Here is a 144,179-nt window from a genome sequence, read left to right on the forward strand (position 1 = left end):
ATCAGTGATTTCTTGCTGCTGAGAGTGGTTTGAGGCGACAGCTAGCATAAAAATTACACCAATAATCTAAGGGAGCTTAGAGGTACATCTCTCCCTAGGCAAATCTCTAAACATGGCTTATACCTTCATTTTAGCCATTTGAAACCATATACAGATGGCCCAATGAAAATATGCTTAACTCTTGACTCATGAAAACTGTGGTAATAAATTTTTGTTTTTTTAAGCTGCTAAGTTTGCAATAATTTATGACACAGTAAAAGAAAACTTAATACATCTGTTTTTTATATATAAGACATTGTGCTCAGCACTTTAAATTCATGATCTTTTAACTGACATTTAAAGGAGTTATATAACTTGCCCAAGTTTGCATAACTGTGAAGTGATAGAGAAAGGTTTTTGTATCCAGATTTACTAACAAAGCCCATGTTCTTAAACATGGCTGATACGAAAGTTGAGCATTCTCCTTTGGTCTCATGGTGTCAGCTAATGTTCTAAATATCAAATTCTCTGTGCTTTCATCAAACTCTGTGGGGATTTTCACTCCTTTTTTACTGAGATTGTTTTTGCTTTATTGACATTGAAAGGAACCTGTTTAATTAATAAATTTTATTAAAGATTTATGAAACACCTACTATAGGAAAACACTGAATGAAGTGCCAGGGGAATCCAAAAATTAATAAGACAGTCCCTGACCCTCAAGCTTCTTGCATAATGATGGGAAAATAAACTCAGACATAAAAATAATGAAGGAGTAAGTAAGAGGTAAGGTGGAATCACCCAGCCTCAAGAGTCCAAGACAAAACATTCATCTGTTAATTCATTTGACAAAGGGACATTTATAAAATGAGATGCAGGGACACATTTATATGCTCACTCAGGTGTTTATGGGACTTGTCTGATTCTGTAACCCTGGGAAATAGGAAACCTTAACTAATTGTATATTCACTTCTAAAGACCTTAGATGGCACTGGTAATTGCTTCATTCATTATCCCCTTATTATAGGCTAAGCAATGTTCTAAGAATTTAAAATTATTATCTTATTTAGCTATAACAAAACTTACATTATATAGATATTATTATTATCCTAATTTTACTGATGAGAAAATTAAGATACAAAGAGGTTAAGTAACTTGCCTAACATGACAAACTCAGCTGTTTAACTCTGGTACATATTCCCTTAGTCAGTACATCTTCCACAATATGATCATTTTATCAAAAAAGGAGGATAAAGGGAGAATAAAAGCCATGTGGAGAATGGGTATGTGAAGGGAGATAAAAATACCTGCTGCAACTGATGATAGTATTTAGCTATGTTTCTCACCACCCAAGCAAAATGAGGGGAAAAAACATTAATTTACATAGGCTTCCTAAGCTCAAAACATTCATTAAAATCTAACAGAAGTTCATAATAAGGGTCCTTACATGGGGAGGACTTTGAATGACATAATGCACCATGTCATTAGAAGGTGTGTGTGTTGTTGTTTTTTTTTAATGTTTTGAAAGTGACTCTTACTTAAACCAAGAACAAAAGAGTACATAGAAGTTCTGTAAGGACACATGGAAATCAATTAACATAGTACAGTTATGTGCCCTTTTACTTAACTTTACACAGAAGGGAATGGCTGGTTAGCAGTGGTCTCAAACTGCAAACCACAAACCATTAGTGGGTCATGAATTCAACTGAATGAGTCACACCTTTTTTTAAAAAAAAATTCCATATGGGCAGGTATATCTTAAGTTCAAGAATATTGTGGAATAGAAATGTCTATGGGTTTGCATGTGTGTGTCATTTTGCAAATGTGATTCACATTGTTTTACAGAAGTTTGAAATCCACTGCCCTAGCTGAGACTATTCATCTTGGCTATCAATTATCTCAGCTGGGATCTTGTCAAAGCTCCTTAAAAAAATAACATCAGAGTAAAGTCATTAGAGAGTGCTTGGAGTGTAGCATCTAAGCTGTTGATTAAAAGGAGATCCTCATGCTTCAGATTTCAGGCAGAGAAGTGGAAAAGAAGTCGTTCAGATGGGGGAGCATCTTATTTCTGCAGAAAGGGGACTGTAGGGAAGTGTGCGGGAAGGACACCAGCCCTTCTCATGAAGCATGAGAGCTATTGATCTATTCAAATGAATGAGTGCGCAGCCTCACCCTGCCCCATGCTCATTTGGGGAGACCACCTGATCTGTGTGCCCATGATAGTCCTAGTTACACTGGTTGTCCATTATTTTTTAAAATATATTTTATTGATTTTTTTACAGAGAGGAAGGGACAGGGATAGAGAGTTAGAAACATCGATGAGAGAGAAACATCGATCAGCTGCCTCCTGCACACCCCCCACTGGGGATGTGCCTGCAACCAAGGTACATGCCCTTGACTGGAATCATACCTGGGACCCTTCAGTCCGCAGGCCAATGCTCTATCCACTGAGCCAAACCGGTTAGGGCTGGTTGTCCATTATTAATAGCTTGTCCTTACACTCTCAAACATACCCTGGTTGTACAATAAATTACATGACCACCTTTTCCATTAGCAAAAAAAATGCCCCTGGCTTGGAAAGTAACTTTTGTAAGGAAAGGCTGTGTACAAAATATGTTTTTCCTTTTATTCAAATTATGATTTTCCTGTGCTTTCTTTCTCCTGGCAATCCCTCTGAGACATACTTGTCAGAGTAGACTCAACATTTTCCTATTCGGGAGTGTTTATAAAGACCAGAGAAATGTTTCTCAGACTGAAGCTCATGGACTTGATGGTTCTCAGATAATTCTCATGTAACTGAGCTCCCTATAAGAATTTGGGTAATTTTATATTCCATTTAAAGCTATTCTAAATTTAAAAAATAAGATGTAGGCATACTCTGCATCATCTAGATGATTACAATAATATTACAGTCCTAAAGATGTTTCTGTTATCATCTAGTTAAATCAAGCAGTACTATTTTAATATCTGTTACATAATAATTTAAAAGCCCCAAAAGTGTTCTTAATATATAAATTCTGTACTCATGAAAAGTTGGAGACAAATAGGATGCCTCAAAAATGAAGGTTTTTTTTTTCCCTACAGTCCAAAGAGAGAAAATTGGTGAAAGAAGTGAGAGATTATATGATGCATGGTAGCTGAGATAGGCTGAACTCCGAAGCCCTATATAATAAGTACCATGCTTGGATTTCAAGTGGTACTAGAGTTTCAACAGGACAGTATCATCTGAGTTGTTAAATTAATTCTGTTAATTTCAACTTTTAAAAACCTTATAAGGTTTTGTGGGCTTTAGAGTTGTATAAAACTATACACATACAGAACTTAACATACTATTCTATTTTAAATAGTTGATAAAACACTGAGGCCTCAGAGACTGTTTGCTTTTAATAAGGGGTACCTCTATTACCAAAGTGTGAGGTAATAAGAGCGAAAAACATCACGCTTGGAAACAAAGACTGGTTTTCTGCAAATAAATAAATAAATAAATAAATAAATAAACAAACAAACAGAAGCAACCAGGCTTGCTGGCATGTTGGCTTAATAGGAATGCCAGTTTAGCAAAATGAATGTTAATTGCCAAGAATATGAACTAAAGCGGGCAGCTGTCCTCTCCAACTAGGCCCTTCTGTCTGCTTCTCCCTAATCAGCCCCATTGCCTACTCAGACTTACTCTTCTATTTATCAACTCCTCTTAGATCTGCTTTGGTCTCCACTACTGACTATTTTCCTTCTTGACTTTTGTAAACAGAGTTAGCCCTTTACCTCAATCTCAGTTACAGTTAGAGAAGTTTTAGAATAAAGAGAGATTGGAGTACATAAAATAACAAGTATGTAAATACTTAAAACAATGCCTGAAATAGAGTAATGTCACAAAATATACTCAATTTTCTTAAAAATAACCTTACTTAAAAAATAAGGCAACCAAGGTTTAGAAAGTCCAAGACCCATTTAATGTCATAGATCAAGTTGAAGGTACAAGTATTTCTGAATCATATTAATTTTCACATTTCAAAAAGAGGGAAAAAACACTCTGGAGTAACTGATAAGTTTATATAGAATAAGATTTTTTTATAGTTTCTGCAAGTGCTGCTTTAATAATCTATTTTTGACTGTCCTTGATGTGCTGAAGTACAATTTCTTTTTTCTATTTTAAGACATTCTTGTCTGCTGTTCTGCCCTTGGATATTCCTTGTGGGTTTGAAGTATCCTCCAGAAGACAATTACGAATTTATCCATTGGCATTCCAACCTTATTATTGAGCCTATTTCATTTTGAAATTTTCCCACACTGTATGCATGACTAAGCATGCCCATAATATAGTGGATTCTCTATTCATTTACAACTCTGAGTCTAATGCACAAGCTTTTGAAAATAGTTTCACTATTATTTCAAATTTCTATGGAAAAACTAAACAGTACAGCCTAAAATATACCTTTTTCACATAAGGGTATTGTAACAAGACTATACTTTTAAATATCTAGAACAATTAGATAAAAAATAACATCAGGTTCTCTAGCAGAACTCTAGCTAATTATAGAGTAAAAAATGTGGCCCGTTACTTAAATAGTATCCCAAACAATAAGTTTGGGATGCTTTCTTTGTTTGTTTGTTTTTTAATTTCTCTTTTTTTTGTTATTGAACTTATTGGAGTGACATTAGTTAATGAAATTCATTTTCAGGTTAACAGTTCTATAATACATCATTTGTATATTGTATTATGTGTTCACCACTGTAAGTCAAATCTCCTTCCATCATCATTTATCCCCCCCGCCTTTTCCCATTTTTACCTCTCCCCATATGGTAATCACTGTACTGTTGTCTGTGTCCATGAGTCTTTCTTTTTTCCTTTGCTTAATCCATTAACCCTTCTCACCTAGCCCCAAACCCCACCCCTATTACAGCTCTATTCTCTGTATCTATGAGTCTTTCTCCACTTTGTTTGTTAGTATATTTTGTTCATTAGATTCCACATATAAGTGAAGTCATATGGTACTTGTCTTTCTCTAACTGGCTAATTTCACTTAGTATAATACTCTCCAGGTCCCTCGATGCTGTCACAAATAGTAAGATTTCCATCTTTTTTCGGCCAAGTAGTACTCCATTGTGTAAATGGATCACAGCTTTTTTATCTTCTCATCGACTGATAGGCACTTGAGTTGCTTCCAAATCTTGGCTATTGTAAATAACACTACTATGAACGTAGGGGTAAATATATTCTTTCTAATTAGTGTTTTGCAAACACTTGGACATAAGGAAGTTCCACTTTTAATTTTTTAAATGTTTTGTTGATTTTTTAAAGAGAGAGGAAGGGAGAGGGATAGAGAGATAGAAATATCAATGATGGAGAAACATCAATTGGCTGCATTCCCCCACAGGGGACTGAGCCCACAACTCAGGCATGTGCCCTGACTGGGAATTGAACCAGTGACCACTTGGTTCCTGGGTTGATGCTCAACCACTGAGCCACACCAGCTGGGCCATCTTTAAATTTTTGAGGTAACTCCATACTGCTTTCCACGGTGGCTGCACCAAAATGTGTTCCCACCAACAGTGCACAAGGATTCCCTTTTCTCCACATCCTTGACAACACTTGTTGCTTGTTAACCCTACCTAATAATAGACAAATATGCAAATTGACTGCACCTTCGCTATGCCCAAGCCACGCCCACCAGCCAAGCCACACCCACCAGCCAATCAGGACAAGTATGCAAATTACCCCAACAAAGATGGCGGCTAATTTGCATATCAAGACAGCTTAGAAAGAAGCCAAGAGATGCTGAAGGGAGCAAAGCTGCAGAGAAGCAAGCAAGCCAGGGGGAGGAGAAGGGAGGAGCGGAGGCGGGGCCGGGGGAGAAGGAAGGAGAGCGGCGGGCTGGCGGAGAAGGCGGGCCGGGGGACAAGGGAGGAGAACAGGTAGGGTGGGGTAGAGTGCAGCAGGAAACCCTATTGCAGGATTTTCCTGCAATGGGAATGCTAGTTTCTTGATGATAGCCATTCTGACAAGTGTGAGGTAATATCTCACTTGCAATGGCTACCATACTGGACAGGGCAGATAAAAAATTTCCAACATGTAGAAAGGTCAATTGAGAGTGTGGCTCCAGACAATGCCAAGTTCAAAGGAATACCTAGGAGTGTGAGTTGCTGAAGACAATGGAGACAAGAGCCACTGAGGGAGAATCAGGAAGGTAGGCTATTGAAAAAGTTTTTCATGGAGATGTTCAATTCAGCCTGTGGCAGGAGTTGCAATGGAGAAGATATGAGCTAGACACTAACATCCTCAGTGAATACAGAGGGTGTGACCAGGTATATGAACACATAAACCTTGTTAGGGGTTGTAATGTTCTTCCTGTGTATCCTAAACCCTTCAGGCTATCATAGTGTCCTTCACTTCTGAAACATGTTTGACTGACTCATTCCAGACCCTACTCCCGAGTGATATTCCAGTTCCCACTTAAACCTCTTCAGAACCACTCCCTTGGTTTAAAAAAATCACCTCTTCTGAAACTAACAACTTGCTTCAGCCAACTCAATACTGAGGGATGGAAAAGGAGCCTGAGTTAACTCTATGTGGTCAAGTTAACTAGATAGCTAAAAATATTGCATCTATGGGCATAGCTCTAGCTTCATAAGGGAAATGTAACAGATTATCTGTACTAGAATATATGAATAAAGAAATCTTTTTATTAAGGAGCATAGGTAGTTTGTGTATATCTGTTGAATTTACTAAACACACTTGCTATAATTTAAGACTTACACATTTTTTTATGATTAAGTCAAGACAGATGTCTATCAATGTGGAAATGTGGTATAGCTAGTTATGTTGGCTATTCATGTCTAAAAATATCACACATCACCCAAAACAATTTCCAGTAGCATCATGCTACTTGCCACTACCATGTCCCCACTTTCCTTTTCTTACGAGTTGGCAGCTCTGAGCTACAAACGGACAGTAATCCTTCCCACTAACAAATAATGAGTACAAATTCTTCAGTCCTCTCAATTCTTCCATCCCTCAAGTCAGTGTATTGCTGTGAAATAAGAAGGGGAGAGAGGTTTACCATTTTGGAAAGTTATTAATATCTTGTTTAGGTGAGTAAATGAGGAATCTATAATAATAAAAGGGTAGTATGCTAACTAGGATTAGCATACTACCGGGAGACCTTCCAGACGGCCTTCAGGACAAAGCCATGGTGGCGGGGCCAAAGCAGAGGCGGTTAGGGGTGATCAGACCAGGAAGGGAGGGCAGTTGGGGGCGAGCAGGCCAGCAGGGGGGCGGTTGGGGGCGATCAGGCTGGCAAGGGGGGCAGTTGGGGGCGAGAAGGCTGGCAGGGGGGGCAGTTGGGGATGAGCAGGTCAGCAGGCAGAGTAGTTAGGGGCGATCAGGCAGGCAGGCAGGTGAGCGGTTAGGAGCCAGTGGCCCCAGAATGCGAGAGGGATGTCCCAGATTGGAGAGGGTGCAGGCCGGGCTAAGGGACACCACCCCCATGCACGAATTTCATGCACTGGGCCACTAGTCTCTCTATAACTTAATTATAAACTGGAATAAGCCCAGTCCCTCTTTTCTTCTGTCACCAATGCTAATCTCTCTTACATTTATTCATTCTTGTTAATATGTGTAATTTTACTCCTACTTATTTTTAAGAACTAGGGAATAGCTGGGAGCTATAGTCCTGTTTTTGATTTTTCAATAGGCTATACATTTTTAGTCTTTGTTGAATCTGACTCGTTCCAGACCCTACTCCCGAGTGATATTCCAGTTCCCACTTAAACCTCTTCAGAACCACTCCCTTGGTTTAAAAAAATCACCTCTTCTGAAACTAACAACTTGCTTCAGCCAACTCAATACTGAGGGATGTTAGGTTGAATAGTTATTTGTGTATAATAGGCTCTTCCACAGCAATATACAGCAGAAAATTCCTTTTGACAAGCCATAGCAAGCTTAATTTAGTCATGACGTATTCTATCAAATAGCTTCCAGTGAGGAAAATAGTCCTTTTTCTAAGGTAGCATATGCTTTTGCACAATCTCAACATGACTTGTATGGTCTCACATGATTGAGGAAATTACTTAATTTATGAAAAGTTACAGAAAGGTATGGAGTTAATATTTGATTGAGCCAATTAAATTTTAAGAAGGTATATACTCTAGTCTCAGAGAGAAGGTGGGGGGAGGAGGGCAGGTGTTGAGGTGTGAGTGGGTGGGTGGGAAGAAATCAGTGAACTTATATGCATAATGCATGGACACAAACAATGGGATGGTGAAGATCTGGTGCAGGGGGTGGAGGTGGGCTACAATGGGTACATGGGGGAACCAGGGGGCATATATAATACTTTCAACAATAAAGATTTTAAAAAATAAATAAACAAGTATACATTCTACCAGGCTTTCTTCCTCCCTAGATTTAATGAAACCTATTTCTTAAAAACCTTACTACTGAATTACAGGTCAATTTTTACTTTTTTTTTTTTTACTCTATTGTTTAAGCATTTCCTAATGAGAATCCCAAATCAATTCTTTTTTTAATTTATTTTAAATGTCATACAATAATATGAATAGAAACTATTCTATCAAAATAGTATTTTTTTAAAATTTATTGAAGTAACGGCCTATATAATAAAGAGGTAATATGCAAATTAACCCTCCTGTCCTCACAAGATGGCTGCCTACGACCAGGCCAGCAGGGGGGTTAGTGAGGGACAACCAAACTACTAAACAAGCAGGCTGTGTGGTGTGACCAGGCTGGCGGGGGGGGGGAGGGGGAAGGGCTCTGAGGGGCGACCAGGCCAGCAGGGCGGGGGACAGTTAGGGGCAACCAGGCCAGCAGAGGGGGGCAGTTGGGGGCTACCAGGTCGGCAGGGGGGGCAGTTAGGGGTGACCAGTCAGGCAGGCGTGTGAGCGATTAGGAGCCAGTGGTCCAGGATTGTGAGAGGGATCCCGGATTGGAGAGGGTGCACTATTTTCCTGCACCAGGCCTCTAGTTGGTTAATAACATTATATAAATTTCAGGTATATAAAATGTAAATTGATACAGCCACTATGGAAAACAGTATGGAAGTTCCTTTAAAAATTAAAAATATAGCTACCATATGATCTAGCAATTCCTCTACTGGGTATTTACTTGAAAAATACGAAAACTTTCATTTGTAAAAATAGTATTTCTGATTCACACCCAATAACTTTGTAGCCTGAAGCCACTTCAAATTATGACTACTTTTAATGTTTTCAGGACAGATGTTGTTAGGGCTTTTGGAACGAAAAGTGGATTATCAGCAGATATTAGTTAACTTATGAACTTTCATCTGAATACCCTTCAGATACCCATGGGACCTGGGTGATATCATAGCTCAATGTCAGCCTGAAGAGTTGCATCAGTCATGGGCACCATCCTTTCTTCCCTCCATAATGCAGTAATAAGGTAAGGGAGACTATAAACCATTGATTTGAACCATATAAATGGGTTGAAAATAAATTGTGCTGTTATATTTGTCCCCAAAGTCAAATTTACCTAGCACATAATACAAGTAGCCCATTCAATTGCATCAAAGGACTTCCAGGTATCTAATAAAAGTGTTGCTATTGGTTCCAATATTTTCTTTGTTTTCCAGATGAGTTACATTAGCCTATGCAGATTATCTGATGCTTATCTCCCAAGATACAGCCTAGTTGGATAAGGGCCTATTAGATTTGCGATAATTTTATTTAGTTGCATAGCCAGTGGTCTGGTCTCTATTATTTTATGTCTACTCACCCTGTATAAAAGGATATTTTTCACAATACTGCTAAGGGGATAACATGCAATCTTGAGCATAAGGCTAGATGGATATATGTAATTGGATAAAAGGACTGCAGACTGCCTTGATTCCAAACCACAGACAGTATCTGATGCTTTAAAAATTCAGTACACACCATTTAAATGCATTACATTTATTCATAGTCTATTTCTGAAACTAGTGGCTGTTCAGTGTGCTGATGGCAGAGAGAAGTTAATGTGTTGGTAAGCAACCTAAATTTTTATAAAGCTATTTTGAAAGTAACTCAATGCCACAGAAAGTAATATCAATTACTCCTTGCTTTTCAATTGACATTGCAAGGCTGCTCCAAATTTCTATTCTTCAGTTCAGCATCTGCAAAGAAAAGGAAGGCACAGAGTATGTCCTTGGGATATTTCTGGGTATGACAATCACAAGAAGTACTTCTTTAGAACACACCCTGAAATATTTGGGGTAAAAAAAAAAACAAACAAATATTGACTAACCCTTAGATGCCCTGTGGATAGGGAATTGCTTTAGAAAACTGAGCAATGGAGAATAAGGGTAAAGCCAGTGGGTAACCCTGAGGGTTCTTATAACCTATATCCTGTGAGACAGCATAGTGCAGAGAGGGACAAGGGCCTGGCCTTTGGAGCGAGTTTTAATCTTGGACCCAAGAATAGCACTGAGCTTCGTTTTCTCATCTACAAAAGGTAGTTACAATGATCACTCCTGAGACTGTTTAAAAGATCAAAAAAGCTATCTATCTTTTTTAAAGTTATATATACTTAATCAAATATTTAGTGGTCAATAGATATAGGTCAGCTGTTTCATTATAATGATTGTTAATAATAAAGTGAGATATTTATATACACATATGTAGTTGCATTTTTGAAGTAATCATAGGAAGGTCTAATCCAATGGCACACTAAGTACTCAGAATAGGCTTCATGGCATTGTGTTGGTGAAATAATGACATTCAATAAAGTGCACTGTGAAATTTTACTTTGTGATTAACCTACTCAGAATGAATGCACTTTTTAAACCTATAGTATCTAAAGACAGGATTTCATATTGAAAAAAAATAATAAGCACACACATACAAACAAATATATTTTTCCATTATCATTAATCTTCTTTATTAACTCAGTATATCTGATTGAGTCTAAGAGATCCAGCTTTCCTTTAGACATATTGAATAGATATAAAGAAAAAAATGGTTGTGCTCGCTTCAGCAGCACATATACTAAAACTGGCATGATACAGAGAAGATTAGCATGGCCCCTGTGCAAGGATGACATGCAAATTCATGAAGTATTCTAAAAACATAAAAAGGTTAATGGAATGAAGGTATAGAATAAACATTCTTCCTCAGACTTCCCAGTTACAGTAACCCAGTTATATATGCTTGCAAAATAAAAAAAAAGTTAATAGGTAGTCTATTTACGTGAACAGAATAGAATAAACAATTCAAAAATATTCAACTTCAGCAGAATTTTATATTTATATAGTCAGAGGTGGTTTTTTTTAATGCATATTTCCAAAATGATATAATCTTTTGAAGTGTGTATACTTTTTCTTAACAGTTGGAAAAATATGTTTGGACTCTAAGTGAAGCAATTTCTAGAGAAAACACATGATCCACCCTGAAACTAAAACTCTAAGTATATATACAGAAATGTGTACAACATTCCCAAGATATATATAAACAGGGAGAGCCACTTAGTAAATGTATTGGGTTTTGGTAATAGTATAATCCACTCTCATTATGCATCTCCCTCTTGTGCATTAACATGTGACATCATACTCTCTTATAACATTTCATAACAGAGTGAAATAAAAAGCCCCTCCAGATTGCAACTGTAAGATAATCAAATTCAGTGGTGCTCATTATAACTGCAATTATGTAACAAAACTCTCCAAATATAGTTCAGTTATTGCAGTTATTAATCATTCTGGTTTTGTTTCAAGCACTTGCTTTATAGTCTGCTGGATAGACTCCATTATTCTACAAGCTGAATGTCGAAAGTCAAACATGTGCATGTGAATCTGCTCTTCTAATGGCCTTTCAACATAATTCCCCCTTTCAATTTGTATTTGTGAATACAAAAACGCGGAGAAATAAAGCTGGTGTCAGTAGAGTCACTGACCTTTGCAGTAAACAGAAGACAGTCCTTAACAAAAAACAACTTAAGTAGGAAACATATTTTGCTAGAACTAGAAATAGAGCTGCTTAAGACGTTAGTCTCAGAATACCAATCAGTTCTTAAGAAAAAGGGGGAAGAAAACTCTCAAAGAATCTGTATATTTGATAAAGAGAAAAGTTATAAAAGGGACAGCAAATGTGCATTTTTAAAAGTTCAGAGTACCAACCTCATGGATAGAATGTACTTCTAAACATCCTATGCACAAAACCATGTGGATTAATTTAACGACAAAATGCCAAGTCAAAGCAATTTTATTATACAGAATAAACACCATCTGCACCACCTTAAATCACTGCTGTGGATGTATTTCTAGGAAAAATATATACACCTGGAAAATTCTCCAGCCTAAACTCTGAGATGCTAGAGTACTAAGTAGGATTCCAAAACAGATCCAGGGAAACTGACTCCATAATTATTTAAATGTTCACGTGTAGACAGCCCAGAAAAATAAATACAATAGTACATTGACATAATTTCCAAAATGCACATCACCAAGTTCATACAGTCCATGATTTTTTCAATTTGGCTACGTACATGGGGCCCCACGCTTTGCCCTTTTCTGGAATCACCAAGAGCCCACACTCCTGGCCAGTGGGAGCAAATGCGAAGTCTTGGGAGCAAGTCCTTGCCATTTCCTCTATGTTCACAGGCATGATATCACGGCAGGAATTTAAAATTTCACTGATCACATCCTGATTTTCTGCTTTGGAAAGTGTGCATGTAGAGTACACAAGTAACCCTCCAGGACGCAGCGCCTTAATTGCAGACCTGCATGTAATCAGGAGAATGCATTAGATTGGTTAGGCACATTAAAAGCAAGCTACGGCGTTTGAGGGCAAGGAAGCTTACATACTTTAAAGTTTTTTGCAATCCTGACTCAGATTGCAATAACTCTGGATGTTTTCTAGCCTCACAACTATTTCTCTCTAACGTATCCCTGGGTGACTAGGAAAATGGTAATCAAATCAATCAACATGGGAAAGACAGTGTATTTGATTTGTTCACTCTTGATCTTTTTTTTTTTAAATATATTTTTATTGATTTTTTTACAGAGAGGAAGAGAGAGGAATAGAGAGTTAGAAACATCAATGAGAGAGAAACATCAATCAGCTGCCTCTTGCACACCCCCTACTGGGGATGTGCCTGCAACCAAGGTACATGCCCTTGACCGGAATTGAACCTGGGACCCTTGAGTCCGCGGGCCGACGCTCTATCCACTGAGCCAAACCGGTTTCGGCCACTCTTGATCTTTTAAGGATAGGAGGATGGGGGTAGAACATGATGAAAAAATGGGTTTATTTTTTACTATATTGAGTGGTATGTATGGGTAGGTGGAACAGAGCAGCTGATCTTCAGGAAAAAAATTAGGGCTCAGTGATAGTTGAAGTCATGGGACTAAGTAGGATTTCCCAGGAAAAGAGCAAGAAAAGAAAAAAGTGGACTAAAGACAGACCCTCAGAGAATGCCTATTTAAAGGGAGGCAGAAATTTAAAAAGAAATTAAGTCTTCACTAGATGAAAGAGTAGCTTCAGGAAAAAGATAGGGAGAAAGATTTATCTGTCTGTTTGTTTGTTTGAAAGAGAAGACTTACAAATATTTATAAATGCAGATCCAGGAGAAGAGCAGTACCAGGTTTCAGACTACAAATGGAGAAGTTAGTTTTTGAAAAGATGGGGTTCAGCTCTTCATGAGAAACAGGATGGGAGCATGGATAGGAAACCAGGATGTTTTAAGGTAATGAAAGTTCATGATAGGCCCGGCTGGTGTGGCTTAGTGGTTGAGCTTCAACCCATGCACCAGGAGGTGGCCAGTTCGGTTCCCCATCAGGGCGCATGCCCAGGTTGCGGGCTCCATCCCTGGAGGCAGCCCATCGATGTTGATTTTTCTCTCTTATCGATGTTTCTATTTCTCTCAAATCAAAAAATCTTTGTTTTTAAAGAAAGTTCATGATAGCCTCAATAAGAAGAGCAGAGTGAGAGGCAAGGTGATCTACTGAGACATAAAACTAAAAAAGTTTTAATCTTGATGCTGTGGTGTTAACCCCAGAGCAATTACTAATCAGTAACTTTAAAAAAAAAATCATGTTCCAGAACCTCTACTAATCAGTAAATTTAAAAAAAATCATATTCCAGAACCTCTACTGGATTTGAGTCCAGTCAGCTCCATGACTCACATCTATATTTAAGCAATTAGAGTGCATCCCCAATAATTGAGATTTAACAATAAAGATCTACATGGAAGAAGGATATTTGCAGATGTGATAAAATTAAGGTTCTTGAGATGGAAAGATTCTGGATTATCTGAGTGGGCTTAACATATTCACAAAGATATGGAAAAGAGAAGTAAGAAAGTCAGAGAAAGAAAGGTGATAACTGGTGCTAAGGTTGGAATGGCAGGATTGTAGCCAGCAACAGGCCAGGAGCCAAGGAATGCAGGCTGTTGCTAGAAGGTGGAAAAGGTAAGAAAATGATTATCAACTGGCTTTACCTGTGTGCTCAGTTCAGGTTGCTATAACAAAAATTCCATAGACGAGGTGGTTTAAACAATAAACATTTATTCCTCACAGTTCTGGAGGTTGGAAAGTCCAAGATCAAGGTACTGGTAGGTTTGACATCTGGTGGAGACCTGCTTCCTGGTTCAGAGATGGCCACTGTGTCCTCACATGGTGAAAGGGGAGAGCACCTCTCTCCAGGCTCTTTCATAAGGGCACTAATCCCACTCACAAGGGCTCCACCTTCATAACCTAATCACCTTCCAAAGTCGACATTAACTAATACCATCACCTTTGGGATTAGAGTTCCACATATAAATTTGGGGAGGACACAAACATTCTGTCAATTGCACTCCCCTACAGCTTCCAGAAGGAACACAGCTCTGCCAGCACCTTGATTTTAAAGTTTTGACCTCTAGAAGTGTAAGATAATACATCTGTATTATTTTAAGCCACTAAAATTATGGTAATTTGTTATAGCAGCAATAAGAAACAAATACACACTCGGTGATTTTTTTTTTTTTTATAATGATATACTAAGGCATCAGTATATTTTGCTACAATTGTCTAAGTTACAGCTTCACTCAATTTGGATCACTTTCAATTGACTACAGCAATGGACAAAAGACTTTCTTTTAAAAAGTTAGAGTATTGTGCAAGGGATATAGGCAGATATGAATACAGATATCTGAAACTTATAGTAAAAACTATTTTTTTTATCCTAGTTTCACAATTAGCAAAGCCAGTCCTTAATCAAGTAAGTATAATTCTTTCTCATTACAGTTATACAAAAGTATACAGAAGCCTCATCATTCACAAACAATAAGTTTCTGGCTTGATGCAAATTTAAATTAATTTCTATAATGTTGCCAATGTTGGCTAATTCTTCTGCTTTGTTTTCATTCCAACATTCATAACTTATCTTTCTAAAATTAGGTTGGTATAATTTAACTGGTCTCATTAATTTCTAAACAAGGAAAAGCTTTTTCACAAATTGGGTTAATCTCAACACCCTAGAGCAAATGTTAGGGATTCCTGTCAAATGGTTGTTGCTGTTGTGCTATTCATAACTGTTCTTTAAATACCATTTCTATCCTTTTGCTGGTAGTACTTATACATTTTAAAAATACCATAATTTGTATTCAAAGATCAAGAAAAGTAGGCAATGTGAGGGAAAAAAATCTCTCCCAGGATTCATATAGCCAAGACTTTTCTATACTAAGAAATATGTTATGCCATAGAAGGCATTTTTCTCATGAATTGAACCAGTTCATACTGAGGTTCACACTGGTTTTGCAGGAAGTGTAAATCTATCTCTACATTAGCATTTATAAATACACATAAGAGTTTCTTTGTTTTTGATACATAAATGGCACTAGGTACTCAATTTTAATTAAGGCTAGAGTATTAACCACTCTATAATAAAATGATTTAAAATCAATACTTTTGGTATTGCAATAAAAATCAAAAGACAGAAAAACCAGCCACTGCTAATGTCAGGACAAGCTGCACTGAATAATGACCCCCTGCCCTGGTGTCAGCCAATCAATCAGTGGAGACCACAACCCTGAAAGGACACACATGAAAAACTGCTGAATATTCTACTGAGATCTTCCCTAGGATCTCCCCTAAAATCTCCACCCTTAAAATCCTCAGGAAGGATTTCCCTGTGCACTCTCCCTCCTGGGAGCATGCCCCTGTCTTTTCCCACCCTTCCTCTCCCCGACCCCAAGGCCTCTTACCATCAGCTCCCTCACCCCCAAGCTCCAAGGGCCCTTCCTTTACCTCCATAACGCGTTTCCTAAGCCCATTTCTTCTAGGAATTTCTTTTTCTACCTCTGTGATTTACACAATAAATGTTCTCTTACAAAAAAAAAAAAAAAGATAAATGTAGTGTTTTACATATATTAAATGAAAATTAACACATAAATATAAGTACCTAAATATATAATACTTTGCCCACTACAGTAGTGCCTAGGATAAATCATCTGCTTCCATAACAATTCACACATGTTTTGAAACAGTCCATCAGATTCTAGTAACTATTATTATATGTTTCATCCAAATCATAAAAAGAAGACTGTGTATGTATTTAGAAGACAGGCAGTAGGGTGTGAGAAAGATTGTGTTGCTCTGGAGAGAAATGATAAGAAAGGAAGAAAGATAGTACTTAGTAGTTCTTAACAAGCCAGTAAGAAATTAAAAATTCTGGAAGGTAAGAAAAAAAACAAAAAACATTTAGAAGTTAGAGAGACTGGAGTAGCACTAATACTCTGGCAAAGCTGTGGTAATCCTATCTAATAAAGAGGGAATACGCTAATTGACCCTCACACCATCACAAAGATGGTGGCGCCCGCAGCCAATAAGGAGGGAATATGCTAATTGACTACCCCGCCCTCAAAAATGGCAGCACCCACAGCCAATAAGGAGGGAATATGCTAATTGACTGCCACACCCTCAAAGATGGCAGCACCCACAGCCAATAAGGAGGGAATATGCTAATTGACTGCCACACCCTCAAAGATGGCGGTGCCCACAGCCACAAGATGGCAGCGCCCAGTCCTCTCATCCCCGCCGGGGTGGCAGGTGTGTGACAAGGCCTGGCCTATCCCAAGGTAGGCCCAGCTGCTCCACGCACCTGCCTCCAGAGTCCCCCAGTCTCCTCAGCCCCCAGCCGCCCAGGCTGGCCCAAGGCGCAGGCAAGCCTCGGATGGTGGCTGCCAGCCACCCAGGGTCGGCTGAGGCTTGCAGTGCCAGCAGTGGCAGCAGCAGAGGTGTGATGGGGCATCACCTTCCCCTGATTGCCGGGTCACCTCCTGCCCCTGAGGGCTCCCGGACTGTGAGAGGGGGCAGGCCGGGCTGAGGGATCCCCCCTCCAATGAATGAATTTTCATGCACTGGGCCTCTAGTGACCATATAAAAAGGTAAGTCCAGATCACAGAAGAAAAATAAGAGATGTTGGATCTAGGTTCTGATAGCAAAGAAGGCAAAGAGTTCTCAATGCTTGTGTCAATTTCTGTGCCATGCAAAGTTATTCTTATGTTTATTTTTAAATAAGAGGAAGGAAAACCAAACAACTAACTAAGCAACATCCATTTTGGCATAATGCTATCTTATGCTAATCTCCAAATGAGCCGTGCCCCCTGATTTTTTAATGACTATACGTTTTATGGCTTAAGAAGATCCTGAGTAATGGATTATTATTCATCTGTACTACACCACTAACTATATTCATGAAATTACTAAATAACAAGTTGTATTATGATTGGAATTATTTACCATTGAATTATGAGTGATGCTAAAAAGAGGGTTAGCAGAGCTTTCTAATCATACAGAAGATATCATAACTAACTACAGTACATGAAGCAAAAGTATTATTCTGATCAGATTAGGGAGAAGGCAAACCTAATATTTTAAACAGAAATGGGAACTAGTAGACATCATCTCAGGTTTTATAGTATACATTATTCAATACACAACGTCCAACTATAATACAGGGCTGGGGGAAGCAGACTTGACACATAATAGAATCCTTCACTCATTTTCCTGAAACATATATGTTCCTCCCAGAAGCCTCTTATCTAAGTGCTGATTAGACTTAACCCTACTTGAAATAAGAAATAAGATTCTATCTCACAACACTGTTGCAGAAAATAAAACTGACCTTGATTAATAATATAGCATAAAATAGAATGGGAAATGCTTTTACCCAAAGTACTCCTAACAGAAGAAGAATGATGGTTTTCTTGCAGCAGAATGTATGCCTGATACCCTGTTGCTTTATGGCAGAGATTGGCTGTACACATTTCTCCAAATCTTTGATTGTCTTTCAGTATTTATGGAATCTGCTGAAATACATTCTGTGCTTGAACCACATAGTTAATAAAACAGAACAACACATATTTTAAAAAATAAAACCATCTACACTAATAAAAGAGAAAAACACTAATTGAGCGTACCTCCGCTAAGCCCACAGCCAATCAGGAATGATATGCAAATTAATCCAGCAAAGATGGCGGGTAAATTTGCATATGCATGCAGCACAGGCAGAGGCCCTATGCGGCCCATGGGATCCAAGCTGCAGTCGGCCCATGGGATCCAAGTTGCAGGGGGCAGGGGGCAGCGAAGCCGCAGGCGGATCCAAGCTGAGATGGGGACCCAAGCAGGCAGCATCAGGCGGCTTGAACCTAGGCAGGCGACACCCGATGCCGCCTGCCCAATTCCAAGCCGCCTCACCACCTGCCCGGGTCCAAGCCACCCTGCAATCACTGGGCGAAGAGCCCGGAGCCAAGCTGCCCTGCGATCACGGGGCGAAGAGCCCGAGTCCAAGCCACCCTGTGATCACGGGGCGAAGAGCCCAGGTGGATCTGCCTGGCAATCACGGGGAGAACAGGACAGGCCGAGCCACAGCGATCACAGGGAGAACAGGCCAGGCCGAGCCACAGCGATCACAGGGAGAACAGGCCAGGCCGAGCCACAGCGATCACGGGGAGAACAGGCCAGGCTGAGCCACCCCGCGATCACGGGGCGAAGAGCCCGGGTCCAAGCTGCCCTGCGATCACGGGGAGAACAGGCCAGGCCAAGCCACAGCGATCACAGGGAGAACAGGCCAGGCCGAGCCACAGCGATCACAGGGAGAACAGGCCAGGCCGAGCCACAGCGATCACGGGGAGAACAGGCCAGGCCGAGCCACAGCGATCACGGGGAGAACAGGCCAGGCTGAGCCACAGCGATCACGGGGAGAACAGGCCAAGCCGAGCTGACCCGCAATCATGGGGTGAACAGGCCAGACAGAGCCTGGCCAAGCCGCCCTGCAATCCCAGGCGAAGAAGCCGCTCAGCTGACCAGCCTGGGCTAGGGACCTGTTGGGGTGGGTGGGGTGGAGTCCAGGGCCTCTAGCCTGCAGCCATGGGAAGTCTCCCTCTCCCCAGAGTTAGGAGCACCAGTCCAGGTCTACCCAGCAGCATGGTCCTGACTGCGGGGGTGAGTTCCTGCAGGCTGAGGTTTGATCCCCACGCATTGGCAGTAGGAGACCAGTGCCTTTGTTATTGCTGTGTGTCCGGGTTTTAATTGGACAAATGCCCAGAGGTCCCGGGTGCCAGCTTAGCAAAATCTTTTAAGAGGAGAATTCTGTCTGGGTTTCCTCAAATTCCCTCAGCCCCTACTCACCCCTCTGTAAAGGCACAGAACAATTGAGGCCCTTAAATAAAAATCAGAGGTCTCCAGCAACAGTGGGCCTCTCTCATCACAGTATTTGGACTGGATGGCATTTGAGCATTTATCTAGACACCATGACAGAGAAACACAAGCTCAAGTCATGATCTCTGCCCTTAAAAAAATCACAATCTTATTAGAGTGAGTGGATGATAAAAGCGCAGTAATAACATCAGAATGTAAGGCAATAATATAGAGAGGAACAGAGGCAATTGCTAGGATGATTTTTCACTAATTAGTACAAAGAGTATGTGCTATGAATTAAATAAAAAAAATATGTGTGGAGGTAGCTGCTTCATGAGTATAGCATCCCTTCCTATTTTAAAGGAAGCTGAGTTCCATGTGAACTGTGTACTATGCTATGATATCTGAGGCACAGGACAAGGGAATTCCATGTGTACTATGCTATGATATCTGAGGCACAGGACAAGGAAGGCCCTAAGTGTACTATGCTTTGATATTTGAGTCATTCTTTATTGTTCAATGTCATTTATTTCTGTACGTCTCAGTTTTGTAATAGCTAAATTACTAGAATAATACATCTTGCTATAAAATATTACTAGAAGATCAAATGATCAGGTGACATTTATTGTTATTTTCTATAAATGAACACAATCTCTGGTATGCTAAAGTGATAGGTATTATAAAAATATTCAGATAGAGAGACATACAGGCTTGATTACAAGTGAGGCTTACTATCACAACCCAAATTTATTGCTTAAAAAAAAGCAGGGAGCCAACTATAACTGAACCAAGTATAAGTCCTTGAAGGGCAAATGTAAATTAGATAAGCTTTGCTATTACAAGAGCAAGAAGAAAAAATTCAGATGCAAGAATGAAAACCACATTGCATCCACTCTAAGTAGCTGTTAAAGAAAAAGAATGGTATACTATGAAAATACTTAATACAGATTGTAAAGACATTTGTTCAAAGAGGATTTCCTAGAGTAGGTGATATTTCAGTTAATTTTTTTAAATGTGAAGAGGTTAGCTAGATAAGAAAAAGGTGTAGGGGTCCCGAATTGCAGAGGGTGCAGGCAGAGCTGAGGGAACACCCCCTTCTGTGCACGAATTTCGTGCACCAGGCCTCTAGTTAAAAATAATATAATGTTAAATTAAAATTTCCCTATTTACAAACAGAAAACCTTACTGATTTTTGGCAGTTTGAAGAGTAGACTGAATAGTATTTACACACTGTTGTGAAGGCCAAGAAGCTCTGCAACCTACATTTTTTTCTTAAGTTTGTGGAAAACTCATTTAGCCTCAAAATCTTACCTAAACTGATGTAAAGCTATTTATGGTCAAGACTTACCTCCTCTGGTATAACTCTTCATACATTTTGCTGAAAACATATTTATTTTTTATTTCAGGGTGCTTGCTGCCCTAGACACTACTGGGGAAGCTGGTGATGTGATACTCCAAATATGTACATCATTACCTTTTTAAAAACAAAACAAAAAATGTGGGATTCTGAAACACATCTGGCCTCAAAGGTTTGGAATAATATTTTGTTCTTGTATTTTAGATTCAAATGAGTTATAAATATATTATATACTCTATCAACATAATAACCTAGCCACATAGTTATATGATGAAAGCTCAATTTAATTACTTTTTAAAAGTTAACTATTTAAATGTTAACTTTAAAAAGCATCAGATAGGCAAATCTGCAGTCTAGATGCAGGAATCCATCAGTGTTTTCTTATTCTAACACAAAGTAAGAAGGAAAACTGGATTGTTTTGTGTTCTCTCAATGCATCAAGGCTTCCTCTGCAGCCTCCTCCAACCCTACTCAGCAAAAAAAAAGTGTTTTAATTTGTATGTTTGTTATTATTTTTTAATATATTTTTAATTGATTTCAGGGAGGAAGGGAGAGGGAGAGATGAGAGATTGATCAGCTGTCTCCTGCATGCCCCCTACTGGGGATCGAGCCCGCAACCTGGGCATGTGCCCTGACTGGGAATCGAACTGTGACCTCCTGGTTCATAGGTCCATGCTCAACCACTGAACCACACTGGCTGGGCAATGTGTTTATTTTTTAAAGAACAGTTTGTGCAATCAATAATAAAGGCATTTTTTCAGGAGTTCATTTTGTCTTTTTGTTCAGTGCTTTCACTAAATTTTTCCATCCTTGAAAGATCTGCTTAGAAAAAAATAGAGAACTAAGTCCCAAGAGTCATTTAAGATACTGGCTTAGAAACAACATGAGAATGTGCTGCTTTCCCAGCAGAAGAGAGACTATTTTTATATATTTCCAGATTTATAGTCCATGTAGCTTTCCAACTATCAAGTAAGTAAAATATAATGACCCAGGAAAATAAAAGAAAAATAATTACCTAATTGTAATAACTTGAAAAAAATAAGTATTATCCTAATGAAAGCATTAAGTTCAATGACCTTGAAAAACTAAACAAACAAACAAAAAAAAACCTAAAACATCTTGGAACCCTGACAATTGTCCAAGTTCCAGAGGGAGGGTATTTCAAACTTAATGATAACTGAAAACATGAGGCAAGGTGTCCTGTTGTTCCTATGGCAAATCTCTGAGTCTCAGAGAATGTTATTTTTATACTTAGCTATTAAAACAAGCTAACAATTTTTGAAATATAAATTCCACTCTTCTGGTCCATTCTTCAGGTCCTTGATTAGAAATCTAGCCTTCTGTTGGGAGGGTCAGTATAAATTAGATCACTAAATTTTACTGTTTTCTGCATTTAAAAAGACTGAGCCCAAATTGCAGAAGAAAATACTTAGCACAGCAATAGTGCCATCTTTTGTCCAAAGCAGAAAGTAACTTTTCCCGCTTTTCATTAATTCCTCCTGATTTATCATCAGGAGATATATAACTTCTTTTTATGTCTTCCTCGTAACATGTTTCAAGCTACAACTACTGTCTCTCCTATAATTTGTGATGCAGAAGTAAAGCAATCATACATGCCTATACTCTTGAAAATTTTAAGATTACAGCTAAACATTACTGCAATTAATATATTTATTCTTTATCTTTCTTCCTGACTTTTCTATTACAATTGAAGCATCAAGGCAGGCATCCTCAAACTATGGCCCGCGGGCCACACGTGGGTGTTTTTGCCGTTTTGTTTTTTTACTTCAAAATAAGATATGTGCAGTGTGCATAGGAATTTGTTCATAGTTTTTTTTAAACTATAGTCCGGCCCTCCAACGGTCTGAGGGACGGTGAACTGGCCCCCTGTTTAAAAAGTTTGAGGACCCCTGCATCAAGGCAACAGCTACCATTCTTTCAGATGTAAATATGGGGAAGCAATCAAGTGAAATAGACGTAAAGATTCCTTATGGTCACAATATTAATTAGCAAGCCTGTCCCTGTCCCCCTATCTTAGAAACTCTGGCACTAAACATTTTTTAAAACCAAGTATGATTGTAGTAATTTAAAAATTTTAAAATCATAGGAGCATCAATCCTGCAATTGGTTCTTTGTAACCATTTAATTCAATTGATATTTCAGAGATTCTATATAAAGCTACTTTATAAGGTCACTTACAACTTATGAGGAAAACAGTTTTATAATTAATAAAATGAAAAAAAATGTATGAAAGCTCGGGCAGTCTTTGTATCTTAACTGACAATTGAACTAAATCTAAAACGAAGAAGGTGAAATGCTTATAGAGGACACTGCCCACATTCTTCCATGAGGAAATTATTATTTTCAAAATAGAATAGGATAGGATAGGATAGGATAGGATAGGATAGGATAGGATAGGATAGAATAGAATAGAATAGAATAGAATAGAATAGAATAGAACAGAATAGAATCCTATATAATAAAGAGGTAATATGCAAATTGACCATCACTCCAACACACAAGATGGCCACCCGGGGAGGGCAGTTGTGGGCGATCAGGCCAGCAGGGGAGGGACCGCCTGTAAGGGAGGGCAGTTGGGGGTGAACAGGCCTGCAAGGGAGGGCAGTTGGGAGGAACAAGGCCTGCAGGGGAGGGCAGTTGAGGGCGACTAGGCCAGCAGGGGAGGGCAGTTGGGGGGGGACTAGGCCAGCAGGGGAGGGCAGTTGGGGGCGACCAGGCCTGCAGGGAAGGGCAGTTGGGAGGGACAAGGCCTACAGGGGAGGGCAGTTGGGAGGGACAAGGCCAGCAGGGGAGAGCAGTTGGGAGAGACAAGGCTTGCAGCGGAGGGCAATTTGGGGGGACCAGGCCTGCATGGGAGGGCAGTTGGGGGGGACCAGGCCTGCAAGAGAGGGCAGTTGGGGGTGAACAGGCCTGCGGGGGAGGGCAGTTGGGAGGAACAAGGCCTGCAGGGGAGGGCAGTTGAGGGTGACTAGGCCAGAAGGGGAGGGCAGTTGGGGGGGGGGGACTAGGCCTGCAGGGGAGGGCAGTTGGGGGCGACCAGGCCAGCAGGGGAGGACGGTTAGGGGTGACCAGGCCAGCAGGGGAGGACAGTAGGGAGCGGAGCAGGTCAGCAGGGGAGGGCAGATGGGAGGGACAAGGCCTGCATGGGAGGGCAGTTGGGAGGAACAAGGCCTGCAGGGGAGGGCAATTGAGGGCGACTAGGCCAGAAGGGGAGGGCAGTTGGGGGGGGAGGGGACTAGGCCTGCAGGGGAGGGCAGTTGGGGGTGACCAGGCCGGCAGGGGAGGGCAGTTGGGGGTGACCAGGCCAGCAGGGGAGGACGGTTAGGGGTGACCAGGCCAGCAGGAGAGGACAGTAGGGAGCGGAGCAGGTCAGCAGGGGAGGGCAGATGGGAGGGACAAGGCCTGCATGGGAGGGCAGTTGGGAGAGACAAGGCCAGCAGGGGAGGGCAGTTGGAGGGCAACCAGGCCTGCAGGAAAGGGCAGTTGGGAGGGACAAGGCCGGCAGGGGAGGGCAGTTAGGGGGGACCAGGCCTGCAGGGCAGGGCAGTTAGGGATAACCAGGCTGGTAGGGAAGGGCAGTTAGGAGCCATTGGGTCAGCAGGGGAGCAATTAGGCGTCGATCAGGCTGGCAGGGGAGTGGTTAGGGGTGATAATAAGGATGGCAGGCAGAAGTGATTAGGGGCAATCAGGCAGGCAGGCAGGCGAGTGGTTGGGAGCCAGCAGTCCTGGATTGTGAGCCGGACATCCCTTGAGGGGTCCCAGATTGGAGAGGGTGCAGGCTGGGCTGAGGGACGCACACCCCCCCACCCCAGCCCCACCCCCCGTCCACAAATTTCATGCACTGGGCCTCTAGTAGAATAGAATATTCCTGAATCAATGGGAATGTGGATTTGGTCCAGGAATAAAATGAGATGCTGATGTTATCGAGTGAGGGACAGGTGATCAGCCTACCTTATTTTCCGGTATATAAGACGACTGGGCGTATAGAAGATTTTCCTGGGTTAAAAAGTCATCTTATATGCCAGAAAATACGGTAATTAAGAATTTTACCTTATGTTTATTTGGTGCTTAATTTAAAGAGTGCTTCACACATGGAGTCTTAATAAAACCTTATGAGGTGTGCAGGGTGAACAGTCTGACCCAACTTATCAAATGGAGAGTCACAAAGACTCGGTGACTTGTCTGAAGTTACACAGCCAATTAATTTAGCACAAAGACTGCCAACCTAATCTAACACCAGGAAAGGGACTAAAAACTTTCCCAGTGCTACATATCCTGAAGCAAATATTACCACTGCTAAAATAAGATGGAATCTGGGGCAATAAGACAGAGGACGCTGCATGCATACATTTTATCTTCCCAACTGTCCCAAATACTCACTGAAGGTAAAGAATAACTATGTACTTTTTAGGCCCTTTTAATATACTAGTAAAGAACTAAAAATTAATAGGTCTGAAACTGTACCTTGAGAATCTGGGCTACCTGCTTTTATAGAGCATACAACCTTCACCTATCAAAGTGCTATTGCACAGAATTTATAATGAGATAAATGAAAGTACCTCAAACTGAGACATAATTTGAGGCTTTTCATTACAGACTGGCATCTAAATCATAGTTTTAAAGAATTCTAACGAATTAGACTCAACAGTTAGAAACTCAAAGGTAGTTACTTCATTAACATTCCAAATAATTTGGAGTAATTTGGTAATTATTATTATTTTTTAAATTTGGTAATTATTCTTAATTCCAAATAATCTGGTAATTCATTTAACCAAATTTTATTCCCACAACTCTAAAAGGTAGATATGTTTTCCTCAGAAATTTGTTGATAAAGTCAGTACAAAACCAGTCTAAGTTAAAAGACTTATTTTCAGCCCTCACCTTACTATAACTGTACTATTGGGTTCTCCACTTCAAAACTTTGTACCACTTTGGCTTCTTGGATGGGACTCTTACTTAGTCCATCTCCCACTTTTCTGAAGTTTTCTTCTGGCCTCTTTCTGTACCTTTCCTCTTTTTCATATCCCTTAAAAATCTGCTTTCCCTAGAATTTTATTCTTGCTTTATCTATTTTCCTAAACTTAGGTGCTGTACATATTATTTCATTCAACCTTTTAATTAAGTTTTGAGACATGAATTATCAGTCTCACTTTTCAGGTATGAAAACCCAGGTACGAGAGTTAAGCAACTTGTACAAGTCGACTCAGTTAGTAAGTGTCCAAACCAGGATTCAAATCTGGACACTAGAGCTGTACGTAGCATGCTCTTAACCACAGTTATCCTTGACACGTTCTTTTCCTTCCCACTCCAGAGCCAATCAATTACCAAATTTAATTAGTTCTCCATTGAAAATATGTCCACATGAGACCTTTGTCATCTACTTCTTTCAAATTGGTTTTCTTATTAATTTTCAGTGTTCTCTGATCAAGGGATTTCCAACTTGTGACAGATACTTCAATTGTTCTTCAGTATCTGTTCTCATTTTTCTTTAGTAGTAATGAGATTTTTAATTGGGCATAGCTAAGGCTAATTTCCTAAACTGCCTTTCACTAAAGGTAGCCATATGACTGAGTCTGACCCATGAGATGTGAGTGAAAATAATGTGCAGTATGCTCTTTTAAACTGCAAGAGCTGGAATAGCAACCCTGGACCATGAGGTGGAAGACAGATTCGGCCTGAATCCCTGATAATAGTGAAGTCTGGCAATCAACTGGTCACCAGAGCAACCCTGAGAAACCTGCTCAGACTTTCACTTAAGTCACTATTGTTTTGAGTCTCTCTGTGTCTTTCTCTGCCTATCTTTCTCTGTGTGTTATATTAGGGGGAAAAAAAAACTTAACTGATACTGAAGGTGGCACCAAATGTGGAATTGTTTCAGCAGGATATAAAAGGCAGAACTGGTGGTCAGCTGCTATGGCTCAGTGTTTAAGCGTCGACCTATGAACCAGGAGGTCAAGGTTTCATTCCCAGTCAGGGCACATGCCCCAGTTGCAGCTCAATCCCTGGTAGGGGGTGTGTAGGAGGCAGCTGATCAATGATTCTCTCTCATCACTGATGTTTCTGCCTCCCCTCCCCCCTTCCTCTCTGAAATCAATAAAAAGATAACAAACAAACAAATAAATAAATAATAAAATGCAGAACTGGCTTATTAGTAAGCAGGCAATAGGGGACAAAGTCAAACTATACTACAGCTAGAAAGCCAGTGATTACTAATTTTATATGTCAACCTGGCTGGGCTATGGTGCCCAGATGTTTGGTTAAACATTATTATGGATGTTCCTGTGAGAGTATTTTCGGATATGAGTGACTCTTAAATTGGTGGACTTTGAGTAAAGCAGATTGCCCTCCATGATGTGGGTGGGCCTCATCCAGTCAGGTGAAGGTCTGAAAAGAAAAGGCTGACTGACCTCCTTTGAAAAGGAGGAAATTCTGCCAGCAGACAGCCTCGGACTTGACCCACAACATAGACTCTTTTCTGCATCTGCAGACTACTAGCCCACCCTGCAGATTTTGAACTTGTCAGTCTCCATAATCATGTGAGCCAATTCCTTTTAAAAATCCCTTTACACACACACACACACACACACACACACACACCCTTTTGTTCTGTTCCTCTGGAGAATCCTAATACAGCCATGGAAAAACATTTTAAAAATCACTATTTATGATATATTGATAGATCACATGCTAAACAAAGCTTATATAACTCTAGGATGACTAGAAGAAAATATCAAAATGTTAACATGTGTCAACAAGAGAAGGCTCAGGAAATATCTTGGGAATTTGGAAGCAGAGATGGAAGGAATACAGCCTGTGGATTGTCATCTAAGTCAACTACAAATTCAGTAATTTGGGCCTTAGTAGGATTGGAAAAGTCAGCAGGTTCTGTGCCCCAAAGTGAAGCAGTGATGAAAAGGTATCCCTGAGGAGGCAGCTCCTACAGGGATAAGATGGTGGCCCAAAGCCCTGCTCAAGCACTTTCGAGTAAATGTTCTTGTGTGGACAAGAGGATTCAGTTCAAAAGCAAAGATGTTGCTTTCATACCTCACCTAATAAAATCGAACAAACTTCTGACACACACAATATGATAAACTTCAAAAACATTATGCTGAGGGAAAAATCCCAGATAAAAGAATACAAGTTTGAGTACACTTTTATGTAGTTTGAGAATAGGCAAAGTTGATCTTCAGTAAGAGGAATCAGAGCAATGGCTGCTTCTGGTGAGTGGTGTGAATGGATTCTGAAAGAGCACTAGGAATCTTTCTGGGGTGATGAAAATGGCCTATACTTGATAGGGTTGTAGGTTGAAGATGCCTATGTAACTGTCAACATTCCTTGAAATGAATATGTAGCTTAGTGTACCCACATGTTTTTACAGATCCACTGGCTCAACTTGTGGGTGGGGTGGGGGGTCTTGGTTTAATTACCTTAAGAAACTTCACCCTAGCAGAAAGACTCCAAGCTTGTTAGTCCCATTAGTCCCATTGTTTCTGAGTTGCCTAGCAAGAATTTTCCTGCCATACATGTTCCACTCTTCCTCAATTACTTGTAAATCATCTATCCTCACTTATATCTAATACCCTCTCCCTCCCCCCGCCACCCCAGTTCTTCTTTGTCTAAAAATTTCTTATCACTGTCTTGGAAATTTTTATGGGATACCCCATGAACATGTATTAAAACTTTGATTTCCCCCCTGTTAATCTCTCTATCAAATTTGAGTATTAGCCCAATCAGAAGAACTTAGAAGGTAGGAGGAAAAGTATTAAAATTTCTCAATACCCACAATAGAAAGGCATGGCCCCTCTTTCTCCTTCTGGGTTCTAGTGTGCCTTTGTCTTCCCCAACCCTCCACTTCACGTGCTGGCCACTGATCCTGCTAACTTTGAACCCCACACCAGAAGTAGGGAACAATTATACACAATTTCTATAGAATGCTTAACCAGCTCCCAAGATTAAGATCTAATTCCTATAAGAAACTGCTTACATCGCTTGCAGGGATTCCTCTCTGACCAAACCCTGACAGTCAGCAATACCTCTGCCCCATGTACAGTAAGACAGACACAGTTGTATAATTAATTATCAAGTCAAGGAATTAAAATTCATTCTTTGCCTCATCTTTCTTGATGCTAAACAAGTTGTAATGCTTACCATAATTATTTTTCAGTTTCCTTTTGACCAGGCAAACTTTTATTCTTCGTCTTTCTAGACCCACTTCAAAGCTCACGTAGACTCTGAAACCTTCCCTGATTCCCCATAGGATTCTTCCCTTTTCAGTTTTTCCCAAGTGATACATTTTTGGCTTCTTGAAAACAGGGTTTATATTATATTCATTTTGTATTTTTTATATATAACATGACTAGAAAGAATGTTCCCAAACAGGTTTATTAAACAAGTAAATGAATAAGTGCTATTTTAAGAGGCAGGTCAGGCAGAGAATTTTTCAGTGTAAAACAAAGGGATATACATTTTAGCATAGGTAGCTAGGTATTAATAATGGAAGGGAGCAAAGGGAATCAGACATCAAGCCTAATAAACTAGGAAGCATAAGCCTGCTTTCCTAGGAAGTTGCAGCATTCATAGGCACCCCAGAGGATCTCAGCATTTCTCTGACAAGGGGATTAACACCCCGCCCTCCCTGTGTAGGGAGAAAAGACCAGCTTTCCAATCTCCCCAGGGTACAAATGCTCATTCCCCACAGATGATGGGGGTGGCGGAGTGGGAGAAGGATTAAAACAATAAAAGGGAAATTCCTCTGCTGGGCACAAGGCCAGTAGAAGCCAAGGTGGCACATGGGAGGTGCTTCTACTATGACACATGTGCAATAGGAGCCAAGTTGATGACCAGAGAGACCTGTCAGTATAGCCTGGAAAAAGGATTAGATTGGATAAGGGACACAGAACCTCAGAAGATCTAGAAAATGGGTTAGGGGGAGGATCCAGTGCCAGCCCGAGAAAGCTTGGGAAGATGATTGGTTACTTTGAAGAAGTGCCTGGTCCTTTTCAAACCCGAGATAATATAACCCAAGCTCAACAAACAGCTCTCACGCCCTCTTGCCTGGTAACATGCACTCGCCTCGTTTGTACATTCTCTCTCCATAGCAGCCATGTGGGCACTAGTAGCTGCCTGGGGTCTGCAACCTGGCCTCGAGGGTTCCAAATGTGGGCCGAGGCACAGCCAGACAGAGTGCAGCTGGGAATCCAGACTAAGATAGCTGGGCAGTGACAAGCCCTGAATTGGACTGAACCAATGGCATAGAATTTTTGGATCTAGGCCTTTGTACTGGACTTGATGAAGACAGAGCTATACCTTTTCTATGATGGGACATACGGGGATGCTGTGGTAAGCAATTAGACAGACATGAGCAAGGCAAGCATGAGGAGCCAGGCACAGATGGTCACCAGGGAGGAAAATCTCAGGTGCCTAGCAGCAGACAATTGTAGGGTGGGATCTCATCCCAAGGGCAACCTTTCCTCTCCTAGCATAGCACTGGTCATATAGTTTACACTTTGACCTTTCTTCCCTAGAGATAACATCCAGGCCTCAGTTGTATTTCAGCTCCAGGCCCAGAAAAGCTGCAACACCAGATAATCAATACCACCTCAGGTCAAGCGGCACTGAATAAAGACCCCTGATGGGGTCGGGGGGCCGATCTGGGGTGAGGCTGGGTGGGGGGGTGTGATCAGGGGGAGGGCCGGCTGGGGGAAGTGCTGCCAGCTGATCGGGAGCAGGGCTGGCAGGGGGGAAGGGAGGGAGTGTTTGGCCAGTCTCCAGCTCTTGATCAGGGTGGGAGAGTCTGATCAGGGGCAGGCTGGCAGGGGGGAGGGGTCAAGAGGTTGGCCAGCTGGCCCCATCCTCTGATCGGCTAGTTTGCTGGCCACAGTGGGCGTCACAGCGACTGGTCGTTATGGTTGTTATGGTCATTATGGCTGTTATGGTCGATGGCTTTTTATATATATAGATGTCCTCTTACAGTTTGATTCATGGCTCTGAATTCTTTCCTAGCCAGAACTCAAGTACAGAGGTTGCTGAACCCAGGTCTGGTCTGATCCCACAGATCTAACACCTGGTGCCATTCCCACTGCTGACAACAATGGGACATCGGGAATCTGGGGGCATTCTTCTATTTCCACCCTAATAAATCTTACCATGAAACCACAACCTCCCATGCATGGGTCTCTCTAAATGCTTTTCTCTTGACCCCGTGAAAGGACACCATTTCCACTGGCAATATAGCAAGCATATAACACTCAAAAATTCTGAATAGGGAGCAACTCACACAACCTACCACTCTTAATTTTAGAACACATAAAAATTATAGAAGCCAGAGGCTTTAAGAAAAAAGAAAATAAAAATTTTGTCAGCAAGTAATTTATAAAAGTGAGAAATATTTTTTTTTCTCTTGCCAATAGGGGACATAGATAAATTCCTACAGAAGTAAAATAATCTGCTAACGAAGGTTAGGCATTATGGTGTCGTTTCTGATTGAACTGAAAAGTTTGGTAACTTTCAGAAAGTGAAAATGGACTCTATGAAAACTATGGCCACTACTTTTAAACGAAGATAGGTGGTACTGTGATGCTGTGATTCATAATATGAAATACATATTTGGTCTTCATCCCCTTTTCTGCACACAGCTCCTAAAACCATGGGATTTCCTAAATGATGAGAGCAACAAAACTGTCTTCTGTTATGCTAGCAAGTGACTCTGGGAGGGCACCTAAGTTTGGGGGCTAGTTGCCAGGGGAAATAACCACAGGACTAGTGGACTTTCAGATCAATCCTTTGACTCTGGAGAGGGAAAAGGGGCTGGAGGTTGAATCAAGTGCTAATGGCCAATGATTTAATCAGCCATACTATGTAATGAAGCCTTCATAAAAAAACATAAAGGATGAGGGTTAGAGAGCTTCTAGGTTGTTGACCAGGTGGTTGTGCTGGGAAAGTGACATGCCTAGAGAGGGCATGGAAGCTCTGTGTCCCTTCTCATGTACGTTACCCTATGCATCTCTTCCATTTGGATGTTATCTGTAACCTTTATTATATCCTTTAACAGACTGGTAAATGTAGGTAAACTGTGTTTCTAAGCCCTGTGAGCTGCTGTAGCAAATTAACCAAACCCAAGGAGGAGGTGTTGGGAACGTCTGGTTTACAGTTGACAGGTCAGAAATACAGGTGACAACCTGAATTTGCAATTGGCATCTGAAGTGGGATGGTGGCAATCTGGTGGGACTGACTTGACTTAGTGTGGGATCTGACACTATCTCCTGGTAGATAGTTAAACTGTAGGACACCAAGCCGATGTTGAAGGAAATTGCTTGGGGGTGTTGGGGGAAACTCTCCACCACTACATTGGAATTTGTACCAGAATACTTTTTAGATATCAAAAACTCCATCAAGGCATATTTAAAAACAAAAGTTACCCCCACAACACTACCTTTCTGGAAAGAAGGAAAATCTAACAGAGGGGGTTCATGTAGGGAGCAGACAATCTTATTTAAAAGAAAGAAAATAAATCTAGTCTTTTAAAAAAATTATTAGCCTAATTTTTTATGTACCTACATGTGTGTGTGTGTGTGTGTGTGTGTGTGTGTGTGTGTGTGTTTTGTTAATCTTCACCAAGGATATTTTTCCATTAATTTTTAGAGAGAGTGGAAGGGAGGGAGGCAGAGAGAAACAAACATCGATATGAGAGAGACACATTGATTGGTTGCCTCCCACACATGCTCCAATCAGGGCAGAGGATTGAACCTGCAACCGAGGTACATACCCTTGACTGGAATCAAACCCAGGACCATTCAGTCTGTGGGCTGATACTCTATCCACTGAGCCAAATTGGCTAGGGCCCAATAGATATATTTTAATTACCACAAGATAACTTAACAAATGGTAAAACTACACCTTTAGCCAATTGTTATGAGCTCTACAAAGCTTTTATTTTTAAGTTGTTCCTTTTTTGCCTCACCGCACACTAAATGTTTATTACTCTACATTTCCTATCTTTTTTCCCCTCTCAGCGTTTCAGAGATTTTTGTTTCATTTACTTTTTCTTGTCATTCTATATAATTTTTCTATGTTATATTGTTGGCTTCTAGTATTCCTTTCCAATTTTTCTATTTTTGTTCCTTTTCAGCAGTTTTCATTTTTCCACTGCTTGTTTCTCATCATTTCACTCATTTGATATATTTGTATCAGTTACTATTTCTGCTGGTAAACAGCAGTCTGGGCAAGAAAGCAAATAAAAAATTCCTACCACTATTATACACTAAAACTAAAGAAAACATTAAGGTGAAAAGTAGAAGTTCATGTATAATCTATCAAATAAATGCAGATTTAAAATTAAGTTTCAGGTACTATAAGTATGTAAAACAGATATTGTATTTCTGGGTTGATAGTTACCTAGTGCTAGCATCGTTTTTTTGTGTTGTGTGTGTTTTTTCCTAATATATTTTCATTATTGATTTTAGAGAGAGAGGAAGGGAGAGGGAGAGATAGAAGCATCAATGAAAAAGAAACATCGAATGGCTGCCTCCTGCAACCCGGGGATGTGCCCTGACTGGGAATCGAATCAGTGACCTCTTGGTGAATGAGTTGATGCTCAACCACTGAGCAACACTGGCTGGGCCCTGTGTTTTAAAAGTATTTTACAAGCTTTGAGGGTACTCTTTACTGTGCTCAAAGTAAGTAAACAAAATTCCAGATACCAGGGAGCATTATCTTAATTCATTGATATTCTTCTTCCCAGCAAATAAACTCACAAAAACCTTTACAGGTTTGAATGTTTCTTCACGTTAACATATGTATTAAGAAATGATTCAAAAATATTTATTTCCATTTTAAAAAAGGGAAAATTTTTTCTAGATACTGAACTGTTTATTCTCGAAGAAGTTCTGTAAATTTAAGAGAAACATGACTCCGCTTGCAATTTTCAGAGATACCATACCCAGCAGCTATTCCTTTGTCAACCTAAGAAACAAAAACAATGCTGATAATTATCTTTCTCCACTAGCAATAAGTTTTTACCTTGAAGAAGGTAATCTTTATACAGTACTGGTAGAGCAGAATAATGACACTAAATACTCTTGATACAGATTAAAAATGACAAGTTTTTGCATATTTATAATCAGTTTCTACTTGGAGAGTTGTAGTTTAATACATCTTCACAACAGTTAATTACCTCATTAAGACGTCAGTGGAATGGCTGCTACAAGGGTGCAACTTTTCCTTTCCCCCTGACATTTCAACAAGTTAACCATCTATACAATTCAACAAAGAAATCCCTGCTCAACACAGATGCACGCCTGATAGACCCATGCAATTAAACATCTAAAGGCTAAGAGATGAGAAGGGAGGAAAGTGCAGACGGCCTGCAGACGCAGCCCTGCAGCTGGGAGCTCGCGGCTCAGCTGGGAGAGGGGAGAAAGCCAGTAGTAGAACAGAGAGCTGCAGAAGGGAGGGCAGGGGCAGCTTAGCAGGGTGAGTGGCAAGTGGAAGAGTGAACAATGTCCGAGTCAGCAGATGCCTGACAGAGCGTGGGCTTCTGCTGTGCAGCTCCCCACTGTCGGGCTGGGAGGTGGTGTTTCAGACAAAGAAATGGAACCACAGAGACCTGCCGTTGCTTGGACTCCCAAAACTCTCCTGCTGTTGTCCTTGTAGTCTGATCCAGGAGCATATTATCTGTAAACTAAGAGCTGTTACAATAGAATAGCTGTTTTTCTCTGCAACTGATCCGCAGGAGGGTAGTTTGGGGCAAAACTCCACGGAGGTCAGGGGTTGCCATTACTACAAGGGTGAAACAAACCCCACCCCCAAGGAGCACGGCTATACTGTCTTATGGAAGCCATGGAGGTTCAAGACTGGGAGACCACATAGGTAAAAATCTTGTGATTCAGCACCATCTACTGGAAAAGAGTAGAAAGATCTCTTTAAAGATAGATGCAAAAATCAAAGGAGGACAGTAAATACCATGAAGAGCCACAGTAATGACGATGACCAGAAAGAAAATGAAAAATCCCCAGAAAGCAGGCTGGAAGACATGGCAATATGTGATATAAATTACAAAGAATTCAAGATTGCAGTTCTGAAAATACTCAATGAGATGCAAGAAAATACTGACAGGCAATTCAGTGCACTCAGAAAACCAATCAATGAGAGAGGAAACCAAGATGGCGGCAGAAGTTATACACCTGTATGTGCTGCCTCTCACAACCACACCAAAACTACAAGTAAAAGACAAAACGACTATCACCCAGAACTACAGGAAAGCTGGCTGAGTGGAAGTTCTACAACTAGAAGGAAAGAAAAAAGCGCATTGAGACTGCGTAGGACCTGCAGAGCCACTGAAAATCAGAGGTACAGAGGCGCGCGCGGAGAGGGCTGGCAACTGAGTACGCGGCTGTCTTTTTCAAGTGGGAGGGAGACACGAGCTCCCAACTGCTCTGAACTCCAGTTTCCTGCGAGACTCTGGGGACCCAGACTCCTATGGGAAGAAACTGGACTGTTTGGCATCGGGTCGGAAAGTGAGGGTGGCTTTCTCGCAGAGGTGCGCACAGGAATCATTGTTTACTGCACTGGGGCTCTGGACCCGGGGTCACAGCAACACAGAGATGCAGAGAAAGCTGACTGGCAGCCATCGCTGTTTGCCATGCCCTAGTGATTCCCTGAGACCCCACCCCACCCAATTTACAAACCCACTGGAGCTCTGCGCAGTGGTTTTTGCATATGAATGGCCTTCCCTTTTGCAGCTTAACCTAACAAATTTGCAGCTGGGTCAGACAGCTCCAAAACTTCCAAACCCCAAACAAAGAGGAGAAATTTGCAGATCTCGTTGTAGTTCCTGCTAGGTGGCCTCAGACAGTAGCTGACTTGCACCTCCTTGAAGATCCCGGAGCCAGTGTACCCAGGGGTCAGTGTGAGACGACATCAGATTTCAACTCTTCACACCTATAAGCGACACACTCAAGAGGCAGACTCAGTGAGCACCAAAGCCCCATTGAAGCAAGTCCTGCCCCATAAGGGTGTCTCCAGCACAGAAGTTCTCCCATCGTAGACACAGCTGATCCTCACAGCCAATTGGCCTGGAGGTCAATTCCTCCCATTGTACCAACAGCAATCAAGGCTTAACTACAACAAGACTGTGCACACAGCCTACAAAGAAGTGCACCAAGAGTGTCCACCTCAGGTGATGGGGGAGGCTGAGCCACTGGGCCCTATCAACAGAGCCACTCCATCAACAGAGGGAAGCAGCCAAAATGTGGAGACAATGAAACATGTCACGAATGAAAGAAATGGAGGAAAGCAAACTACTGGATATAGAGTTCAAAACCACAGTTATAAGGTTACTCAAGAATCTTCTAGAAACCGCCAAGAAACTTAGTGAGACCTCCGAGGAACTTAGTGAGACCTTCAAGGATCTTAATGAGAATGCCAAAAAAATGGAAAAGGACCAGTCAGAAATTAAGCATACACTGTCTGAAATAAAGAATAATATACGGAAATCCAAAAGTAGAATAGAGGACCCCAAGAATCAAACCAAAGATTTGAAATATGAGGAAGCAAAAAACACCCAACCAGAAAAACAAAAAGAAAAAAGAATAAAAAAATATGAAGATAGTGTAAGGAGCCTCTGAAACAACTTCAAGGGTTCCAACATCTAAATTATGGGGGTGGCAGAAGAAGAGAGAGAGCAAGATATTCAAAACCTATTTGAAGAAATAATGACAGAAAACTTCCCCTACCTGGTGAAAGAAATAGACTTACAAGCCCAGGAAGCGCAGAGAACCCCAAACAAGAGGAACCCAAAGAGGACCACACCAAGACACATCATAATTAAAATGCCAAGGGCAAAAGACAAAGAGAGAATATTGAAAGCAGAAAAAGAAAAACAGGTAGTTACCTACAAGGGAATACCCATACGACTGTCAGCTGATTTCTCAACAGAAACTATGCAGGCCAGAAGGGAGTGGCAAGAAATATTCAAAGTGATGAACAGCAAGAACCTACAACCAAGATAATCTACCCAGAAAAGCTATCATTCAGAACTGAAGGTCAGATAAAGAGCTTCACAGACAAGAAAAAGCTAAAGGAGTTCATCACCACCAAACCAGGATTATATGAAATGCTGAAGGGTATTCTTTAAGAAGAGGAAGAAGAAGAAAAAGGTAAAGATAAAAATTATGAACAACAAAATGACAACAAATACATATCTATCAACAAGTGAATCTAAAAGTCAAATGAATAAAAAATCTGATGAACAGAATAAACTGGTGAATATAATAGAATCAGGGGCATAGAAAGGAAGTGGACTGACAATTATGGGAGGGGGGGAAGGGGACGTAAGGGGTGCGTGAAGAGATTGGACAAAAATCTTACACCTATGGATGAGGACAGTGGCAGGGGGTAAGGGCATGTGGGGGGGAATCAGGTGGAGGGGAGCTATGGGGGGAAAAAGAGGAACATCTGTAATAATCTGAACAATAAAGATTTATTTTTTTAAAAAAGAAAAACAATCAATGAACAAAACAAATACTTTACCTAGGAGAATGAAACTAAAAAAGAACCAATAAGAAATCCTGAAAATGAAGCATGCAATTAAGGAGATTAAGAGTAAAATAATGAGGAAAGAAACAGAAACAACAAGATAGAGGAAAGAACTAGTGATATCTAAGATAGGAATTAAGAACTGATGCAGAGGGCCCAGCTTGCATGGCTCAGTGGTTGACCATCATCCTATGAACCAGACGGTCACGGTTCAATTCCCAGTCATGGCACATGCCTGGGTTGTGGGCTTGATCCTCAGTAGGGGGCGTGAGGGAGGTAGCTGATCAATTATTCTCTCTCATCAATGATTCTCTCCCTTCCTCTATGAAATCAGTAAGAAGAAAATATATAATATATAAACACACACACACACACACACACACACACACACACACACACACACACTAGAGGCCAACTGCACGAATTTGTGCACAGGTGGGGTCTGGCCAGCCCATCGGGGCTGTGCCTGTCAGGAAGAGGAGACAGCAGGAAGTTGGCCAGCCGACCCCCCCCCCCCCCCCCGATCAGGACCGGGCCAGCAAGGGGGAGGGGCTGTGGGCAATAAGCTGGCGGGCCCTGCCCCCGATTGGGGTAGGGGGCTGATTGGAGGTAGGGCCAATCAAGGGCCACCAGCCTGGGGGAGGGGCCATGGGTGGTTGGCTGGCCGGCCCTGCCCCTGATTGGAGTGGGGGGCCAATTGGGGGCAGAGCTGGCTGGGGGGAGGGGCCTCAGGCTGATTGGGTTGGTGGGGGCCCATCAGAGGTGGGGCCAGCTGGGGGGAGGGGGCCACAGGTGGTTGGCCTGCCAGCCCTGCCCCTGATCGGGGGGGGGGGGGGTGATCTGGGGTGAGGCTGGGCAGGGGGGGCTGCAGGAGGTTGGCTGGCTGGCCCCGCACCCTATTGGGGTCAGGGGGCAATCAGGGATTGGGCTGCCCAGGGGTAAGGGCCGCAGGGGATTTGGCCCGCTTCCCCACCCTCAATAGGGGTGGGAGAGGCTGATCAGGGACAGGGCTGGCCGGGGGGAGGGTCCGTGGGAGGTTGGCCGGCTGGCCCTACCCCCCGATTGGGCGGTTTGCAAGCCGCAGTGGGCGTCATAGCAACTGGTCGTTCCACTAGTTCCAGTCACTGGCTTTTTATATATATAGATATCTCATATGATCTTATCAATAGACTAGAGGCCCGGTGCACAAAATTCATGCTCGGGGGGAGGGTTGTCTCTCAGCCCAGCCTGCACCCTCTCCAACCTGGGATCCCTCTCACAATCCAGGACTGCTGGCTCCCAACTGCTCGCCTGCCTGCCTTCCTATTGCCCCTAACCGCTTCTGCCTGCCAGCCTGATCACCCCCTAACCACTCTCCTGCCAGCCTGATTGATGCCTAACTGCTCCCCTGCCTGCATGATTGACCCTAACTGCCCTCCCCTGCAGGCCTGGTCACCCCCAACTTTCCTCCTCTGCTGGCCTGGTCACCCCTAACTGCCCTCCCCTGTAGGCTTGATCGCCCCCAACTGCCCTCCCTTGCAGGCCTGGTCCCTCCCAACTGCCCTTCCCTGCTGGCCTGATCGCCAACAACTGCCCTCCCCTGCTGGCCATCTTGTGGCGGCCATCTTGTGTCCACATGGGGGCAGCCATCTTGTGTGTTGGAGTGATGGTCAATTTGCATATTACTCTTTTATTGTATAGGATGCAGAAAAAGCATTTGATAAGATACAACATCCATTTATGATTAAAACATTCAATAAAATAGAAATAGAAGGAATAATAAAGGCCAGCTAATATCATACTTAATGGTGAAAAACTGAAAGCTTTTCCTCTAAGATCAGGAACACGAGGATGTCCATTCTCACCAATATTATTCAACACTAGAGGCCCGGTGCACAAAATTCTTGCACTGGGGGGCGGTGTCCCTCAGCCTAGCCTGTGCCCTCTCGTAGTCCGGGACTCCTTGGGGGATGTCCGCCTGCCGGCTTGGGCCCGAGCCCTCTCGAGCAGTCTGGGACCCCTCGCTCCTTACCGCCTGCGTGGAGTGGAGGCGGGAGAGGCTCTCGCCTCCACTGCTGCACTCGCCAGCTGTGAGCCTAGCTTCTGGCTGAGTGGCTCTCCCCTGTGGAAGTGCACTGACCACCAGGGTGCAGCTCCTGCGTTGAGTGTCTGCCCCCTGGTGGTTAGTGCACCTCATAGTGACCGGTTGTTCCGCCATTTGGTTGATTTGCATATTAGGATCTTATTATATAGGATAGTGCTGGAAGTCCTAGCAAGAGCAATAAGGCAAGAGGAGAGAGACATAAAAGGCATGCAAACAGGGAAGGAAGAACTCAAACTGTCACTTTATGCAGATGATATGGTTCTGTATATAGAAAACTCTACAAACTCCACCAAAATAACTATTAGAAACAATAAACAAATACAGTCCAATTGCAGGATACAAAATCAATGTGCAAAAATCCATTGCCTTCCTGTATACTAACAACAAAACTTCAGAAAAAAAAATGAACAAAAAAATTCCTTTTGCAACAAAGAATGTGAAAAATCTTAATACTGAAAATTACAAAGCATTATTAAAAGAGATTGAAAAAGACACAATAAAATGGAAAAATATCCCATGTACATGGATTGGAAGAATCAACATACTTAACACAGCCATATTACCCAAAGCAATATACAGATTTAATGCAATACCCATCAAAATCCCAATGTCATTTTTTAAAGAAATAGAATGAGAAATCATAGATTTGTATGGAACCACAAAAGACCCCGAATAGCCAAAGCAATCCTGAGAAAATAGAACGAAGCTGGAGGTATCATGCTACCTGACTTCAAATTATACTACAGAGCTATGATAATCAAAACAGCATGGCATTGGCAAAGAAACAGACACACTGATCAATGAAACAGAATAGAGCCCCGCTATAAAACTGTATGTATATGGACAGATAATTTTTTTTACAAAGGAGCCAGAATGGAGTAAAGAGAGTCTCTTCAATAAATGGTGCTGGGAAAAATGAAAAGCCACATGCAAACCAATGAAACTGGACTAGTTTGTCCCCAGGCACAAAAATTAATTCAAAATGGATCAAAAACCTAAATATAAGACCTGAAACAGTAAGTTACATAGAAGATAATATAGATACCAAACTTATGGATCTTGTTCATAGAGAACATTTTATGAACTTGACCCCAAAGGCAAGAAAAGTAAAGGTAAAAATAAATGAATGGGACTATATCAAACTAAAAGGCTTCTGCACAGCAAAAGAAACTGGCAACAAAACAAAGAGGCAGCCAACCAGATGGGAGATAATATCTGCAAATGATAGCTCCAATAAAGTTTTAATTTCCAAAATATATAAAGAACTCATAAAACTCAACACCAAACAAACAACCTAATCAAAAAGTGGACAGAGGACCTGAAAATACACCTCTCCCAAGAAGACACAGGAACAGTCAATAGATATATAAAAAGATGTTCAACCTTACTGGCAATTAGGAAAATGCAAATTAAAACTACAATGAGATACCACCTTACCCCTGCTAGAGTGGCCATTATCAACAAGACAGGCAATAAGAAGTGTTAAGAGAGGTTGTGGGGAAAAAAGGGAACCCTCATTCACTGCTGGTGGGAATGTACATTGGTACAACCACTATGGAAAGCAGTCTGGTGATTCCTCAAAAAATTAAGAATAGAGCTCCATACGACCCAGCAATCCTTTTCCTGGGTATATACTTGAAAAACTCAAAATCATGTATTTGCAAAGATATATGTACCCCTATGTTCATTGCAGCATTATTCACGGTGCCACGACAGGGAAACAACCAAAGTGTCCCACAAAAGAGAACTGGATAAAGATGATGTGGTACATATACACAATGAAATACTACTCAGCCATAAGAAAGAATGAAATAGCACCATTTACAACAACATGGATGGACCTTTAGGACATTATGCTAAGTGAAGTAAGTCACTCAGAAAAAGCTAAGAACCATATGATTTCACTCATATGTGGGATATAAAACTGAAACTCATGATCACAAACAGCAGTGTGGTGGCTGCCAGAGGAAAGAAGTAGCTAATGTAGTCAATGAATGGCATCTGTTGTTATTACCTGACTAGTAGATGGAGATCAAATGGATAAAGTCACTATTCATTAGCATTAATGACCTCTTGTTTTCTTGGACCCACCTGAGCTCTGGTACAACAGGTCCTATCCCTTCATCCTCTTAATCATGATTCCATGCACAGGATATAATCATGTTCCTAGCAGCTGGCTAGATGAGATGATTGAGTTTCAAGATTTAGATGTGAGGCTGGAATAAGAGGTTTGCACTTGGGACTCTGATCCAAATCACGTTTTCAATTTAGCTTCATTAGAGGTACCTAGTTGGGGTTTAGGGGTGAGCTAAAACAAAGGATTGGATTGTCAAATCAGATTCTCATGAACCAGAGATCTTAACTACTATCACGCTTAACTAATAATCTCAAGTATACAAGCAGCCAAGTGTCACAAGAGAAGCAGGGACATTCAATGTGGCTTCCTAAATCCTGTTTCTAGCTCAGAATGTTTTCTAGTCAGTAATAATAGATGAGCTCTCTAAGCAAAGTTCACTGATGACCTCACACATGGTAAGCATTTAGCTTGTCACCTCTCAAGAGTTGAATAGCTTACAGGATACTCTCCAAGAAGCCATGACTCATAAATGTATAGATTCTAAGCTGTGTTTATCACAGGCAGTTCTAACCAAGGACATCCTCCTCAAAGCATGCCATACGCAAGAGGTTTCCTCTTAGAGCAGGGGTCCTCAAACTTTTTAACCTTTTGCACTCAGATGTCGAGTGTGACTCGACACGGTTAGCATCGGTAGCAGCTCGATGAAAAAAGCAAGCGAGTGCAAAGGGTTAAACAGGGGGCCATTTCACTGTCCCTCAGACCATTGGAGGGCCAGACTATAGTTTACAAAAAACTATGAACAAATTCCTATGCACACTGCACATATCTTATTTTGAAGTAAAAAAACAAAACGGCAAAAACACCCGCATGTGGCCCGCGGGCCGTAGTTTGAGGACGCCTGTCTTAGAGATTCCCTCTTAGTAAAATTCATTAGTCTATTTACCAAAGAGGTCAGTTATCAACATGTTTAACTAGGTTACCTACCTACTTTCTTTCCATGGGAGTGTCTCCCGGGAAATCAAAAGAGAAATGATCACAGGCCACCTGCTAACTCCTTCCCCAAAAAGTTATCAGGCTCTTGCTTGGATCATTAAAAAAAACTCATGTTTTAATCTCCATCAAGACATGTTCTGTAATTATTTCTTATATCAATGAGATGCTATTAGAAAAAACAGTCTTTTATAGTCCTACCTGAATAAGTGAATGAATGAAGTGATTTCATATGATGTCATTTCATAAGTATGATTTCAAAGACTACTTAATAATTAAATGTTCCTAATAAATTAAGAAGAAAAATATATCAAATTGTATATCACTATGATATCTATTTTATAAATGCTATATGCAGTCAAAGGAAATAAGTCAGTAAAATAGCAATTTCTTTAAATAGATGGCTTATTTTCTTTATATTTTTTGTATATTCCAAAGGCTTTATGCGACTATATTACTTTCATGATTTTAAAAAAATTTTAGAAAACATATTTTCAGTTTAAATATATACCTGTTTCTTGTTTGGTAAAATAGACCTTATTAGGCCCATACCATATCCTTATCCTCAGCAAAGTTGGGTGTCCCCCCTCTTGCTCCCTCTGCACCCTAACTATTTCTTCTATTATTACATTCTTACTATGTTTATGATAATTGCCCTGCAGACCTTCAGAACAAGGATCATTTCTTATATATTTTAGTATCTGCAGTTCCTAGTAACATCCCTAATACAAAGTAGATACTTAATATATGTTGGATAAATTAATAAAGCTGATAAATTCTTATTTTAAACTAGAAGCCCGGTGCACAAAATTCGTGCACCGGGGTGTGTGTCCCTCAGCCCAGGCTGCACCCTCTCCAATCTGGGACCCCTCAGGGGATGTCCGACTGCCGGTTTCGGCCCAATCCCACAGGGATCCCACAGTCGGACATCCCTCTCACAAACTGGGACTGCTGGCTACCAACCACTTGCCTGCCTGCCTGCCAGCCTGATCACCCCCTAACCACTCCCCTGCCAGCCTACTCAATGCCTAACTGCTCCCCTGCCGGCCCAATTGCCCCCAACTGTCCTCCCCTGCCGGCCCAGTTGCCCCCAACTGCCCTCCCTTGCTGGCCCGGTAGCCCCCAACTGCCCTCCCCTGCCGGCCCGGTCACCCCCAACTATCCTCCCCTGCCGACCTGGTCGCCCCCAACTGCCCTCCCCTGCAGGCCTGATCGCCCACAACTACCCTCTCTGCTGGCCATCTTGTGGCAGCCATCTTTGACCATATGGGGGTGGCCATCTTGTGCAAGGGTGTGAGGGTCAATTTGCATATTACCTCTTTATTATATAGGATACTAGAGGTCCAGAGCATGAAAATGGTCCCTCAGCCCAGCCTGCCCCCTCTCATAGTCTGGGAGCCTTCAGGGGCAGGAGGCGACCTGGCAATCAGGGGAAGGCGACGCCCCATCACACCTCTGCTGCTGCCACTGCCAGCAGCACAAGCCTTGGCCGGCCCTGGTTACCTGAGCCTCAGGCAGCCCTGGGCAACTGCGCAGCTGCCATCCGAGGCTTGCCTGTGCCTCAGGCTGGCCCTGGGCAGCTGTGGGGCTGAGGGAACTGGGGGACTCCAGAGGCAGGCGTGCAGGTGGGACTGGGCGCCACCATCTTGTTGCTGTGGACCCTGCCATCTTTGATGGTGTGACAGTCAATTAGCATATTCCCTCTTTATTAGATAGGATTGTATGTCATACTGTTAATCTACATTGATACATAGTTTTATGACAGAAAATACAATAGCTACACATTATATCTATGGATGTCTCCTCAATCTTTTATAATTTCACTTAATGTGGAATATTTTGATCTGGATACTCTTACTGAAAACAACTTTGCCCAAACAAATTACAGACTTCTAATTTCAGAATCTCTGACTCCTGAAACCTAACTTAAAGAAAACAGAAGAAAAAGGAGGAGGAAGAAGAAGAGAATTAGTAGTAGCAACCGTAGTAGTAGTAGTATTAACAGTGGCTTGCCTTTGTTTTAGAGATTTCAAACATAAAACTAAGCATATGATGATAGTATGCAAAGTTAAATGAATTAGTTAACTTTAAAGAGAAAATATATACATATCTGAAACAGTGGTGGGAATATTCCATTCTCATATAATTATATGTGTAAAGATTATTTTCCACTATGAACACATCAACGTTTTGGGTGCTGTGTTGATGAATGATGAAGGCCCATGCTGCACAGTCACTAGGTATCTCTTAGCACAAGAGCATAACAGAAGCAATGTTGGTGCTGTTTTTGCAATGTTTCTTTTGAAATACAATTTTCACTGTCAAATAACTACTTTTTAAGGACTGTTATATGGATGATTTATAGGAATTTTCAAAATGTTACAAAATAATCTAAGCTTCCTTTTTCAATGAGTTCACAAACTGGATTTTACTTGTCAACTGATGAGAAAAGAAAACCCGAAGGGGTCAGTATTTTAAATGCGATTGACTTCCTCTGAGGAAATGGATGACATGATACATTACTGCAATAAGATACCTATATTTTTGTTATAAATCATACTCTTCAATTCATACTTTCCCACCTAAAAGTCATGTAAATTTCTCTTGCAGAGAAATCATGGTCACTTTCTAAAAAGACTAGATATATGTCATTTTTAGCATATTTTCCCTCTGTTTCTCTTAATATATTTAAATTAAAAATGAGGCAGAAAATCTGATTATGTAGTATGTACATGTATAGTATGTAACAGAAACGGTCTCAGAAATTATTTTGAGAGATAATAATAATAAAGGTTTCAATTGGCACTCTATAATTAGAATTGGCTTCTGTTCAATTATTCCTTATATCCCTTCCTACATTCTCATCTTCTGAAAATGATTTGGAGGACAGATGTTTGAGAGAGTTGTATATAACTTTTTTCTTCATGTTTGATCAAGTTAATAGAAGATTCTAACTTTTCTAATTCTGTGTGGACAAATCAGAGAGTCCTTAATAAGTGTATAATGCACTCATCTGCTTTGAGATCTTTCTCTTGTCATCACTGTGCCTTCCAGTATGCTTTTCATGTTAAAATAGCAGGTTAGATTATTATTTTCATGATTATATATATTCTATACATACATTAATTTTTTAAAGAATTTTTGAAAGACTATTACATATATTTTTCTATACCATATCCATTAACATTAGTCCTTTTAAAAAATTTAACATCAAGAAACTTCTAATAAATAAAGTATCTATTTTCATTTAAGTATCACATTCAGAAAAATGTGTACAAGATTAATATTTGGTTGCAGAATATAGTGTTTTCATAAGCTAAAATTCTGAATACTATGCAGGCTGCCTATCCTATATAATAAGGAGGTAATACGCAAATTGACCCTCACACCCTCACAAGATGGCTGCCTATGACCAGGCCAGCAGGGGGGGTTAGTGAGGGACGACCAAACAACTGAACAGCAGGCTGCATGGGGCGACCAGGCCGTCAGGGGGTCAGTTAGGGGCAACCAGGCCAGCAGGGGGGGGGGCAGTAAGAGGTGACCAGGCCAGCAGGGGGGCAATTGTGGGTGATTAGGCTGGCAAGGGGGCAGTGAGGGGCAACCAGGCTGGCAGGAGGGGCAGTAAGGGGTGACCAGGCCGGCGGGGGGGGGGGGGGGCAGTTAGGAGCGACCAAACTGGAAGGGAGGGGGCAGTTGGGGGCAACTTGGCCGGCAGCAGGGGGCAGTGGTGACCAGACTGGCAGGGGTGGCAGTTAAGGGCAATCAGGCCAGCATGCAGAGGCAGTAAGGGGCGATCAGGCCAGCAATGGGGGGGAATTTAGGGGTAACCAGGCAGGCAGGCAGGTGAGCGATTGGGAACCAGCAGTCCAGGATTCCAGGAGGGATGTCCGAGGGGTCCCCGATTGGAGAGGGTGCAGGCTGGGCTAAGGGGATCCCTCCCCCCATGCACGAATTTTGTGCACCGGGCCTCTAGTTTACTATAAATATGAATGGTTTCTGATTCGGTAAATGATTATATAGCCAAAGAGAGCATCAAGTACCTTTGAATACCACATCTGTCAGCAAGCAAAAGCAGATACAAGTTTAGGCCAATCAAAAAGTTTTCCTGCCTGACCAGAGTGGCTCAGTGGTTGAGTTTCAACCTATGGACCAGGAGGTCATGGCCCAGTCAGGGCATGCCCAGTTGGGACCATGCAAGAGGCAGCCAATCTCTTATCATTGATGTTTCTATCTCTCTCTCCCTTTCCCTTCCTCTCTGAAATCAATTTAAAAAAAAATTTTTTTTTAAGTTTTCCTTATTTGTCTCTCAAATATCCTTTCCATTCCTTTTCTCCCTCTGAATGCCATCTTCTGTCAACAATACCAGGTTAAGCAGTATTTACTTGCTAGCTTTCTAATTGTTCTTTGCAAATGCAAATGAGGATCTACTATCAATCCAAAAGAAAGAGAAACTTTTTTGTATGTGATACAGTGATAGACTCATCCCTGATGAGAAAAATACTAAAGACTTTCTTCATTTTTTGGAGTCAGGAGATTAAAGAGAGATTGTGGCTGGAATTATTTTTGTCCCATTATCTATTTAACCCCCAGACTTTTAGATTTCAGAGAATTAGAACCATTTTCTGTGCCTATAGCTGGGGTATCCCCACCATCCCCTTTATCATTATAATCACACAGCCAAGGGGTTCAAGAGTTCCAGTTGCTTCAAGTGGCTCCAAAACCTCACACAGACCAGACATCAGAGTCAAGGAATATAGTTTAGCTGCTCAAGGAAAAGGATGGGCGATGGCTGGGATGATGGTCTTTCCCCATCACATATGAAATGCATGAAAACCTACACACATTGTGACTGAGATGTCAAATTTGTGCCCTGTGAATAAGCTACTAAAGTGATGTGGTGCTAAAGCCAATCCTTTGGGGGAGTAAGGTGATAGGAGAGAGGAGAGGCCACCAAGAAAAAGCCCCAGTTGTTAGGACATAAGAAGGTGCCTATGTGAGCTTTACGTAAATGCAGGATCTTCGTGATGATGATTGAAATGTTATACGATGTTAAGGGAAATGTATTACATGTGGGAAAACTAAGCTAAACTAAAACCATGCTTTGGTTAAGTTAGAGCAATACTTATCAAAATAAATTATGTGAATTGCTTTACATTTAAGCCTAATTACCATGTAGCACAATAATGATTACATCATTATTTTTGTCAGATTAACTTTGCTCTAAATTTAATTACAGATGTGAATTCTAAATACTCAGCCCTTGTAATTTCCTGTTTTTAAAAAATTATTCATTGACCCCCTTCTACTTTCCAAACAACAAATCATATAATGGGAATAAAAACCACTAGACAATCCCTGCTCCCATGGGGCTTACAGTCATGTTGAGGAGAGAGACAAGTACTGGGCAAATGTCAAGCAGAGGAACTAACAATCAATAAATTTTTAAGTAAAGTGAAAGACAGAAGGGGAATATCAATCTCAGTCCTAGGGAGTCAGAACCAGTAGCATTAATCAAGAGAAAGGAAGATAATGAGTTAGAAGAACTTTCAAGCCAAAGGAACAGGAAATGCACTGGCCTCAGAAATGAGATACTGTAAGGTGAGTGTGAGGAGCTGCACAGTTGGAATACAATGCGAGAGTCCTGAAACATGAGGTAAGTGAAATAAGAATGAACCATATCCAAAAAAGACTTCAATATCATACTAAAGAATTTGACATCTTAATGGCAATGAGGAATTACTGCAGAATTTCAAAAAGGAAAATGACAAGATCAGATCTATATTTCAGATCAGATTTGGCTTTATTACGGAGAGTGAAGTAGAGCTCACACCTGGAGACATGCAGGACAGTTAGGAGCCAGTTGCAATAATTGAGGGGACACATGCCGGTAGCTTAGATTAGGCTAATAAGAATGAAAAGAATTAGATGGGCTTGAGAAATATACAGGTACAACTAAAATATCATAGTGATAGATTGCATATGAGAAAGGGGAGTTGGAGATGAACTTTGATTTGGGCAAATGCAAGGTGGTATGCATGGCAATTATTGAGATACTAGAGGGGAGAGTCCCTCAGCCCGGCCTGCACCCTCTGCAAGCTGGGACTCCTAAGGGGATGTCTGACTGCCTCTCGCAATCTGGGACCACTGGCTCCTATCCGCTCTCCTGCCTGCCTGCCTGATCGCCCCTAACCACCTCTGCCTACCTGATGGCCCCTAACCACCTCTGCCTGCCTGCCTAATCGCCTCTAACTGCTCTGCTACTGGCCTGATCGCCCTTAACCACCTCTGCCTCACCCCACACCCAGGACCCAGGATTCCCTCCTCTGGCTAGTTGCAGGCACCCGGGACCCAGGCTTCCCTCCCTCTGGCCAGCCGCAGGCACCCAGGACCCAGGCCGGCTTCACTCGGACCGGCTGCAGCCACAGGGGACCATGGGTGGGCAGCTTCGTCTGGGCCGCAGCCACAGGCACTGGCACTGGGACCGCAGGGCATGCGGCTTGTCCCTCTCCCGGGCCGCAGTCTCAGCCGCTGGTGCCCAGGACTGCGGGGAAGGTGGCTTGTCCCTCTCCCGGGCCGCAGCCTGGCTGGTCCCCATTCCTCTCTCGCGAGCTCATTTGTGCCTGGCTGGTCCCCATTTCTCTCTCCCCAGTGTTGAGTGTCTGAGCCGTTGCTGTGTGAGGGCATGATAACCATTTGCATATTAGCTCTTTATTATATAGGATTCTACCAGAGATGTCTATTTGGAAGTCCCTCAGAAATACAGAACTCAGTTTGTCAAGAGAGAACTCATAATATCTAGTGATCTTCTGCCCCACCCATTAACAAAATAAAAAACAAAATAGAAACCCCACCAACCTGTCTCTTCTCCTCTCTTCTATCCTATATAATAAAGAGCTAATATGAAAATGGTCATCACACCATCATGCCATTAACGGCTCAGACACGCAATACTGGGAGAGATGAATGGGGACCAGCCAGGCACAAATGAGCTCACGAGAGAGGAATGGGGACCAGCCAGGCTGCAGCCTGGGAGAGGGACAAGCCACCTGCCCTGCGGTCCTGGGTGCCAGCGGCTGTGCCTGCGGTCCGGGAGTGGGACAAGCTGCCCATCCCACGGTCCCGGGTGCCAGTGGCTGGGGCTGCACCTGCGGTACGGGAGAGGGACAAGCTGCACGCCCCACAGTCCCGGGCGCCTGCGGCTGCGGCCCAGGCAAAGCCACCTGCCCACGGTCCCCTGCAGTTGTGGCCAGTCCGGGTGAAGCCGGCCCAGGTCCTGAGTGCCTGTGGCCGGCCAGAGGGAGGGAAGCCCGGGTTCTGGGTGCGGGGCAAGGCAGAGGCAGTTAGGGGCGATCAGGCCAGCAGGGGAGCAGTTAGAGGTGATCAGGCCAGTAGGGGAGCAGTTAGGGGCGATCAGGCAGGCAGGTAGAGGTGGTTAGGGGCGATCAGGCAAGCAGAGGTGGTTAGGGGTGATCAGGTAGGCAGGCAGAGGGGTTAGGGGTGATCAAGCAGGCAGGCAGGTGAGCAGTTAGGAGCCAGCAGTCCCAGATTGCGAGAGGCAGTCAGACATCCCCCGAGGGGTCCTGGATTGGAGAGGTGCAGGCCGGGCTGAGGGGACCACCCCCCCATGCACGAATTTTGTGCACCAGGCCTCTAGTATCTTATATAATAAAGAGCTAATATGCTAATTAGACCAGACAGTGGAACGACATTCCAGAACGACCAGTGGGCGGGGCTGCAGGGCAGCCCAGGCCGCGAGGGCTGAGGCAGCCGGGGCTGCGAAGGCCAACTCTTGCCCGAATTTCATGCATCGGGCCTCTAGTTGAATATAAAGTTCTGAGACAAAGGAGAAAGATCTGAGCTTAGACTTTTATTTGGGAGATAGTGTCTTATATCAGTTGAAGCCATCTGATAAATAGAAAAGAGCTCTAACATCAGTTGCTTAAGGAAACCCAAAATTTGTAGGATAAGCTAATTAAGAGCAAATTAAGAATATAAATAGAAAGAAAACCAGAAAAACATAGGATCCAAAGCTGCATTCTGGTTCAAATCCTGAAGAAAGAATAGGGTGATGAAACCTAGGTTTGGGATGATCCCAATAAGAAAACAATTTAAACCACAGTAAAATCACTTGTGCCTTTTAAAAGGCAGTGCACAGTAATACGGCATTTCATTAACAGGGCAGGGGCAGAAGGAACATTCCAGCATGAGAACTGAAAGGGAAGAGATTGAGAATTACCTGGGTCTTTGGAGGAATAAGATTGATAATTACCTGGGTGCAGCCTCTAAAGGAGTAAGATTGAGAATTATGTGGGTACAATCTTTGGAGGAATAAAACGGAGAATTATGAGGGTGCAGTCTTCGGAGGAATAAGATTAAGAATTTTCTGGGTGCCGTCTTTGGACATCTACATAAGAAACCGTCTATTTAGGGACTTCCTTGTGTCATGTTTTGTCACATCTATTTAAATTACATTAGAACCAATATAAGTGTTTGCATTAACAGCCCTTACCTTAAGAGTTCTATCTGTAGAACTGGCAACTTTCTCCTTTGGCTTATCCTACAGGCTGCCTTCTGAGAATCAGAAGAGAACAACCAACTTCGATCATTTGAACATGGAGCATCAACTAACACCTAGGGAAAAAGAGGATACAAAATGCAAATATGTGCTGAAAATACATCCTCAGACACAAAGTATATAGGGAAGCTCTGTAAAACATAACCAAAAATAGCAAATAAAGACATTTCTTTTAAAGCCAAAAATACACCATGGTAATTCTTCTTTATGACATTTCTTTACTAATACTTTCAACAAAATTTCCTGTGCACTTTCAGTGTTTGGGTTTTTGGAGGAGAGAGTGGGAATGGGGAAGCGGAGAAGGACTAATATTTCATATTCTTGACAACTATAGCAAAAGATTTTATAAAAGTGACTCATTTTAAACAGATATTATATTTCTGCATTCTCAGCATTTATTTTTAGGAATGTTTCAATTTCTGTTTACTGAAATGCTCTTTTTCTTCAACTATCATACTCTGATATGAAATGTTACCAAATCAGAGCAATACAATGCACATGTTTGTGTACTCACACAAGTAATATCTGATCTTTTCCTAAATATCTTGGAGGTACCTGGAAATAAAAAACATTCTATAATCTCCAATCCCAATGTTACCGCTTCCTTTGAACCATGCTGACCATCAAATGAAAACTACTTCCAGGCTCACTTTATCACAATTTCCCAGGGTACTAAGAAACTGTATCAGGCTCTGTCTGGGAACAGATGAAAAACAAAACAAAAAAGAAAAACCACAACACAACAGTGGTATCACTGGGAGTCCATCAGTTTGTCACAATGTAATAAAAGTACCTTGTCAAACTTTTCAGGCTGGGCATCTCCCATTTCTCTGCCATCCAATTCAGACACTTTAATTACATTTTCCAAAGACTCTGGGATGAAAGATTCTAACGTCTGCCTCAGCCACCTCAATCTCAGACTATCATATTCATTGCAATGAAGATAACCTAAAGATAAAAAATTTAAAAGTTTTAAAATGAAAGCAATGGAATTGTTAAACTTCTACTTTTGGTTGACTAAATTTAAAAAGAAATAAATTTATTATATTTATGCAGAAATAGGGCTCAAAGGTAAATATTATTCTTATTCTGAAAAAAAAAAAAAAAAAAAACAGAAACACACACACTACATAAAACATGAATAGTTTTGGCCGAAACCGGTTTGGCTCAGTGGATAGAGCGTCGGCCTGCAGACTCAAGGGTCCCAGGTTCGATTCCGGTCAAGGGCATGTACCTTGGTTGCGGGCACATCCCCAGTGGGGGGTGTGCAAGAGGCAGCTGATCGATGTTTCTCTCTCATCGATGTTTCTAACTCTCTATCCCTCTCTCTTCCTCTCTGTAAAAAATCAATAAAATATATTTTTTTAAAAACATTAATAGTTTTACTTTTATACAGCTTCTCTCAATATTTACTCATTCAAACTTAATTTTGGAAGTAAAAAGCTGTAATATACAACAAATACCTCAGTTCTCTCTTAAAGCTATTAAGAGTAAATGACATATTCCGTTACATATACAGAGCTCCTTCCAGGACAGAACAGCTTCATGTTAAATAAAGGAAGATATGTGGTATGTGGGTAAAAGCATGTAAAATGCAATTATCACTATGGTTAGAAAGACATGGGCCCAAGTTATGAGCCATAAGACTTCAGTGGGTGGGGTATAGAGACAGCATGGTTAAGCCAAACAAAGGGATGATTCACATCTGGGGCAGGATGGAGCAGGACAGTGCAAGATTTCATTATGTTACTTAGAATGGAGCACAATTTACAACTTCCTGTTGATTTCTTGAATTTTCCATTTAATATTCTGAGATCATGGTTAACCTTGGACAACTGAAACCACGGAAAGAGAAAATGTGGATAAGGGAAAACTACTTTACAGAAGGCACTTAGCAAATGCTTCTCCCCCTAATAAAATTGATGTTTTGATTTTCCTTTATTTGAATATATATATATATATATATATATATATATATATATATATATTCATTATGCTATAAGTTATATGTAATATAATTATATAATATATATTTAAATACAAGCATTTTTTTAAAAATTCATAGAAGTATAAAGAAAACACATAAAAAATTACCTGAAACTTTGTCTTCAGATAACTGCCATTTAATATTTTGATAAATAAGCATACTGTATTTCTTTATACATATACCAGCACAAAAATTTACACAAATAGAATTATATATTTGTGGTATAATTTTTTCATGTCATTCTTCAGCTACCCCTTCCACCAACTGCCCAACTACTCCATCAAAAGGAACCTATATAATTATTTATATACCCAGGATTATATTTATACACATCTCTGCCCCCTTACTCTCCACATATGCCTACTTCAAAGGAAATATCATCAAGTCAAGTGGTAGAGATATAATTTTAAAAGGCTGCTAAGTCGTACATGGAATAAAGGTGTCATCCTTTATTCAACTACTAGAGGTCCGATGCATGAAGATTCATGCAAGAATAGGCCTTCCTTCCCCTTCCTTCCTTCCTGACAGCACTGGCTTCCCTCCGGCACCCAGGACCTGGGCTTCTTCGCTTTGGCTACTGCCAGGCACCCAGGACCTGGGATGCTTTGCTCCGGCTGCTGCTGCCACCCACCGGGACCCAGGCTGCTTTGCTCCAGCCACTGCCAGGCATCTGGGACTGGGGCTGCTTTGCTCCGGCCACTGCCGCCACCCACCAGGGGCGTGTTCTGAGCCGCACCGCAGCCGCTCAGAGCACGCCCCAACTCCTGGTGTGTGTCTGCTGGGGTGGGGGCGGCACGCAGTCCCCTTCCACCATCTGCGTGCGCATCTCCTCCTGAGTTGTGATGCAGCCTCCTCCTGAGCCGGTCGTGATGCCTGGCTAATTTGCATATTACCTGTTTATATATATAGATTATCAACTGTTGGCATTCACACTGTTGTAATAATAACATTCAATAAACATCCTTGTTTTATTTTCATAATGTGCTTTTACTATTAGAGGTAGTACCAGAGGAATGGATAGGTTTGAGTAGGCAAATTATTAGTTTTAGTAAATATTACTACCATGGCCCTCCACCAAACTCCCACAAGAAGTGTTATTAACCTGACACGGGATGCGATGTGGTGTAATCCTTGATCTCTAACAATTGAGCATCTTTCCATTTGTCTATTCACCATTTGGCTTTGCTTTTCTGTCAAGTGCCCATTCTTAGCCTTTACCATTCTTTTTTTCCATTGCACTATTTATTTTTCTTATTAACAAGTAAGACATATATTATAGTTATTAACCCTTTATCTGCCATCTGATTTGTAAATGTTTCCTAAGTTATCTTCTGAATTCATTTGAAGTATCTTTTTTAATATATGTTTCACAATATTTTTATGGTCAGTCATCTCTCTTTTATAATTTTGGTCTTATTTAAAGTGGTCTTTTCACCGTTTGATTTTCATCTGGTTTAACTAAACATTCAAGCAGACCACATTTGTCATCAACCTACACAGGACAGGAACCAGCTTACCAAGAGGGCAGGGTGAAACGCTGCTCTTTCATGGAAGGCCTTCTGATGGTCCATACAGGATGAGCCTCACATTGGGCAGGTGGAGCTGTCCTGGCTTAAAAGCCTCACATCCCACAGGTGCCCATACCCCGTCTAACAACTCCACAGGCATAACTGCCAGGGCCCCTACGAGGGACACGCTAAGTTATAAGAACCACTGCACTTAGGGTTTATTTATTCTTTCTCCCAGTGCACATGCATTTTACCAATCAGGGTCATTTTTATCATAAGCAATGTTGCCTAGAAACATAGGGATAATCTCTGCCAGGTTACCAGGGAAGCAAAGTAAGAGAACTAATTGAAGATGAAACTCTAATGCAGAGGGGAGTAAATTTTTGTAAACCCTTTTCTCAAATACATATATGTATGTACACATGTGTGTATGTGTATATACATCTCTATATATTTATAACATGAGTTGTCTTCTTCTGATTATCACTCTATTGTTAAAAACTTTTGACTTCCTCTGAATGCGCGTTTCCGTTGTTACTCTCAAAGGTCAACTCTCAGTCTAACTGTTGTTCCTTTGCAGGTAAAATGTCCTCCCTGGCTTCAGTTAAGATCTTTTTATTTTCAGTATTCTGCAACTTCACTATAATGGTATACAATGGCTTAACTGTGGCTACAAAATTTCAGAGGGTATTTCCCGTCCTCTGCCATCACCAAAGTTGAACAGTTTCTTTTCAGTCCCTTGGAGAGGACAATTTCTTCCTAGTTTACCTAACATGGAGAGAACAGCACTTTTATGTAACTTAATCTAGTAGATATTCTACTTGGGTAGTTTCTGGCTTTGTCTTCTATTCCTGTATTATCATGAAGTAATAAAAATCAACATGCAAGTTATTTCAGATTTAGTAAATGCACTCAAGTCAAAAGCCACCTTCAATGCTCAATTTACCTTCTAGGTTCCTCCTGTCTCTTAGACTTTGACCACTGAGTATTTGGTAATGATTAATACATTTAAAAAGATTTTGTCTTTCTTTAATATTATACCCTACACTTTTTGGTTGTTTTCAGTGGGAGGGTTGGTTATGGTACCTAGTCTGCCATACCTCAGGAAACAGAAGTCTTAGTAATTTCTATATCCCTTACTGCTCTACACCTACCATCCAATGCCTTTCACAAAATATGTACTCACTAAATGTGGCTGAGTTTATCTGAAACATGCCATTATAATAAAAATACTTAAATATAATAGAATATTTACCATAACTGAAAATCAGGTAGTTTTTCATTAAATTATAGCTTTAGTAAAGATTCTCAATTCAGTGCTTTAAAACAGCTCCCAGTTGAAATATAATTTTATTATAAATTACTGTTTTGCTTCGAGAAGTTAATTTTAAATAGTCTTAGGTTGGTTAAACTTTTAAAAACATGCACTATAAGGCATCATAACCCAGGTTTCATATAAATAGTATTTTACTACACTGAGATAAATTTCATGCTGAGATTGTCAAAACTAAACAAAATATTGATGTTTTTCATCTAAGTAGAAGGGGAGGGGTGAATTTAACAAATTCCTGAAGAGTCATTAAGGCATTTATACATGCTAGCCTTTGGTCCATGAAAAGGAACAAAAAACATAAGTTTCACTCATTAATTTATTTTGGTGCACATAATTTAGAAAAAAAACAATTCTGCTTATTTTTCGTTCTGCTAATTATTCCTTGGAGCCGTGAGCCATACTGTGATTGTTTCTTTGTCTAGTTGAATTTATTGGGGTGACATTGGTTAATAAAATTATATAGGTTTCAAGCATACAATTCTATAATACATCATCTGCATATTGTATTGTGTGTTTACCACCCCAAGTCAACCTCTTTCTATCACCATTTACCCTATACCCTCTTCTACCTCCCACCATCACCCTTTACCTCTGGTAATCACCATACTATTGTCAGTCTATGAGGTTTTTTGTTTGGTTGGTTTTTTTATTGATTAAGGTATTCAGTATGTGAGGTTTTGTAGTTGTTTTTGTTTTGCTGAATCCCTTCACTGTTTTCACCCAGCCCCACTACTCCCTCCCCCCTGACAGCTGTCAGTCTGTTCTCTGTATCTATGAGTTTGTTTCTATTTTGGCCCTGGCCGGGTGGCTCGGTTGGTTGGAGAATCACCCCTTGCACCAAAAGGTTAAGGGTTCAATTCCTGGTCAGGGCACATACCCAAGTTTCAGGTTTGATCCTAGTTTGGGTGCATACTGGAGGCAACTGAACGAAGTTTCTCTCTCTCTCACATCAATGTTCCTCTCTAAAAAAAAAACAAAAAAACAATTAAAAATGTTTATCTATTTTGTTTGTTAGTTTATTTCGTTCATTAGATTCCACATAAAAGTGAAATCATATGGTATTTGTCTTTCTCTGACTGGTATAATATTCTCCAGGTCCTTCCATGTTGTTGCGAAGGGTAAGATTTCCTTCTTTTTTTTTTTGGCTGAGTGAGTATTCCATTGTGTAAATGTACAACAGCTTTTTTTATCTACTCATCTGCTGATGGGCACTTGGGTTACTTCCAGGTCTTGGCTATCGTAAATAATGCTGCAATGAACATAGGGATGAATATATTCTTTTGAATTAATGTTTCGGGTTTCTATGTATATATTCTCAGAAGTTGAATCACTGGGTCATAAGGCAGTTACGTTTTTTATTTAAAAACAGACATACAGATCAATAGAACAGTATACAGAGCCCAGAAATAAACCCATGCCTTTATCATCAATTAATATTTGACAAAGGAGGCCAGAACATACTATGGGGTAAAGATAGTCCATTCAAAAAATGCTGCTAGGAAAACTGGACAGATACATGCAAAAAAAATGAAAATAGACCACCTTTTTAAACAATATATAAGAATAAACTCAAAATGGATTAAAAACCTTAATGTTAAGACTTGAAACCATAAAAATCCTACAAGAAAACTTAGGCAGTAAAACTTCAGACATCTCTCGCAGCAATATTTTTTCTGATGTATCTCCTTGGGCAAAGGAAACAAAAGGAAAAATAAACAAAAAGGACTAAATCAAACTAAAAAGTCTTTGCACAGCAATGGAAATCAACAAAATGAAAATATAACCCACTGAATGAGAGAACATAATCGCTGATACATTTGAGCAAAGGACCTGAGTAGACACTTCTCCAATGAGGACATACAGATGGCCAATAGACATATGAAAAGATGTTCAACATCACTAATCATCAGAGAAATGCAAATTACAACCACAATGAGATATCACCTCACACCTGTCAGAATGGCTATCTATCATCAATAAAATTAACAAACAACAAGTTTTGGCAAGGATGTGGAGAAAAGGGAACTCTCATGCCCTATTTGTGAGAATACAGATTGGAGTAACCACTGTGGAAAACCGTATGGTGTTTCCTCGTAATATGATTGTTTTATATGTCCTTTTCTATGTAAAAATTGGAATAATGACACTGTCCATATAGTAAATGTGCTGAAAGGGCTATCTGGAAACAATGTAACAAATTTACACAAAAATACAAAATGGTAATAAAGAATTTTAAAATACATTTGAGAGTATAAATACCTTAAGGTTCTGGTTTATTAAGCACCTGTTATGGACTGGGCACAGGGCTAGTTGTTACAGACACAAAGGGAAGCCTCCAGGAGCTGGCTAATGGAGGATGATGGACAAGACAGCAGTTGAGTAACACTGGGATAATGTAGCACAGGAGCAAGGGCTAATATTTTAGTGAAAACTTGAGTTCAGATGCCATCTCTGCCACTCACCTAGGGCAATTTAGGCAACTTCTCTTTGTTTTGTTTAAAATGGGGACAATGCCCAAATAATGAGTTGCAGCATTAAATGAGATATATGCACTGTTCCTCAGAGCCCTAGGACTTCAGAAAGATGTTTATAAGGAGATTCAATCTAAGATGCTGGAAGCAGAGACTACTAAAAATGTCTGAAAAACACAGATTTATGCAATGTGATTAATATAGTCCTTGGTACATACTGAGTGTTCCAAGTTGGTTTTTATTTTTATTATCATACAAAGAAGATGCATCTAATGCAGGGAATTTAGGGAAGTGGATTCTTGAGTGAAAACCTGAAGAATGTTAAGGAGTTAGCAGGAGAAGAGGGGAGAAATAGCACCTATAGGTATGAAGGAAGCCAAGAGCAATTCACAGTAAAGAAAGGAATCTTTTTAATCTTCTCTATCACCAAAGATTAACCTGATGTCAAAAAATATATCATTAACAACAAAGAGAATTTCATGCCTGGAGCGATACAGCATGAAACTGATCAAGCCACTCTGCCGAGGTAGGTCATTCTTCATGTATTAATGTTTTTCTATTTTGAATCTGAACTGTTTGCTCTTTTTCTATCAAGACCAGGACTTATCACAGACTGTGTTGACCAAAACAAACAACAACAACAAAACCAATGGATAGTCCGTCACTGTGCTTACAGGTGGGAGCAGCTGGACCAACAGAGAAGTAGAATAATTTTTTTAATCAACCTAAAACATGAGCTTTTTAATCCTTCAAAGCTGTAAGCCTCTTAGCCCAGAACAAAGTTCAGTACTGATCCAAAGAAATTTGGTGTATAAATGCACATTTAGCCAAGCCATCATTTTAAATTTTGCTTATAAAAGCTTTGATTAGCATTGCTTCTGCATTCCAAATTCAAGCACTGTAGCTAACCTAATTTGGGCTTTGAGCATCAGCATGAAGACATCTGTACTTCTTAGTAAACCATTATCATTAGTCCTACTTAGATGAAAAGCTACTTTACTTGGACCACTGCCTGTAGTTCATTACCCTTGATGTAACAACAGAAGATTCTTCACTTCAAAGTCCTAGAATATATCAGTTTGTCTTAGGATTCCTCAATCACCTTCAAATCATCTTTCCTACCATAAGCATGTAAAATATTTACAGCCTACTAATACAGATAATTTAAGGTTAAAATGCCCTCTCTTCAAAATGGTACCAAAAATTGACATTTCTTTTCCATCTTTTGCAATACTAAAAATTCTATTTTCAAAACTGATGTAACAGCCAAAATAAGAATACTGTCAAAGAATACAGAGTGAAAGTAAAGCCCAGTACTCCTTATGACACATGATTCCATAAAACTTCAGCTTAAATTATTACAAAATAATCTCTCTTGTTATTTCTTACATAAAAATCCAGCAAGCTGCAATATCAGAGTTTTAACCACAATTCTGAAACACACAGGATGTTTGCTCCTAAATATACTGTTAACTGTATATTTGTACCAATGCTTAGTACAACTGGATTCCTGGTTCTCAAAAAAATGTTTGTAATCTGTTTCGACAGGGAATGCTCTCAAATGGAGATATACATTAAGCAGTCTTCAAACTGGGATACGCATGGCCCGAGGATACGTACAATGTTCTAAGGGGTATATGGGCTTGGACAGTTTTGTAAGAATCAATTTTCAGATCAACTTCTTAAAGGAGGAGAAGGCTTGAGTCAGGGCACCTCCTTTCCCAATGGCCCTTCACCAACTTTACATATGAGGAACCAACTTCCTACCCATCCAGAACCTTCTTACTGAAAACTGTGCCAGGGTGTAGAAACCACCAAAGCACCGAAGTTCAACACTTTGGAGCCTTGGATGAGAAAGTGAATGAGTTCAACAACTAGGTGACAGACACAGCCTTTTGTAATTGAGATGGTTCCAATACTTTGCCTTCAACAAAATAAAAAAGGAACCTAGAGAACGCTCACCTAGTTGATAATTAAAATAAAGCTGGATGAAAGACAACTGTGTGATGTGGCTTATAACTCAAGAATTTAAAAAACTAGTGAATCTACTATATAACACAGCTCCCATCTTCTTACCTATGTGAACAACAGCATTTGCATTTATTTATAAAAGCAAAACCATCAAACAAGCAAAAAAGATAGAATTGATGCTAAACCCTATCTCATCTAGCTATAAGTAATTTTTTTAAGTCCCATGGTCTCATTAAAAAAATAATGATGATGAATGTTGACTAATTACTTTTAACAAATATTTATGAAAACATACATTACATACATTTCATCGTTTTTGTACTAGTAATGATGATAAATGACAATTCACTTCAGAAGAACTTTAAATCTTTTGGAATTGCATTGTCCCACTTGTGGGCTGGTTCAAGTGAAATGTGCTGTAAGTATAAAATACACAACTAATTTTGAAAATTTTCTAAGAAAATGAGAATGCAAAATATCTCATTAAAATTTTTATTCTGATTTCATGTTGAAGTGAAATTTTGGATGTACTGGATTACAATGTATTATAAAAATTAACTTCATCTGTTTCTTTCTACCTTTTTAATGAGATGAAAAGGACCAAAGTTTTGCAACCCTAGAGCTGACTTTTGGGATACTGACTTTAGTACTCAGAAAGAACATTTTGATACTGTTGTAATTAACCTAGTTATTAATAACAGGAAAGGAGCAAAAGAAAGGCCAGCCCTAGCTGGTTTGGCTCAGTGGATAGAGCGCTGGCCTGTGGACTGAAGGGTCCCAGGTTCGATTCCGGTCAAGGGCACATGCCTGGTTTCAGGCTTGATCCCCAGTAGGCAGCCAATCAATGATTCTCTCTCATCACTGATGTTTCTATCTCTCTCTCTCCCTCTCCTTTCCTCTCTGAAATCAATAAAAACATATTTTTTTAAAGAGGCCAAATATTATAGGCATGCCATTTGTGCAGCTTTGCCAGGGAGCTGCAGTTTAACACTCCCCAGGGAGTCACCAGTCTATCCCCCACAGATTGCTGGGGAAAGGGAGTGGACAGGGGGAGAAGAAACACATGCCCAGTAAAGTCTGGGTAAAATAGGGAAGGTACTTGTTTGTCAATCACACCTGGGAACAAGTCATTGGCCAGAATGAGCACAGCCACAGCAAAAGCTCAAAATTTGGGATATTTAATCCCCAAAGCAAAGGAGTTTGCTCTCTTGGTTCCTCTTGGTTGATTCCTGGCTTGCAGGGCTCTGGCTCCTGTTTCCTGGCATTCTGCTGTGTGCCCACGGCCACGTGGATCCCACACACAATGGACTAATGAACTGCAACTAGCCTGATGCTGAACGGGACCCAGCTGCAATATGGAATGGAAACTCTACACACTGGCTTTCCCTTTAGCTCTACCAAATCCCCAACTACACTTCTTCCAGGACTGGATTAAGGGAAATGGGATGTTTGAAACACAGAGATATAAGTCTATGCAAATAAAAATCACTTATCCTCCTATGCGAATGTCAGAAAATTCTTTTTCTTAAGATATTGTAAGGACTCCACCCCCGGCACAATAACAACTTGACTCTACCCTTTTCCTGTCCATAAGATTCAGATGGAAAGACTTACCTTATTCATCTTACCCTAATTTGAATTAAGTATGATGGACAGAAGGGCTCCAAGCAGGGGCCTGGTAACTATATTACTCCTTGTGTCCCACAGAGTCTGGGCTGCCCAGTAAGAATGTGCCTACAGCCTGGTCGGCATGGCTCAATGGTTGAGAATTGACCTATGAACCAGGACTCACAGTTCCATTTCCAGTCAAGGCACATACCCTCATTGTGGGTTCGATCCCCAGAATGGGGCATGCAGGAGGCAGCCAATCAATAATTCTGTCTCATCACTAATGTTTCTATCTCTTCTTCCTCTCCCTTTCTCTCTCAAATCAATAAAAATATATTTAAAAAAGAATGCACCTACAATGCTTGTTCTGCTCTTCCTCAACTAGCTGTGAAATCTCAGACTCCTGCCCTCTTTCTCCATTGTCCACAAAGACATATAAAATTCAACACCCCAATGCATTTTGCGGTCTCATATTTCATGACAACCCCTGGCATGTACATCTGTAATAAACTTTGGACATTTCCTCCTGTTAATCTCTTTGTTAATTTGATTATTGTAGGAAATAGGCCTCTGTGATTCATCTTCAGCATAGACCACTTTTAGAGAAAACTAACAGCATGTGGCCAGTTTGTAGGGAGGAGGGGAGAGGATATAAGAACAAAGAACTGTATATGTGACCAGTAGCACATTTTCCAGGAAGACCAGCAACAACTAAACAAAGGGAGGTGGGTCCCTCGGCCTTGCCGGCGATCGAAGCTGATCAGGGCCATCTTACCCAGTCCGGGGGGAGGGAACACAGGAAGTTGGCCGGCTGCAGGAGGTTGGCGGTGGGAGCACACTGACCACCAAGGGGCAGCTTCTGCATTGAGCATCTTCCCCCGGTGGTCAGTGCGCATCATAGCAACTGGTCGACAGGTCGTTCGATCGACTGGTCCTAATGGTCGCTTAGGCTTTTATATATATAGATAACCCAATGGGAGACAATAGACCTAGGCAACGTATGGGGAAAACTGTTAACTCCATAGTACTCAACCAATGAGGAACTGGGGCAGGGACTCTCACACACTAGGAATAAATAGCCTGTGATCACCGCTCCAAATGTGTGCCTGTTCAACCAGACACCTGATCTTGCAAAACCACATTAAAAGTCTTGTTTTCGCCATTCCTCTGTCTCCGAGTCCATTATTTGAATTTGGACAGGTGAGCGTGTCTCACAATTATTAACTGGGGAAAAACATAAAACTATTTGTTTAGCCCCCAGAAAGACTACTCAAAAGTTTTAAATTATATGTAAAGGTCACATTATATTTCTACTAGAGGCCCAGTGCATGGGATTCGTGCACTAGTGAGGGGCATGGCCTGCGGGGATCAGCCCACTGTGGGAGTGCTGCTCATCTGGTCAGCCGAGTGGCTGTGGACCCGCCATCTGAGTGGCTGCTCCCTGGTCCAGTATCTTCTGTGGAGCCGGAGCACTCACCACTCCAGGAGACAGGGATAACAGCACTGAGAGGCGACGGAGTCCCGTGGCAGACCCCCCTCCCAGCCTCCAGGGTCAGCTCTGCGAGCCCAGAGGCAGCACTGCGCAGCCTGCGGGCATCTGGATGAGGCAGCAGAGAGCGAGGAGGAGGAGCCTGGGGTGAAGAGAACGATCACAGCCCAGGTTCCTGCCCATCGGCCTGTGGTTTGCAGCAGGAGCAGCTGCTCATCCCAGTCAGCTGAGTGGCACTCCCACTGTGGTAGCACACTGACCACCAGGGGGCAGCCCCTGCATTGAGCATCTGCTCCCTGATGGTCAGTGCGCGTCATAGCAACTGGTCGACCGGTCGTTCTGATCATTCCGCCAGTCGGTCGCTGGACTTTTATTATATAGGATTGGACAGAACTGCCATAAAACCGTATGACCCAATGATACCAAAAAATGATTTTAAAGGTATATGTTTCTGCTTCATAGTAGCATGACAAGGAAGTCAATATGACTCTTAAGTATAAATGTAATAAAATTTTTAAAATCTTTGTTATTGGTTTATCAGAATTCATATTATCTGATAGATTTTTATTCCCAAAATATAATTTTGTTCCTAATTATCTATTAGGATTAAGTAACTGGGGAAAAATATTATTTACACTGATTTCCTCAGCTAAAATTTCCATTCTCTCCATATTGTCCTGGTTTTCATGCATTCAAAGTCTGCAAACTCAATCTTATGTTTCTCCCCCAGATATTTTAAAAGCACTTTATACAGATGGACATTGAAAAGTGGTTGATAACTGAAAGAAAAGCATACTACCTGGATAAGCACACTGCAGCAGAGCGATTGATTTGCCTCCAGGAGCAGCACACAGATCCAGAACCTTCTCTCCATCCCTTAATTCAAGAGCCAGTACTGGGAGAAGAGAGGCAGCATTCAGGAGATAGTATTTTTTTAGGCTTCCAATTTGGTGTCTTTCTGAAGGCATCCGGTGGGGAATTCTGCTAAGATAACACTTCATTGATTTAGGATAATAGGGTAAAGATCCTTGAAAGAGTGTGTGATAGCCCTTGAAATGTAAATCCTTTTCCAGTTCAAAAGGGTAACTGAATCGGTTAAGAAGGACAGCATGTTGCCAGCATGATGGAGATGTTAGTATATCCCTAGAAATACAAAAACAAAAGAATATTATTATAAACACTAATACAATTTCATATTACTAATCTAGGAACCGTGGTCCTAGTTTTACATTTTACTTACCTGAGATTTTCAGAGCCAAGATCAGTATTACTGACTTTCCTTTTGCCTCAGGCTCCAATATGACTCAACCCAGCATTTATAATCCTATCTTTATTTAAATCTTTGACATTTTGTTCATCTTTGGTTTTTCCTTTTATATCAATTTTGGCCATTAAAATATTATTTATGTTGATTATAGATAAACTAGAGGCCCGGTGCACGAAATTCATGCACTGAGGTGGGGGGTCCCTCAGCCTAGCCTGCCCCCTCTCACAGTCTGGAGCCCTCAGGGGATGTCCTACTGACGGGGAGCTGGCCTAAGCCGCAGTCTGGCCTCCCTCTGTGGGAGGTGACCGGGCTGATCAGGGGAAGGCACCACCCCCATCACTCTGCTGCTGCTGCCACTGCCAGCCGCCGCAGCTGCCAAGGTATTTTCATCAACACGGACTCCAGGCCCTTCACCACGAAAAACTGACAACTTTCTTTTGGCATTTTCAAGATGTCTCTTTCATAGAATATGACATTTCTTTCTTTTTTTTTTTTTATCCTCACCTGAGGATATGTTTCCATTGATTTTTAGAGAGCATGGAAGAGAGAGGGAGAAACAGAGAGAAATATCAATGTGAGAGGAACACTTTGATTGGTTGCCTCCTGCATGAGCCCTGAACTGGGCCCCAGACAGGGAGGAGCCTGCAACCTGGGTACATGCCCTTGATAAGAATCGAACCCAGACCCTGTGGTCGGCAGGCCGAGGCTGTATCCACTGAGCCAAACTGGCTAGGGCAGGATATGACATTCCTTAGCCCCTCCAGCAGTGGACCTTTGTTTTTTCCTCCAGGAGTGAGGTGGAAAAACCCTAGATCACCTTCTTGGATTCTTATTATCCAAGTTACCAAGAATATTACCAGTGGCATACAGAGAGCTTAGCCAATGAGCGGTCAGAAAAGGTGTTTCCTCTGCAGCTCATGTGCAGAGGCACCCCTGTGTGTGTCCGCTGGGGTGGGGGCGTGCTCCGAGCCGCGCCAGTCGTGACTGTTAGGCTTGGAGCTGGTCGTGACTGTTAAGGCGTCCTGGACAAATTTGCAGATTATCTCTTTATATATATACATATATATAGATAAATGTTAGGTGCCCTTAAAATTCTGCATCATTGAGGAATGCCTCACTTGCCTCAGCTTAGTCCCGCCCTGCAGAATATCTTGCCAAAAAAAACAAAAGAAAACATGGCCTGCCTTTACATACCTCTAAATCCATCAAAGTAGATTCTAGTCAATCATTCTTTGCACAAGGAAGTGTTTTTCTTAGAGACAAAATTTAAAACCTGAGACTATTAATATCAGAAGGAAAATTACTATCATTAAAAGGTGTTTAAATTATGAGTGTTAAAATTTTCCTTATGAAGATAGGAGTATGGAAAGCTAACTACAGTGAACTGTACAGTAACAGAGTTAAGGAAGTGACCAGTGGATGGCTTAAAAATCACTTATGGATGGTGCAGGCTCTCACCCCTTCCTGCAGCAAATTTAACTTCTTAATGTTTTATTTAGTCCAATAGTTAGATCTCTTGACAATCACAGGTTCACATCAACTGGCAGACGATACAGCAGGAAATATTTAATTGCTCTACCAGCTGACCTTTCCAGCCGAGTTATTTGGCAGCCTCATTAACCATCGTCAATTAAATAAATTCCAGCTGCTGCTCACGCTGGAGTTGTCCATGTGAGGAATGGCTGAATTGAAATGTAACACCTGTGACTTGAAGTGTGCCACATGAATTTCCATCAGGGGCTTATTTGTAAATCTGCTTCCTCCTTTTTATTATGATGGTGCGTCGTAGGAGCCCAATGCATCTGTTTCAGTATTCTAGAGGATGACAAACCCTTTAATAATGTGCTTCACAAACTTTAGCATGCATCAAGTGTCCATAAAAGACTGCTGGGCGCTAATGCCAGAGTTTCTGATTCAGTAGGTCTTAGGTGGGGCCTGAGAATTTGTATTTCTAGTTAGGTCTCATGTGATACTGATACCGCGATCCCAAGACCACACTTTGGGAACCACTGCATTAAAATGCACCTCAAGCTGAAACCGGTTTGGCTCAGTGGATAGAGCGTCGGCCTGTGGACTGAAAGGTCCCAGGTTCAATTCCGGTCAAGGGCATGTACCTTGGTTGTGCAGGAGGCAGCTGATCGATGTTTCTCTCACATCGATGCTTCTGACTCTCTGTCTCCCTTCCTCTCTGTAAAAAACCAATAAAATATATTAAAAAAATAAAAATAAATTAAAAAAATAAAATGCACCTCAAAGGGAAATCTGTGAATGCCACTAATGTAAGTCCATCCTAATCTTACTCTGCAAACTGGGTAAAAATCTACCCAAGGTTAAATCATGTAGTAACAAGGAAACAATGGTTAGAAACATAATGAATACAGACTGGAGTGGCTTGGCTTACATCATGTGTCCACCCCTTAACTGACAAGGGTAGGAAACTTCCAATGGGTTAATATCTGACAGGGCAAATCTTCATTCTTTTTTTTTTTTTCTTCATAATTTCCAAAACTACTTTATGTTTATTCTTTCAGATGAACTTTAGAATCAGGTAGTCAGTTTAAAAACAATTATAAAATATTTGTGTAGCTAGATAGTAACCTTGATTAGAATTATATTAAATACACTAAATTTGGGGAGAATTAACATCTTTATTGTATTCAGTACTTCCAAACCTAACCACAGTAATTATTCACCTTTCTTTCAGATCCCTTAGTAAAGGTTATTAATCTTGCATAGTTCCTTTTAGCCTTATTGTATGAAAGGATTGTTAGCTTAGGAACACTACCGATTTTTGTATATCATCCACTATCTTAAAGGGTGAGAAGAAATTAGCCATAGGACGCAGTGAGAAAGGAAATTCCAGGGTGAAGGCAGCGACACATGTCCAGGCACGAGGTATGAAGGACAGTGCATTTGGGGAATTAATAGCAGTCCGTTGTGGCTTGTGAGAGACAATTATATGGGTCAAGTATAATATGATAAAGTTTTAAAATTGTATCTTATAAGTGATGGGAAGTCACTGGAAGAGTTTAGGGGGGAAGCTCATTAGACTCAAAAACAAGTGCTTATGGCAGAGGAAGGCAAGAATCTCCTGAAAGTATTCTCTCATTCTTTAACAACACCATCAAAATAAAGCCTTACTCAGAACAAATACATTTTCCGATCCCTCCTAACCCACACCCAGCCCTACTGAACTTCTTGAATTTCCTGCACCAAGTTTCCTTCAGCCTTTACCAGGTTCAATATAAAGTGTTCCCTCTGCCTGGAATGACCTCTCCTTTCACCCACTTGTAGCCTGGCTGGCTCTCCTACTCTATTCAGGGGCAATTTAGGCTTTATCTCCCCAGGGAAGCCTTTCTACCAACCACCCAATCCACCTCATCCAGATAATATTATTAATAATAAAAATTACTGGTCAGATGATTACAATGTGCATTCTACATGCTTATGTCATTTAACCATCACAGCTGTGGTTAGGTAACTGAGGCTTTCAGAAATTTGACATCTTACCCAAGGACACATTGCTATTAAAAAGTACCTGATTCAAAATCTGGCTGGCTTCAAAGCTTAACAGGGGTGTGAGACTCTGGTACTGTAGCATTAATGTATACAACAGAAAGGAACAGAGAACTTCTACTCTTTAACCTTCGCCTAGTGCCTGTGGCCCCGCCTTCCTGCTATTGTCTCTTAAAAGGGGAAGAACTTGACACATGCTGCCACAGGACCAACTCAATGAAAATTCTGTTCAGGCTGCTCAGGTTGGTGCTTCCTAGCCCCAAGAAAGCAAACTGGTGGGTCTCAGGTACCCCTTCACACACACACACCCACCCACTCACTATCGGCAGGTGAACTCCCCTCCCCCCAATACAGACATGCACACACCCTCCAGTGCTTGAACTGGTGGGATCACAACCTGGGGCTGGCAGGACAGAGGCTACTCAAGTCTAAAGCTCAGATGGATGGGCTACAGCCCATCAGATAGCAGAGTGAGTGTACATTAGAAGACTCAGGACAACGCCGGCCAGGTGCCATACTCCAGGCCTCCTCCCAAGACTCATGAGGAGGAGTCTGAAGCTGCTCCACTTACTGATCTCCAAAGCCCGAAGTTCAAGTACACCAGTAGCCAGCAGAACTGGGACCCAAAAAGTCAGTGGCTGGCAACTATTTTGCTAGGATATTCACTGATGTCATTGTAAAAACAGCGATGCACCCTCTGGCACATTTTCAGTTGACATCAAAATCTTCACCATATGTTTAAGAATGTGATTTCCAGTATACTGTAAAAAAAACCCTGATATTTAAAATGTTATATTACTTTTTCAAGTGTATCCCATAGAACCTAAATATCAGAGTGATTTTGAAACCCATCATTGTCCATTTAAAACTTCATGGACTATTCTTAAAGAACTTCTTCACTGATACTGCCCCTAGGGCAATGGAAGCTAAAGAGAAAATAAACAAACGGGACTACATCAAAATAAAAAGCTTTTTTACAGCAAAAGAAACTATCAACAGAACAACAAGAAATCCCACTGTATAGGAGAACATATTTGCAAATGCCATCACTGATAAAGGTTTAATCTCCAACATCTACAGGCAGCTTATACAACTTAATAAAAGGAAGAGAAATGATCCAATAAAAAAATGGGCAACGGACCTAAATAGAATCTTTTTGAAAGAAGACAGAAGGAAGGCCAAGAGACACATGAAAACATGCTCAAAGTCACTAATTATCCGAGAGATGCAAATCAAAACGACAATGCGGTACCATCTCACACCTTGTCAGAATGGCTACAATCAACAAATCAACAAACAAGTGTTGGCGAGGATGCGGATAGAAAGGAACACTCGTGCAACTGCTGGTGGGAATGCAGACTGGTGCAGCCACTGTGGAGAACAGTATGGAGTTTCCTCAAAAAACTAAAAATGGAACTCCCATTTGCCCCAGTAATCCCACTCCTAGGAATATATTCCAAGAAAACAGAAACACCAATAAGAAAGGATATATGCACCCCTATGTTCATAGCAGCACAATTTACAATAGCTAAGATTTGGAAACAGCCTAGGTGCCCGTCAGCAGATGACTGGATCAGAAAACTATGGTACATCTACACAATGGAATACTATGCTGCCATAAAAAAGAAGGAATTCTCCTCATTTGCAGCATCCTGGATGGAAATGGAGAACATTATGCTAAGTGAAATAAGCTAGTCCATGAAAGAAAAATACCACATGATCTCACTCATTTATGGATAATAAAGAACATTATAAAACGATGAACAAAAAGATAGATACAGAGACAGTAAAGCATCAAACAGAATGTCAAATTATAGCGGGAAGGTTAGGGAGAGGTGGGGGAGATAAGAGATCAACCGAAGGACTTGTATGCATGCATATAAGCATAACCAATGGACGCAAAACTCTGGGGGGTGAGGGCATGTATGGGAGTGGGGTGGGGGGGCAATGGTAAGATACGTACACATATAATACCTTAATAAAAAAATGAAAAGAAAACTTCATGGACTATTCTTGAACAGATGAAAATTGTACACTGTTCCTTTTTCTCTTTTATTTACATTCTATTTTCCTATATAACTTTATCCTAATATATTATTGTGCTTTAAATCTTTTTTTTTCTATCCTACTAGTATACTTCTTTCACACACACACACACACACACACACACACACACGTATATACTAAATTTGCTTTCAACATGGCCTTAAATCTCTAAACGTTAAAATGGTAACTTCTGGATTCAGTTATAAATATAATTATTAACAATAGTTGATCAAAACAACATTACAAATTTGATAATTATTCAACATAAAAAGGAAAGACTGATAGAAAACGAATCTCTTAATGAAATTAGTGTTTGTTTTTTCATATATCCAGGGATAAATATACCTGGTGCTATGATTCAGATATTCAACATTAACTTTAGCCCTATTTTGTGATTTTATAAGGACCAAGAAAAAGCCTCACTTAAATAAGTGGGTGAGAATTAAATACATTTGTTATAGATATGTCTCCCTTTTGTTGAAATTTTTTCTAAGTTATATTCCCAAATAACTTAATAACCTATCATCAAAAATATTTTAACTCTAGCCGATTTGGCTCAGTGGATAGAGTGTCAGCCTGTGGACTGAAGGATCCCAGGTTCTATTCCTGCCAAGGGCACATGCCTGAATTGCAGGCTCGATGCCCAGTAGGGGGCGTGCAGGAGGCAGCCAATCAATGATTCAGTCTCATCATTGATATTTCTCTCTCTCTTCCTCTCCCTTCCTCTCTGAAATCAATAAAAATAAATTATTTTTAAAAAGGTCTTTAAAAATATTTTAAATGACCTGTTAGCTGACAGGGAAAACAATGGAACCTACCTGACCTGTCAAAGAATTTAGTCATAAGTCACTTAACTTTCTAAACCCTTACAATGACATTCCAGTAGACTGGCATGTGGAGGTTCTGACGCCCAGAGGAATGCAGTGCAGAAGAGTCAGGATTTGCCCTTCTTTGTAAAGAAGGAGAAAGATAATTATATAAGGACAGGCTGGGAAAGAATATTACCCCCTTAGGCACATAGACAGCAGAGTAATTTTCCAAAAAAATTATGTGGAAGTTGAGGATATGAAAGTTGACTGTTATAATTTGATTGGGCCTACATATCACTTAAAAAATTGCATAGTGTATTATTTGCACAATGTTTGTCATTTAATAGCATGATTTTCATTCAATTTTTCTATGACTTTTATTCTTTTACTCTTCTATTATCCATTATAGCTTCCTATATGAGAACATTTTATCTAGAATGTTTTATCTAAAAATTGCTAAGCACAATTGGTATCACCCTGTAGATTACAAAACTAATTAAATTTTCATGGTTAAAAAAAGAAATCCCTACCCTGGCTGGTGTGGCTCTATTGGTTGGAGCATTGTCCTATATACCCCGTCAGGGCACATACCCATGTTGCTGGTTCAATCCCTGGTCGGGGCTTATAAAGGAGGCAACCAGTCGATGTTTCTCCCTCTCTCCCTTCCTCTCTCTAAAATCAGTAAAAAATTTTAAGAAGACACAGTGGAATACTATGCAGCAGTAAAAAAAAAAAAAGAAGGAACTCTTACCATCTGCAACAGCATGGATAGACCAAGAGAATATTATGCTAAGTGAAATAAGCCAGTCAGAGAAAGGTAAGTATCACATTATCTCACTCATATGTGAAATCTAATGAACAAAATAAACTGATGAACAAAACAGATCCAGAGACACAGAACCATGGAACAGACTGATGGATTTCCATGGGGGTCTGGGAGGAGAGAGATTAACAAGGAGATTAACTTGTATGCATATATGCAGAGCCCATGGACACAGACAATAGTGTGATGAAGGCTTTTGGGGTGGGTGCAGGAAGGAGAGAGTCAATGGGAATTAGGAAAGAAAATAAAAGAGTTGTTAGCAGAAAACATTATTTAGTATAATTAAGGAAAATAAGAAGCAGATCATTAAATGATACAATTGCCTTTTCAAAGTATACTTCTGGTCACATATATCAAAAAGGGCCAATGTTGATATGAAACTAGCTTTCAGGACATTTCCTATGAAGAGATGTTGCATTTGAAGAATGCCTAGCATGACAAGTCCAAATGCATTTCACAGGTGTCACAATGTCTTACAACCTTCATGCTTCACGAAAATCTTCTACAAGATTCCTCTAATGGTTATGTTTATTCTTATTCATTTACTTTCAAGTTCAAATCAAGTCTCAGAAATTTGAACTAGAGGGGAACTTGGAGATGATTTCATCTCTTCCCTTCCAACTCATTTTCAGATATAACTGAGACCCAGGAAAGTGTGATGATAGGTCCAGTGTCTTCATCCGGGTGATGAAAGGACCGAGACTGATTGAAACCCTGGTTGCATGCCTCACTGTCCATCGGTGTTGCTCTCACTATGCCACTTGATCAATGATCTTGCATGGTGCCCTGACAACTTCTTTGGAATTTCATACTCTCCATAGCCATCTGAGTGCATTGCATCTGGACATTTAAAGAGCAAGTTAAAAAAGAAGCAGGAATATGTTCATGGAATTCGGAACTAGCAAGGCTTTGTCTAAGTCACAGAACTATTGTAAGATCAACTGACATGAAGTAGGTAAACTGTTAAAACAGCAGGTTTTGTAACCTGTAATGAATGATACATATGTAAGAAATGTTCAAGGTCATAAAACCTAAAATATAACTATTGAAAGTTTCTTAAGGAAAAACCTAGATATCTTGTCAAAAATGTAGGTATGCCACAAAATATCTATGCCAAATTTTACCCACAAAGAAGTTGATTGGATACATTTTAAAGATATGTTAAATATATATTGTTAAGAATAATCTTATAAAAATATAACTGAGGTAGAAATAACCTGAAATTCAGTAAAAATATAACCAGCATTTGTAGAACTTTGGATGCTTTCTAAAACTGTACCAAAATGTTAATTCTAAGAGTAAAAGGTTAAATAAAATCATAATTTCATGTTTTCATTTAAGTAAGAAATACACTTTAAACTTAAAAAGAAAAACAATTTTTTTAAAAAATTCCTTTTGTTTTATTACTATTATTATCCACGAGAGGGCGCTCATTCCCTCACTTTTAAAGTCTGGGTTAGAAATGAAGAATAAATCAATTCATGCAAGTGCACCTAAGTATGTTTTCCAGCCATTTCGTTTTTATTCTTCAAAAATTCTAATGACGAGAATTTCCTCCTACTCTTTCTTGGCATTGTTTCCTCCTTGTCTCTCATAGAAGGACAATCTATGTCCATATTTGTTATCCACAGTATCTCAGATAAGAAGTCCTGAGTGAAGGTTTTTGTTTGTGGTGGCAAGACTGAAAACACTGCACACAAGGAGTCCCATCTGTAAGGAAAAGATGAGTATACTCCAAGACTGGGACTACAGACCCTTCATCGCAGCACATTTGGTAGAAGAAAAGGCACAGACTTTCGAGTCACAGGTCTTGATTGGCCAAAAACTGAGACACCTGGCAATTTTTCTAACCTTTGACTAGGAGGGGCTGAAAGTTTCTATCTCCCAGTGATTTGCACAGATTAATGTTAAAAATGTACATAGAGATGCAAATCAACATAAGGATAAAACAGAAACCAAACTACTAGTTATTTCTGCTTTCCCCAACTACCTCACTCCAGTCCACCCCCGGCCCCTTCAGATTCTGGCAATGCAATCTGGTTATATAATATTTCCCCTCTAAATGTGAACTATGTGAATTCTGGGTTAGTGAAGACAGTATCCAAATAAAAAGTATTTACAGACAGGCCAGGCTTAACAGAGGCTTCCCTGTCCCCCGACCATGCTTTCTTTCCCTCCCCCCCACGCCGCCCCATGCTTTCTGCAAAGTGACCACAAAAATTCCCAAAGTTCATAACACTTCCAATTAATCCTCCCCTCATATATATTTGAGGACAGAGTATATAATCCATTGTTGTATCCCCAGTGCTTAACAAAATGCCTGGTATATAAACACTAAATTGTGAGTAAGTAGATGACCTGCCCAAATCTTAAGGTATTAGTTCTTAAAGACCCTCCCTTGACAGGGAAGAGACAGCAAGTTACTAAATTATGACAATTCAATCTTGAAAGAACTATAACAGTTGTGTCAATAAATTGCAATGGAAACACACAGGGCACAATACCATTTATGATCGCACCAAAAAAATTAAGATACCTAGGAATACACTTAACTAAGGAGGTAAAAGATCTGTATGTGGAAAATTACAGGACACTGAAAAAAGAGATAGAGGAAGACATAAACAGATGGAAGAACATAACATGTTCATGAATTGGTAGAATCAACATCATCAAAATGTCCATACTACCCAATGCAATCTATAAATTCAATGCACTTCCCATTAAAATACCAACAGCATATTTCACAGACCTAGAACGAACTTTCCAAAAATTCATCTGGAATAAAAAAAGACCCCTAATAGCTGCAGCAATCCTGAGAAAGAAGAACAAAGTAGGTGGAATCTCAATACCAGATTTCAAGCTGTATTACAAAGCCACTGTTCTCAAAACTGCCTGGTACTGGCACAAGAACAGACATCTAGATCAATGGAATAGAAGTGAGAACCCAGAAATCGACCCAAACCACTATGCTCAATTAATATTTGACAAAGGAGGCATGAACAGACAATGGAGTCAAGACAGTCTCTTCAATAAATGGTCTTGGGAAAATTGGACAGATACATGCAAAAAAATAAAACTAGATCACCAACTTACACTATACACAAAAATAAACTCAAAATGGATAAAGGACTTAAACATAAGATGGGAAACCATAAAAATACTAGAGGAATCCACAGGCAGCAAAATCTCAGACATATGCCGAAGCAATATCTTCACTAATACTGCTCCTAGGGCAATGGAAACTAAAGAGAAAATAAACAAATGGGACTACATCAAAATAAAAAGCTTTTGCACAGCAAAAGAAACCATCAACAAAACAAGAAAGCCCACTGCATGGGAGAACATATTTGCCAATGTTATCACCGATAAGGATTTAATCTCCAACATTTACAGGGAGCTCATACAACTTAACAAAAGGAAGATAAACAACCCAATAAAGAAATGGGCAATGGACCTAAAAAGATACTTTTCAAAAGAGGACAGAAGGAAAGCCAAGAGGCATATGAAAACATGCTCAAAGTCACTAATTATCCGAGAGATGCAAATCAAAACGACAATGCGGTACCATCTCACACCTGTCCGAATGGCTATCATCAACAAATCAACAAACGACAAGTGTTGGCGAGGATGTGGAGAAAAAGGAACCCTCCTTCACTGCTGGTGGGAATGCAGACTGGTGCAGCCACTGTGGAGAACAGTATGGAGTTTCCTCAAAAAACTAAAAATGGAACTCCCATTTGACCCAGTGATCCCACTTCTAGGAATATATCCCAAGAAAACAGAAACACCAATCAGAAAGGATATATGCACCCCTATGTTCATAGCAGCACAATTCACCATAGCTAAGATTTGGAAACAGCCTAAATGCCCATCAGCAGATGAGTGGATTAAAAAACTGTGGTACATCTACACAATGGAATACTACACTGCAATAAAAAAGGAGGAGTTCTTACCATTTGCAACAGCATGGATGGAACTGGAGAGCATTATGCTAAGTGAAATAAGCCAGTCAGAGAAAGATAAATATCACATGATCTCACTTATTTATGGAATATAATGAACAACATAAACTGATGAACAAAAACAGATCCAGAGACAGAGAAACATAGATCAGACCGTCAAACCTCAGAGGGAAGGTAGGGGAGGGTGGGAGTAAGGGGGAGAGATCAACCAAAGGACTTGTATGCATGCATATAAGCCTAACCAATGGACACAAACAACAGGGGGGTGAGGGCCTGAGTCGGGGGGAGGGGGGTAATGGGGGGATAAGGACACATATGTAATACCTTAATCAATAAAGAAATTTAAAAAAAAAGAAACACAAAGGGCAGAACTAATTTTGCCAAGGGTATATGAGACAGCTTGATGGAGAACTGGTTAATCACAGTAACAATAATAAAAGAACACTAACACATATCAAGGGCATACCATATGTCAAACATTATTCTAAGCTATACACACACACACACACACACACACACACACACACACACACACATATTTCATTTTACTTTCCCAAATAACTGTATGAAGTAGATACTATTTTTTCCCCATTTTACAGACAAGAATGGTGAGGCACAGAGATGTTAAGTCACCTAGCTAAGTCATATGCTGTAATATGCAGAAGTGAAATTTGAAATCACACTTTAACCACTGTACAGAGGAAGAAGGGAGCTCATTCCTGGCAGAGGGAAAAGGACCTAAAGGATAAAGGACCCTGTCTAGTCATGATAAATATTTAGTCTCAACAACGCAAATAGCAGGGGAGCAAAGGAGGCTGTACTCTAGTAGTGACACAATGGAGTACGGCTTCATTAAGAAACAGCTTGACAGAGTGGATAAGACACACTCCCACAGCTCTTCCAAATGTGAGCTGTGTATCACTGGGCAAGTTACTTAAGCTCTGTGTGCCTCAGCTTTCCTATCTGTAAAATGAAAATAATAATAACTACCCCACAATGTTGTACAAAGGATTATGTCACTATTAATATAGGACATTGCTTGGCATGTAGTACCTGCTAAAATAAGCAAGCAAATGAATACTGGAAGTGAGAGACAATGCAGGGGGGTGCTGCAATATGTCAGGTAAGAAATGATGACGACCTAAGTAAACAGTAAGAGTGGAGACAAAGGGAGATCCAAATTAAGAAATTTCTCAGGCAGAACAAAAGTATTGGTGGGCATTTAGACTTGGATGGGGGCAGGGTAGTGGTGTGTGGGAGTACCTAGGGGAATCCCCGAGACCTAACTAACCTCTGACACCAACTATAAGATCAGGGTCCCCACGACCACTTTGAGGTTTACTTATTAGCTAGGAGGACACACAGAACTCACTGTCAAACTCACCGTTATAGTTATGGTTTATTACAGCAAAAAGATATGGGTTAAAATCAGTCAAGGTAAGAGATGCATGATGCAGAGTACAGAAAATTTCAAAGCATTAAGCTTCCAGTTCTCCTCTCCAGTGAAACATGGGTAAGAATAACTTTTCCTTGCCACAATGTGTGATAATACGCAGTGTGTATTACCACACTGCCAGCTATGGAGGCTCACCAGAGCCTCAGTGTCTACATTTTATTTTGCCTCAGCCATACGAAGATGATAGACAGCCTTATGTGGCTGATCTTCGGCCCCTCCAGAGGTTGGAGATCAAAGGTCACAGGCCAAGCTGATGTGTGGCCCAAAGCCCTCACCATAAATCATATTGTTAGACTTTACGGTACGGCTCAAGCCCCCAGGAAAACAAAGATACTCTTAGGCAACGTATGGCAAGGACTTAGAGACCACCTCTAAGGACCTAAGGGAAATGTCAGACCCGTTTTTGAGTAAGGGTCATTCTTTACTGCAAAGGTAGCGAAGGTATAGAAAAGAGAGGAAACTAGATGGATGGGATGCCTTCAGTGGAGATAAAGTGTGCAAGTAGCAAAGAATTGGAAAGGAAAAATAATAAGATGCTTTTGAGTTTGCTTGGCATAAAACTAAGTGAAGTTACCAGAAAACACTTAGAAGTATGGGACTGAAGCTTGGGAAGGACTGCATAGCTTGAAATGAGAGCGTAGTGAGGGAAGGTTATAGACATGCCATGAGGGGGCTCACTGAAGGAGAATATGCAAGCAACAGGTAGAGCAAAAACTGAACCAGGGTAGACTTCAACTTTAAAGGGTTGCCCAGGGGGTGACTGTGCAAGAAAGTTCATTACAAAACAATAAAATTAAAATAAATACTAAATCTTCTCCTCTACCACAGGAAACTGAAAACATTGAGCAAATTACTTTCTAGGTAGGACTAAAATAGCCTCGCCTTTCCCTGGAAGTAGACTGCAAACTAGATTGTACACATTATGTCTTGCAAATAAACAGTCAAAAAACAAAAATATTTTTTTCTTCCCCCATGCTATTTTTCATGCTCAGACTACTTTCTAAGCTGAGAAAGCCTTTATTTTGCCTACGGCAAATTTAGCACATGTTTATGCAAAACTTAAATTACCATGAAAACCCAACAAAAAGGTACATGAAGCAGAAGGCACAGCTAATTAAATGGATTTGAGGTTCACTGCTCATTTTGTTTAGGGTCAAGTAATAATTTATAAATTTGACTGAGCATATTGAAGACAAAAATAACTCATTACAGGGTATGGGCAGCCAGATTACTATAAAGTCTGAAGACAATATACCTCCTGAAATCTGTGGTTTTTACCAGTAAAAAATCATCCATGTATGTATAATCACATCATAGGTATGAGAAGCCTACAGAATAGAAGTTAGCAGTGGAAGTTCTTGAATCAGAGAGCCTGGACACTAATCTCAGCTCTGCCACTTACTAAATGGATGACCTTAGGAAAGTTACTTAAACTCTATGCAGTTTCCTCAGGTTTGAAAAATGGGAAACAAATCTCATAAGTTTATTCTGAGGATCACAAAGTTAGTATTGGGTGGCACATAATAAGCATGCAACAGGAGTTTGGTTATTTGGTTGAATACATTGCATACTGAAAACCTCATGAATTTACTGTTCACTATCCGTTCTTTCTCATTTCTTCTCTGTGATAGAAAATACCCATTTTAAAAACCAGTTTTGGAAAAAAAAGCACAAAAATAAAGTACATTTTCATATTACAGTATTTACAAGTTATAAAACCTGCTTAATTTGTCCTAAAATTATCTCACAATCACCTCAGACTTCAATAGTCAAGACTTAATCTCTTTGTTTTAAAAAGTGATTTAAACTGTCCTTTGTAAAAAAGAAACCGTTATTGAGTTGACCCAACAAGAGATGATTAAGACCGCCATCTGATCAAGTTCCAGATATTATCTATAGCCATGTAACTTTTCTTCCCTGAGCAAAATGCACCAGGTTTTTGTCCCTGACTTCACAAGCAATGCTCTCTTCCCTCCGTCTAAAATGCCTGGCTCCTTTGGCCAAGGTAACTATATACGTCACCAAGACCTGACTTCTCAGGCCTTTGCTGGCACCATCAGATAAGACCAGGTACCCCTGCCTATTTCTATCAGGATCCTTATGGAATTAGAGGTTTACACAGTTTTAACCATGTCCCCTCTCCCCGTGAACACTAGACTAGCCGCGCACTGAACACAGATTGTCTTGCTCTTTGCATCCCACAGGGCCCGGTATCTGAGGAACTCAGTATGAAGAACTCATAGAGGAACATTCCGAAAAAGGAAAAACTCACTAAACATACAAATCAAACTTCCCTCACTTACTTCTATGGATTAAATGCTTATCTGTTTTCTATAATACATTCAAGGAATCTTGTGTATACTGTGTATGTGTGCACAAGCTCGCATGTGTGTTCAAAACATAGCCAGCCATACAGAGGGAAGAAATACGATTGCCAAAAATGACTTTAACTAAGATAAAGCAGTGTTGGCTTTAAAGATGTGCTGTATTATCTTCTGAACTTCAGAAACAGGTCAAATATCCTCAAAAGCTTAAAAAAGATTTTTGCTACAGTATAGTTAATTTTGTCAGATTGGTGGGCATTCCTGTTTCAAAGATCAAAGCCATTGTTCAAGGCGAGGGCATAACAACTTTTGTTTACAGTCACTCCAGTTTTTGTCCCCCTTGCTATGTTCCTATGACTCAATCTACTTCCTCCTAGTTCTTCCCTTCTGTAGCCTTGGTAGACATCACAGCCAAGTTCAGATTCCTCTATCTTTTATCCTCACAGCGCCCCTCCCCCAAGAGGGGTCCTTTCTTATTCGATGGCAAAGATCAGAGATGAATTATACTAACCTTACTGCACTCCAGGCATCTCCAAGTTCTTTGGAATACTGTGTCTCAAAATGGTCCAGTACCACTTTGCAAATCTGTTTTGTAAGCTTCCCCTCTGATTTTGCTTTCAGCTATGATGATAAGAAAAAGTTGCTGACACACTCTGATATGACAAATTTATTGAACTTCCACATTAGCAGTCTTTTTTTTTTTTCTTAAGGACACTTGAGATAAAACACTAGTTCTTGCAATGGGAGCAGTACCTCACACACAAGCAAACTGTGTTACCGTGCTCTACCTACTTATTTTAAAAAGTCTTTCTCCAGCTGACTATTGCTCCCATGTAAAACCATGGAAAAAGCAGAGTCTAGCGTTGTTAACACAGAAAGCCAACTTGGGTAAGTCATTTTAGGTGTTAACATGAGGGGGGACTGGGTGAAAAGCATATGGGAAGTCTATTATCTTTTGAGTGTTTTTGCAAATGTAAAATTATTCCAAAATAAAGTTCATTCGGGAGAAAAGTCACTCTGGTTTCCTCGGAGACTTCCTTGCCATTCTGTTTCATTTACGCATCCAAGAAAAGCGCATCGAGGGCCAAGGATGTGACAGGCACAGTTCTGTGCTCCCAGGACAGGGCAGCGACAGCAGCTCCAGCCCTGGAGGAGCCGGCATCCCGCGGGAGCGGCAGGGAGCGGCAGGGAGCAGGGACTCGGGTCTGCGCGCTGGGAGGCGCCCGGGTGACCCGAGGCGGAGGGGGTCTTGGAAGAAAACCTCGGGCAACGCTCACGAGCTAGCGTTCTGGACACGGAAACCAAAGAAACCCAGAGATTCCCCCAAGTTCCCTCGGCCCAGTCCCCTCCGGCCCCACCCAGGCCCTTAAATAAGCGTCCGGCCCGACCCTCACCCGGGTCCACATCATCCCGCCAGGAGATGCCAAACAAGAGGGCTACACGGTCCGACATCTAAAGCACCGGGGAACCAAAAGCGCCCGGCTCCGGAGTTCCGCCGGAATTCTCTTCCTCGCCGTCTTTTCAACTTCTCGCGAGACACGGCTTTGCCAGCGTTATCGAAATCTCGCCAAAGTGGCGTAGGTCCCGCGAGAGGCACTCGCGGAGTTCCTTCCATCCGTGGCTGCAGGAGGCGGGGCCTACTCCCGGGGGCGGGGCCGGGGCCCCTGGGCGGACCCGCCTTAGGCCGCGCGCTGAGCCGGCTTTGACGTTGGCGCTCCTGGGGCTCCGTAAACTTGTTTTTAAATGTTCTCAGAGGCCAAGCTAGTTGTCCAATTAATCTACCAAATCTCACGACGTCCCCGTTAGCCCAGATACGCAGCACTCAGGATAAAAGGATGGATATGGTGGAAGAGAAATTGTCACATTTCCTAGAGATGGCCCATTGGGGTAACCTTTTTCTTTTAATGAGGAGGGTTAAATGATCGAATTGATTAAAATAAACAAGTAGAGCGCTTAGCGCAAAGGCTAGGAATCAGTAAACGCTCGCATGTTGGCTGCCGCTGTGTATTATTTTCACTATCATGATCCTTATGATTATCAAGTTCTGATACCAAATGCCTGAAGGTCAAAATGACCCTACACGCTGCCACCTGCCCCACCTGTGCTAAGGGCAGTGCTACTGGTTCTCAGGTGAGGACGGCAGTTTAATTGTTCTTTCAGTGTTACTCTTTAGTTGCTCCCTTGTAACAGCAATCGGAAACCTAACAGAAAATCCGTGCTTAATGTGATCCCTAATATTTAATGATTAACATCATGATTTTGAGACCCTCGACACTCAAAATATCAGTCAGTATAGGTGTATACTATAGATGCAAATCTTAGGACCATGTAAACAGATAAATGTTATTACCACTAATGTGATTTGAAGCTTAATATATTTATTTCAACAAGTTCTCCAGTAATCTAAAAATAAATTTGGATTTTGTGGGAAATAAAATATAGTATTAAGAAGTAAAATGAGCACTGTGAATATGCTCAAACTACACAGCACATTCACTGTTTAGAATAAAGCATCTTAATAAGAACTTACTACTAAACAGGAAAATTTTCTTTTACAATCTTAAGCAATTTTATTGTGAAGTCATTTATCTAAGAAATATTTCAGAATAAGTATATTTTATAGACTATCTCCTATACTGTTTATGAATAAGACATCACTCAAAAACCTTCATGTGTATATAGAGGTGTATGTGTCAAAAGTAAAGATAGACTTTATAGTAAAACAATCTGACATTAAGAGAACATCAGGATGGCAGAAAAACACAGGAGAAACCTGCCATCAAAGCAGGAGAACCAAGCATAGTTAGTTACAGGCACTTGGACTTGGACTTCAGGTGAGAGTAGCTAGTTAGCTAAGGCTCTCAATTTAGGCTTCCAAAGCGGTGTGTACAGATTCCAGTAGACAACCCACTGGGACTGGGAAATAAATACAATAACTTGTATTTTAATTTTATCTAATCTTTAAAAAAATTTTAGGGGGATATATGTATGAAGTACAATATAACATGTATACAGTAGTAACTGTTATGGGCTGAAATTATCCCCTCAAAATTCATGTTGAAGCCCTTAACACCCAGTCCCTCAGAATGTGACATATCTAGAAATAGGGTCTTTCTAGAGGAGATTAAGTTAAAAGGAGGTTGTTAGGGTGGGTCCTAATTCAATCTGACTAGTGTCCTTCTAAAAAGAGGACATTAGGACATGACGAGAGAACATACACAGAGACAAGGCCATGTGAAGACACAGGGAGGAGGCCATCTATAAGCCAAGAAAGAAAGATTCCAGAAGAAAACATCCCTACACCTTGACCTGGAATTCCAGACTTCAGAATTATGAGAAAAATAGAGGCCTGGTGCAGGAGATTCGTGCACTGGAGGGGAGGGGGTGGTCCCTCAGCCCGGCCTGCACCCTCTCGCAGTCCGGGACCCCTCGGGGGATGTCCACCTGCCGGGACCCCCCAGGGATCGGGCCTAAGATGGCAGGCGGACATCCTTCTTGCAGTCTGGGGGCAGGCCGGGACCCCTTGCTCCTTACCGCCTGCCTGCAGTGGAGGTGGGAGAGGCTCCCGTCTCCACTGCTGCACTCGCCAGCCGTGAGCCCAGCTTCCAGTGCACTGACTACCAGGGGGCAGCTCCTGCACTGAGCGTCTGCCCCCTGGTGGCCAGTGCCCATCATAGCAACCAGTCATTCCTCTGTTCAGTCAATTTGCATATTAGCCTTATATTATATAGGATAAATTGCAGTTGTTTAAGCCCCCCAGTTTGTGGTACTTTGTTATGTATACTCAAAATGTTTACTGAAAGGGATGTATTGTAAAATTTGAAGACCACTGATTCATTACCTAAGTCATATATTCTGTTTCCTCATCAGCATACAGAAGAAATTTACAACTCAGGTTCTAAACATGCAAATAACTTTCGTCCTGTTTTTCCTGTAATTATAAGCTAATCCCCTTATTAAAGGAAATTCATTTATGATTTCCTATTTTTTCTCAAACGAGGGATTTTATTCTTCTGTTTCCACAAAGCTAAAGAATTATCACTATTTTGTTCATTTATACCACACTTTAATATGCATTTTGAAATATCTGAATTTTTTGTTCTTTGGATCAGCTGGACTATATATATTTTTTCTTTTTTTGGACTATATTTCTTGGTAAATTAAATGGTCAGTATTAACAGAATCTGATTTGCAACATATACTCCTCTTCAGAAAAACTTATGAATTAAAGCAAAAGGTATTACAATTTATAAGTTATAGCTTTATATGTATAAAGTTTCAGTTCTGATAAATTTTTGCTACCTGGAAGCATTGGATTTCTTTAGTGTGGAATGGGAGAAATTGAATAACATAAATAACTTGGCATATAGAACTAAGTAAACTAAAATGTTGTCTTAGTAAAAGAACACTTAGTAAGAAATCAACTGCAAATATACTGACTGGCATAATCTACAGTTGAATGTCTCTGAGCTACTGACAGGAAGTTCTACATATTAAGTGAATTCTATCCTTCAATGACACTTAAAAGAGTATTTAATTTTAAACTTGCATAAAAATGGCACAATGTTTTAAAATTTTCACATTTTCTTTCCCATTATAAAAGTAAGCAAAATTACAAAAATTAGTTTGAAAATTTGAGAAAAAAACACAACTAATAACTCTAAAACAGGCACTGTTAGCATTTTGCAACACTTCTTTCTAATGTTGTTTCCATACAGTTTTATAATTGAAATCAATTATATATAATACTAGAGTCCTGGTACATGAAATTCATGCACTGGCGGTGGCGGGGTGGGGGTGGGGGAGGGGGAGTCCCTCAGCCCAGTCTGTGCCCTCTCATAGTCTGGGCTCTCGCAGGCCAGGACCCCTTGCTCCTCACCTCCTGCCACCAACGCTGTGCTCACCAGCCATGAGCTGGCTTCTGGCTGAGCAGCGCTCCCCCTCTAGGAGCGCACTGACCACCAGGGGGCAGCTCCTGCATTGAGCGTCTGCCCCTGGTGGTCAGTGCGCATCATAGCGACAGGCCATCCCGCCGATCGTTCTGCCATTCGGTTGATTTGGATATTAGGGTTTTATTATATAGGATTGTATATATGTTACATATGCATTTTACATATAAAGGCATATAGAATTACCTTTTATATAAGTAAAAACATATCTTTTGGTCAGTATCTTTAACTTAACAAATGACAGACATCAAATCATAGAGAATCATAAGATGATATGATCTGATTTTTAACTGTCTTTAAATTATTTCCCACATATATGAAACCTTCTGCAGTTTTTCAATGTAAAACAGCAAAAAATATTTTAATCTATCTACTTAAAATCTTTCAACATTTATATTTTAAAAGCTTTCTATTATTTTATTACCCCAAAGAAATAATTTAAATTTATCAAATGACAAGAGAAAACAGAATACTGATATAAGTTATATTTATTGTTGAAATTGTCATAATTTATGATATATTAAGAATAAAAATGCAGCATATAACAAAATAGGCATTTAACTATTAAAAGCCACCTGGATTTACAAAACTTCTTTTAAAGTATCTTTAGAATGCTTTAAGAATACAAATTAATTTTTGAGATATATGAAACATGAATTCTGCTTCATTAAATATTTAATTTCAAAATTTATTTTAATTAAACGGCCTCAGTGATTATTGTATACTACAGTAATCACAAATTTTAAAAAACATATTTATTCTCAAACTAGATGAATTTTAAAAAGATGGCAAAAGTATGAGTTCAGTTTCTTTTTTAAATGAAGAAATGTAAATGTTACAAAAGAAACCAAAAAGATGTACAAATGAGTTTTTTCTCTAAAATCCAGTTCAAAATTTACATCTGTCTCCTTGTGTTGATTTTCCTTACATTTCAGCTGCCTATCACATTTAGGTTATTACGAATTTTATATCTGAAGTAGAATACTAGGTGGGTTCCGTGTACAAAACTTAATAAAGCTGATTCGAGTGTTAAGTGAACTGATTAATGAAAGTTCAGGAAGTTTAAAATTGGAATAAAAGATGACGATCTCAAGTAAAACTTTCAAATAATCACACTAAACTGCCTTAACATACTTCTCTTATTGTCAGTACAAGTTACCAAGCTGACCAATTTTGACAAGGTTATATAGGAATCATACCGTTTGTAGTATTTTTACCTTGAAAGGAGTATGTGCTTTCAATTAAATGCAACATTTGAATCTACTCCTCAAAACGTACATCTAAAAGCCAGACTAACAGAGAATCCTATAAATGCCATTCTTCAGTGCAAGAAAAATGCTATTATTTTAAATTGAGAAATTATTTTGGAATTATTTCTTTATAAAAATTATTTTGGAATTGTTTCTTTATTCTTGCTTTAGTACCCAAGTATATCCCTGTTACAAAACACAAGTTTCTGAACTTTCAGGAACTTTTTCGGTCTTTTTGCCTTTAATTTCAAGGCACTAAAGAATTACAATAACCTACGAGTCACTGCAGCTGCTGATGACAAAGGAGTGAAAAGGAGCAATGATCTCTGAAGGGTTTCACCTTTTAAAGAGGGGTTTATTGGGACTTTTAATAATATCTCGCATAACGTTTTTATTTTATTTTTTCAAGTCTCTTTTATTAGAATCATCATAAAAGAAAACAACAACAAAAAATTCAACTCTTTGCTTGGGTAGTGCTTTCAAGTAATATAATTTGTTAGAATAAAGATCTGAGAATTTATTTTTAAAAATATTATTTTAAAATTAGGTCAAATTAGTATGTATACTTCAAGAACAATACTATTATAAAACATACCTCAAAACATATAAATATATCATTTGTATAGTTAATGTTTGTCCAGTATATGAACTCTATTTTCCAGATACAATTTAAACAAAGCATCTATAGAAAAGTATACAGTCAATATCATAGTAAATAAAATTCTTAAACAAAAGTTTTAGAAAAATATAAAAAGTTAAAAATTTAGGTTACAAATTCCCAAGAGTTCCCCATCCATGCACATGTATCTTACAAAAAAGGTTTACGGTACAGAAATAAAGACTATTAAACAAATAGTAATGAAAGTGTGCAAAGTCCATTGGCTTTTTCTGAAAGGTTTTCCTTCAGGAATATGCCCATGAGTGGGGATGTATAAACCAGAGTTAATACTAACTCTTGGTAATTTGGTCCATAATGCTCATCCCATTTGCTGGTCTTTTTTGCTTCCTTTTTTTTTTTTTTTTTTATTAAACCACGAACAACATGGATAAGTAATTATCAGATCAGTGAGATCTTTGGTTATCAATCTCCTCACTGAAATTGCTATGGTTATCTTGCCCCAGTCATCAATGTACAGGGTTTTTCTTTTTTGAGAAAGAAGGTCTTCTAGTTCATCTTGCTGATATTAAGACGGCTCATCTGTACGACTTGGTTATGAGATCATGTCATGAGCATCACTGTTTGGTCTCTGTCGCACTGCCAGCGGAGGCAGTGGCTTCCCATAAAAATCTATGTAGAGAAAGAATAATAAAAATACCAAACTGTTATGGTAAATAAATATTTCTGACACAATTCATTATTTGCCAACTAATACCTTAAAAAATAAAAAGAGACTCTGACTTGACAGATGAAGCATGGGAGAAAAAAAATAAAAATCCAAGAAAACTTGAATAAATTTAAAAAACAATAGGGTAAATTCTTAACTCTATATTATAAATTAATCTCTACTTCATTTAATAAAAAGCTACACCTAATGTATACATTATTTTTTTGTTTCCAATTACACATTCAGATTAGAAGAAAACAAATAACAAATACTCCCAATCTATGGTCAAAGCCCTGATAAGTCAGTATTTGTACAATCCATGTTCTTATTCAATGGTGATTTCTTCTAGGTATTTTGGGGAAAGAAGTAATTAATAATCTTAGTGTAAGTAGGAATTTTTACAATGATGCTTCAAAATAGTTGTGATTTAGGGCATATTTGATACAAAAAAATGTCTTATTAACTTAATAAGCTCCTATCCCTTCATTATCACAAATTGGCTTATAAATTTAATAGCATATCTAACATTCCAGTAATTAATTGCTTTCTGGCCTATTCCCTTAAAATTATTCTAGAGGCACAGGTGTTCAGGATCATGTGAAACAAATATACTGAAATGTATTAGGGGCCCATTTCCAGTTGGGCCCGTGTCTATAGTTTATCTAAGCTCGTCCATGGTACTGCTGCCTCAACATTCACTTTGTTTGGCCAAGGGACCTGTGGGGGACCTTAAACAGAGAGTAGCCCTCATGCAAGCACATGCTGTAGATAACTGCCTGCAGAGTTGTAAGTAAATGTAAGTTCTTGATATGACTTCCCCAATGGCCCTGTGCTCAACACTATCCCTCGCCGAGCTTCCAGGGCCTTTCTTCAGATAAGACCGCGGTGGAACTTCACAAAACTCCTCTATTTGGTTTGAATGGACCAATGTGGCCTCAGCCTGAGAACACCAAAGCATATCACCCACAGACCCTAATAAAGGCAAGTGCCCAGTCCTGCAGCTCTCTCAGCCTGCACCCTGCCCTGGCACCCACTGTGGAACTCTGGAGGCATGCCGTTACTTCCTCCAGGACTTGTGAGTAATAACTTCTCTATTGCAATGTCTCTTGTGGTCTTTCAGGACCCAAGCTTACCATCCAGCATGCAAGGGGCTCTACTTCACAAATGTTAATTTAACAACATCCTAAGAGCATTTAAGGAACTTGGAAGTCATCACTCCATCCTAAGATGAAGTAAATAGGCGAAAAGACTGAAAAATCAAGGATTCTTCCTGGATCTGTAAAGGGGAAAAGGAGTCACAGGACAAACCACTGCCTCAAATATTGGACAGACAGACAGGCAAACATAGCGAATCTCAATTTACTGGAGACATTCATGAACAGAAACTGCCGAGGGAACCAGTGTTCAAGTAGGAAAACCTGGCAAGAAGTATTTTTTTCACCTCCCAAAATATTATTTTTGCAGTTGATTTTGTATTCTTTGCCAGAAAATTTAAATCATTCTACAAAGTATGTTCTTATTGCCTTAACTGTAGGATATATAAGTTGATCTCAGTGCCTAAATGTATGACCAATTTAATTAACACCCATTTTTATAAAGGGTTCAAACACTTTTAACATGAAAAACTGAAAATTAGTAATATTAGATACAAAATTTGATCTTTGTTCATATTTTAAAATTTGAAAATATTCTTTAGTTTGTACATTTGGTGTTTTTTAATAAATCTGATTTATTTCTCATAATGTATAATACATAACATATTGATGAAGTATGGACTGAGAGTTTACAAAGGGAATTTAGATTGTCTCTTCTCTGAATGCATTTGTCTTATCTGTTACACTGAATAAGCAGTACAGATAATAAAAGCAATTAGAAAAGTAGAATCAAATTGCTATGAAGGTAAATGTCTATAATCAAAAAACAAGTAAGAATCTTCCTTAAAAATTCCCATCTGCCCTAACCGGTTTGGCTCAGTGGATAGAGTGCCAGCCTGCAGACTGAAGGGTCCCAGGTTCGATTCCTGACAAGGGCATGTATCTTGGTTGTGGGCACATTCCCAGTAAGGGGTGTTCAGGAGGCAGCTGATCGATGTTTCTCTTTCATCGATGTTTCTACTCTCTATCCCTCTCCCTTCCTCTCTGTAAAAAAAATCAATAAAATATATTTTAAAAAATTCCCATCTGACAATAAGAAATTGTTTTTCATCACAATACATTATAAGTGCCAAGCCAATTACAGTTCATCTATAATTATCTACGCTAGTTCATCATGTATTTGTCTACTTTCCATGAACCAAATGTAAAAAAATGTGTATAAAATTAGGGGGGAAAAGACTATGCAATTATAACATTGGCACCTATCAGCATCTCAGATGAAGATCTCATGATAAACCCTAAAAATCTATTGTTTTTCATTTTATTTATTGCATATGTTTTATTTTTTTTAAATCCTCACTGGAGGATATGCAGAGAGAGAGAAGGGGGGAAGAGAAACGTTGATGTGAGAGAGTGGAGGGGAGGGAGAGAGGGGGAGCGAGAAGCATCTATGTGACGCATCAATTGGTTGCCTCCTAAACACGCCCTGGGGCTGGGGATCCAACTTGCAACTTAGGAATGTGCCCTTGACTGGGAATCGAACCCAGGACCCTGTGGAGCACAGGCCAACACTCAACCACTGAGCAAACACTGGCCAGGCCTCCATATATATTTTTTTTATCTTCAAGATCATTAATTGTTTTTTCTGCTTCCGAATTCTTCTAGTAAATTTTACATTTTAGTTATAGTTTTCAGCTTCAGAATTTGTGGGTTTTTTTTTGTTTTGTTTTGTTTTTTTAGGTTTCCTGTGTCTTTAGTAATATTTCCATTTCGTTCACACATTTTTAAAATTTTTTCTCTACATCTTCCTTTAGTTCTTTGAGTATCCTTAAGATTATTGTTTTAAAGTCATCGCCTGCTATATCTGTCATTAAATCTTTTTTAGGGACAAATTCTTTTAAATATATTTTTACTTTTGAATGAGCCATATTTCCTGTTTCTTTATATGCCTTGAGATTTATTTGTTGAACACTGGATATTTGAATCTAATTATGTGGTAACTCTAGAAATCAGATTCTCCCCCAGGCTTTGCTTTTTTTAGTTGTTGTTACTGCTTTTGTTTATTGTTTTTGGTTGGTGTATGCTGTCTCTATGCTGAGGATCAACCTGAGGTATAAATTTAATGTATTTTTATGTCTTTTCTGAGCTTTTCCTTAGGTTGTATAATCTGTTTCTAATTTAGCGAATATATGCTGTTGTTTTTTAATGTCCTGTTCTTTGATGTTTGGCTCCTCAAAGGGCAAAGGTGAAAAATGAAGGAAAAATAAAAGGGCACTGGGGAGTCTTGTAAATTTCCTGGAAGTTACTTCAGCCAGAGGTAGGAGGAGCTTGCAACCGTGGCCACATCTTTGCACCTCTGAGATCAGAAGCAGCAATCAGAAATCAGAGCACACATCCCCAGTACTTAGGAGACAGTCTTTTGCCTACCCTAATCCCACAAGCTATATATAAACTTCTCTAGAAACATGTACACAGCTGCTTGCCAGGTGTGGTGGATGGGTAGCTGCTACTGTGCTAAGAGCTGAAACTGACCACAATTGACCCTTCTAGTTTTCCTCTGGAAGTTGCCTTCAACTAAAGCCAGAATTCCAAAATAGTTACAGCAGACAGATTCTGCCAGAGCCATTGGTGTCTAGGTAGGGGGACATTCCTGATGCTTCCTACTCTACTCTTTCTATATTCCTCTGTTCTATTTTATGTTTGTATTGATTTAAAAAAAAAGATTATCTCCTTAAAAAAAAAAAAAAAAAAAAACAGAAACAAACATTGATGTGAGAGAGAAATACCAATTGGTTGCTTCCTGCATGAGCCCCAACAGGGCCAGGGATTGAACATGCAATTGACATACATGCCCTTGCCTGGAAATCAAACCCGCAACCCAGGTATGTGCCCTGACCAGGAACTGAACTGGCAACCTTTCAGTGCACAGGGTAACACTCAACCAACTGAGACACTCTGGCAGGGCTATATCTGTTGGGGTTTTTTTCCCTCCATTAATATAATCAGAAAAGATCATACATTGTTTTTTAACCCAGCTTAGGTATACTCTTAACTTAAACTTTGTGAAAAAAAGAAGATATTTAAAAAATTTATGAAGTTATAAGTGTTTTCTCCTCTGCTCTGGAAAACTAAATTTATTGATACAAACTGAAAGTAAACAGAAATATAGGAATATGGTGGTCTTAAACTTGGTTAAGATATTATCATTCTTTCCAAGAAGTTTTAATTTAAAAAAAAAAAGGCAAGGAAAAATAAAACAAAAACCATCTTCTTAGTCCATTTTCAACCTCTTTTTTCACTTGCCCTTAACTATAATTTTCCCCATAGATATTATCATTAGTTCTTCTCATTCTACATACTTTCCCTCAGAAACAGGGAACTATTATTCTCTAAACTGCATTCATTCATTAAGTAATTACAGAGCATATGGTCAAAGCACTCCTATTGTGTGATGACAACTGAAATTTAAAAAAATATACCTACACACTATCCCACACACCAGTTCCCTTCTTTTCTCCTGAACTCCAGAATCTTACTTGTACTGGACTGCAGACATTTCCAAATAGATAAGCCTACAGACACCACCAAAGCAGGTTTCCTTCCTCCTCCTGTATTTTCAGTCTCACAGGTAGCACCAACCTTCCAGCTGCTTGAGCCAAATAATCCTCTGTTCCTCTCTCAGTACATACATCCATTTATCAAATATTACTATTGATTGTTAAAATATTTGTTGCATACATTTTTTTACTCTCCATTCCAACTTCTATTCATCACTTCTCACTTTGATTACTACAACAGCCTGCTAACACAATCCTTTCTTACCTCAGGTTTGGCCACCATCAAGTCTGTACTCCACACTGTCAAAAATAGATTTCCTTTTTTTTTTATTAAAACAAAAAAGTTTTCATAAATAAATCTAGTAACACTATTTCCCTGCCTAAAATGTATAGTGCCTCTTGCAAGTCCAGACATCTTATCTCAACATCTATGCAAAGTCCTTCACAATCTCTCCCCAAACCATAATTCCAGTTTCAACACTCTCTACAACTTTAAATTTCCTCTCTTATCCACTCTACCCGCATGGACATAAGCTCAGAAACTTTATGCTATTTTCCAAATACCCAATGACTTTTCCAACCTCTACTTTTGAAACTTGTTTCTTCTACTGACAGACTTTTCATATGTTCTAATACCACTTTCTCTAATTGTCCCACAGTTTGTGCACAGTACTCCAATTTTACACCTCATAACTTATTACAGACTAGTGTGAATTTTGAGATAGTAAAGTAAGCTGAAGTATGGTCTTCTCTATTAGACTAGGATCCCCAGAAAGGCAGAACTTATGTCTTATTCATCTTGGTATCACCGATGTTTTAGGTAAAATCAAATACAAAATAGTTGTTCATTGGATACCTGACCCAATAAGAGACAAAAATCTGTCATTGGTGATATTAATATTTTCTATATATACATGTTTGGGCATACTTTTTTTTTCTAACAACATACTGAATATTTAAACTGAAAATGTATTTTAACCTACATAATTTCAGAGTATAAAAAAATAGGAACTAACCTATCATAGTAAATAAAAGCATTTTGATGTAAAGTCAGTCAATCAAACAGATGTGATTTCACTGTAATTCCAATATGGCCTAAGGAAAAACTTTTCTGTCTGTCTGTATGTATTTATTTTATTGATTTTGTGAGAGAAAAAGAGAAACATCAATTTGTTGTTCCACTTATTCATGTATTCATTGATTACTTCTTGTATGTGCCCTGACAGGAGATTGAACCATAACCTTAGCATATCAGGATCATGCTCTAACCAACTGTGCTACCCCGCCAGGGCCAAACTTTTCTGTCTTTATAAATAAAAATAAATATTTTAAAAAAATATTTCATTACTGACCTATAGTATTCTTAAAAAGAAAGCAAAGAGCACATTTATATTTACACTAGAGGCCCAGTGCATGATTTAATCATGCACCTGGTGCACCAGCTAGCTGGCTGTCCGCTGGTGCACCAGGCCTTCTGAAAGCCTCCGGCGCGGCGGAGGCTTTCGAAAGGCCTTGTGCCGGCAGACAGACAGCCAGCTCCCCCGCTTTGGCTTTTGATCGCGGGGGAGCTGGCTGTCTATCCGCTGGTGCACCAGGCCTTCCGAAAGCCTCCGGCGCAGCCATGGCACAGACGCTGGCGCCGCGAGCTCAGTGTCCTGCTGGCCCAATCAGCTACCCCGGCCACCCTGAGTCCCGCCCCCTGCGCCTCCTGCTGGCCCAATCGTGGGCGTAGCGGAGTGATGGTAATTTACATATTACCATTTTATTATGTAGGATACTTTTTGAATAAAAGTATTTTATACAGTTTGATATAATTTCAAATTGTATAATAAAATAAAGCTTTTTTAAAGATTATACTTCTGAGTTTTTTTCCCCCCTAATAAATGGGTCTCTGTAAGAAACCAAACTCTAGATTAGGTAAACAGAGTCATCAAAAAGCAAACTGGATGTTATTGATGGAGAAACTTATTGAGCTATAATCCTCTCTAATAAAATGGTAATATGCAAATTAACCATCACTCTGCTACATAAGCCACGCCCACCAGCCAAGCCACGCCCACCAGCCAATCAGGGCGAGTATGCAAATTAACCCCAATCCAAGATGGCTACAGCCACAGAGAGCAAGGTTTCCTAGGTAACAGAGGAAGCCAAGCTTTCCATAGCTGTTGCAGGCCTAAGCCTCCACTCAAGCTACAAAGTTTCAATTATAGAAGGTAAACAAATTCAAACAAATGGCGGCAGAATGGAGCTTGAGAGTGCAGGCCAGGGTTGCCGGCAGCAACAGGGGAAGCAAAGCTTTCCGCACACCCTGGCCGGGCTCACCCGCTTAAGGCTACAAAGTTTCAATTGTAGAAGGTGAATTAACTGCCACAGAAATGGCTGCCGTAGCCCCAGGCTTGGCTCCGCTCCAGGCTACAAAGTTTCAATTGTAGAAGGAAAATAAATTGCAGATACCAGGGCCTCTGCTTGGGTTGCCAGGGGGCGTGGCCTGCCTGCAAACCACCACAGGCCCCTTGCTCAGGCCGCACCACACCCCAAGGGAACCCCCACCCTTATCTGTGACACCCTTCAGGGCAAACCAGCTGGCCCCCACCCGTGCACCAGGCCTCTATCCTATCTAATAAAAGAGTAATATACAGATTGATCATCACTGCAATACGCAATATAGCTGCCCCCATGTGGTCAAAGATCCTGCCCCCATGTGGACACAAGATGGCCACCACAAGATGGCCAGCAGGAGAGGGCAGTTGGGAGGCATCCGGCCTGCAAGGGAGGGCAGTTGAGAGGGACCAAGCCTGCAAGGGAGGGCAGTTGAGAGGGACCAGGCTTGCAAGGGAGGGCAGTTGGAGGTGATCAACCCTGCAGGAGAGGGCAGTTAGGGGTGACCAGGCCGACAGAGGAGGGAAGTTGGGGAAAACAGGCTGGCAGCAGAGTGGTTAGGGGGTGATCAGGCTGGCAGGCAGAAGCGGTTAGGGGCAATCAGGAAGGGAGGCAGGCAAGCAGTTGGGAGCCAGCAGTCCTAGATTGTGAGAGGGATGTCCGACTGCCTGTTTAGGCCCAATCCCACCAGGATCAGGCCTAAACGGGCAGTCGGACATCCCTCCAGGAGTCCCAGATTGGAGAGGGTACAGACTGGGTAAGGGACAACCCCCCGCCGTGCACGAATTTCGTGCACCGGGCTTCTAGTTATTCATATTAAGCAATAAGGCTATCAATAACACTAATTGTATATAATAAAGAGGTAATATGCAAATTGACCATCACACCCTCGCACAAGATGGCCACCCCCATGTAGTCACAAGATGGCCACCCCATGTGGTCACAAGACAGCCGCCCCCATGTGGTCACAAGATGGCCGCCACAAGATGGCTGGCAGGGGAGGGCAGTTGTGGGTGATCAGGCCAGCAGGGGAGGGCAGTTAGGGGCAATTGGGCCAGCAGGGGAGCAGTTAAGCATTGATCAGGCTGGCAGGGAAGTGGTTAGGGGCAATAAGGCAGGCAGGCTGACAAGCGGTTGGGAGCCAGCAGTCCAGAATTGTGAGAGGGATGTCCGACTGCCGGTTTAGGCCCAATCCCAGGGATATCCCCCGAGGGGTCCCAGATTGGAGAGGGGTGCAGGCTGGGTTGAAGGACACACACCCCCCCAGTGCACAAATTTTGTGCACTGGGCCTCTAGTATACATATATTATCCTTTTGCATTCCGGAAATATTTCTTTGAAAGAATTGGGGCTGATGGTCTAAAATCAAAACTTCTGCCTGGGTACAAGGCAGTCCTCTACTCCCAAAAGGCCCTTTCTCTAGTTTTCCAGTTGTGGAGTTCTAATGCCATATGCTGGCTGGACTATACCTTATATTAATTTCATCCAAAGAAAATTACTTTCTTGAGGCAATAAAGCCCTCGTAACTTTCTAGTTAGCCGAAGTTTATTTTGTATACTTTGATTAGTCTCTGATTCTACAACTGTGTTGATCTTTTTACTTCATTTTAATATTCAGCAGCTTGGTGTCTTATTAGAAGCAGAGGAAGAATAATTATATGACATCACTGAGTATATTGAGCACATACATATAAGATAATGCAGTTTTTAAGCACTATAACTGTAATGTCTATTTAATTTTAATTGCTTTTAAACCTTTCCCTATCCATCACTATTTACATAAATATATAATGGATGAACATTTTTATCTCTGTATTCTAAGGTAAACATCAATTCAAATTATTTAGAGGCAAAGAGCATTAAGAATAAAACAATTAAATAGAAAAAGAAGATGTATAATGAAAAAGGATGGCTGTGGATTGAAAGGTTTCCAAAAATAAAAGTTTGCTAAAGTAATGAGATAAAGAAAATTGAATGTAATATGTATAGATATTTGAAAACTGATCCTTTTGCATTACCATTATGACGTGTTTCACCAAGAGGCTCAAGTTTTGGAAGTCTAGTGACTTTGGGGGTTCCCCAGCCAACTAAAGAAAAAGAAAAACATTTAAAACACTGTTAAATAATACATCTTTAGATTGGTTGAGAGGATCCCTCCCTGAACAAGAATGTATATAACATTTATTGTCAGCTCATATATACTGAATGACACAGTACTGAATAGCCGTAATCCCATTTTAAATGACTTATATTTTAAAATATCACTGTAGGCTGATAACATTTGCTTTAAATTTTTATTTGCCTTCAGATAAAAATATAATCATCTTCACCACTAACATAAAAAACTTTAGGCTATTGTTGTAACCCCTACCAGAGGCTATAAGAAATGTTTACTTATTAAATGGAATATTAGAAATGAGTCTTCAAATAATTCTCAAAGGAAAATGTTACCATCTAAAGCCTTCTGGCTGAGCTAAAAGGACATTATAAACATATATGTTTAGATATTTATTGAGCACGTATAGTATACAAGGTATTGTGTCTAGTGCTGAAAAATTACTCACAATTATTATGCATCTAATAAGTCCCAGCACTTTACATGCAGTATTCCATTTAATCCTCATAACAAACTTAGAAGGTCAGTACGTAAATTGAAAATATAATGGAAAAATTCACATATGTTGGTTTCAAATGTTTACTTTCAGGATGAAAGATGCAATTTTTTAAAAGCTCATATTAGCCATCCATTCAATAAGCTTAAAAATTCCTTTTAGCATCTGTGCACTGATATTTTAAATAAGATTTGAATCCATTCTAGGAAGTGCCTGCGTAAGGTTTTTTTAATTAATTTTTACTTATTTTTTTTACCTTTACATTTTTATTGTTAAAAAAGCAATAGGTAACTTATGTTGATAAATTACGAACAAAAGAGAGCAAAGAACTCTAACTTTCACAAATTCACAAGATAATGAATATACTGAATAAAAACTACACAATTACTTTCTTTTTCTTCTTTGTTTAAAGCAATATTTCTAAATTCAGTATCGATATTAAATTACTCACCAGGAGGGGGCGGCGGGGGTGGTGTTGGGCTCTTAGGAGCAGAGTCATCTGTATTAACGGGTTCTACACGGTGACTTCTTTTTATTCTTAGTCTCTTAGTTTTCTTTTTACTGTTATCTACAGAATAGAAACATGGAATGGGGAAAAATTAAACTTCTATAATAAAAATTAAGAACAGAACTAGAATACTGGTATTATTATTACCATAGAAATATACCTTCAATTCAACTTTGAAATTATTACTAGTAACGAAATGTGAACTTGCTTTTACTAAGAATTAAGTTATTAGCCCTAACCAGTTTGGCTCAGTGGGTAGAGCGTCAGCCTACAGACTTAAGGGTCCCAGGTTCAATTCCAGTCAAGGGCATGTACCTTGGTTGCGGGCACACCCCAGTAGGGAGTGTGCAGGAGGCAGTTGATCAATGTTTCTCTCTCATCGATGTTTCTAACTCTCTATCCCTCTCCCTTCCTCTCTGTAAAAAATCAGTAAAATATATTTTTAAAAAAGAATTAAGTTATTAATGTTTCCTTATTAAATAATTAATGAATATGATACACATAACAAAAGCCTATATTCTAGGTTCTAAGAGAAGTTATTCAGATACAAAGAAAGTTCATATAATATATTCTAGGTATAAATAGTTCAAAATAATTCTTTGAAATGTGAAAAAGATCCCAATCAAACCTAAACACATTACCCATTAAAATAACCCCCAAATACATATATAATCAAAATCCACATTAGAATTTGCAGAACTGAATTTGTGTTCTTTGGAAAAAAAAATAATTACAGTGTATTTACAGACTCCACTTAAGCACATAATAACATTTTTAAGGACATGTATGTTGTTAACATGTAGACTTTAACAATGTAAACCAGGAATGGCATAATAGTTAAATAACCAAACATTAAAGTTACTGAAACATTTTCATTGACAATCCCAAACTAACTTTATAAACTACATAATATATTTTCTAAAATGGGAATTATCTATTACTTAAGAAATTACTTTAAAAAATGTATACAGGGAGAAACCAAGATGGCGGCATAGGTTAAACACCTAACCTACAGCCGGGCACAACAATTTCAAAAACACAACTAAAAATCAAAACGGACATCATCCAGAACCACAGGAAAGCTGGCTGACTGAAATGCCCACAATTAGAAGGAAAGAGAGGACCACAAGGAAAATCAGGGAAGCCGTAAAAGCTTGAGGTATGGAAACACGGGCGGAGACACAAGCCCGCGCGCGTGCGGGGAAGACGGAGCCGGAGAGGAAGGGGCGGCTGACGGCCTGGCTGGCATTCTCTGGCGGGAAGGAGATAAAAGCGCCAGATTGTGCTGAACCCCAGCTCCGACTGCACTGAACCCCAGTTTCGGGCGAAACCCTGGGAAGCCGGGCTCAGGCTGGGGGAGTCTGGGCTGTGGGGCGGAGGCAGAGGAGTTGCGCCGGATCCGCGCACGGGAATGTGCGCAGAGGAGGGTCTGTTGCCTGTGCCGCTGGATTGCCCTAGCGGGAGGGAGACAAAAGCTCCTGACCATGCTGAACCCCCAGTTCCAACTGCACTGAACCCCAGTTCTGGGAGAGACCCGGGGAAGCCAGGCTCATGCTGGGGAAAGCTGGGCTGTGGGGCAGAGGTGCAGAGAGGCGGCGAAGAGCAGAGCACCGGAGGCACGCACGGGATTGTGCGCGGAGGATGGGCTGCTGTCTGTGCCACTGAGTCGCCCTGGAGGGAAGGAGACAAAAGCGCCAGACTGCGGTGAGCCCCAATTCTGACTACACGGAAACCCAGTTGTGGGCGAGAATCTGGGAATCCAGATTCATTGGGGGAGAGACTAGACTGTTTGGCAGCGCGCGAAACTCCAGGGCGCTTTTCTCTCAGAGGTGTTTGCTGGGAGTACAGAGGGACACAGGAACCTCATAGGGCAGGGCTGACGGGAAGCCAAGGCGGTAGGCTCCGCCCTGTAACTCCGCCCCATCCAAGCTGAACACAGAGGCTTTTACAATTTTGCAAGTCTAGTTGAATGGGGCTGTCTCCCGGCATAGACACAGCTGATCCTCACAGCCAATTGGACTGGAGGTCACATCCTCCCAGTGTACCAACAGCAATCAAGGCTTAACAACACCAAGACTTTGCACTCAGCCCACAAAGCGGGGTATCAAGAGCGACCACCTAGGGAGATTGGGGGAGCTGAGCGATAGGGAGGCAGCCAAAAGGGGAAGACACCGAAACAGGTCACGAATATAAGGGATGCTGTAATTCCTGCTGAGGGGCCTCCGGCAGTAGCTGACCTACACTCCATTGGAGACCCAGAAACGAAGGCATCTAGTGGTCGGTGTGAGATGACACCAGATTTCAACCACTACCATAAGGGACACATTCAAGAGGCAGACGCAGTGAGCGCCAAAGCCTTGCTGCACCAAGACCCGGCAAATAAACGTGTCTCCCGCACAGCAACTCTTCCTTTATAGACACAGAGGGTCCGCACGGCCAATTGGCCTGGAGGACAATTCCTCCCAGTGACACCAACAACAATCAAGACTTAACTATACAAACAAGGACCAAGATGGAGGCATAGGGCAGAAGCCTGATTGCTGCCTACCACAACAATTTTGAGACTACGACGGGAGAGCAGAGCAGACACCATCCAGAACCACTGGAGGGCTGACTGAGCAGATGCTCTACAACTAGAATAAAAGAGAGGGGTACGCGGGATGAAGCTGATGCCGGTGACCCAAAGACCACACTTTAAAAACTAAGGCTCAGGCGACACAATGGCGGCCTGGATCGTGCTCGGCGCAGTTCCCCCAGCGATCTCCGGCTGAGGGGAAGGCTTCACTCGCTGCCGAGCACGGACAGACGAGCCCCTGGGAGACATGGGGTGGGAGACTATGCGCTTGCTGACCTCCGAGTCCTTCAAGAATCTCAACGCCCCGGAAGCGGCCAGGTGCGCACGCTCGGCGACCGGCCACTGCTGCAGCCCAAGGGCCGACGCAGCCACCCCGGACCAGCCCGCCGCCGCGCACCGGGCACACCGGAGCTTCGCCGAGCCCGCCGCCCAACGAGTTCTGCGGTGGCTGCCCTGGAACTCTGAGAAAATGGCCGAAGGAATTGCTGAGAGGGAATTAACCAACAGGAATTGGGATCAAGAAGATGAAACCCCGCTGGGTCCCGGATCCGGGTGAAGCCGCGTGCCCCTGGGTCCGGGTGAAGCTGGGAACTGGGTCAGGGTGAGGCTGGGCCCCGGGTCCGGGTGAGGCCACGTGCCCCTGGGTCCGGGCAAGGCCATGCGCCCCTGGGTGCGGGTGAGGCTGAATCCTGGGTATGGGCGAGGCCGTGTGCCCCTGGATCCGGGTGAGGCTGGGTCCCGGGTCCGGGTGAGGCCGTGGGCCCCTGGATCCGGGTGAGCCTGGGTCCCGGGTCCGGGTGAGGCCGTGGGCCCCTGGATCCGGGTGAGCCTGGCCCCGGGTCCGGGTGAGGCCGTGGGCCCCTGGATCCGGGTGAGCCTGGGTCCCGGGTCCGGGTGAGGCCATGCGCCCCTGGGCCCGGGTGAGGCTGAATCCTGGGTCTGGGCGAGGCCGTGTGCCCCTGGATCCGGGTGAGCCTGGGTCCCGGGTCCGGGTGAGGCCGTGGGCCCCTGGATCCGGGTGAGCCTGGCCCCGGGTCCGGGTGAGGCCGCGGGACCCTTGAACCGGGTGAGCCTGGGTCCCGGGTCCGGGTGAGGCCGCGGGCCCCTGGATCCAGGTGAGCCTGGCCCCGGGTTCGGGTGAGGCCGCGGGCCCCTGGATCCGGGTGAGCCTGGGTCCCGGGTCCGGGTGAGGCCGCGGGCCCCTGGATCCGGGTGAGCCTGGCCCCGGGTCCGGGTGAGGCCGCGGGCCCCTGGATCCGGGTGAGCCTGGCCCCGGGTCCGGGTGAGGCCGCGGGCCCCTGGATCCGGGTGAGCCTGGCCCCGGGTCCGGGTGAGGCCGCGGGCCCCTGGATCCGGGTGAGCCTGGCCCCGGGTCCGGGTGAGGCCGCGGGCCCCTGGATCCGGGTGAGCCGGGCCCCTGGATCCGGGTGAGGCCGCGGGCCCCTGGATCCGGGTGAGCCTGGCCCCGGGTCCGGGTGAGGCCGCGGGCCCCTGGATCCGGGTGAGCCGGGCCCCGGGTCCGGGTGAGGCCGCGGGCCCCTGGATCCGGGTGAGCCTGGCCCCGGGTCCGGGTGAGGCCGCGGGCCCCTGGATCCGGGTGAGCCTGGCCCCGGGTCCGGGTGAGGCCGCGGGCCCCTGGATCCGGGTGAGCCTGGCCCCGGGTCCGGGTGAGGCCGCGGGCCCCTGGATCCGGGTGAGCCTGGGTCCCGGGTCCGGGTGAGGCCATGCGCCCCTGGGTCCGGGTGAGGCTGAATCCTGGGTCTGGGCGAGGCCGTGTGCCCCTGGATCCGGGTGAGCCTGGGTCCCGGGTCCGGGTGAGGCCGCGGGCCCCTGGATCCGGGTGAGCCTGGCCCCGGGTCCGGGTGAGGCCGCGGGCCCCTGGATCCGGGTGAGCCTGGCCCCGGGTCCGGGTGAGGCCGCGGGCCCCTGGATCCGGGTGAGCCTGGGTCCCGGGTCCGGGTGAGGCCATGCGCCCCTGGGTCCGGGTGAGGCTGAATCCTGGGTCTGGGCGAGGCCGTGTGCCCCTGGATCCGGGTGAGCCTGGGTCCCGGGTCCGGGTGAGGCCGTGGGCCCCTGGATCCGGGTGAGCCTGGCCCCGGGTCCGGGTGAGGCCGCGGGCCCCTGGAACCGGGTGAGCCTGGGTCCTGGGTCCGGGTGAGGCCGCGGGCCCCTGGATCCGGGTGAGCCTGGCCCCGGGTCCGGGTGAGGCCGCGGGCCCCTGGATCCGGGTGAGCCTGGCCCCGGGTCCGGGTGAGGCCGCGGGCCCCTGGATCCGGGTGAGCCTGGGTCCCGGGTCCGGGTGAGGCTGCGGGCCCCTGGATCTGGGTGAGCCTGGCCCCGGGTCCGGGTGAGCCTGGGTCCCGGGTCCGGGTGAGGCCGCGGGCCCCTGGATCCGGGTGAGCCTGGGTCCTGGGTCCGGGTGAGGCCGTGGGCCCCTGGATCCGGGTGAGCCTGGCCCCGGGTCCGGGTGAGGCCGTGGGCCCCTGGATCCGGGTGAGCCTGGCCCTGGGTCCGGGTGAGGCCGTGGGCCCCTGGATCCAGGTGAGCCTGGCCCCGGGTCCGGGTGAGGCCGTGGGCCCCTGGATCCGGGTGAGCCTGGCCCCGGGTCCGGGTGAGGCCGTGGGCCCCTGGATCTGGGTGAGCCTGGGTCCCGGGTCCGGATGAGGCCGTGAGCCCCTGGATCCGGGTGAGTCTGGCCCCGGGTCCGGGTGAGGCCGTGGGCCCCTGGATCCGGGTGAGCCTGGGTCCCGGGTCCGGATGAGGCTGTGGGCCCCTGGATCCGGGTGAGGCCACGCGACCCTGGGTCTGGGAGAGGCCACGCGCCCCTGGGTCCGGGTGAGGCCATGTGCCCCTGGGTCCGGATGAAGCTGAATCCTGGGTCTGGGCGAGGCCGTGTGCCCCTAGATCCGGGTGAGGCTGGATCCCGGGTCCGGGTGAGGCCGTGGGCCCCTGGATCCGGGTGAAGCCGTGCCCCTGGATCCGGCCAAGACCAAACCAGAGGGAGTCGGACCTGCATTACCACCATTTGTCCACCATCCAGAGCTGAGGGGTCAGTGCCGACATGTACTCATAAGGAACTGGTGGACATTGATATTGGGTCTCAAAAGAACTGTTGGACCAGAAAGAAACTCACTACAGACTGATTCATTTGCCTGTCAGCATAACTATTATTGCTCGTCGCACATTCAATTCTTATAAGTGTATCTCTAGTGACATATGATTTCGCTCATCTAGGGGAAATGATGAACAACATAGACTGATGAACAAGAACAGAACCAGAAACAAGGAGGCATCGATCGGACTATCGGGCCTCAGAGGGAGGATGGGGGGGGGGGGGGGGGGGGGAGGGGGGAGAGATCAACCAAAGGTCTTGTGTGCATGCATATGAGCCTAACCAATGCATAAGTTCAACAGAGGGTTGGGGCATCCATGGGGAGGGGTGTGGGATGGGAATGGGGGGATGAGGACAAATATGTGACACCTTAATCAATAAAGAAATTTAAAAAAAAAAAAAAAAAGAAGTACAAATTGGTAGTTACAAAAGAATCATGGGGTGTAAAATATGGCATAGGAAATATAGTGAATAACAGTGTAATAACTATGTATGGTGCCAGGTGGGTACTAGACTTATCAAGAGGATCACTTCATAAATCACATAATTGTATAATCACTATGCTCTACATCTGAAATGAATATAAAATAAGATTGAATGTCTATTATTGAAAAATGAAATAAAATTAAATTTTAAAAATGTAAAAAAAAAATGTATACACACTGTAACAGCTGATAGCTCAATTTTGAAAATGAAATGCATTTTAATAAACACTGCCTTTATAATTACTCAAAGTATGTGTATACATTTTGGGGGGACACCCTATTGTCAACAAAGCAATGAGAAATACAACAATATTTAGAAACATATTTTCTAAATCAGTTAGTGTCATTTGACACATTTACTCCAGATAGAAACAAAGACATCTTTCTATAATAAGGACTGCAAGCTTTACAGCTAAGGAAAGGAAAGAGAGCCTCCAGAATGTTATGGTACTTTAGGATGGACAGTAACTTGGGTCATGAAAGAGCATAAAAGATAGACCACATGATCTGAGGTGGGGTCTCAGCCCAGCCACAGACGAGATGTATGATCTTAAACGCCATAACCATCTATAGACGCTTTAAAAAATAATTTTTTGTGAGAATTTTCAACTGAAAATATTCAAGAACACCTGAATTATGAGTAATATATTTACTGTTATAATATTCACTGAAAATTGATTTTTAAAATTAAATTAAAAATATCATGGCGTGTGGGGATGGTTTCCATTTTGGACAGGTGGCAGTTAACTTTAAATAAGTTACTCAACCTCTCCAAGTCCCTGGTTTCCTTTTCTGTATAATGGGAATAATATACCCTAGGACTGCTATGCTAAATAATATAAGGCATCTGAAACCATGTTCTAAATTATAAAATAAAATGTTAATTATAATAATTATTATAGTTATATGATTGACTATCTTAGATCTTCCTATACTTTATTTTCAAATATCTGTCAAATGACTTGGTTCTTTAACAATGTATTTGTGTTAGGAAAAGTTCTTTAAATATATTGAGAGGCTACTCTAAGTCTACCTTCTGTGTAACTCTGCTAACTGAGCTATGGGTCCAAATATGGCTACTCTAACTTCCCCACTTACAAGGAGTATAGCTTTCAAAGAAAACCAAGATGGCGGCATAGGTAAACACCTGAACTTGCTGCCTCGCACAACCACTACAAAACTACAACTAAAAGACAAAATGGACATCATCCAGAACCACAGGAAGGCTAGCTAAGTGGAAATTCTATACTAGAAGGGAAGAGAAAAGCACACTGAGACTCAGAGGAGGTGCGGAAGTAAAGTGCAGAGGTACAGAGGCGCGCGCGCAAAGAGGGCTGGCAACTGAGTACGCGGCTGGCTTTTTCAACCCACAGGGAGACACAAGCTCCCGACTGCTCTGAACTCCAGTTCTGGGTGAGACTCTGGGGACCCAGACTCATACGGGGAGAAACTGGACTGTCTGGCAGCTGGCGGAACTCGAGGGCGGCTTTCTCACAGAGGTGCTTGCATTGATTACCGAAGGACACTGAGAACCAGGGGCCTGTTAGGGCAGGGCTGACAGGAAGCCATTGCTGTTTGCTCCACCCTGAGACCCCACCCCACAAAGCCATTACTGATTGCTCCGCCCTGAGACTCTGCCCCATCCAAGCAGTGTGCAGAGGCTTTTGCATATGAATGGCCTGGTCCTTTGAAATCTAAAATTACCTAACAAACCGCAGCTGAGTCAGAGAGACCCAGAACATCCAAAAGAAGGCCCAAGGCCCCACAGCAGCTTGCACTGCTTCACAGCTGGGCCTTATCTGGGCACCTCCAAAACCCAAACAAAGAAGAGGAATCTGCAGATCTCTCCATAGCTACTGGTTGGCCTCAGGCAGAGGCTAAATTAGCCCCTCCTTGGAGATCCAAGAGCCAGTGTACCCAGGGGTCAGAGTAGGACCACACACTTTAGAGTTATTTTTACCATAAGTAATCCTAAAATCCCTGTACAAAATGATGCTTATTTCCATTTTTGAGACGAGGAAGACTGAAGAACGTCATATAACATAGCACGTGTCTAGTAGATGGAAAAGTCAGGGTTCTATCCCAGGTTGTCTGATTCCAAACACAGGTTGTGTCTTTATGATACCAAAAGACACGAATTTCCTGTTAAATTACATAACCACTGAGAAAAAGAAAAGTAATTATGAACTGAAAATTTGATGATATTAAAACAAGAGGAAAATAACTATTTGATAAGACTTTTATAATGTTCAACTGATTATGTCTGTATCCTACAGAAATAGCATGTCAATAAATAAAGTGATGCTGATTGTAGCATTATGAGGCTTAAAAAGAAACAAACAAAAACCTCAAAAAGCTTTAAAGGTATTAAATACATTCCAAGGATTCCTGGGGCTATGCTATATTCCAAATTTATGAAAGTAAAATTGAAAAATTTCTGCTGAAACTCAAGTTACAAAAGACTACATTTTAAGGCATCATGAATAAAAACATAAGTTAGCAAGCTAATGAGTAAAAACCATGAGAAACCCATTATACATACTGCATTTGCAGACAAAAAAAATATTTTTTGTGAAAATAATTATGACAGGTGAAAGAAGTTATATATATATTATATATGTATATCTTTTTAATTTAATAACTAGATTTACCTGATTCTGATGATGGCTGGTCTGTCTCATCTTCATTCTCCAACTGCTGTGTTAATGCTTCGTTATAATTTTCTACGGTTCCAAACTCATTGCTTTTTTGGCTACTGTCACTGATCTGGCTCTGTGTCTCCACCTGCTCATGCTCCATTTTATTTCTCAGGGGGCAAGCATCACAGTCTTTCTCCACATTTTGCCTCTTTTTCTCTCTTTCAAGTTTTTTTTCATTCTAACAAAAATGAAATATATCATCTTTAATATAACAGTTGTATCTATGATAGTTTTAAGGGAAAAATAAAATAATCCAAGAGCTTTCTGTACCTTCAGGGAACTGTGATATTTCCATTAAAATTATTTGTTAAAAACACTGAAACATACTAATTGCCAAACATTCAGAAAACAGATTGTATAAAGGAATGAAACAACTACTACCAGTAATTCCACAATCTAGACATGACCACTAGTTGGTGTATAATCACTAAGAGATGCTTCTCTTTGCCTACCGCACACGTACAGACATACACCACCCACAAACATACAAAAATGTGATAGATTGTTTCTCTATATATACATATTTATGTATTTGTTTTTAAACAAAAAAGAACTAAAGTTTTTAATTAAGAATATATATTTTTTTAGAATAGTGCCTGACACTTCATAAAGTGTTAGCTATGACTACTTTCACCAATTACATTATCATTTTGAATTGCTATACCATAACTTATTTTACCAATTCCCAATCAATGAACTAAGAGGTTGCTTTCAATTTTCACCATTAAAAAAAACACAACTACTGAATTATTTATAATAAATTCCTAACACTAGAATTGTTGCTAATGGGTAAGCACATTTTAAATGTGAAACACTACAAACTTCACTTCAGAAAAACTAATGTCAATTTACACCCTAGGCAAAAGGTTGAAACTAATAAATAAATGTTTTTACCTTAGTGTTGGTTTAACCTACTGATTTCAATATTATTTATCACTATGAAGGTGAACTATTAAATACTTTTATTGCCATGTTTCTTTTTCTTTAGGGAATTACCCATAGTAATCCAATGTCCACTTTTCTATTTGATTATCATTATTTTCATAGTAATTTTTAAGATTTCCTTTTTTGTCCTATGTGTCTCAAATATTTTTCACTAGGGTTTGGTCATTGCCTGTAACTTTGCAGAAAAGCTCTTAAAAAATGGAATATAATAATAAGATCTATCTATTTTTATTTCTTGACTTGTGGTTTGATTGTCCTGCTTTGAAAGTTTTTCCTCCTACACATATGTACAAATGTTTATATTATGTGCTAGTATTTTTAAGGCTTATTTTTAAAATACCTTTAAGTCTTCTGGGGATTAATTTGGTATATACAGTGTTTATTAATTTTACTTTTTTCAAAATGATTATTCAGCTGTCCCAAAATCCTCTTCTCCCACATTTGAAATGTCACCTTTATCTTATACAAAATGCTCAGACATAATTATGTTTATTGCATGTTTACCAATGTTCCATTAGTCTCTCTGTCTGTTCTGGAACCAATACCTCACCAGTTTTATTATTTGTGATAAAAATAAAAGGAATGTGAGGTGCTTCTCTAAAATACAAACATTTTGAAATTTTGTGGAAAAAGAAGAAAATATACGTGGTATAAAATAGAATACAGGTAATTGGTTTTCATTTGTTTCATATATTTACTGATCATCTTCTTAAAATTATTGTAGCTTAACAGCATAATAAGTGCATGTTCCCCATGCCACTAATTAATTCAGGGATTTTCAATATAAGACATTGTTTACATCTTTATTCAGTGAAAAATACAATGTTGGTAGAAGTACTAAGGCCTTTTCTAAGTAACCATCTATAATTCTATAATAATAAAAACATAATATGCTAATTAGACCTGACAGCCAAACGACCTTCCGCACGACCTTCTGGACGAAGCCGCGGCTGCAAGGGCTGAGCCCCTTGCATGAATTTCGTGCATCGGGCCTCTAGTGGTACTATAAAATTGGTCATCGTTTACAAGGTGAGCTTTATTACACACATAAATAAATGTTTCAAAGTGAAAAGTCAAAGTTGATTTCCCTCTTCTTCATCAATATTTTTAAAGAGCATAAAAGAAAACTTGGCAAAAATAATATTTAATAGGATGGAGACAAAAGGATAGCTTACGTTATTAAGACAACTTTACTGTACTTAGAAAAGCACACAGTTAAATGCAATGGGATTAATAAAAACACTAAGTACCATTAACCTTCTGGTACCTAAGAAACTTAAATACAAATAGTTCATATTACCAATTAATTTGCAAAATAAAGGAATACCAAAATTATCCAATCATCTTCTTACCTACGGAGCTGCCTCCCTCCTCAGCAGCAGCCCCAGGAAGAAACAATCATCCACCTTTCCAGATGAGCACCTGTGTGGAAGGAGGCAGTGACAGGGGAAGAGGAATGGAGAACATGCAGGCAGTGGGACCAATAAAACAACTGCCACATTAAGCTCTGGTGAATGGAGGGGAAGTTGAGGAAGCTCTGCCTCTGAGGAGGCGTGGCTGCTGAGGGCAATTAAAGTAGGTCTAACGCAAATTCTCTGTCGAAAATGAAAACAAAGACACAAATACGCATGCGCACACACACACACACACACACGCACACACTTAACTTCTTCATGATTATAATCTACAAATTAATTTTGGTAAAATTTCTGATAATTAAAATAAAAAATAAATCATATTCACGTATAGAATCCTACCTAATAATAGACAAATATGCAAATTGACCGTACCTTCGCTATGCCCGCGATTGGCCAGGAGGCATGGGGGGGCGGGACTCGGGGTGGCCGGGGTGGCCGATTGGGCCAGCGGGACGCTGAGCTCGCGTCGCCAGCGGCAGCTCGAGCTCAGCGTCTGCGCCATGGCTGTGCTGCGGCACAGAAGGGGCCTCTGGGGCAGCGAGCTCACGTCCCACCGCGGACCATCAAAAGCGGGGGAGCTGGGTGCCTGTCCGCTCAGGCACCAGGCCTTTCAAAAGCTTTCGCCGCGCCAGAGGCTTCTGAAAGGCCTGGTGCACCAGTGGACAGGCACCCAGCTCCCCCGTGATCGAAAGCGAAAGCGTGTAGGGACCCTACACGTGCATGATTCAATCATGCACTGGGCCTCTAGTCTTATCTAATAAAAGAGTAATATGCAAATTGACCATCACACAAGATGGCCACCCCCATGAGGTCAAAGATGGCTGTCTCCATGTGGACACAAGATGGCTGCCACAAGATGGCCGGCAGGGGAGGGCAGTTAGGGGCAATCTGGCTGGCAGGGGAGGGCAGTTGGGAGGGTCCAGGCCTGCAAGAGAGGGCAGTTGGGGGTGACCAGGCCTGCAGGGGAGGGCAGATGGGGGGGACCAGGCCTGCAGGGGAGGGTAGTTGGGGGGACCAGGCCTGCAGGGGAGGGCAGTTGGGAGGGTCCAGGTCTGCAAGAGAGGGCAGTTGGGGGTGACCAGGCCTGCAGGGGAGGGCAGTTGGGGGGAACCCAGGCCTGCAAGGGAGGGCAGTTAGGGGGAACCAGGCCTACAGGGGCGGGCAGTTGGGAGGGACCAGGCCTGCAGGGGAGGGCAGTTGGGGGGGACCAGGCTGGCAGGGGAGAGCAGTTAGGGGCAACCAGGCCTGCAGGGGAGGGTAGTTGGGGGGACCAGGCTGGCAGGGGAGAGCAGTTAGGGGCGACCAGGCCTGCAGGGGAGAGCAGTTGGGGGGGGGGACCAGGCCTGCAGAGGAGGGAAGTTGGGGGAGGGAACCAGGCCTGCAGGGGAGGGCAGTTGGGGGAGGGAACCAGGCCTGCAGGGGAGGGCAGTTGGGGGGGGGACCAGGCCTGCAGAGGAGGGCAGTTGGGGGAGGAGACCAGGCCTGCAGGGGAGGGCAGTTAGGGGCAATTGGGCTGGCAGGGGAGCAGTTAGGCATCGATCAGGCTGGCAGAGGAGCAGTTAGGCATCTATCAGGCTGGCAGGGGAGTGGTTAGGGGGTGATCAGGCTGTCAGGCAGAAGCAGTTAGGGGCAATCAGGCAGGCAGGCAGGTGAGCGGTTGGAAGCCAGCAATCCTGGATTATGAGAGGGATGTCCGAATGGAGAGAGTGTAGGCTGGGCTGAGGGACACCCGCCCCCCCATGCACGAATTTTGTGCACCGGGCCTCTAGTTTATTATAATTTCAAACACTCTTAAGTATCCTGGGTAAACAATTAGAAATTCATTTATGCATCTAAACATTACTGTAAAGAGATGATAGTAACAGCAATACAGGGACAAAGAGACAATGTAAATAATAGTAAATATATTACTACCATCTGAAATAAATGCCATAAAACGATTTATCAGAACAGTAACTATTACAGTTGCTACATTCAATCTTCATTTTGATTCTCAGTGAATTCTGAAGTCACCTTTCCTGTTTATGCTAGATCTGAAGATAAATTTGAAGAGGATGAAAACACAGCAAATCTTAACCTGTCTCTCCCACTTAATTTTTTTTAGAAATAATGGTAATTGGCCTCTGGTGAAATACTTACTTCTACCTCCCTACATTCTTTCCCAATTCCCTGCCAACTTTAAAAGTTACGATATAAAAATCACATTTGCCACCATCCATACCTCAATGATTACAGTTGCTATCGGCTGGAAAGGATTAACAATAATTGGTTCTGGATCCACCTCAGCCAGACCACTGGTTCCATCGAGTTCAGCCTGTTCTCGCTCTCTTTGTTCTCTATTGTTTGAGGGGAAAAAATTGTAATTCCTGAGAAAATGCTGAACCATGTTTAAGAACACTTGAAATAGTTTTAAGGCTATTAAATTTAGTAATTTAAACATCTGGATATGGCTTTAAATTACTGAGAGATTTTCAGAAATCCTTATGCAGTTTACAGGCCTCTACCCCTCTGTAAAGATTATTCATTTGAATTTTTAAAAGATAGAAATGACAAAAATAGCATTCCCTATGACTGATTTCTTAATGTCAACAGTGCATATTAATTATCCTATGTGCTAGGTTATTATATTTATCAATTTATTAATTACCACCCCAAACCAATGCTGACCTCTTCATTTATGTTAACAGATACATGAGTCCTCTTAACCCTCTTCTCAAGGGCTGTGTCAAATTACTTATCATATATGAACTAGATAATGACTGCTGCTTTGCATAATAGAAGAGGCTATAAAGATAAGTTGCACTATATCACTTATATTAAGTATTTCCATATTTGTTACTACTGAAACATTTACTATCTCTGTGACTTTTAGTTAATGTTGCCCCATACATGAAGAGTAATTAAGTTATAAACAAGTAGCTGGTGACTAGTGTATATCTGCAACTGGGCTGCAAGTATAGTACAGCAATGTGAATGTTCATTACTATGACACTTATTAATTATGTCCTCTGATGGAAAGGTCTATCCTTTCATTCTGAACATAGCCAACCAAGATTTAGAGATCTGCAATTTATGACCTCTGTGACCTTGGACATGTATCTGGATCTTTGAATGACAGTTTTCCCATGTGGATAAAAATATCTACTTCATAGGGTTGTTTCAGCTAAAGTAATATATGTGAAAGCACTTAAAGGACAGTAATTGCTATCAATGTTACTAATTTATTAGCAAGCAGTTTCAGGTATCTAGTATTATAATACTATTTTCAGATACCAACAATAATTTTTTTACAGTTTTTCAAAAATATCTCAATCTTTAAGATTGGATTTAATGAAGTAAAAAAGTGTTGTTTTTTTAATAACTCCTCTCTAAATGCCAATTTACTTTTAATTATGGAGACTGTGCTCAGCAGGAGAGGCCTTAGACCACACGTAGTATGGTAGGAGAGAGGAGGAAAGGGGAATGGGTATTAGAAAAGCCTGCCATCACATGACCTAGAACATCTTTATGGAAAAGGTAAGAACTTGAGGGCGGGGGGGATGACTAACATCAGATTTCTTTTATCCAGCTCAATATTTTTTGTTCTTTTTGTTTGTTTTCTTAATGGAAAAAAAGCAAAGGAGTCTTCAGAAAAGTATGGCCATATATTGTATTTTTATAAGTATATAAAAGGTAGAACTACATTAATGATTGGTTTACTGAGCTTTATATCATGAAAATATACAGTAGGATAGAATACTAAATTTCTCACAGGAACTAAAACCTCATATCAGTATCAAGAGAGATCCTAGATAAATGATCTGCTCATATTATTAAGCACTTGGCAATGGGGAGTAATCTCTACAAGTATTTCTTTCCTTCAAGTCCTACCTCTAAATTAAATGAAAGATAACTTTAATCAGAGGATTTCCTTTCAGTGTAAAAAAATACCTCACAAAGGCACCACCAAGGGCAGTTTAGTGGGTTCATGTCTACTAGGCTGCAAGTATGTTACAGCATATGGAAGGCTAATATTTCTTAGGTAGATGGAAGACAACTTTAGATCTTGCAAGAGCTCACTTAAATATCTTTTGATTTCTCCCCTCCCCTACTATGCAACTATCTAGTTGGGAAAAAAAAAAAAGAGAAATCTTGGGATAAAGTACTAAATTTGACTTTTAATCAAATATGAGTACTTTTTCACAGCATTAAGATTATTAGAAGTGATTCTGTGGTAGAATTTATGAAATCATTGTTTTTTAATTCAAAATTTGCTAAATTTAGCTTAAAAGTTTCCTTTCAGGAAATATATTTTTAAAATAATTTGAAAGATATATTTTAAAAACCTGAGACAGTATAATTTAGTTTATTTTGTGAGAAAACTAGTGTTGAAGATCAGATTTTGCTTCAGTTGATTGATCCACTATCAGCTTGCCTTCTGTCTTTGCTGAGATTAAAGAAGGGTTTCTTAGTAAGTGACAGTGGACTCACTAATTGTCTGTTGTAGGGGACTGTCCTGTGTAGCACTAAATATTGAGCAGCTTCCTGGTCTCTACCCACTACATGCCAGTAGCACTTCACCTCGTCCCCAGCTGTGACAAGTAAAAATGTTCCTAGACATTGCCAAATGCCCTCTGAGAAGCAAAATCAGCATACTGATTGAAAACCACTGCAATAAGAAATAAGAGATAAAAATTTTAAATCTCTTAGAAATAATAAATACATAAGGAATAAATTTAACTACCATAATACCACCAGGAAAAGTAGAATCCTATTGCCCAAACTTGTGTAGAGAAAGATCCATAAAAACAGAAAATTTGTACAGTGTCTTCCCTCAGACACAAAAAAGAAACTGAATAGACAGAACTAAGAAATTATTCATAAAATTGTGGTGTTTTTTGTTTGTTTTTGTTTCAAATGCACTGTGGTACAAAATTAATCTACTTACCTTTCTTCTCGTAATTTTCGCACTCGTTCAGCCCTTTCTCGTTTCTCTTGCTCCTCAAGAGCACGTTGTTCTGTTGTGTCCTTTTGGATGCGTTCATTTAAGGCATCAAAGTCTCTTGCAATGATATCTAGCAGCCAATAAAGGCCTTTTTTAATGGACTTGTCAATTTTCTTTCCAGATCCCAAGATTGCTGAACAAGGTTCCTGAAAAACACCAATTTATTTGGCTTAAACATAAAAACTAAAAGTTCTCCACAAAAATCTACTCAAAAACCATTAAGTATAATTATTGGTAAATCAAAATTAAATTAATGATATAAAGCACCTGCTTATTTAACTCACAAAACATACCATTGCAATGACCACTAACATTAGTACATAGGAGCTGAAATATTTCAAGTACAATATCTGTAAGCTGTGAGAGATACTATAACACAGGAAGTCAACAGTGCCAGTTAAAACAAACTCCCTGGAAGACAAAATCGAACTTTCAGTCCTTAAGGAATTACCGGTAATAGCAGTAATCATCTTTTAAGACTGACAGTCTAATGTCCCCATCTTCTGAAACCAGAATACTTAAATCTTCTGCCCATCTTTCTTAAGATTATATAACTCTCCTGATAAGATTTTTCAAAACTCATTGCAAACCTCTCGTATGTTTAAATTTTGTATTGATATGTTTTCTTTACCATTTAAAAAATTTGCCTGGTTGGCATGGCTCAGTGGTTGAGCATCAACCTATGAATCAGGAGGTCATGGTTTGTCGATTCCCTGTCAGGACACATGCCCATGTTGTGGGCTCAATCCCCAATAGCAGGAGTGTAGGAGGCAGCCAATCAATGATTCTCTCTCATCATTGATGTTTCTTCTCTCTCCCACTCCCTTCCTCTCTGAAATCAATAAAAATATATTTTAAAAATATATAGCAAGACGTATAGCTTGTCAGCAAGTCCTGTCAGCACTACCTTAAACAAAAAGCAAATTTAGAGTCTTTGAAATCTCAAAAGACAGTTTATGGAAGTCAATAACAACTAAATTGAAAACAAATATTACAATCCTATATAATAAAGATGTAATATGCCTAATGATCTACCACATAATGATGGGATCACGGATAAGCAGGAAGGTGGGGCAGCAAGCTACAAGCGGACAGAGGAGAGCTACAGGAGGGGGCAGGGCAGCAAGCTATGAAGGGGGGTGGGGGGAGCTACAGGAGGGCAGGGCAGCAGGCGGAGAGCTACTGGAGGGCAGCAGTGAGCTACTGGCGAGCTACTGGTGCACGGATTTGTGCGCAGGCTACTAGTATTAATTAATAGCAACAAAACAGTGAGAATGTGATTTCCTGGGTAAAAAAAGTTCTTTTAAAACACTAATAGATTATTTTGTTAGCTGTCTGCCACCTAATTGCCTTTCACCTTTACAAAAACTAAGTTATAATGAACATATTTCATAGGGAAAAAAGGAAAACAAACCCCCAAACTTACTATCTGACATAGGCACTTGTGTTCATTGACCATTTTTTCCAGAGACAGACATTCAATCACATCAGCTTCTCCTAAAGCCCCTTCCTTGTCTTGTTTATTTGCCAACCTATAGAGATATAAAGTATTTTTATAGCAAATATGTAATCAGACAGCCACTTAAAAATATTTTAACCATGTTCTCATCCCAGAGTTTTAAACCTACTGACTACAGAATATACTGGTTTAAGAGAGTACTACAGAATCTATTTCACCATTTTTTCCTTTATTTTACAGCTAAAATAAGTTCGTAAGAATTGACCTAAGAAAGAGAAGTCAGGTAGGTTAAGAAAACAAGCAATAGGTCAATAGGCCATCAAGATTGTAGAAACAAACTAGTTTTCATAGCCCTCAGCCATCAATTCTAATTTTCACATTAATTATGTCTTTATCTTCTTAAAATACATGCATCATGATGCAAATACCCTTATCTTATGTCCTTATCTTCTGAAAATACAAAATATTCATGTTTTAAATACTCAAATGTTCATTCTGAGCTTGTAATATTTGAGCTCATCTGTATTTCCAGTGTGTGAATGTGTCCGCATAAATCATGCAATTTACTGGAGAGGTGGGGCCACTTCTATCTCATTTATTTTGCATAGCACTGCACATAAAGAACATTATATTCAATTAGAAACAAACTGGGAAACAGCAAAAACAACAAAATGAAAAACACCAAAAGTTCTTTATATATATATATATATATATATATATATATATATATATATATATTATTGATTTCAGAGAGGATGGGAGAGGGAGAGAGAGAAACATCAATGATGAAAGAGAATCACTCACTGATCCGCTGCATCCTGCATGTCCTAAACTGGGGATCAAGCCTGCAACCCAAGCATGTACCCTTACTGGAAATCAAACTGTAACCTCCTGGTTCATAGGTTGACGCTCAACCACTGAACCATACCAGCTGGACCAAAACAAGTTCTTAAATAAATAAAAAAAGTTATCACAAAATAACACAATTTGTTATCAGATGGCAGAGGTCAAAAAGTTTAATAACACACTGTCTTGGTCAGGGTTTGATAGATATTTCAGGTGAAAATATATTATTTAATAATTATATAGAACAATAAATCTAATGAACCCTTATCACCTATCTTTAAAAATTATCCACATGGCCCGGTTGGCATGGCTCAGTGGTTGAGTGTCGACCAATGAACCAGGAGGTCATGGTTCAATTCCCAGTCAGGGCACATGCCTGGGTTGCTGACTCAACCCCCAGTGGGGGTTGTGCAGGAGGTAGCCAATCAATGATTCTCTCTCATCACTGATGTTTCTCTCTCTCCCTCCCTCTTCCTTCCTCTTTAAAATCAATAAAATATATATATATATATATATTAAAAATTATCCACATTGTGCTGGTTACTTTGAAGGCATCTGGTTGTACCATTTAGTGATGTAAAATGGATCAGTGGATTCAGCTGGATGACCTGATTCAGCTAAAATACTTCCATCTAATGAATTTAGCATCCACCAATGACCTTTGCTAAATTCCATTATTTTATAAGAGCTTATAAAATCATGACTTTTCTAGTTCTATACTCCTTTTGCATTTACTGGCTGAATTTTTGCTAAAAACTAAGTTTCATCAACTACTTGCTAACTCTTACTTAAATACAACTCAGAGAAAAGTCAAGGTAAATGTTTGATCCTTTGGCTTCATTTCCTAATTTTCATAATAATAAATTGATGCTCTATCTACCTCCAAAGGTGATCAAGTTGCTTTTTTTGGTTTGTGTGGCATATCATTATGAAATAGATTTTTAAAATATATTTGTATTTCAATATATTGTAGCTACTTTTTAAAGATTTTTTTCATTGATATTGTGAGAGAGAGATGAAAGGGGAGGGAGACAGGAAGAAACATTGATGTGAGAGCAAAACATTGATCAGCTGCCTCTCACACTCCCCATATGAAGATTGAGTGGTGGGAGGGGATTATTTTTGAGGCTCAAAGTTACACAATTTGGTCAGTGGGAATCCCCATGGTGTTGGCTTCTGTGTTCTTCCCGTACAACTCCGAGTTTTTTATATTTTCTTGCTTTTTGTAAGAAACAATATTCCAGACCTGGAATCATCCATCTCCCTAAGGAGCCCTTGTTCCTTTCAGTGAGGACTGATATTTTAAGGACCACAATCTGGGTGCTATGAACATTTATTGCTATTGCCTTGCCATTGTTTTCTAGGCCCTTTTTCAGTTGACAAAGCTGGGGGGGGGTAGTTTTTTTAAGAAAGAAAAATTTAAATCATGAGCCCATATTGATTTTTCCATTTTTAATAAAATATTATCACACTTTTACTTAACTTCTTAAATTGTATCACTTTTTTCTTATGCTGAAAACTGCAGTTCCTAATAACACTGACATTGACTATTTGCTTTATCCTACAATATATATGTTTCAACACAAGAATAATGATATCGTTGTAATTAACTAGTTATGAGTAACTGGAAAGGAGCAAAGGAGAGGCCAAATATTAGAGGCATGCCCAATAAATAGGGAAGGTACTTACTTGCCTGTCAATCACACCTGGGGACAGGTCATTGGCCAGGATAGGTGTGGCCACTGCAGGTATGGGAAGATTTGAGATACCTAAGCTCCTAAACAAAGGAGTTTGCTCTCTTGCTTCTTGGTTCCTGCTCCTGGCTTGCAGGACTCTCATGGTCCTGCATTTGCCCACATGGTCCATGGCCATGTGGACCCCACACACAATGGACTAATGGACTGCAACCAGCCTCATGCAAAACCAGACCCAGCTCCAACATGGAACAGAAACTCTGGACACTGGCTTTGCTTCTAGCTCTCCTGAATCCTCAGCTGCACATTATCCAGGACTGGGATAATGTGCAGCTGAGGATTGATATTGTGAGAGAGAGATGAAAGGGGAGGGAGACAGGAAGAAACATTGATGTGAGAGCAAAACATTGATCAGCTGCCTCTCACACTCCCCATATGAAGACTGAGTGGTGGGAGGGGATTATTTTCGAGGCTCAAAGTTACACAATTTGGTCAGTGGGAATCCCCATGGTTTAAGGGAAATGGGACTTTGGAAACAGAGGGGTAAAATTCCACACACATAAAGCTTTCTACCACATCTCATGCTCCTGTGAGTGCCTCCGGAAATGCTTGTTCCAGCAGCAGCACTCCGAGAACCCCGCTCCCGCTGTGGAGAAAAGACTATCCATACATTTCTCCGGTAACAATGCCAATATTATTAAAGATTACTAAATGCAGGTTAAAACCTCTGTCATTATTCTTGTCTCTAAAATATATTCCATAAGAAATGCAGTCAAAATACTGAGTTTTAAATTACTTAAATAATCCCTCTCTGGTTACAACACCATCTAGATATATAGCTAGGTTCACTTTTTCAGGCTGCTTTTGCTTTTTAGTTTTAAGATTGAATTTTTAAAACATTTATGTGGTTCCAAGGTCAAAACTATAAAAACAAAGTACAATCAAAAGTACCAGTATTACCCAACTCGACCCGTTTTCCTCTTTCTATTCCATCCATTCTCCTATAAGTAACCCTTTCCATTCCTTTTTAGTTCAACCCCCCCACCCATTATTTCTTTTTGAAAATATAAACATGTGTTTGTGGAAAACGATAAAGGTCACAATTTGGGCCCTATAGATATTCATTGCTATTGACTGGTTGGGAGATGTTTGTGTATGTGTCTCCACACTCCCTTTCTTTCTCAAAAACTAGAATGTTATATATACTCTTGCTTTCCACCTTCTGTTTTTTTAAACAGTAAATCTTAAAAGTACCCTGAAGTACTGTAAAGACATTTTTCTTTATTATTATATTCTTTTTTTAAAATATATTTTGACTTTTTACAGAGAGGAAGGGAGAGGGATAGAGAGTTAGAAACATTGATGAGAGAGAAACATCGATCAACTGCCTCCTGCACATTCCCTCCTGGGGATGTGCTGGCAAGCAAGGTACATGCCCTTGACCGGAATCGAACCTGGGACCCTTCAGCCGACGCTCTATCCACTGAGCCAAACTGGTTAGGGCTATTATTATATTCTTTATAAATGAGCAAAATGCTCATAAGCTGTTTTATCATTTATTCATCAAGGCCCACTCTGAAGGAACTTTTGGGTTGTTTCCAGTGTTTTGTTTTCACAAGGAGTGAAATTACTGTGGAAACAAGTTATTTTTTATTTTGGGAACAGATTCCAGGAAGTAGGGATACTAAATCAAAGAATAAAGGCAAATGTCACTTTGATAAAAATTATACCAGTACCCCTCCTCAAATCACAAAAATCAGGCAGAAAAAAAAAGGGACAGTAAAGAAATTTACTGATGTTAGAGACATTTTATTTCTAATTTTTCAAACAAATATTTCACTCTGGTAAAAATTAATTTTGAATTGTTATATTAATAAAATAAACTGTATAACATTGCATCCCAACTTCAGTTTTCTATATTAAAAACTCTGGAAGAAACTTATTTTAAAATAAGAATACCAGGTACAATAGCAAGAAAAGTGGAGTGGAAGGTTTAAAGACAGGAGCTCTTTTCAGGCAGTTGTCGTTCTGAAAATCAATGATTTTATGAGTGAAGCCCTTGGGATTTCCTAAAATAGAATAGAATTCAATCATTTTAAAGTAAATGGAACAAAAAGCTTTTACACCAAGCTTCTTTCCATTCCTATTTATTCTGAATTCTGTATATTTTAGCAAGTTTTGATACCTAAAAAACAACAACAAAGAAACCTTTGTTTAATTACAACCCCCTTTTTATTAACTAATGTATTTTATATGTAATATAGAAATGGAATTACAGAACCTGTGCCAAATACTCCATGTAGGCAGTTTAACAAGGACTTCCTGTTACCAACTAGCTCCAATGAAAATAATCTTCCTTTAATCTAAAGAATGGGCGGTTAACTGGCAGAACCGGATTCTCCGGGTGTGAAGTAAGCAATTTGTTCTTCTCAGCAAAAGGACAACTTTATCTCTAACTTATTTGGCTTCATAATTTGGCTTTCAATTAAGTTAATGATATGAAAATGTACAGAAATCGCCTGTGAACTATAAGGTAGAGACAAATCATTTGATCAAAACGTTACAGATGACAGGTTTTCCTCTCAAAGGCAGGACTTCAACACCGCAGGTGGAAAAGCAACAAAAGGAACAAGACAAAGGTAATGAACCACTCTTTTCTGTGTTTTTTAATGTGAGACACCTGTAGCCTGAAGTTTGTGACATTTAAAAATAGCTCAACAGATAATTAAAATCACTTGTTTTGTTCATATTTAGACCAGACTACCAGCAGCTGATATGCTCATATACATTGCTAATAAACTGAACAGGGTCTGGGTTTAGAGATCTCAGAAATAGACGACCATAATAAAAATCAACTTCTTCTTTTAAGTCCTTTAAAAAAGAGCTTCTCATTTTGGAAACACGGAAATTCAGATCCTATAAAAACAAACTTAAAATTCTTGCTTTTATAGACAGGTTATAAATTAGTCATACTGTGCTTGCTTTAAAGAACACTTAACATTGAATTCTGAAAAGAAGTTTATGCCCAAATGTGACACATATGTATAACCTTTAAAAATTTAAGATAATTAATTTATTCATTGTTGTTTCCCAGAATATTTTAAAGTTAATCTGAGGAAATTGGAACATAATCTTGTACAAGGATCACTGTGAAATATCAAAGTATTAACTTTTAAAATGTTTTAGCTAGTGTATTAAAAGTATGTAATTGTAAAACTTAATATATTGTAGTTGATTTGATAGTTTTACATTTTTCATTCAGAATCATTTAATTGCTACCTATATAGGAAGTCTAACACATCCAAAATAAAGCAATATATAGAGAGAGGCTTATCTAAGTTATTTTATAATTATTACCAAAGTATGTATGCACAGCATACTTTCATCAGGTTAGTAAGAGTCTTAATATTTAAACAAGTCAGTAACAATTAACTTACTTAAGCTAAATTAAAAGTAAAATAAAATAAAAAGGCCCTAAAGGACTGCATTACAAGAACATCATATAATTCAAACTTTGAGAAAATATATACAACTTGCAATATTTTTTTTTCTCATTTAAGTAGCCAAAGTGGTGACTATTCCAATAACATCAGCTCCTTTCACCTTGAACTAGGGAAATTCTTCAAGCTGGTCTCATTCACAAAAGCCAAAAATAAAATAAAATGCCCCATTTTATGTTAGACAAGAACTGGTTCTGGTTACATTTCTTGAAATATTTTATTTAATCAATATAGTAACTATAAAAATAAAACATCTTTAAAAATCTATAAATCTATCCCAGGGTATATTTCTTAAAGCACTAGGTAATTTTTATTTATATTCCTGTTCCTGGAAATGTTCCCTGTCTGCATTAGGGTGGAGAAACTTTTATTTGAGTCATACAAGTTTACTTTTCTATTTCCTAGAACAAATTGTCGAAGTTGATTACCATGTTTATAAATTAATGTTCTTTCTTTTTGCAAAAATGTTTAACCTAAAAAATATAGTCAATTATTGACAGTACAATTCAAAACAGTATAGCAATGCATTAAGTTAAAAATGATGAAAGATGATTCACATTTGAATAGAACTCTCCCAACATTAAGAAAATAAATTTATGGTATAGTAAAGATTGTGTAAAATGGCAGTCTCATCTATTTCACCTAGCCTACACCATTAAATGATAACTGTGAGCTTAATATTTTATGTTCATGAATTTTGTCTCTTCTTTTTAAATTCTAATATGATTACATGTCTCACTTTGCCTAATATTCTATTTTATAAAGATATATGATTAAGCAAATTGGATAGTTATACATGTAGTTATGAGTATGCAACTACTAGAAAATGCAATTTGCATACAGCATGTAAGTGCAACTGAGTATCTAAATTAAGTCAATTTCTGCAGAAATGAACAAGGATTTGAGGAACATCCTGAATTATGTTAACTCTGTAAAGATAATCATTATGGCTCTGGCTGGTTTAGCTCAGTGGGTGGAGCGTCAGCCTGTGGACCAAAGGGTCCTGGGTTCAATTCTGGTCAAGGGCATGTACCTTGGTTGCAGGTTCCTCCCCGGCCCCGGCCCTGGTCGGGGCTCATGCAGGAGGCAGCCAATCGATGTCTCATTGATGTTTCTTTCTGTCTTTCCCTCTCTCTTCCACTCTCCCTAAAAATCAATGGACAACTATCCTTGGGTGAGGATTAACAACAACAAAAAAGATAATCATTATGACCTTCAGTCAAGATGAACAGAAAAGAAATTCTTCCCTCTTCTACATACAGAAGTGTTTAATATGCTCTTGAGAAAAGAAAGACAAATTTTAAAACTACATATTATATTTGAAGTAAAAAAATGTCCAAGTGCCAGAGATAAGGAGGGAACATACTCATAACCAAAGCAGAGAGCAGGAATTAAAGCAACTCCATGAGTTACTAAAAGCTGAGTTTTAGGGTTTTTTTTTTGCATAATAGGGAACTAAAATTGAGCTTCCTCGATGAAGCATGAACCAGAAAAAATAGAACACAGTATATATACAGAGATAGGAAAATCTCTGTTGGCTTGTCCAGGATTACAACAAGAAGTGATGGATTCACTCAGGCTATAAAAATTAGGCCCATATTTATACTGCCTGGGTTACTCCATGGTGCCCCCAAATGAGATAAGAATGTATCCCCATGCAGGGCACTGCAGGCATCCTATCTAATCTAATAAAAGAGTAATATGCAAATTGACCATCACTCCAACACAAGATGGCCGCTCCCATGTGGACACAAGATGGCCAGCAGGGGAGGGCAGTTGGGGGGAACCAGGCCTGCAGGGGAGGGCAGTTGGGGGCGACCAAGCCAGCAGGGGAGGGCAATTAGGGGCAATCAGGCCGGCAGGGGAGCAGTTAAGCATCGATCAGGCTGGCAGGGGAGTGATTAGGGGGTTATCAGGCTGTCAGGGAGAAGCAGTTGGGAGCTAGCAGTCCTAATAATGTAAAGAATCTTTAACATAAATACCCTTTAACTATTCAAAGGAAATAAATGAAGTTAGGGGCAATCAGGCAGGCAGGCAGGCAAGCAGTTGGGAGCTAGCAGTCCTGGATTGTGAGAGGGATGTCCGACTGCCCGTTTAGGCCCGATCGAGGGGTCCCAGATTGGAGAGGGTGCAGGCTGGGCTGAGGGACACCCCTCCACTGTGCACAAATTTCATGCTCCGGGCCTCTAGTTCTTATATAATTCCCCACTGAAGATAAACTACTGATAAACTTCACTAAGTCCACTTGTCCACCACCAAGAGAAAAAGCTCGTGACTACAACAAAGATATTTATTCCTCAGAAACCAAAATAACCTAATAATGTAAAGAATCTTTAACATAAATACCCTTTAACTATTCAAAGGAAATAAATGAAGACATGGGACCCATAAACCAAGATGAACACAGTATATAAACTTTATAGTTAATTTTATATAAACATCATGGACTATATTATGCATGCCATGATATAAAACCCTAAAAGGAAATGTTTTTCCTATAGTATCAGTAACATATATTCATATAAAAAAAAAGATTCAGCATATTTACTTGTTTTTTTCTAGTCAAATTATTAAGATTAATGAATACAAAATACATATCAATATATTTTGAAGAGTTCCTTAAAGTAACTTTTATTCAAATATGAAAGTATGGTACTCTTTCAGGAAACTGTTCTTCCACAGACAGGAACCCAGGGAAAGACAACCTTTACAAAGGTCAGAGTCAAATATCTTGGATTCCACAATCAGTGACAGTAACATTCACCTTCCTAAAGTATGTTGTAAAGGTATACTGTGCTACAATATCAATTTGAAATATTCTATTTCTGAAAAGCAAAAAATTTAATCTATGATGTTTTAGAAAAATGGGATTTTGATAAAATAGGTAATTTATTTCTAATTTAAAAAAGAGAAATATCTATCCAGCCATAAAAATGTTAAAGGGGGTTGTGTCAGGATTTGTTCTAAGTCATACTACCAAAGAGAAAGTTGGAGACCTTGTAGTTTTTGATAGACACTTCTTAGCAGTTATATAAACATCTTAGATATAACTTATTCTCATAAATGAAAAACCAAAATATTTTGTTTGCATCCCCCTCATTGCTCATTTGAGTCTCCAATACTGTTACTCTTTTCTTTTTCCCATATTATCAGTATCACAAGTCCATTTAAAAAACAACAGTGCACAAACAGCATATCTACTATATACTTTGAAGCTATAAGAATTCATAGTTTCAGGTTAGTACAAGAATAGGAAACAGGCTCGGCTGGCATGGCCCAGTGGTTGAGCGTTGACCTATGAATCAGGAGGTCACGGTTTGATTCCCAATCAGGGCACATGCCTGGGTTGCAGGCTTGATCCCCAGTGAGGGGCGTGCAGGAGGCAACAATCAATGATTCTCTCTCATCATTGATGTTTCTATCTCTCTCTCTCTCTCCCTTCCTCTCTGAAATTAATCCTATATAATAAAAGGGTAATATGCAAATTGACCCTAAAGGTGGAACTACCAGGAACAACTGGTCGCTTTGACGTGCACTGGCCACCAGGGGCCAGATGCTCAATGCAGAAGCTGCCCCCTGATGGTCAGTGCGCTCCCACAGGTATTAAAAAGGTTGAGAACCACTGTTTTAGAACATCAGAAATAAAGAGAAAAGGCCAAACGTTTCATGAAGGAAATTTTTTAAAAATCTCAGATTTTACACAAAATATCAGGAATCAGATGGCAGATTCCTCAAGGGCAACAAAAGAAGTTAGAGAAAAACAGCAAAATTTTCAAAATGCTAAAGGAATATATAATTTTCAAGTAAGAATTATATCCACAGAAAACATATCATTCAGGTGTAAAAAATAGAATAAAAATATTTTCAAAAATAAAAGTTGTTAGCACATTTACATTTTAAAACGAAGTATATGGCAGGAGACACACAAGAAAGGAGAAAAAAAATTCCAACACAACAGCTATGTGGTAAATCAGGTCAAGCTAGAGGGATCCAGGGAAGAAGTCTCGAAAGATAAAATAATAAAACGACAGAAAAAAACCCCAATATCTACTATATTTAAATGTATTAAGAGAATATTTTCAGCTCAACTTAAGAGTTTTGGAAGGCATTAGTGATGTATACTTAGAAAATGAAACAACTGAAAAACTTAGGTAATAATTTTAAAAAAATTAAAAAGTTAAATAGTTCTTGATCATTGTGATGATTATATGGGTATGTTCACTTTGTGAAAAATCATAAAATTACACATTTTGTTTTGGACACTTTCTGTATATGTGGAAGTATATCAATGAAAAGTTTTCCTAAAATAAAAGTGTAAATCTCTTAGTTCTAGCCACAGAAACAAACAAAAAACAAACTTATTTGAGAAAGAAAGTATATAGTACTTTAGATGACTCTAATCTATACATATAAAGAGGTAATATGCTAATTTGTCCATGATGGTGTCCCCGTAACGACCAATTTGCTTATTGATGCGCATGCAGCAGAGGGCGGGCAGCCGGAGCCAAGTTCCCGGGGGTCTGAGGAGAGCTCCTGACAGGAGCCCAAAGTGCAAAGACGGAAGAGGAAGCGCCCCAGGGAGCTCTTCCAATCCCCCTGCACGGACACCCTACCCCAGCCCCTGTACCCCTGGGGGGAAGGACGAACACCCTACCCAAGCCCCCGCACCCCCAGGGGGACAGGGAGGCTGACCAGATAGGGAGAAGACCCAGCCTGGGGGATAGCTGCAGCCCGCACCTCCAACTCCAGATCTCTTCCCCTGCCACCCCCACCAGGGGCGCCCACAACAATAGCACACTGTCAACCACCCGTCAGTGCCCCCGAGGGACCCAGGGACTGCAGCCCACCACTGCTGGGCCCCCTCTGCTGGGGCCGGGCACACCTCTCCTCCCTACAACTCCAGACCCGGGTGGAGGCAGGCCTGAGTGGCCCCCCAGGGTCAGACCCTTCCCCTCCCCCCCCCCCCAATAGCAGCAGCGCAATCTCCGCAGAGGAAGCGCACTGAACCTTGCTGGGGATTCGGCAAAACCCACCCTCCTAGCCTGCCTGGCTCCACCCTGGCCCGGCCCCAACCCCGCTCCAGGAGATTGGAGCCCCGCCCTGAGCAGGTACAGCTGCGAAACAGCCACATACGATTTAAAGAATGGCGCCAAGCAGGAAGGTTTGATAGTTACTCCCCCTTCGACCTCGCCACCCCTCCTAGTGCCCCCCTAACTCCCTGCTGCCCCCCCCCCCCGACAGCGCCTCCAGGGATGACCACCGCTACAGGGCTGCTGGCCAGAGCCCGCCCCTCCGAGGCCTGTGGAACCCTCTGCAAAGCTTCCATAGCTACAGTCCCAGGAAACAATCATGCCCTCCTCCCCTAATCAGCACCTGCTACCTGCGAGGGTACCCATGGGCTTAAAAATAACAATCCCTTCCCATTTAGACATCACTTACTTGATGAAACATTTCTAGGTTTATTAGCTCAGAACCTCCTCATGACAACCCAGTGAGGTAGGCGGAGAAGAGATTACAATTCCCATAGTATATGCGTATGTATTCAGAAATGAAGCTCAGAGAGGAAAATTGTCAAGCCCAATGGTTCCCAAGGTGCAGCACATGCCCCACAGGGGGTGCAATTTGATTTTAAGGGGGGGATAATTCGAGAATGAGTTAACAGTGAATTTTTTACATTTCTTATGGTTCTAAGGGGCCTCATCTACAGCGTATCCTACATAATAAAAGGCTAATATGCAAATGACCGAATGGTGGAATGAGTGGTCACTATGATGTGTGCTGACCACCAGGGGGCAGACACTCAACGCAGGAGCTGCCCCCTGGTGGTCAGTGAGCTCCCACAGGGGGAACACCGCTCAGCCAGAAGCCCAGCTCATGGCTGGCGAGCATAGCGGCAGTGGTGGGAGCCTCCCCCCAGCTCCGTGGCAATGCTAAGGCTGTCCAACTGATGGCTTAGGCCAGTGGTCGGCAAACTCATTAGTCAACAGAGCGGCAAACCGTGGTTCACAAGCCGCATGTGGCTTGCGAGCCGCAGTTTGCCGACCACTGGCTTAGGCCCACTAAGCTGTCAGTTGGACGTCCCCCCAGGGCTCCCGGATTGTGAGAGGGCACAGGCCAGGCTGAGGGACATCCCCCACCCAAGTGCATGAATTTCATGCACTGGGCCTCTAATGTGTATATTTGGTTATAAATGCAGAACACTGGTTAACCCAAACTATGATATAACTATATTGAAGTAAAAATTGAGGAGATGGTGAGGTATAAAAAAAGGTTAAATCCACATCTTTCACAACAGATATTCAGAATAATTTTTAAATCTGAAAATTAACACCTACATAAGCAGATTACCAAGAAATAGGGAGTTTAAAAGCAACTTATATCTAAGGAGCTGACAATGACTCCCTTTGGGAACTGAAAATGAGGTGTGATGGGGCAGGCAGGGGTTGGCTGTATATCATTATAAGCACTGAAATGATTTGACTTCTTAAGCTGTATATATGTAATACTTGATGAAAACGAAAAGCATTTAAAAAGAGACAATTTGTATTCCCACCAACAGTACACCAGGGTTCCTTTTTCTCAACATCCTCACCAACACTTGTTGTTTATTGATTTATTGATAGCCATTCTGACAGGTATAAGTTGATATCTCATGATAGTTTTGATTTACATTTTTCTGACGATTAGTGACCTTGAGCAGCTTTTGATATGTCTATTGGCCATCCATATGTCCTCTTTGGAGAGGTATCTATTCAGGTCTTTTGCCTATTTTATAATTGGATTGGGGGTTTTTTTGGTGTTGAGTTTTATAAGTTCTTTATAAATTTTGGAAATTAACCCCTTATCAGATGTATCATTGGCAAATATGTTCTACCATTCAGTGGATTGTCCTTTCATTCAGTTAATGGTTTCCTTTGATGCAGATTGGTACAGCCACATGGAAAACAGTATGGACTTAACTAAAAAAATGAAAACTGCCAATGATTCCACTTACACTAATTTGAAAGAATATATGTAGTACCCCTATGTTCATTGCAGTGTTATGCACAATATACAAGATTTTGAAGCAGCCCAAGTGTCCATCAGTAGATGAGTAGATAAAAAAAGCTTTGGTACATTTACCCAATGGAATACGACTCTGCCATAAAAAGGGGAAAAAATTACCCTTTGTAACATTATGTATGAACCTGGAGAACATGGTTAAGTGAAATAAGCCAGTCAGAGAAAGAAAAGTACCATATGATTTCACTCATATGTGGAATTTAATGAACAAACTGAACTACCAAGCAAAATAGAGACAGACTCATAGAGAGCATGCAGACAGCTGGGTGAGGGTGTGGGTAGGAGATGGAAGATCGAACAAATGAAAAAAAAGAGAGAACTCATAGACAAGGACAATAGTGTGGTGATTGCAAGAGCGGAGGGGATAAGTGGAGGTGGAAGAGGGCATAGAGGGGATAAATGGTGGTAGGAAAAATAAAATAAATTTAAAAAGCAACAATTTAAAAAAAGAAAAACTATTGCTATATCAAAAGTGACATGATATCTTGAACACTTTTTTAAAATATATTTTTAATTTTTTTATTTTTTAAATTTATCTTTTATTGTTGACAGTATCACAGATGTCCCCGACCCCCCCCCCCCCTTACTCCCTTCCACCCAGCCCCCACTCCACACAGGCCTTCACCACACTATTGTCTGTGTCCATGGGTTATGATACATACATATAAATTATTTGGTTAATCTCTTCCAGCCCCCACCCTTCCCTCTGAGATCTGTTCCATGCTTCCATATCTCTGGACCTATTTTGTTCGTTAGCTTATTTTGTTTATTAAATTCCACATGTAAGTGAGATCATGTGGCATTTGTCTTTGACTGACTTATTTCGCTTAGCATAATCTCCAGGTCCATCCATGCTGTCTCAAAGGGTAACAGACCCTTCTTTTTTACACCTACATAGTTGTCCATTGTATAAATGGACAGCTTTTTTTTTTTTAAATTCTTTATTGTTGAAAGTTTTACATATGTTTCCTTTTTCCCCTATTGACCTCGCCCAGCCCGCTCCTGCCTCCCAGCACAGGCCCTCACCCCCCCTATTGTCTGTGTCCATTCGTTAAGCTTATGTGCATGCATACACGTCCTTTGGTTAATCTCTTACCCCTTTCCCCGCTCCCCTGCTTCCCTCTGAGGTTTGATGGTGTTTGATGCTTCTATGTCTCTGGATCTATCTTTCTCCGACTGGCTTATTTTGCTTAGCATAATGCTCTCCAGGTCCACCCATGCTGTTGCAAATGGTAAGAGTCCTTTCTTATTACAGCAACATTGGGTAGATGTGCCACAGTTTTTTTAATCCATTCATCTGCTGATGGGCATTTTGGCTATTTTCAGATCTTAGCTATATAAATAATGCTGCTACGAATATAGGGATGTATATATTCTTTTTGATTGGTGTATCTAGATTCTTAGGATATATTCCCAGAAGTAGGATCACTGGGTCAAAATGCAGTTCCATTTTCAATATTTTGAGGAAATTCCATACTGTTTTCCATAATGGTTGCACCAGTCTGCATTCCCACCAGCAGTGTACTAGGGTTCCCTTTTCTCCATATCCTCACCAGCACTTGTTTGTTGATTGATGGTAGCCATTCTGGCAGGCATGAGGCAATACCTCATTGTGATTTTTAATTTGCATCTCTGATGATTAGTGACATCGAGCATTTTTTATATGTCTATTTGCCATCTGTATGTCCTATTTGGAGAAGTGTCTATTCAGGTCCTTTGCCCATTTTTTATTGGATAGTCTTCCTTTTGTTGAGTTGCATAATATATTTTGGAAATTAACCCCTTATCAGATATGTCATTGGCAAATATGTTCTCCCATACGTGGGATCCCTTTTCATTTTGATGGTTTCTTTTGCTGTGCAGAAGTTTGTTAGTTGGATGTAGTCCCATTTGTTTTTTTTCCTTTGTTTCTCTTGGCCTAGGTCTAGGAGATGTATCAATAAAAATTCTGCTACAAGAGATGTCTGAGATTTTATTGCCTATGTTTTCTTACAGGATTTTTATGGCTTCACGATTTGCATTTAAGTCATTTATCTATTTAGAGTTTATCCTTGTGTATGGTATAAGTTGGTGGTGTAGTTTCATTTTTTTAAATTGTTTCAAGCAATTTATTTTCTATTTTTTCTTTTACAGTTATCTTTTTAAATTTATTTTTATTGTTGAATGTATTACAGATGTTCCCTTTTTTTCCCCTTTGATCCCTTCTAGCCTGTCCCCACTCCCTGTCCGCCTGGCCTGCCCCAGGCCTTCACCACACTATTGTCTGGGTCCATGGGTTATGCATGTGTGCATATAAGTCCTCTGGTTAATTCCACCACTGCCTTCCCTCTGAGATTCAATAGTTTGTTCCATGCGTCTGTGTCTCTGGATCTATTTTGTTCATCAGTTTATTTTGTTCATTAGATTCCATATATGAGTGAGATCATGATACTTTTCTTTCTCTGACTGGATTATTTTGCTTAGCATAATATTCTTCATCTAGTTTCTTTTATTTTTTCTGTTAATCCTCACCCAAGGATATTTTTCCATTGATTTTTTAGTGAGATTGCAATGGAGGGGAAGAGACAGAGAGAGAGAAACATCAATGCGATAGTTTCATTTTTAATTGTATATTGTCCATCTCCCCTTGGATAGTAAATTATTCAGGATAGGTGTTGTTAAATATATATTATAGCACTTAAAACTTTGCATATAGTAAGCCGTAGTAATTAATTGATAAAATGTCAGTCCTTTAAAAACAAAGGAGTATTATCAGGACATTGGTTTAACTTTTTATGCAATGCAGACATCATTTTTACATCCTCAACTGGGTCATCATTGAAGAACATCTTGAACATCTCCAGTGATGGCAAGCTTATTATCTCATGAAGCAGTTCATTTCATCTCAGGACAGCTCTACTTGCGTGAAGAATCTTCTTTATACTAAATTAAACCTCTCTCCATGTAATTTCCACCTTTGGAGTTAGGCCAAGTAAGTCGAATTCCTTTTACATATCCAGACCTACACATTTTAGAAAACAGTTGTAGATATTGCCCATATCTTCTCTTTTGCAGGACAAATATTTCCATTCCTTTGAATAATTCTCCATATATTATGTATGGTCTTTCAATCTCATCCTTTCCATGACAGTTTGGAAATTTCTAATTTATGAATTTTTGTCACAAAATACCACACTCAGAACTTAACATAATCCCTCTCCCATTTGCTTTGACAAACATAGTCAGTGGAACAAATACCTTTCTTAGCACTATTACTCAAGAGAGCAAAATGACTATTCTAATAAGTTTTGATAGAAAGCTTGTATGTAACTAAAATCTCCAGTAATTTTCATAAGCCCTGCTATGAATGCAAGGGGCTTCCATTTTGTAGATGTAAATTTGTTTTCTAAACAACTGGTGAACATTTTATATCTACCCTGATTAAACACATTGTTGTAACTTTTATTATAGTGTTCCATGTTATTTTAATCTTTGAATCCCAACTCTGTACTTCAACATAATAAAGACCCCTCCAAATTTTGTCCCATCAACATATTTGATAAGCATGCCTTTATAAGAACATCTAAATCACTGATAAAATACCTGCATAAATAGCCCTAGCCAGTTTGGCTCAGTGGACAGAGTGTCAGCCTACAGACCGAAGGGTCCCAGGTTCGATTCCCATTAAGAGCACATGCCCAGGTTGCAGGCTTGATCCCTAGTAGGGGGCGTGCAGCAGGCAGCCAATCAATGATTCTCTCTCATCATTGATGTTTCTATCTTTCTCTCCCTCTCCCTTCCTCTCTGAATGCAATAAAAAATTTATTTTAAAAATATTTGCATAAATATATTAAAACTGAGTCCCATAGCATAACAGCATAACATTAGAGTTCTTTTCTTGTGATTGACATTGATTCTCTGTGTAGTTCAATGAGGTGTTTGTAACTCCCTTAACAGCTTCTTCTTAGCTGCAAAAATATGATGAAAGGTACTTTAAATACCTTTCTAAAGTCAAGATGCTCTATGAAAATTAAATATTTTATTAACAAAGATTGCTTTTTATTCACTTCATTTCAGATACATATAAGTATATATCATTACATATAAATTATGCACATCAACTTAATCCTATGGATAATTATCAGCACAATGTCAATATTATCAGTGCCCCTAAAATAAGATTTTATATTAATACTCAAGGCCCAGTGCATGAAATTCACAGTCCGGGAGCCCTCGGGGGATATCCACAAGCCAGCAGTCGGACATCCTTAGCACTCCCATGAAGGCAGGAGAGGCTCCTGCCATCACTGCTGAGCTCGCCAGTCATGAGCCCGGCTCAGGGCTTCTGGCTGAGTGGCGCTCCCCCTGTGGGAGTGCACTGACCCCCAGGGGGCAGCTCCTGCTTTGAGAATCTGCCCCCTGGTGGTCAATGTGCATCATAACGACTGGTCATTCCGCCATCGGGCCGAAACCGACCCTCTGACATTCCCCAAGGGGTCCCGGATTGCGAGAAGGCGCAGGCCAGGCCAAGGGACCTCACCAGTGCACGACTGGGGCCAGGGAAGGACGTGGGAGGTTGACCAGCTGGGAAGGACCGTGGGAGGGCTCCAGGGCTTGTCCTGCCCGTCTTGCTCAGTCCCGATTGGCTGGACCCCAGCAGCAAGCTAACCTACCGGTCAAAGCATCTGCCCCCTGGTGGTCAGTGCACATGATAGCGACTGGTCGACTGTCCCCTGGTGGTCAGTGCATGTCATAGCAAGCGGTTGAGCGGCCTTAGTATATCATTAGCATATTATGCTTTGATTGGTTGAACAGCCAACTGGACAACTGGACACTTAGAATACTAGGCTTTTATTATATAGGATATTCTCATGTTTATAAAATCTCTCTTAACATAAATTTTGTTCTAAGACAGTCTGGATATCTTTGCAGAATAATGCTCCAATTGAGAAATCAGCAAAATCAGACCAAGAAGAGGTTTTCATATGTATGCAATGGATAAGAAAACAAAACTATATCAAATAGTGTGTTACTCTGGAAGCCTCAGTTATTTTAAGATAAATTTAACATTATCTATATTGCTTAAAGCTCTCATATGAAATCTTCCCTGTCACTATACTGGTTTTAATTAAATCATGTATATTTAGCAAAATGAGTATATTTTTAATATTACATGGACCAAATTAACCCAGAACAGTAGCTTTAGTAATAAGGGAACTTCCAGGTGCCCTTTTCCATTTTAAAAGTTAAAGATATGGTCAAGTAAAATCTTCCATTCTAAGACATATCTTCCTATATTAAGAAAAATCTATTATTATGTGACAGCATCATGACACAAAATATTATTTTGGGGAAGCCCGGCCAGTGTGGCCCAGTGGTTGAGCATCGATGCAAGCATCAAGAGGTCACCGGTTCTATTCCCAGTCTGGGCACATGCCCCAATTGCAAGCTCATCCCCAAGAGGGGGTGTGCAGGAGGCAGCTGATCAATGTTTCTATCTCTCCTCCTCTCCCTTTCTCTCTCTCTAAAAATCAATAAAAAAGATCTTTTTAAAAATTATTTAGGGGCAGTTGTATCGCTATCACTACTTTCTCAGCTACTTCACACAACTGAATGGACTCATAGTAGCCCCACAATCATGCAAAGTAATTTAGACATTATTTTACATCACGTTTTTTCTTTTAGCGATATTTATCAGGAAATTACTGATTTTTCTAATTTTTTAACCTCTTTTCAGAAAACTAGGAGGATTTCTCTGGGAGATAGATATAGCTTTGTGAAGCCAACTGATCCAGGGGGAAATACCCACCTTTTCTTTGTTCAACTCAACCATTTTTGCTTCCTAGGAAAAAAGGGAAGATGAAGGATCGACTTCAAGAACTAAAGCAAAGAACAAAGGAACTTGAACTCTCTAGAGACAGGCATGTGTCAACTACAGAAGCAGAGGAACAAGGAAGGATTCTGCAGCAAGCTGTTATTTATGAAAGAGAGCCTGTAGCTGAGAGACACCTACATGACATCCAAAAACTTCAGGAGAGTATTAACAGTTTGACAGACGATGTTCAAAAATTTGGGCAGCAACAGAAAAGTCTGGTGGCTTCAATGAGAAGATTTAGTCTCCTTAAGAGAGAGTCGAGCATTACGAAAGAGATTAAAATCCAAGCAGAACACATCAAGAGAGGTTTGGATGATTTAGTAAAAGAAGCAAAAAAATCAGAGGCTGAAACTGGTCCATCATCAGTGGTCACAAGGATACTTAAATCTCAGCATGCCGCAATGTTCCACCATTTTCAGCAAACTATGTTGATATACAATGACACAATAGCAACAAAGCAAGAGAAGTGCAAGACATTTATTTTCCGTCAGCTTGAAGTTGCTGGAAAGCAAGTGCCTGAAGAAGAAGTAAATGATATGCTTCATCAAGGAAAATGGGAAGTTTTCAATGAAAGCTTGCTTATAGAAATCAATATCACTAAAGCACAACTCTCAGAGATAGAACAGAGACACAAGGAACTTGTTAATTTGGAGAATCAAATGAAGGATTTAAGGGAGCTTTTCATGCATATATATCTTTTAGTAGAAGAACAAGGAGAAAGCATCAACAATATTGAAATGACAGTGAATGGTACAAAAGAGTATGTTAGCACTACTAAAGAGAAATTTGGACTAGCTGTGAAATATAAAAAAAGAAATCCTTGCAGGGCACTATGTTGTTGGTGTTGTCCATGCTGTGGCTCAAAATAAAGAACCTGTTTTAGAAACCTCTCCAGCTTTAGAATGAAGGATGCTCTGTATTTCAGTATCTTGTTTTTCTTCATTTCACAGATTCATTCACATACTTTCATTATTAGTGTTATAATTTCCTCCTTTAGCCCTTACCCACTAGAACTGCATACACTTCCAAAGCCAGTGACATAAAACGTCTTCATTTACTAAACTAAAAACATTATGCTGAGCTGTTGAAAGTGAGGTGAATGATCTTGTTTCTAATCAGGTATCAAGCTCTACCATATATTTTTGTAATTTCCAATGTCTTTAGGAGATAAATGTCAGTAAGTGACAACTACTTAAACATTTTTTTGGTTCATTTGAGAATATTTTGGTAGTTAAGAATTGTATAAAATAAGACCTCAAAGGATACTATATTTAAGCAAATTTAATGGCAGCTGTATCAAATCTTTTATGTCCAGATATTGCAGATAATTCAGTGGTCAACTAAATCCTGATAAAATCCAGCTATACTTGATGAAGACTCTAGTTGGTAACTGGGAGCTGAATCTAGTTTAAAGCCTAAGGCAAATAAGGCACTGTTTTCCTGAACTTGGGTTCATTCAGGACACCGTGTAACATACAGAGTAGGAAGGTTGGGAAATGAAGTAAAAAAATAAAGGTATTCTCAAAAGTTTCTCCATCACTTTTTTGTAAAGCCAGACACTAAACTAGGGGTTAGGGATATAGTTTGAACTTACAAAGGCATAGAAATCTGTAATTCACATTCTAGTGGAGAAAAGAGATAACAAACAAATACAAATATCAGATCATGCTAAGTCTTGGCAAACTTAAAATAAGGGTATGGTGAATTAGAGACTATCACTACCAGAGTGGTTTCTTTGGGTTGGACAGTAAGAAAGGTAACATTAAGTGAAAATCTAAATGATGGTATATTCCAGGCATAGGATACAAACAGTAGAAAGACCCTGAGGAGGGTAATTTACTCTGGTCAAAGAAAAATGAATAGTACAGCTATATCACAGTGGCTAAAAGAGCAGTAAGGGAAGAGATGAAGTTAAGAAATGTCAGCAGGGGCTAGAGTTAAGAGTCATGTAAGTCTGAAATTTACCGCAAATATAATCAATGAAAAGCCCGCAGATTATTTTTTGGCCTGGGAATGTTATATAATTTATATCTGAGAAAAGTCATTCTATTGTATGCAGAGTGGGTTAGAATGGATTTGGGGCAGGTGAGTGGAAAACACGCATATAGGTAGAGAAAACAACTGGAAGGTTAATGAAGTAGTCCTCATAAGAGATGATAGAGGCTTAGACTAGGGTGGGAATAGAGGTGGTGATGGTGGTAGAAGCAGTATTCATACTCAAGATGAATAAAGTACTTGCTATGTTCCAGCATAGTTCTAATAATTTCACAAGTTTACCAACAAGAACAGTGAGATATACAGCAAGGTTAAGTAACCTGTCCCAGGTCACAGAAACTATATGTGGAGAATCAGGATTTGAACTCAAGCAGTATGATTCCAGAATCAGCTCTTAACTACTATATACTATACAGTGGTGATTTAAAAAAATTAGACTAAACGGTGATAGATTTAAGAGGTAGAAACTACAGGGTATTGATTGGATGATATTGCCATTTATCGAGATGGGAAAAGACAGAAATGAAGGTTTGAACAAGGGAATCTGTGATGATAATAAAATGTCCAAGTGGTGGTTTCTAAGATATTAGTTAAATCAGTAGGAACTCTTGGGAAATGTCAGGGCTGAAAGTATAGATTTAGGTTGAGTAAATAAATGGTATTTAAGATCAGCTGACTTTGGGATGAAGTCATCTAAAAAGTATATAGCCGAAACCGGTTTGGCTCAGTGGATAGAGCGTCGGGCTGCGGACTGAAGGGTCCCAGGTTCGATTCCGGTTAAGGGCATGTACATTGGTTGCGGGCACATCCCCGGTAGGGGGTGTGCAGGAGGCAGCTGGTCAATGTTTCTCTCTCATCAATGTTTCTAGCTCTCTATCCCTCTCCCTTCCTCTCTGTAAAAAATCAATAAAAATATATTAAAATAATAATAATAATAATAATAATAATAATAATAAGTATATATAAAAAAACTGGAGGCCCAGAAAGGAGCCTGGGATATTTAAAGCAGAAAAGGAGTTACTGAGAAGAAACCATCAATAATGTAGAAACCAAGAAATGTGCTACAAAGTGCAAAACAATTGTGTTTAAGAGGAACAAAGTTGAGGAAACTCAATTTTACAGTTTGGCCAAGTGATAAATAAGAACGGCCAAGTGACAGGGGATTTGGGAACATGGAGATATTTTGCTGAATCCAACAAGAGCAGTTTTAAGCAACTGTAGGGATGGAAGCACAAGTGGAGTATATTGAGGAAAGAATATGATATGAAGAACTACAATGGCCACTACAGACAATTCTTACCAGAAGTTTGAATAGAGGACTATAAAAGGAGTCAGGATCTGGGGAGGGATGTGGAGTCAGGACTCTGTAGTAATTAAAGTTAAGAAACATGAGAGCACATTCTGCTAATGAGAATAATCCAGAGAGAAACTCTTGATATAACAAAGGGAAGAGAGAACATGAAGTAGAAAGGGGTGGGATCTGGAGTACAAATGGAGAAGCTGGCCTAGGATAGGAGCAGAAATAATTCTTCCATATTATAGGAAGAAAGGAGAGGGCTAGGAATGAAATCAGATAGTTGAGCAAATTTGGTGGTGGGAAATGAGAATTCTTATAAATGACAGTTTCTATTTCCTCAAGGAAGTATGAGGCAAAATTATTAACTGAAAGCACAGTGGGATTAAGAGAACAGAAATATACATATACATACCTCCTAACACTATAATTTTTAATTTATAAAATATAAAGAAATTGAAGAGCTTTCCACTCTGTCAATTATCAACTATTACTGAAGAAAAAGATGTTTCACATATGCCAGCTTCAAATGTTTCAGGAACATTATAACAAAGATAAATGTAGAACTGATGATAAACTCTCCAGGTAATGAGTGGTAGCAGACATATTTCTTCTGCTCCTCCCAAAGCTGTGCTATATGCTTTTATCTAGTGCCTTACTCATATTTGTTAACAACTGTTCCTAATTTTTTTAATCATGAAAACAGAGAATATTAAGTACTATGTAATGTTCACTGGCATAATTATATCCAGGTGGATTTATAAAATAATAATTTTCTAACAGCACTTATAGCTATAAGTACTTAGCATTTTAAAGCAAGACTTCAGCACAGAAATTTTCACAGCAATGTATCACATACAACTTTGCTATATTTTAAAACCATAGCATCATGCTAACTTAAGCAACAAAAATAACATGATAATTAACTAATTAGTTGCTGAACATTTTTTATATTTTATTCACATAGTCAATAGGCACTAATAGTAATTTTTCCTTAAAATCACTACCTTAATAGAAAAAAATTCTTAATTATCAGAGGCACAAAATATTAGTAACCTACGGTTCTGAAAGTATGCAATATTAAAAATAAAAGTATTATGAGTACTTGGGCTCATATTCTTACCCACTACACTCTGTCTCCTCTAATCAAAAGCTTCATGTAGCCTAAATTCATATGATAAGACACTGCCAAACTGGATCTCCTAATTCATCTCCATTTGGACACAACATATCATCAATAGTAATTATTCATATCCACTATCACATTTATAGAACACTAGTGAAATACCGCACTAGGTGCTTTAAGCACAGTATTGGGAATTCACATGACGACACAGGCATTAAGAACCTTATTTACAAGTGGAGACACAGAAGCTCAGAAAGATTAAGCAAGCTATCAAAGGACTGACTCCAAAGCCCACACTTTCCCATATCCCAGGAGTTCTCAGTTTTTGCTGTTACCAGAATGATCTGAGGAAAACGTGTGAAAGAAAGATGCATTCCTGGCCCTACCCTCTAAAATTTAGGCGGCCTGGGCTGATATTGAAGCAGGTGTTCCCTGGACAACATCTTGCTGCCTAACAACCCCGTGAACAAGCTTTTCTTTGTTATTTTGTCTTTAAACAGTGTGTTGGGATGTGAGCGGGGAAGGATGGGCACCTCTGCAGGTTGCTTGTGCATAAATTACGTAGGAAATCAACCAACTGAGAGGCTTTAGTGTAAACTCCAGCTGCCAGAGTGCAGCTGGATGCCCTAAGAGACAACGGAAGCCCTCAGCAACAAAGTGTGGAGGTGAATCAACAGCACAACTAAGATTTATGAACATGAAAGCTTGGTAAAGTTTCACTGAAATAAGAGAAATCTTAAGCCAATGGACCCTATAAATCTAGTGAGAAGGGGTTTCAGATGGTAAAAATAGTAAAATTAAGGGACTCAACACTATATCTGAGGATGAAGTGAATCAGTGACATAGGTAATCCATACTTTCATACTTCTGGGTCTCCAGCACTCTATAAAGGACCCAGGTCCTTCTACTTATTATTTAAAGGTCTAACTTAGTAAAAGTATGTTTGATTCAAATTCCAATGAGAGTATTAGTAAAATCATAACCAAGTTAACTTCTTCTGGATACATATGATAAAGAATATGATTTTTTTTAAACCCAAAACTTGCAAAGTAATATTGGCCTATAATATTATCTAGAAAGAAGGTGAGTCAAGTAAGCATATAAAGGTCATAGATGAAAATCCCATATTGGAAAAAGTAATAATAAAAGCTTAGTTATTGTGCCATCTAATATGGAAACTCACTGTCATAGTTTTTAAGCTTTTTGGTCATAAACTCCTTTCAGTGTTTGATGAGAGCTACATTCTGCTCCCAAGAAAAATGTGCATGCACTTAGAATTGTGTACGTGATTTCACAGGGTCCTGGGAGGCCACCCAGGTGCACAGACCTCTAAATCAAAAATCTCTTTTTTAGATATTGACGCTGTGTCATCCATCTGCTTCCAGAACAAGTACCCAGGCCCCTCTGATATCTCCTGAATGAGAACAAGGGGATTTAATAAATGAATTTTAAATGTGGAAAAAAAGTCTTTTATTATTGAAATGTTCATAACATTTAGTAAGATTATGTCAGAGATATTATGTTTTCTTCCCTTAGTGAAATCCCTGTATATTCATCACTTTTATTGTAAAGCATCCAATTTGTGAGATTTGGCCAAAAGTTAAGTTAGGTCGTATGACTCCACAGAAAAGCAGACAGTATGTAATGAGACAGTGGCGCCATTCCAAGAGTTCAAATGTGATAACACAGGTAGAATTGTTATTATCCTGGGAGGAAATATTAACCTGGATCTCCAGAGTTATTCCAATAATAAATATTAGGAGATTCAACCATAAAAAAGAGGGTAATTTACTGTTTCTCTGAGGCTAACTATCAAGACTACACAAGAGAGAGGAGATGTAGAAAGAGCATGTGCCTTCTTATAACATCAATGTAACCTTGGGCTTCTGAAAATTCAACAGGCTGAGATGTTTAAAGTAGTTCCCAGCTCAGTTCTTTAAAATGGATCATCAACAAATGGTACCTTGTATTATTATTGGAAACTTTTTATGATGGAAATTGAGTTTCAAATTTGGAATTACTGCTGATTTTAGTACTTTTTAAAATTGCAAACGTTATTTACTTTTTCTTGGAAATGTCTTCTTTATCTGTCAAGATTACCAAGTTTTAGGTTTAAAATTAAGTTACAAATAGGCATGAGGATAGATAACATAATTCACACCGTAATAAATCAGAATATAGGCTAAAGTTAATCTCTATATAGATATGAGAGAAAAAGACTTTCTTGGAAAATAAACAGGTGAATTACAGAGCAGAATGTTTGCATGGCATCTATTTCTGCTCTCTTAAGAAGGAATACAAACCACTTTTACCTTTTTACTGAAATGGATTCTTGGGATAACTACAGTATGGTTCATGTTACTATATGTGGTTGAATACAAATGCATAATTATAATACTTTACAGCTTTTATTATAGAAGAGATATCCAACCACTATCTGCGGAACAGAACTTCTGAACTAATAAAATGCAGAAGCCTAGTGATGTTGTATGATTTTGATCTTTCAGGAGAACCCTCAAGTCTATGACATAAAGTGAAATTTGGCTGAGCTTCATTTGCAATGACAGTTGCTGTCAGACTCATGTGCATGAGCAAGTTAGGCAGAGGTAGATTGCCCAGGACCTCTGTGGTCATCTACCCTGCTTCCCATACTATGAATGAATCTGGCTCTACCAATTTGTAATTTTATGATTATAGACAAGATTCTCATTCTTCAGGTTTATTTTCTTCTGTTGAATGATTGGATCTTCTCAAGGTCTGTGGTTGTTCTCTATATGCTCATAACAGGGTGGGAAAAGAAAATTATCTAGGTGTTTAAGTGAGCTCTAAGAGGCTTTGTGGGACCTACTAGTAAACTAGTGTAGGCTCAGACAAGGGATGAACAGAAGAAATCAAATGCTGTAATTGGATTTTGCAGTTGAGAGGTCCAGATGTCTGTGGGCAGAAAGGAGGCAGCTGTGTGCAACAAGGAGTACTGTAGAATGCCTCCTAAGTCAGGTGCCCTCCCCATACTTCTCCATAATCCACCTGCCCTTAGTACTGAGCTCAGTAGGATTCAGCTGGAGGCCTTTCCACTTATTATCCACTAGACTTTTCAATGCTACAACTATTAGGTGCTAGAGTTATATCAGTTAAAAAACACAATTTCCTAACTGCATGGCCCTATGAAGGCAACCTGAAGGTCTTAAGCAGAGGAGTAGCAAAATGATCAAATTTGCATTTTAAAGAAGAAAGCTCATATTCTTTATATATTCTTGCTTTATATCACTTGTTAAAGCATCTAAAAGCATGAACCAGCTTTATAATTTTAAAAACATCAAATAAAAGAGCTCCTGCTAGAAACGTAGAGGAGATTGGAGAATAGGCGAGTCTGCTGGCAGGGAAACTTGTTAGGAAACCACTGCTCTCAGTAACATGGAGGAAGTGAAGAAGGGGTGAAAGGAGGTAACAACAAAGGGAATAGAAAGTAGGAGGGATATGAATGATATTCAGTCAGTAACATCAAGAGGAAGAAGTAGCAGAACTTTCAAATATGGGGCTTGGGAAGATATTCAAGAGGAATATAAACATAAAAAAGAGTAGGATACAAAATTGTATATATTATGTGGTCACTGCATATATTATATTTTTACAAATATATGCACAGGAAATTCATCAAAATAGAAGTGGTTCGCTCTGCATGGTAAGTCAATCATTTTTTCAAAACTCCTTCCTTAAATCTTTTAAATTTATTAAAAATATACTTTTTTGTACATTCTGTATATTTTTGAAGCACATTCATTTCAAAAGCAGTTTACCTTCTTAATAAAAATTCTATGGTTGTAAAACTCCCTTGAGAAAAATTGGTCAAACGGCAAACCATATTTCATAACACGTTATAGCACCTATAATTAATTCTCATGTCTTTGTGAGAGCTCACTGACTATGAAATTAGAATGGTGAAGCAATCACCCTAGCTGTGGGTCTTCTCTTTCTGGTCTAGAAATTCATAGTTGAGAGAGGTGACAGAATTGCCGAGAATCATTTGATTACTCAGTAATCACTGTGGTCACTTATGAGTTGCATGCTCCTGCCTAGGGACTTTTCTACTTCCATCTGTGTGACTGGTTCTTTCATCTCAAGTGTCATCCTCTCAATAACATCTACTATGTTTATCCTGATTATAAGAATAACGTGTCCCTGTCACCACCATCACCACAGATTCCCAATATTGTTTTACCTGCTTTGTTTTCAGTGCACTTATCACCTAATATGTAACATAATTTATTTATTATATTCAGTGTGTTTCACCCCCTAGAATATAAGTTCCTGAAGTCATACATGGATTTTTATTGTTTTTGTTCCCAAATGTGTCCCCATCACCAGAACACTACTAGCACATAATGGATATTCAATAAATATTTGTTGAATTAACATATGCATAAATGAATAATGCATGAAAGAATTAAATAACTATTAGATTTAAACAATCATATACAATTACTTTACAAATGAATATCAGTCATTACTATTTTTTACTTTAGAAGTTGCTGATTTTCCGCTTAAACATTTGTAGAGACTAATTTAGCCTATGGGGTTCAATAAAGTTCACTATTCTTATATATATCTATTAAAGTTTCCTTTAGATTAAAAAAGGTGAGGATTGTATTAATAAAATAATTTCTCTAATTAGTTAAATGTATAAAAATTAAACATATAAGCTTTACCAATAAATGATGCAATAAAATTTCACTTTTTGTAATTAGAGCTACCAAATTGTCTTATTTAAAGATATTCATTTGTGGTTGAGGACACTGAGAAACCATGCTCACAACTTCTCATTTAACCACGTTTGTCTAGTTTTTTAAATCTTTAGTAATGAACAACAAGAATGAGGGCAAATGCACAAGAAGGCCAGGGCACACATTCAACTTCAATTATAAGAGCAATTTCAACTACTTTACTGTGTCTTGGAGTTATGGCACCCTCTAGTGTTTGCTATGCAGAAATGCTATGAGAACAAATAATGCAGTCTTTTTAAAAAAAATTAGGCAGCTGGACAAATATAAGCACATGACTAAGTGACAGATTATATGTTTAATTTTGAAATATAGAAGGAAAGTTGAGAAATCAAGGTGGCATAAGAAGAATAAACCATTTAAATAACTTTGAAACAAGAATACTCCAAGAAAAAAAGGACAAAGGCAAATTAGTTATTAAAGAAGGAAAAATTTGAAAAATATTCTAGAACTCTGTGAATAAACCATTTCAAAATGTAAAATTTGATAAAAGTAAATTATCAAATAACACAAAGAGTTTATCTTTGAATACCCAGGAACTATAATTATAAGGCTTTTTCATAACATAGCCTCAACCCTTAATCCCTATGGATAGCATTCTAACAAGGCCTCAGTATATTAAGAGGTCCCAGGTAATTAAAAAACATTTTATTATACTAGGGTGTGACTATTTTAACTTATTCAGTATTTTGTAACTTAGATAAATTTCTTTATTGGCTAATGCTGCTGCAGGTACATTTACAATGACACTAACATTACTTACACCAATATAGGCTTTCCCGATATCCTAGGATGTCTTAGCACTTCTGACATTGTCTCTTTTGTCTCTTCCATTCTCTCTTCATCACTGGAATCCACGACAAATATTACCCCA

General features: G+C 40.4%; 3 protein-coding genes across 5 annotated transcripts in view; 1 reads left to right on the top strand and 2 right to left on the bottom strand.

Annotated features, from left to right (window-relative positions):
• Nucleotides 1-9,873: 9,873 nt before the first annotated feature.
• On the bottom strand, nt 9,874-81,324 carry NSUN3 (NOP2/Sun RNA methyltransferase 3). Of its 3 annotated transcripts, XM_079766870.1 has the most exons (7): nt 81,202-81,324; nt 80,319-80,428; nt 64,404-64,747; nt 52,031-52,185; nt 51,172-51,293; nt 12,467-12,700; nt 9,874-10,100 (listed from the first exon to the last, which is right to left on the bottom strand). In XM_079766870.1, exons 1-7 carry the CDS (start codon nt 81,214-81,216, stop codon nt 10,094-10,096), a joined length of 987 nt encoding a protein of 328 aa, XP_079622996.1. In that variant the 5' UTR covers nt 81,217-81,324; the 3' UTR covers nt 9,874-10,093. The 3 variants fall into 3 exon arrangements, with proteins under 3 accessions (XP_079622996.1, XP_079622995.1, XP_079622997.1); XM_079766869.1 differs by lacking the exon at nt 9,874-10,100 and having other exon boundaries at nt 10,953-12,700; XM_079766871.1 differs by lacking the exons at nt 9,874-10,100; nt 12,467-12,700 and adding an exon at nt 50,396-51,066.
• Nucleotides 81,325-85,295: 3,971 nt separating this feature from the next.
• The window catches only part of ARL13B (ARF like GTPase 13B), a 94,067-nt gene continuing 35,183 nt past the window's right edge, over nt 85,296-144,179 (bottom strand). Inside the window, exons 3-10 of the mRNA XM_079766670.1 lie at nt 144,069-144,179; nt 115,124-115,229; nt 113,641-113,843; nt 110,935-111,049; nt 106,303-106,528; nt 97,423-97,539; nt 96,378-96,446; nt 85,296-87,294 (exon numbers count right to left, since the gene is read on the bottom strand). The exon at nt 144,069-144,179 is cut by the window's right edge and continues 139 nt beyond it. Coding sequence (XP_079622796.1) covers nt 87,218-87,294; nt 96,378-96,446; nt 97,423-97,539; nt 106,303-106,528; nt 110,935-111,049; nt 113,641-113,843; nt 115,124-115,229; nt 144,069-144,179 — 1,024 coding nt within the window. The 3' untranslated portion in view covers nt 85,296-87,217. The remainder of the gene's footprint in view (nt 87,295-96,377; nt 96,447-97,422; nt 97,540-106,302; nt 106,529-110,934; nt 111,050-113,640; nt 113,844-115,123; nt 115,230-144,068) is intronic.
• Nucleotides 120,079-144,073, top strand: STX19 (syntaxin 19). The gene is made up of 2 exons (XM_079766671.1): nt 120,079-120,335; nt 134,084-144,073. Exon 2 carries the CDS (start codon nt 134,097-134,099, stop codon nt 134,979-134,981), a length of 885 nt encoding a protein of 294 aa, XP_079622797.1. The 5' UTR covers nt 120,079-120,335; nt 134,084-134,096; the 3' UTR covers nt 134,982-144,073.

The sequence above is a fragment of the Cnephaeus nilssonii genome (assembly GCF_951640355.1).
Source record: "Cnephaeus nilssonii genome assembly, chromosome: 3".
Taxonomy (NCBI): Eukaryota; Metazoa; Chordata; class Mammalia; order Chiroptera; family Vespertilionidae; genus Cnephaeus; species Cnephaeus nilssonii.

Bases quoted from the DNA above. Each gene is read 5' to 3' on its own strand.
- NSUN3 (XM_079766869.1), bottom strand. The intron at 52,186-64,403 runs GTAGTATGCTTT...TTTTATCTTTAG, and splicing joins GCTGCAGTGTGCTTATCCAG to GTTATCTTCATTGCAATGAA. The intron at 12,701-51,171 runs GTAAGGGCTGTT...GATTACATGCAG, and splicing joins CTACAGATAGAACTCTTAAG to GTCTGCAATTAAGGCGCTGC.
- STX19 (XM_079766671.1), top strand. From the start codon at position 134,097: ATGAAGGATCGACTTCAAGAACTAAAGCAAAGAACAAAGGAACTTGAA.